The sequence below is a fragment of the Adiantum capillus-veneris genome, chromosome 17, assembly GCF_014529385.1.
Source record: "Adiantum capillus-veneris isolate H3 chromosome 17, ASM1452938v2, whole genome shotgun sequence".
Taxonomy (NCBI): Eukaryota; Viridiplantae; Streptophyta; class Polypodiopsida; order Polypodiales; family Pteridaceae; genus Adiantum; species Adiantum capillus-veneris.
The window spans coordinates 52,158,978-52,303,156 of record NC_140947.1 but is presented as its reverse complement, the minus strand read 5'-3'; the positions used below and the strand labels follow the sequence as shown (position 1 = coordinate 52,303,156).

Here is a 144,179-nt window from a genome sequence, read left to right as displayed (position 1 = left end):
GTGCGGTGCTCGTACGGAAGCACATAGGGTTACGAGGAGTATCATGTCCGGAATGACGTCTTTTGGAATGCAATAATTGCAGGGAATGCTAACATGATTGCGACAAGGAAGCTCTAGGGAAGTTAACTATATGTGAAGGGAACGCTTTCCGTTAAATGCAATCACCTATACCTACATCTTGAGGGCATGTGGCACTATTCAAGACCTTCTTACAGGCAATAGAATTCACGATGATACTATCTGTCATTGGTTGCTTTGGTCGGTATGTATGCGAAATGTGAAGTCCCTTGAGGGGAACCGCCTGCCCAGTGAGGCACTAAGGGCGCCCAAAAGCCGGTGTCCGCCCATCAGCTAAAGAGAATGGCCGCCTGATGTTATTAAAAATATATCTATTTAGTGTGAAGGGGTGAAAATAAAGGCAAGGCCATAGCGTGGCAGCGCGCAGAGGGCGCAGGGAAGGTGAACGGGGCTCGCGCAGGCCGCTGGGATGCTCAGACAGCTTGGGCCATGAAGGGCAAGTTTCAGAGCAGGCCAAGGCGGTGACTTTCGGCGCTAATCGTAGAGCATTCCGCACTAGTCGGGATCCGGCCCTGCCACGTCATAGGGGTCAATTTCATGCTCCCTAGCAACGACGACGCCGTCGTTGCTAAGGGAGATAGGAGCTATTAATAGCGAGGTTATTTTTGGCATGAAGGGGGAATTCCAATGCATACGAAGGATTTTTGTGTGAACTAAGGAGGGTAACGAGGTGAAGCAGAAGGAGCTTGCACAAGGGTGCTCTCTCTCTTTCTCTCGGCTCGCCCTCAGCAGCAAGCAAGGGAGAGACTCTCTCTCTCTCTCGGCTCGTCCTCAGCAAGCAAGCAAGGGAGAGACTCTCGGCTCGTTCTCGGCTTAGCAAAACAAAGGGTTTGCGGGAAGAAGAGAGAACAAGCTCTCGTGCATAAGCAAAGGGAGTTCTCTCTCTTTCTCTCTCTCTCTCTCTCTCTCTCTCTCTGATAAGCAAAAGAACTTGTTCTCATGCACAAGCAAGAAGACTCTTTCTCTCTTGCTCTCGACATTCAACTAAGAAGAGAAAATCTAACGAGTGAAAGGTTTCGAGCAGAAGAAGGTAATCAAGAAAGGAAGATTGAAGGGGCATGGAAAGGGAGTCGGAGCTTGAAGGCAATAAAAAAATCAAGTTGATTAAAGGAGAAGTTGAGGTCGTGAACGAGAGATAAGGCAGTGCAAAGCGCACAAAGCAGGAAGCTGCAGGATAATTGATAATAATTGAGGCTTGATGATTGAGGCAGTGAACTGACTTGAAGCTTGCAAAATCTAATGGAACTTGAAGCAAATAAAGCGACAAGAGATAATTACCATCACCGTCATCAACTAGAGATTGATTAAACATTTTGTTAAGTCCGGTGTCGTTAACGGCCAGGTTAATCCTGTAAATGGGAGCTTAAACTCCTAGGTAGCAGATGATCCAAGTGACGATGCTGTGAACAGCCCGTCTTGGCTAAGGATTAAGTTGTACTCAAGCGTTAATCAATTAATTGATGATTACGGTGATTTCCAGATTCAGTTACATCTGTTGTTCTTGTTCTCCCTCTTTCACACCTCCCACAGCCAGAGGCCTGGCGCCTGCTCGACTCACGTAGCGAGCACATATCCCCCGACACCAGGAGTTGTTAGGATGGTTGCAGAGGCCAGGCATATGCGACCATCTCAGGTGGAAAAATTCTTACCCAAAAAGCATAATGGATCTGGAGATCCATATGCCCATGTTTCAATCTTCAAACAAGTATTGAGAGCAGAATAGGTAACTGATTTCCACACTCAATATGAAGGATTTGGGTTGACATTGGAAGGTATTGTCCTGACTTGGTTCCAACCATTAAACAGCTTGGAATTCCCAAGTATTGAGCAACTTCTCCGAGAATTCACCGAGGAATTCTCAAAAAGAGGGATCAAGCATAACGTTGTCTCCCAGATCTATGCATTTAGGCAAAAGGAAGAAGAGAAAGTGAAAGAAGCATCGCTTCATTTCAAGCAGTACATAGAAAGATGCCCTGCTCAAGAACTACCTCAGGATGAAAGACTATCAATCCTTTTCATAGAAGGATTGTGAAATGGCACGCTCAAAAAGGACTTGCACTTGAAGGCATGTGTAACCTTTGAGCAAGTCACGAAAGAGGCGTTGTATCTTGTAGATAACTGTAAAGCATATGGGGAGGTGACTGAAGACACAGATCATGGGACTAGTAGCACCTCTTCAACCATGAGTGAGTCCACGACAACATAGGGAGGGCAAAACCCAACTGTGCCGGACGTTGATCGAATGATCGAAGAAGTGATCAGGAGGATAAACCAAGGAAACAGGACGAACCCAAACACACGACAACCGCTCCATCGAAAAATGCGATACTTCTGGAGGAGATCATCCAACCTAGTGGTTCAACCTTCAACAAAGGCCAGGAGTAAATGCGCAGCGAATATTGAAATGGTGTGCTACAGAAAAAAAATGGACAAACCATGAAACTCACGAATGTTTCTATAATCGGAACTATGTTAGAGAGAGACAATATAGACCACATGGGGGGAAACAACTTTTGTCCCCTCCAAGGTACCAAGTGGGGCCAAATAATGCAATCTTGGGTCAGGAAAAATCTCAACCTATGTTGGGACATCAACCTCCCTTACCTTAGGAAAATAGGGCTATGGTAAGGATTTCTCAACCCATAGAACCACCTTCTGATCAGAGTGTGATCCAAGTAGTCTCATACCAAGAAGATTCAGACAATACTTATAAAAGGGAAATTGATAGGAATGCATATGCTCTAGAGGGACATAATCCATGGATAATTCCGAAAGAAATTCCCGAGCCTTCATACATAGCACAACCAACTAAAAATCATTACTTGGTCGATGAGAATATGCTCATGTTTATGGAAAATCAGGGCTACAAACCTAGGGGCTACCCTCCTAGAACAGTACAACCAATGGGAGCTCCACAAGCTTCTCCACCACCTGTAGGATCATGCTATGAATGTGGTGGTGATCACTGGGCTAGAGTTTGTCCAAACAAAGGAGAACAGGTGAATTTTTTTGGATTCTATGACGGATGCACGACCGACCATCTTATTCCACACTGCCCAAATCCCCCAAAAACAAAGGAAAAGCAACCATGAACAAAATAGGGATTGTTCCAAGCTCAAGTGGATCAGAAACAAAACCGAACATTTCCATAAACACGGTCACTAGAGCTCAAGCACATGAGGTAGTAAGGAACGTCCCAGCCAGCCAAACAAAGATAGACAACTTGTCTGTCCGAACCCCTAGAAAATTCTGGAAGGCAAAACGAAACAAGATGAAAGCCAAAAGAGAAAAGGAAAAAACGGAATTGGAAAACAAATTGCTAAAAACAGAGGAAAAACTTCAAAGGGAAAGAGACCTTAAGGGCAACAACAAGATAAAGAAACCATCGGATCTGTGTTCAGGAGGGTTAGTCTTAGTATACAAGGTGTTCAAACCTTTGGGCACAATTTTGAAAGCTTACGAGGCACGGATAAAGCCTAACCAAACCCAAGAGGATAGGTGGTTAGCGTACCCTCATCCAAGCTATGAGAAAGAGAGGCTAAAGATGTGCAAGGACCTCATTCAAGCCGCTCAAGCGCTTATGGAACCATCAGTTCCTATGACTCCAAAAATTGAGGTACTCATACGAGAAAAGATTCAGGAGTTAGAGGGGCGGGAAATTGAAGAGAATAACCTACCCAATCCGGTAGACGAAACACCTTTGGATACGAGGGTGGTAGCCAATACAATAGATGGAATGCATTCTCAAGTACCAGTGCCAATTCCAAAGGTAGAAGAACAATGGCCTCAAGAGCTATGGGAATAGATCAGAAATAGAAAAGATGGAAGTGCCACACTTGTGTCAGCTCCTATCCCAAAAATCCACCTGGAGCATGAGCTATACCCAAATGACATCCGATCATTTTATGGGGATGCAGGCACATCAATATAGGAAGACAGTAAACCGCAGTCGTTGAAGACTTTACCTTCATTTATTGGTAACCCTGAAACTCGATCGGAGGTAAGGAAAGTCCCACCTCAATGGAAATCCAATCTTAAGATGATGGATACTAAAACTCTTCACGAGCGAATGTCATCCCCTATCCATTGTACACTGACTCTGTCAGAGTTACTGCATATCAGACCACATCTTTGGGACGAGGTCGGGAAAAATTTGGACAAAATAGGGCTGGTAATTCCTTCACCTGAGGCTTCTCGAAACACACTAAAGACACAAGCCTCGAAACAAACTAAACATGAGCCAGTACCAGTAAACAAGGTAGGGGATTTTTGTGAAGGTGAAGAAGGAAATACTACCCTACCGGTAGAGTACAAGGACATAAAATCTGTAGCGATATTGGATAGTGGAGCCGGAATTTCCATAGCCACCAAAGCAATGTGAAAAAAATGGAGAAAACCTGCTCTAAGGAAAACTAGAATGAAACTTCAACTAGAGGATGGGTACCTGGAGAGACCTATTGGCATCTTGGAGCAGATTGTAGTAACTTCTTGTGGAATTGCATATGAACACAGATTTGCTATTATGAATTTTGATGAGAGTAGCAATTTTGACATCATACTGGGCAGACCATTCATGTGTCAGCTCAAAATGGTGCAAGATTGGGGCTACGACTATATCTATCTCAGGAACAAGGATGTCACTACAAAAATTAGTGTCACAGATCATAGCTATAGAGATGTAGAAAGAACCCCAGGAGAAGACTTGCATTCCACAACTGACCAGGAAGGAGGCATACCGGCTTGGCTCCAGAACAAAGCTCACCAATGGACAGGAGAAGCTTCGGATTGTGGAAGTCTAAAAAAGGAAAATTGCATTCTCGATAGGACTGCACAAGATGAAGCATACATACCAGAGCCTTTTCCAAAAGAGATGTTCGAACCTTTTGGATGACAACAAATACTAGCTACTCTTGATGTTTGTGTAAATGAGGTGACCCTCACCAAATTTTGTGATGAGGAAGGGTATGATATCATTCCATTCCAGATGATGAATGTCCGCCTAACTCCGAAAACAGAGGAAGACGTACCTAACAAGAAAAGGGTGGTTGAGTGCCGACGCATAGTGGACGAAATCTCTGTAAGAGACCTTGTCCAAACGGATGAATAATATTTTCAAGACTCGACTGATAAGACACTAGAGGATAACACGGACGATGAGTTGTCTAGTAGCTCGAGTCAGAGCATCAAATGAAAGGATCAACGAGTGATCTACTATGATTTCCCAAACCAAAACCCTCGAAGACAATGCAGGTATCGAGATAAACGCAGAAACAACCACAATAAGCACAACGAGGACTCGGTACCTTTATTAACTGACAAAACGCAGTACTTGAGGTTAGTCAAAGTGACTGACTGCCTCAAGGACAGGATATCAAAGCAATATATGAAACCTGACTCAACCAAAACAAAATCAAAACAAAAACCAAAAAAAGAGAAAAATACCAAAAAATCAATTAAGTTGTCCAAAATGGAGCACAAAGTCAAATACAATGAATTAAAATGAGCTTTGAAGGAAGTTTGGATAACAGAAATGGAAACTGATGAGAATCAAATGATGATAAATTCGATGTACCTTCCCACTATAAGAAGTATACCATTCAGGATAGGAAGATAGTGGTGCAAAAACCCAAACAAGATCCCAAAGAACCAGGAATTTCATATGATGGGCCTGAAAACACCAAAAGCATCAACTTAGCAGAACCAGGTGAGGAGCTTAAACTGGCATATATTGCCACGGACCTTACTGAAGAGGAAGAGCAACTTCTAGTCGATACGCTCAGGCGATATAAAGATGTCTTTGCATGGTCATACAAAGATGTAAAGGGGATAGATCCTGACATATGTCAGCACACGATTCCCCTTAAGAGTGATGCTAGACTACACAGACAATGTCCACGTACAATGAAACTTTTTCCAAGAAGATTAAGGAGGAAATAGACAAACTTAAGGACGCTGAGTTTATCTACGAGATTGAGCACACCGAGTGGGTGTCCCCGATTGTGGTGGTACCCAAAAAGAATGGCAAACTGTGTGTCTGTGTAAACCTCAAACAAGTAAATGCAACCACCATCGGGGATAACTACCCACTTCCAATAACCGATCATGTTATTGAGAGGGTAGCAGGGAAAGAGGACTATAGTTTCTTGGATGGGTTCTCAGGCTACAACCAGGACGACTAAAGCGGAAGATCAGCATAAGACAACTTTTGCGACAGAGTGGGGTATATTTACATACAGGGTAATGCCTTTCGGCTTGACCAATGCCCCGGACACATTTCAAAGACTAATGACCAATGCATTCAAAGAATATCGCAGATAATTTTTGGAGATCTACATGGATGATCTTTGTGTTCATTCCCATCGATGAAGTGACCACATCACTCATCTGGTAAAGTTTTTGAAAAATGCAGAACATATCGTATTTTCTTAAACCCAGAAAAATGCGTCTTCATGGTAAGACAGGGTAGAATTTTGGGCCACATTGTGTCCAAAAACGGAATTTCAATTGATCAAGAAAAGGTACAAATAATTGTTGCACTACCGAGACCAACTAAGATAAAAGAAGTGCAAGCATTTATGGGGCATTGCGGATACTACAGGCGTTTCATATATATGTATGTTGTAATAGCTAAGCCATTGTACGTCCTTATAACTAAGTTCAAATGGACGGAGAAATGTGAGCAGGCTTTCCAAAAATTGAAGCAACATTTAATTTCGGGTCCAATTTTGCAAGCCCGTGACTGGAGCAAAATCTTTCATGTCCATGTGGATGCATCAGCCTATGCCATTGAGTGCATATTAGCCCAGCAAGGAGAGAAGAAAATGGAATTTCCCATTTGCTACTCTAGTCGGCAACTAAACAATGCAGAGAGAAATTATACCACTACGGAATGATCTATGCTGTCAAGAAATTTAGACACTACCTTCTAGAAAACAAGTTTGTCTTCTTCGTGGATCATCAAGCACTACTATATCTAGTAAACAAACCTTGCAACACTGGAATATTTGTTTGCTGGTTTATATTGGTGCTTGAGTTTGACTTCATGGTGGTCGTAAAAAAGGGGACCACACACCAAAGAGCAGATCATCTTTCATGACTATTTCATGGGGAAGCACCTGAGGGTGTTGATGATGACCTTCCTGATTCATATCTGTTTAACATAGAAATGGTGCCAAGATGGAGCGAATAGGTCATTCCTCTACTCACAATCGGCTCATTGTAGATAGAAAGACAACCATCAATTATCCATCAAACACAAAATCTCCAACTTTTAGCAGGACGGCTGTACAAACACGATAAGGATGGGATACTGAGACTATGTGTACATCCCGAAAATACCACCTACTACCTCAAACAAGCTCATATACAAAATACGGGATTTCACACTGGTGAAACACAGACAGGCCAACGGTTACAAAGACTGGGCATCTACTGGCCAAACATGGAACACAATGTCCATAAATATGTAAAATTATGTGATAGTTGTATAATACAGCCCCCAGTGGAACATGCCACCATGTTTTGTGTAGTACAAGCACCTAAATGGAGTGATCACATAGTTGAGTACTTAAAAAACCAAACCTTTCCAGCGGAATGGGGCAAAGCAAGAATGAAAATTGTCAAAGAAGAGGCCAAACACTATTTGCTCATTTCCCACCAACTATATAGGCGGGGAAAGGACAAGCAATTACGGTTGTGTGCTACAGAAAGCAAATATTACGTCATCCTAGATCAAGCACACTCAAGACAACCAGGGGGACACTTCTCTGCTGATAAAATGGCAAGGCTCGTGCTACACTCAGGCATATGGTGGCCAACCCTGTTCATGGATGCAGTGACATATGTCAAACGATGTGATGAATGTCAATGCACAAAACCACCCCAAAGGAGAGGTGAAATGCCACTGAGGCCAATGGGTGTACGTGCTTTTTCCCAATGGGGCATTGACTTCATTGGTCCCATCATACCTCCAGGATATGATTAGGAAAAGTTTGGACTCAAAAATGGGCCTTGTAAGAATTGTTGATGTGGCATAGCTTTCAAAAAGTGGGGATCGGTAAATTTGTTGCAAATAAGATCCAAACTTGTCGGAGTTTGGATATTTAGAATCTCCTCTTCAAATGCTATCTATTGATATATAGCATGCATGTATCGGACATTGCCTTCATGTAGATCTAGAAAAAGGTGATTTTAGATTACCATAACGGTAACAAAACATGGCTGATTGAAAAAAAATGGCATAACTTTCATAGAAGTCATCCAAACTTTTCAGACCTTGGCTCTTTAGAAACCATTTTTCAAGAACTTTCCAATGATAGGTCATATCATGGGGTTCTAAGCAATATTTAGAGGGGTCTACTGGGTTGCTTTCTTTTGTACAACTTTGATGATGTGGCACTCTTAAAAGGCTCAAAAATGAGTTCAAAATTTTCCTAATGAGGACTCACGCACAATACATCATCGTAGCAACAGACTACATGACGAAATGGGGGAAGCAAAAGCAACCCAAAAAAATGTTGCAAGGACTACAACTCAGTTCCTTTTCAAAAACGTCTTTACACGATATGGACTACCAATCAAAATAGTGAGTGATAGGGGAACACACTTTGTGAATGACGTCATTGAAAGCCTCCTTGACGGATTCATGGTGGTCCATCACAAGTCAGCACCCTATCATCCGCAAGCCAATGGACAGGCAGAGAGTACCAACAAAACCCTATGCACCATGCTCACCAAGATAGTCAATGTCTCAAGAAATGGTTGGGATCAAAAGCTACACACAGCCTTATGGGCTTACTGTGTAGATTTTAAAACTTCCATTGGAACAACTCTCTTTAACCTGGTATTCGGGATTAATGCGATCCTACCATTGGAATTCCTAATCAAATCCCTCAGAGTGGCAACATAATTAGGATGGAAAGGAGAGACTAGACACCCTAGAACATTTAGATGAAACCAGACTTAAAGCGATAGCTGGGATATATGCTCAAAAAAAACAAATGAAAGCTTTCCATGATCAGCACGTGATTGGAAAGGAGTTCCAAAAATGGGATTACGTTCTCATGTATACCCTCAAACAACACTCCAAAAAACTCAAAAAGCGAGGAATGGGGCCTTTTGTAATCCATGATATATCGTAAAGTGGTGTCATCAAACTTGCAACATTGGCAGGAGAGGAGATGCCTAATTGGACGAGTGGTTGCAGGTTAAAGAAATATCTTCTTCCGCTGACACCAGAAGAACTCGCAATACTCCATGCAAAAACTCAACGTAGACGTCAAGCACAGGACATTTGGGAACAAGCACAGCAGGAAGCCAAACTCAGAATATTAAAACGCAGGAAACAAGCAAACTTCCAGAGGAAAGCACAACAAGACTTGGCTATTAATAATTCTCCGATAGCATCCATACAAACGGCATCTACATGGTTAGGAGGAATGGATCTACACATTCAGTTACAACTTGCCACAGATGGCACCACCGAAAGAGCGTTAGTGGACACAGGGGCCAAAGATAATGTGGTTAACTACTCCACTTTCAGAAAAATCACACAGGAACATGTAATGCCCAACACTATGGGGTTCAAAGTAGCAAACAAAGGTACTATGGGCAGTCTAGGCCACATAAATTTACCAATCACCATTAATGGGATAGTTTATCCACATCAATTTCATGTGGTCAAAGATCAACATCTTAACGAAGCAGTTATTCTGGGAGTGGAGTGGATATGCACTTATCAAGACACACCAAACTGGCAGGACAACACTTTACTCATCGAACACTAGGGCCAATTTTTAGCCACACCATTCGTACAAACAGACCATATATGGGAACCTCTACCATCGCCACATGCAGCAGCTCAGTGATCATCCACCACCATGGTCACAAAAATATGGGTTAAGAAATCAATCATGGAAACCAAACCTAGGCAATTGTGGATATCTAAACAACAAACCAATACACGTAAACCTACATTGCCTACACAGAAATTAAACCACCACAAATTGACCACCGCTGTTGTCACACGGCCTAACCCAATGGACCACTATCTTCGACATCCAAACACACTCAAATGGGTATGGAAACCAAAACAACCTCGCCTTCACGATGCCTCTTCTAGCGGATCCATACCTAAGCAATTTTGATGGCAACCTAAACAATACCAAAAAGCAACCCCACCGGCAACATCAAAACTTTTGCAGGTGACAATCAAACACAGAAGCGTCTTCTCCAATTACTATTGTTCAAACCACGTAGCTTCCAAGGAACCTTGCCACCAATAGCCACTGAACATATTGTTCAGCACCTATCTCTTGCAGAACATTTTGTTCTCCCATGCATATCCTCCATCAGCATCATAGAGCCACACTATACGGCTATTCATAGACATGCGCTTTAGTCCCAAGCACTCTGACACATGTTCATCGGGGATGACTCACTCTATGAAGGGGGGATGCGGCTAGATTATCGTTTGTATATACTATTATTATCATCTTACTTATTTTCTTTTCGTTTCCTTTCCTTTCCTTTTCTTTAAAAAACACATAACAAGTTTTTCACAGCCTGACAGACTCTTGGTTGGCATAATCATGAGCCATACCATCACCATCTAATACCAAAATATGAGTATGTATATAAGGGAGGCGACACTAATTTTGGCTAATTTTTGGCCGACTAATAATCATTGTAAATAATTTTCTTTTACAAAAAAGTAAAAAACGACAGGTTATGAACAAAAAAATGATAAGTCGAGCCAGGAAATTCAGAATCGACTTTTGAAAGCAAATGTCGAAACTTCAAAGCAAGGACTTCGAACATGGAAAATATGGAAAGATTCAACACAAGATGAATTTTGAGCCAACCTCTGAAGGATCAAAACTGCAGATCGAACGCCATTTGTAAACCAAGTATCAGAATGACGAACGATCGAACCAAAGGTGACATGAACAACAAGATATGATCAATGAAGGTAAGTATAACTGGGGCATTCCGGGTAGACTGGGAACATATAGTCAAAAGAGGCAACATAAGCTCATTTGCATGCACAGAGAGAGAGAGAGAGAGAGAGAGAGAGAGAGAGAGAGAGAGAGAGAGAGAGAGATCCACATGAGCATAGAGTTTTCGGAGTTGCTTCTACCCACTGCGACCACCTCGGTGGATCTTACTACACCAGATTTGACAGGTATGATCATTAACGTTGCAAGAGCATATGTGTGTGGCCCATACTGCATCAACAGTACCAAAACCACAAATCGAAGCAGTACAAGGTCACAAAATTGGCAAACTTAGAAGGCCAATGAGGAAGTCCAAAACCCATCAAAAACCAGAAATAGTTCATCAGTAGACCCCAACTAACTAACAAAATCAGCCAAGCTAAAAACAACAGAAAAAAGTGCTAGAACATGGATCGCGATCCATGTTTCCCAAACCCTAAAATCATGGAAATATCTACAGGAGCAACAATAGAGGGTCAGGAAAAAACTCCTATGACTGGTTTTTCAAAATGCATCCCAACATGGATCGCGATCCATGTTCCTTTTTGCCAAAATCAGGATAAAAGTGGCTCACTAGCTGGACAATGTACAAACAATACGGGTGTTGCAAAATGATCACAAAAAGTGCTCTAAAGATCATCAAACCCACCTGGATTGCTACTTTCAGTTTGTAAATGGTCCTTTGGTCAAATTACTGCTAAAGTTATTTGGGAGACTTCACACTCTCCTCCAAGCCTATCAACAAGCAAATGTAACCTAAGAATGGTGGTAGGATCAAAACTAAGCAAAAGTTTACTTGCAAAATGGTGAAACTTGCAGGATTTAGTTTGTCTTCTCAAAAGAATTCAATGTCGGGGGAAATTTGCCAAGGAACCAAGCAAAGCTATGAACTATAGACCTAAATCATCAGAAATCAAAGCAAGGAGAGATTTCAGGCAAAACATGACTCCAAAAATGGTTGCCAGAAACAAACTTGGTCAAAACAGAAAAGCATGGCCATAAACTAAAAAATGGGGCAAATTATGGAAAAATATGTCCAAAGTTGTAAAAAATATTCACCAGTGTACTAGAAAAACCTATAGGAACAAATGTGCACAAGAACTGTATCAAAATTCTGTCCAACATGGATCGTGATCCATGTACCTTTTTGCCCAACATAAGTAAAAACCACGCCATCTGATTGAGTATGATCAAGAAAGCCAGACATGGAGTTTCAAGCCATTTGAATTCCAAAATCCACTTCAAAAAGCCAAAATCTCTAAATCGTAAATGGTTTCCAAAATTCAGCCCAAGTGTCAAACCATTGATCCAAATCCCAAAAGTTTTGGACCAAGTCATAATCTAAATGAATCCTACCAGATGGTATCATCAGATTTCCAAAATGTTGCCCAACATAGATCGCGATCCATGTACCTTCAGCCCTAAATCCAAAGAAAATTGCTCAGTAGCATCTCCTTATGCCCAGGAACAACTTCCCAAAGTTAGAATTTTCAAATGCATCCCTACATGGATCGCGATCCATGTTCCTTTTTGCCAAAATTCATATGTTACATTACAGTCTTGTGCCTATAGTAATCCTAGGTGCGTTGGTGAAATTTGGTCAAATTTGGAGTAGTTTTGACAAAGTTATGCTCACTTTTTCATTTTATGGTCAAGTTTACACTTTCCGAAAATTTCGATCAATGGGGCTAAAACCTATTTTCACTTGCTAAAATTGGCAACAAGATGCCTCGAAGGAAAGCACAAAGGGAGTGGAATGCGGCACCCTATAAGATAACCAATATTTCATCAAATGAGAAAGCTCACCTCACCGAACAGGTACTTGAAGCAATTCCAACGAACATTTTCATCGGAGGTTTCAAGCGGCAGACAGAGAAATTGTAAAGACCACCATCTTTCCACAGGAAATGTGGACTTTGCACCAGAAACCAAAAGTGCAAGCAGGGGTCAGGTGCCTACAGCTCGACAATTTCTTACAACTACCTCCTTGGGGAACAGAGACTTCAGACAAGCTTATGAGCTCATAAGTTCAATTCAATACACTGGGAAGCAACTCTAACAGACAAGGATGGGGCAGTCGTCAAGGTAAAAATTACAACAGAAATTATCAATGAAGCCCTCCACTTGCCGCAAGGGACGCACAATCCATTGCAAAAAACAAAGGAAATAGACAATGATAAAGCCTTTTTGAAGAAATGAGGCCACAAGATGACGTATCAAGACCTGATCTACTAAAAAACTGGACTGCCATTGCACCTTATATCACAACATTTCAAGGTGCAGAAGCCACCTAGATATATCAAACCTTTGTTGCATATGGAAGTGGTAACGGCGATGGGATTGACTGAAGGCAGGGTGGTCAGTTGGTGAATTTGGAAACTATCCTCTTGACGCTATTATGGAAGCAAACCTAAAGGGGAGTCAAAGAAGTAAAGCTTACATGAACGGGGGACCAATGCTCACACGTATAGCCTATCAAGCACTGGGAATGATCGACGATCTACCACCTGCCGAAGCGTAGATAGATCTGATCCACGGATCGAAAAGAGCTGTAAGACCAGTGGCAAGACCTTCTACAAGGCCGAAACCGGTAGTCAAACAGACAAGGCAAAGTGCACCGCTAAGGGATTCTGACAGCGAGAAGACCGAGTCAGATGCTCGGAGTAGCCAGAAAGCGGGGTCCCACCCAAGAGACACTCCTTCGGAGTACCAGTCTTCAGAGGAGGAGCAGGACAGCCCATACACACTAGGATATCCCCGGTTGAAGAAAAAGGCTACACACTTGGCAGAGGCTATCCCCATTACTCATGCCAGGAGGACAATGGAAGAGGCTCAGACATTGAGGGAAAAGCTCCGCCAACAGAAGCAAGATCAGCATCAAACCCAAGAAACAGAAGTGGATGATGAGATTGAAGACGATGAAGCCGAGAATACTCCACTGCTATGCAGGCAAACAGAGGCTTTGGAAAGGATCAAGCAGCATAAGAGGCAAGAAGCTGAAGAAAAACGAGAAATTGCCAGCGCCATGCGGCAACGCATTCACAATGAGCTCAAGTGAAAGATGGAATAGAGGCAAAAAGAAGAATCAAAGAAGCCACGTGTCGATGATCTCAAATCATCTGACGAATCTAGTAAAAGTAAAAAAGAGGAATGTCACTCGCAAGGAGAGGAACAACACGACACACAGGACCAACAAGGTCAAGACCTTGGTTCTCCCAAGGATGCTGAGACACTTTTAGAGACTTTGAAAAAAGAGAAAGGAGAAAGTGCAGGACTGTCGGAGCAAGGGGCGGAAGAAAAGCAAACAGAACAAAAAACGGATAAAAAAACAGAGTCACAAACAAAGCCAGCCACAACCTCTGATGCTTTAGAAGATTCGAAACAAAAAGAAAAGCAAGCTGAGGTGGCTGAGCAATTGGATCAGGTCCGAAAAGACTAGCATAGGCCAAGATCGCCACGCACACAAGAAGCCATGGAAGAAGGAGCGAAGATAGTTAAGTCATTTGACATTGACACTCACCTAGAGCAGATCAAACTGCAGTTTCAATGTCAAAGGGCTCTTTACAACCTAAGAGAGCTGGAGTTAGAAGACAACAAAAAAGAAGCATCTAGAGTAGCAGAGCAGAATCCTTGCAGTTAGAGCAACAAATCGAAGTAATAAAGAACGCACAACTCCAGGCACAATTAGAGTTGCAGAGAGAACAAGAGAATGCAGCATACTATTACAAGGAAGTGCAACAATTCAACAAGGCGAACTCCGCATTGCAGATCGAACAGCAACGCCTCGAGGAGGAGCTAACCAGAGAAAGGGAACAAAATGAGAAGCTACAAGGCTTGTATGCGGTGGTTAGCAGATCTCTAACTCAGCTCCTGGCCATATAGGAGACACCCTCCTCCTCAACAACGATTGCAAGATCTACTTCCTTGAGCCAGGAAATCAAAGAGTTGAAAGAGGTCCTGAAACAAGAGAAATATGACAAACAGATCATGACAGCACGTCATAGGGCCCTACAACAGGCCAAGGATGAGGAAATTGACAAATTAAAGAGGCAACTGGCTAAGGCAAGAGGGGAATTAGCAAATCTGAAAGCCAATCAAACAAAGTATCAGCAAGCCCTAGGGGAATTTGAGCAGGGAGAAGGATTCGAACAATTAGCGTTTGAAACTCATCAAACAGAGGTGCCCACTACCAGCATTGGAAAAGGCACGTAGGAATCTGCAGATCCAGCCACGACATCCACCTCAAAGTCGGCAAAGGATGAAATTCAGTGCTTGATCTCAGAAGTAAAGGACCCTTCACACAAGGCGTATATGCAATATGAACTGAAGGTGCTGGAATCGGCTGCCCTCCTCGTGAGTAAAAAATCATGGGCACGAGATGATCGCACTGCCATTGATGCGGCAAGAAGTTTGATCATGGCAGCAAAAGATGCTCCCCAAACTTGAACCAAATAGCAGAGGGGACTACAGAGAGGTTCCAATTACGGCCCTTTAGATTCAGGCCATCCTAGACAATCAACCCCTTTGGCGGAAAAAATGATTTGATCAGCGACCAAGTGATGAAACATATTACAGGAACGTCCCCCAGCATCTGAGTATCGACCCCACTTATTGTCCCCATCAACAGACGGTGATCTTGGGACAGTTTTTATAGTTGGCAAAGAAAAAGACCGGCAGTGTTGAACTAATCGGTAATCACAAAACCGCTTTATAACAACCCCCCATCCGAGCAATACATGGTGCAAACTCTGACAGGGGTAATCAACATGATGAAAGAGATCCCAGATCTCGCTTGTCAGATGCTTGTAAAGATTGCCAAAATGCTCATCACATGCATTACAGCTTTTAGCAACATTGAAGCAGCAAAGCATCCCTGGCAAGTTTTTGTCGAAGGTACGCAGGGCATTTGCTGGAATATGGAGACAGAAATCCCAAGCAGAAATGTTATCATGGGATTATATGCAAGAGTCATGTTTCTGCCCTCTCATTACATGCAGACCTTCTTCAAAGAAGCTTTCATGACAGGCTTCTTCGAAGTGGACTCTTCCATATTCAATCCCATGACAAAAGATCTACTAGCCCGCCACATCGCCTACCAAAGTACCATCAGTAATAATCCCTTCAGAGAGCTGGCAACCAAAGTCGAGATTGAAACAAGAGCTCAAAAATTCAAAAATCTCACTGCAACGCTCAAAAGAAGACAGTAAAGTAAACTCACTCAGAGACAGCTTGCACGAGGATGTGCAATGATTAGGAAGGGGGGAATGTTTGGTGGATACAGGCGCATACAAGCGTATGCACACCAAACCCTATGTACACTCTATTGTTTTTGAAGAAAGCCATGTAATTCAGCCTAAGATGAGTTGTAATCATGATGTGATTAGACAATACCCTCTTTGTTTCTCTGAGTCTACACCCTTGTAAGAGGCCGGATGGCCATGGGAAAGCCCCCTAACTTTTAAGGTCAAAACCCTTAGTTTTGAGGGAATAAGGATCATTAGCTGAAAGAAGGAAAAAACGTGCACTGTGGAGGCTTCTTGTGACTACAACTTGTAATCTTCTTTTCTCCTGAGCTGGTTATCAGAATTCGATTTCGAATAGCACATTGCGTTCCTTGTCTCTTACTCTACAATCTAAGTGTAATCATTTCCAATTCTGTTGTGGTTTGCGACGTATTCTTTGTGAGATAAATGCATTGATTTGGAGGTTAAAATGGTTGTTTTTTGATGTTTTGACCATGGATAAGTGTTTCTATGCTTGAAGAAGACCTTTCCAAGTACTTCTGTTTCAGTTTTCTGCACATTTTTTGTGATGGATCGTGATTTATGTACCTTCCGAGATGGTGGCAACACTTGGTAGGATTGATCCAATAAGTGTTGTGATACCTCTCCTTAAGTTTTGTGGCATTCCGGATTCGTTTGGATACCGAAAAGACCTGATGACGTAAAGTGGTGAGATTGGATGCATACTGATTGTCTGACTAGGAAGTGGTTGATTTTCTTTTGTTGTAGAACGAGTAGCCCCTAAGTTCACTTTGGTGAGATTGACACTCTCATTAAGTCTCCATGTCCCATCCCGAGTCGCTTCCTTGCATATTGACATTATGTAATTACAAAACAGCTATGTTGCAGACGTCCGTCGGGGCGACCCGCTAACACCATGTGAGAGCCAGTCACTTAGGCATTTTTTGGCTTGGTTCAAGCACTTGTCAATATCTTTTTCTAAGTTTTGTGGAGTCTGCAAGGTCCATAGAAACACCTTTGCTACCTTACTCAATGGAAGTAAGAATACCATTTCATCATTGTGGAGGTAATAGATGATGTTATAATCTTCATTTATTTTGATAAAGTGTAGCATTGACACAACCGGGGGCAGACTAGTTTCACACTTATCGAGCCACGTACACAAGCACATTATTGAAGTCAACAATGATTGGTAACTCCCGGCTGCCAATGAAGCGTCCGAAGAGAGTAAACACTTCGCACTCAATTTGATCTATCTCGTTTGTGGATGGTTGGGGTTTTGAGCCAACCACATGAATTTTAACTACAGAACACATGAAATGGTCAAAACAACTAAAATTAAGACACTGCATAAAAACTGAGGACTAAGGATCATCACCCTTGTGAGTACTCTGACCTTAGATTCTTTTTGGAGGACAAGAGCTGCATTCTCTATTGGGGCTGCATTCAGCGCCCACAAATTTGCTCTCAGCTGCTCCATCTCCACAGTAATTGGACCACAAGCATTGTGGATGCCTTTGTTACGCAACCATAAACCATGCTTCTCAGCCAAGACGGCCTTAACGGAGGCAACCTTGTCTTCAACTTTATTGGCTTGGCGATCAAGTTCATTTGCAATTCTCTCAACCCCCTCTTTGTACATGGGCTAGGATTGGACCTCAAAATTTTTCAACGGGAGGTTGCACACAGTAGCTTTGTAGGAGTCTACACCAAAATCCCTTTGTCATGGTAATATAGACACACCGTAATCACTCTTGAACTTCATCACCTTTCTATTCAGGCCCCTTTTTTGCGACTTCGCATTCCAATACCATTCCGCCAACAATTGTTCATGCAATCTTGTGGCCTTTAGGAGCTGCTTTGGCAGCATCATAGTTTTCATAGGCAAATCCCCTAGAAAACTTTGTCGTGTGTTCACCATTGGAGGGGGCAGCTTGGCACACTTTCTGGTAGAGGAGGCCACAGTCGTTGTAGAGATGGTCATGAACCATGTTGAGGAAGACCTTTGTCTTCTTCCTCTTAGGGATCTTGAACACACTCAGCCACTAGTCAGGTGGCAAGTCCACTTCAGTGAGATCCTTCGGTAGATTTCCCTCAAGGCTCAAGCCATCCTCGTGTAGCTCCGATGTTGAGAAGCAAAAACGTAACAATGTTGGGTATATGAAGATGCTGCCAATAAGAGCCAGAGAAAGTTAGTTTTTTTGCACCAAAATTGACCAACATGTGCATAGACATGACTCTAGCATGCATGCAATACATGCATTGTATATAGATAAGGTGAGTGTGGGCTATAATCATCCAAATATACTAGCTAGATATGCATGTACAGCTTGCATGCTTTTATAATAACTTAATACCCTTAAAAACATATTTTCCCTCTCTCTCCATTTTTAAATTTGAAAAAAAATCAAGTTTCCCGTTCCTATGGGCTATTAGGGGGCTATGGGTGGTACCCCTAAAAGGTACCAAAAGTGATACCACCTATACATGCCATCACCCATCTACCTCCCTCACTCTCTCCACCCTCTCTCTCTCTCTTGTAATATCTTACCATAGCTCTTTCTCTAGCTATTATGCATTGTTGTAGACCTGCACACATCCTTGCAAGCTCCATCTCCATCTCCATTGGCATCTCCACCTCCACCTCCATCTTCAGCTCCACCTCTACCTCCATCTCCATCTCCAGCTGCACCTACACCTCATCTCCATCCCCATTCCCATCTTTATCTCCATCTCCATCTCTAGCTACAATGGCTATGCAAGACATCACCAACAAGCCTTCAAAGTTCAGGTTACGTGTCATATTTGGAGTAGGAGTATTCAACTTTGCAAAGCAATCAAGACAGTGGGTCTATTCCGATGGACATGCTACAATTGCAAGGGACTAAATCCATTCACCTTTGGGTGGATGGAGAAATATACCCTCTTGATCCTGAGACAGGTGCATCTCCACCATTTTGCAACATCACTCAGCTCTTACGCTTTATGGGTGATGACTACCACAGATTGTTAGGCTATTACTAAAGGCTTTACACTTTGTACTTGCATGAGCTCTTACACGTAATCAAATTCAAACAAAACAAGACATGCTGCGAGTTGCAAGCTTGGCTAAAAAGGAACAACTTTGAGCATCAGCCTTGACTGCAAAGGAGCAATGCATGGTGCAAATAGCAAAGTTAAGGAAGAAACTTGTAGAGTTGAAGGTGAATCTTGACAACGATAAAGAAAGCATCAATCAGGTTGAAGAAAATTACATGCATCTTTGAATTCCACTCAAAATCTTAGAGGGCATGTCGACCACTTTACTCACCTTCCTATGGGATTCAAAAAGAGACAATGAAAGTGCAGGGCTATGGGGCTCCTTGCTAATCTTGGAGGTGCTCATAAGATACATGTGCACCAAACAAGCTAGTTGGATCCTATAAGAGTGTAATCTATTAGTAGAATTTAGTAATTGACTCCTATACTATTTTCTTTTTGCATAGAATATGTGGAAGCAATTCTAGGTTGAGACAATAGCGAGGAGTTGGTCAAGGTGTCCATACTTTGGCACGTGGTTGATGAGAAAGACATTCTGAATATGATCTCTGATCCTGCACATGCTACATTGCAACAATCCCTTCAAAAATTGTTGTTGAAGGAGTTTCATAATATTATTCCCCCTTGCGACATGCTTATAGTGTGCGACTCATCCAGGATCATTGATAAGGGGTACGAAGCATTGTATGCATGCATAATGGGTCGATCAATGTTACCAACCCCATACAATATGGCTATGGCAAGAAAAACTGCAAACAATGATGTTTCAACCCTGCTAGGTGGGTACAAGTGGGTTGATGGCAACATGCCAATTTCCTCAAAGAGTTTTGTTTACAACAGGCTCAACAATGTTTATGTTGAAGTAGAAGCCTTGCAATGAGCTATGATTCGATATTACAATATCACAATAGAGGAGACAAGTAGAAAAGTTATATTTGTGTTAAAATTAGGTGAATGTCAGGTTGTCAAAGGCCAGAGGGTGGAGCACACAAGACTCACACTCATGAGTAGGGCACTGGTGGAAAAGAGGTTAGAAAGTGAAGAGGGGGCGGAGTCTCTTGGGAGGAGGCATCAAAGGCAAGATTTTTATGGGGTGCAATCAAAGAAGAACATATGGTGGCAAGCAGCATGGGCATTCCCACACAAGGACCATGACCATTTATGGTGTTATTTCAACCATTCAATTATTCAAGAGGCAATAGATCGACAATGCAACGAGGAACTCCTCAATGTCCATGGCATTGGTGACTTTGAAATACAGTGGCGACTTGAAGACCCTAAAATCATGATGGGCACAAAGGGCAATGCAAATACTTTATTTCCATGCATTTTTTGTTGCCATGCAAAGATGCCTAAGGATGCATTGGGGAAGGGCACAGGGGTCACAAGATCAAAAGTCCACAAGCAAGCAGGGGCTAAGAGCCCGAATGATAATCAAAAGGCAAGTGGGGGTCACGTGTGGTTCAACGGCATCATGAATTGTGACCAAAAAAATCCACCATCTCGTGCAGAGGAGGATCCATATTGGCATCCCATTTTTTCAATTCCCCTTAATTGAGTGCATGTGTGTTCCTTGCATTTGAGACTTAGAATTTTGGACAAGTTTCTAATGCTCCACATAAATTATGCATGGAACATGGAGCCAAAGTCGCGGCGAGAGGAGTGCATTCACACGCTTGAAATGACTTTGTCATCAGTGGGGCTTCACTCCAATGTAATAACCCTCTCAAAGGACAACCAAAACCTAGAAACCACATAGGATAACCCTAATTAGATATGTGTGGGTGGGGCAAAGGCAAGACCCTTTCTTTCAAACTATGGAGAGGCTTAAATACATACTCCTTTTTAGATATGGAAGCAGGTGTGTGACATAACAACCTACCTTGGCAATGAGGTACCACTAGGGCTCAAGAGAGTGTGTGTGTGTGGGAAGCATGCGATGAGATGATTATGCTTCTTCAGTGGCCGCACGTTAGTGAAGATTAGATACAATCATTCAAGGTTTCTAATAATAAATTCTAGAGCTAATGGTCAATTCATGGGGCAAAACCCATATCACACTTTGCATGCATATCTTGTTCACCCACGGTTCACACTTTCTTGACGAGTATGGATCCCTTGCACTCTAGAGATATCAAGGTATGGAAAGGTTACACTATTAGGCAAAGGCTACCTATTTTAAGAGCACTCAGCATGGTGGTGGCAAGATTCAGAAAACACATTTCACAAGATGTTCAATTGGTTCTACCCTGCAATAACACCGGTAGGAAGAAGCAAAGGGCATGGGGCAACTTGTCTCTTATGCACCATATTGTGAAAGTGGTGAGTGTCTTAAAAACACAAGGATAAGAGCATAGACATGGAGGAAAAATCGACAAAGAGTAGGGCGTGTGTGGCTTCTCACACAGTAACTATTGTAATTTCCACTTTTTGGAGCACATTTAAATTGTAATCTTTCAAAAAGTTGGGCCCTATAAATACAAAGTGAGTTTTTAAAGTCTTTTATAAGCTTGTGAGTTCTCTCTCTCTCTCTCTCTCTCTCTCTCTCTCTCTCTCTCTCTCTCTCTCTCTCTCTCTCTCTCTCTCTCTCTCTCTCTCTCTCTCTCTCTCTCTCTCTCTCTTTCACGTCTCCTCCTCCCTACTCTCACCTCCTGCCGATGGAAACCAACAAAAAGGAAACCAAAAATCAAGAAACCAACATTTAGGAAACCAACAACATCCCAGAGAACTTGGACAACATCAAACTTCAACAGTTCTTTGATAGTCTTGGTCAACTCCCACATGCGCATAGGTCAATGATACCAAACATTGGGAAGATATAGCATCTGAACAAAGAGGCAGGGCACTTGCAAGTTGAGAGCAAGCAAACTTTGATTGGTCTCAATAAGATATGCAGAGGGCAAGAATGCCTGAGTTTTACGAAGAGGAAGAGAAGTATTTGAGTGTAGAAGTAAAGAGGACTTACAAGATGCTCCAAGAGCGACAATACCCAGATGGCCAGATTGTTGAGGTCTTGAGCACAGATATCAGTACAAAGTATAAAAGACATCAGGACTAGAGGCCTAACACAAATTCGCAACTACTCACGGATGAGTAGGTGGTCCATCTCATAGAGAAGGTTTGCAATAACATGATTCAAGAAATCTATGAGAAGTCCTTGAGCAATGTGAGGAGGATGGAAGAAGAACAATGAAGGGAAAGTATGGAAGAGGCAAGCCACCTTGCAAGGGAGATAGAAGAAGCAGAGGAGGAAAGGGCCAAGAAGTCCACGCAAAAGAGCCCCAAGAAGCCACCCTAGAAGAGTCCAAAGAAGGCCAGACAAGCCCCAGCTAAATCAGTGGTGGGTGAACCTAATCATGCACCAAGAGGGAAGACGGTGAAGAACAGAAAGAATCCTCTGCAAACTTTAGTGGATGCCAACTAGTGTGATGAGAGCCGCGAGAAGTACCACAATGATAATACCCCCTGGGCTCGCACTACCCATCCTCCACCACCACCACCACCTCTCAAGAAGAAGTGTCAGTGGAGACCTAGCACATGTGCATTGCATGAAATCCACAAGTACCAGACGAGTTCATAGTTTATCATCCTAAGGCCCCATTTTCTCGACTAGTAAAAGAGATTATGAATAAGTACTGAAACAGTGTAACAAGGGTGGAAGCAGCAACACTAAGTGCATTGCAGCAAGCTGTGGAGGATATCATTGTATCCCTCTTTCAAGACACCGTTTTGGCAATGGACCATGCTAAGCGTGTACATTAGGAGAAATATGAACCTTGCATGGGCCTTGTAAGGAATCCTAATTTTTAGGGATTAAGGTTAATGTTGTGTGGGCTTTAGGGGGGGGCAAAGGCATTGAAGAAGGTAGTTTTGAGTAGGCTTTTCTAGCCTTTTTTTTAGACAAATGTAGGATGTGGACCTAAGGGGTTACTTTCTCTCTCTAGCTTTTTTTAAAGTGAAGGAAGCATAGGGGTGAGTCCACATCAGCAAAAACGTGGGTCACTAAGAGTGAAAATTTGACTTTTTTTTCAAAAAAAAAACATTTACTTGTTTTTTACTTAAAACTCCCTCCCAACATATATACATATCCAAAAATCATTTTTTGACCCATTTTTTAATCCACAAGCTTAGAAAGTCCATTTTTTCAAAATCTTTTCCCCCAAAATGTAAAAAACATTTTGTTCTCTCCTCCTCCTCCCTCCTCCCTCCTCCCTCCTCTCTCCCTGTCCTCTCCCTCCCTGCCCCTACCTTCCTCCTCCTTCCCCATCTCTCCCTCCCCCCCCCCTCCCTCCTTCTCTCCTCCCATCTTCCTCAACCTCCCTACCCTTCCCCCTCTATCTTTTCATCATTTGCTTCCTCACGCAACAGCTTCCATGGTGCTCACGGACATCACAAATGGTTTGCTTCCACCACCACATACTCCGCACAACAAAAGCATACATATTCGCTTACCCACGGCATTTGCACCGAAGACCGCTAGTGAGGGTGATCAAAGGTCATCACAGGAACGTCGCACCGCTTGTGAGACCAATGTTGACATTTGGGTGGATGGCCATTTGTACCCTTACAATCCTATAAGCCACTTCCATCCACCGTTTAATAGCCTTTCCACATTTCTTCAATTTCTTGGGAGGGGAGAAGCAGGCTTGTTAGGCTATTGCAAGCGGTTGTGTATGGGTACAGGTGCTTCTATGCATATGTGGATGCACAAATGTCAAGCTCTTCACCTCAAGACGATGGCATTACAAGAGAGTGTTTCCTCTTCAGAGAGGGTGATTAAAACTCTTGAACAACAAATGCAAGAAAAGGAGTCCCACATCCAAAAGCTTACCAACACCATCACACACTTGAAAGAAACACCCCTTGGTGCAAGGGAACGCAAACGAACATATTCATCCATTGAAACTCTTGCACATTAGGGAGGAGCACGCAAACGACAAGTTACAGCCACAAGGTGATTTGGTCTTTACTTGCATGATGCATTCTTACTTCACACTATTTTCTAACATTTATGTTTATTTGTTCCTAGAAACTTCATCCAGGAGGCATGCGGTGGAACAAGCCAAGATAATCGAGTCAACCTTCTCACTAGTTGTCTCAATACCCAGGATGTGATTTCTATCTTATAATCACCTGGAGGTAAGCACATAAGGATGCAGTCACCAAGGACCTTATGCGTAAATTAAGAAATGTGGTTAGTGATGATGACATGCAACAAGCTTGTGATGAGGTTGGAATCAGCACCAAAGCCTATCAGGCTATTTTCCAACTCCTAAAGGATGCCCTCAAAGAACATGGCATTGTGGAAAACCTACTTCCCGTTCCTCACAAGGTCAAGCTCGCAAAGAAGGCCACAAACGAAGATGTGTTCTCCCGCATTGGGACATACCTACACATTAAGGACACAATGCCAACTTCCCTTTATGCTTCGTGTGCAACAAAGACAAGGGGAAAAGATAAGAAACAATCCATAAGACCTTCGGAGAAGGGCTTTCCTTACACAATGTGGAACAATATTTGAGTGGATCTTAGAAGGCTTCAAGAAGCCATGCTTAGATTTTACGAGTTACCTGAAGAAGGTGACACACTTTACTTTTTTCTTTGGTATTGTTCTTATCATAGACTCTAAAGTTTAAGGTCTTGGCACTATTTATTTTCTAGTGCTTGGCACAAAAGTCGCTTTTGTGCTGAAACTTGATGAGTGTCAAATAGTGAAAGGCCGAAGGTTAGAGAGGTTTAGTGTCACTCTAATGAACAAGGCCTTCTGCAAACCAAGCGAAGGGATTCAGTCGATCCATCTCCCACCCCATCTTTTAGCGTGCAATCAGAGAAAGACATTTGGTGGTTGGGTGCTATTGAGGTGCCCAAAGAGACCAATGGAGTACTTTCATGAATTTTTGAGAGAACTCCATGGATCACAGAAGTAATACACTCCCAAATTGCAAGTTAGAAGTTGGAGATTGAGGGTTTTGGTAGTTATGATGTGGAGTGGCACTTAGGTGGGGATTTGAAGGCCATAAAGTATTTGCTTGGCTACAAACAAGGGGCTTCTTCTCTCATGCCTTGTCCATTTTGCACTTGAGGGTACAAACCTAATGGACAAAAATCACATAAAAGCACTGAAAAGGTCGGTTCCATGCTTCCATGGCAAGGGCATGGAGAACAAGGGTTAGATTTTCGTGATTTCGGAGATGAAGGTAGAGAATGGGAAGCGTCTATTCTGAGATGTCCCATGCTCAATGCCCCAGACCATGATCAAAAGGACCACGCTTTGAATCCAATCTTTCCATTTTCTCTATCGAATGTACATTTTTTTACATTACACGCATTCATGCGTATTTTTGATAGGCTATTGAAGCTCCACATTGATTATGCTTTCACAATGAAACCGTTGGAAAAATCTTAGGAAGCAATCGAAAGAGTGGAGGTACTCTTGAATTCCATTGGCTGTCACGATGGAAATGTGTATATCGTTGCTGCAAAGAACGCAGGGGAGGTTCATGAAATTGCTCAACAAGTGTCAATGAGTGGACGAAAAGCTAGACACTTTTTGAAGAAAGTTTCCCAAGGAAATCCAAGTCAATATGATGCTCAAAACAGCTCCAACTAGCAGGTAGGTAACCTTTGGCATCTTTGGAAAGAGTTATGCAAAGCTACTACTGACAATGATTCAAATGGCGAGCTTGCAAACAAGCGCAAGCAAGTTTGGGCACATTTTGATAAAATGGTCAAGTTTATGGGCCTTAACATCACAACAGAAGAACAATGCCAATCATTTCAAGAAGCCTTGGCGGATTTTACCAAGGTCTTCACCCTTTCTTGGGGTGAAAATAACATCACACATTACATGGTAAGTCATTTTACGTGGTGTATTTATTACAAGGGATTGTTTTTATTAAATAATGTGGATCATTTACTCATGTGAACAGCATATCTTGTTTGCGCATGGTGCATTTTTTATGCACAATATGGATCACTTGAAATTTTTAGCACTCAAGGCATGGAGAAGTCCCATTATCGAGCAAGGGGAGTGTACTTCAAAATACTCGACATGGTGGTGGAGTGGTGCAATCCAATTATTTGGAGGATATGTTCAACTTGTTTTTTTGCACAACATTTGCTCGTAAGCTCACAATGGAGCGTGCGCGACAATCCAAGATTGCTATTGAAGTGCGGAAATGGAGTCATCAAGAGCATAGCAACAAGTGGCAAATGTCGCAAGGTCCCACCAAGCATGCTGCATGGTGGCGATGCAGAGTGTGACAAGGATCAAAGTGGATACTGCGCGAGCCACTAAACGTGAACGCAGGGTCCAACTCTTAGTGACATGTTTATTTAAAAAATAATAGGTTTTTTTCAAAATTAGTGTGAATAGGGTCCTTTTTAAATGGGTCCTTATAAATATTGCATGCTCTCATAAATCACTCATTTCTTAAGAACAGGTGAGCTCTTACCAACGAAATGGCATGCACCAAACAAACCGCGAAAGAGCATCCGCCTGCCAACAAAAACACTCTCCAAGGATGTGAGAAGCCGGCATGACTTAAAGGCACAAGAAAACGGCCACAAACACCTGGCCGTTCCAGGAACTCTTCTGGCAGTGGGCATGGTGGTAGGGCACGAGAGTCATCGAGGACTGTTGAATCTCCACCTCCTCAAGATATAACACCTAGAAAAAGAAAGAAGCAATGTGCCCAGCATTGGAGAGAAGAACAAGGCCAGCAAACAACAAAGTCCGATAGGGAGTAGCCATCGCGCCACCAATCACAAGCAGGACCATCCAGGACTCGGGTGGTCCATATAGACACTGAATCAGAGAGTGAGCCACCATGGCTGCGAGATAAAATACCGCGCACACACCGGGTGGCCGTTGGGGGGAAGACACTGCCTCGAGGCCAGGGAGCTCTCCCCACACAACAAGATCGGTAGCCAAGGGAAGAGGATGAATCAGAAGAGGCTGCAGAACCAGCCCCTAAGCATGTAAACAGGCACAAGTCTAAGTTTTTCAAGAAGCCTAAACGCCGCCCGCTAGCAAATGTGCAAGTGCCCCCAAGACAACCGCAGCGGCGCCGAAAAATAGCAAGGGCATTTGCAGAAATCCGCCACTACCAGAAGACTATGGAGCTTTTGATTCGACGTGCCCCCTTTGCTCGCACAATGAAGGAGGTACTTCAAAGCTATGGAAATCAGTATAGAATGCAAGCAATAGCAGTAGAGGCTATTCAAGAAGCTGCAGAGGCCCACATCATTTCAGTGTTGGAAGATACCAACTTATGCGCCATTCATGCAAATCGAGTGAAAATACAGTCAAAAGATATGCAGCTTGTACGTCGATTGTGACGAGACTTCGAGCATTAGCCGAAGTTACCTCTCTTTTTGTATTGCACACCCTTATCTTTGTAATGTTTTGACTTTCCAATGACAATATGACCAACAGTTGTGTCTACTGTGTCTATTATCTTTGTAATGAGATGACTTTGTATTTTGAAGTTCTGTATGTAATTTCAGTTAATTTCAGTAAATTTGTGGTTTTTAAGTACCCTGGGGGGTAGATAAGCCTACCAGGGGCAAAAAAAAGCGTGGCCACAAGGGCGCGCAAATGGCCCATCCAAAACTGATGGATGGGCCATTTGCGCGCCCTTGTGGCCAGGATTTTTTTTGCCCCTGGTACGCTTATCTACCCCCCAAGGTACTTAAAAAGCACAAATTTACTAAAAGCAATTGGTTTTGCAACATTATTTTAGATGGAGCCTTGTGGCCACCCTTTTTTGGCCATTTCAAGCTTTGAATTCCCCATAGGATATCAAAAAAGTTAACATATTGTGAAACCAAGTGTCTATGCAACATTAATTTGGATTTTTCAAATGTCCAATGTAATTGGGCTTTTTGGTGCAGGGGTGTACTAGGTAGAGCTAAAGCAGGTGATAGTGTGCTGGAAACTTAAATTCAGAATTGATTTCACCTTTTCTAGTGTCCTTGAGTGTGAACATATACTGAAATTGCCATAAAAAGGGTGCATCTAAATTAATGATGCAAACCAATTGATTTCAATAAATTTGTGCTTTGTAAGTATCCTAGGGGGTAGATAAGCCTACCAGGGGCAAAAAAAAATCCTGGCCACAAGGGCGCGCAAATGGCCCATCCAAAACTGATGGATGGGCCATTTGCGCGCCCTTGTGGCTAGGATTTGTTTTGCTGCAGGTAAGCTTATCTACCCCCCAGGGTACTTAAAATACCCAAATTTACTGAAATAACATACAGAACTTGAAATTACAAAGTCACCAATTAAAACAATTTTCATATCACCAATTGAAACAATTTTCAAGATTGACAAATCACATTCAAAAGAATTTTCAAGATAGAGAGACAATTCCAAATATTTTTCATTACTTCCAAAACGGTGATTTTACATCATGTATCTTAGGAGTTCATAATTTTCTTGACCATTTTCTGGCGCCTATTTTGCGCATAAGGCAACTCCCCAGTCAAGAGGGATTGCACTATGGCCTTTGGGTCAGTTGAGCCAATGGAAGCATGTATCCCTATCTGGGCAAGCACTTTACACGAAAGCCAGTGCCAAACGCTGTGCATACAAGGTATCTACACACTAGGAACACTTGATGCGCAGTTTGAGCAATGGTGCTCAAACACAAAAACTTGCTCAAAGCTTTCAACGACCAAGTCATAAAATGGGCTTGGGGAGTAAATTCATTATGGATAATGGCCACATCACTAGGGGGGAGTTGTCCTAGGTAATGCGCAAGGGAAGATTGAGGTCCAAAGCCCGTCCCCTTGCCACCCGTCCTTGCAGCAAAATCATCAAGCTCCACGACATCTTGTCATAAGCCGATGAAGGTTGAGAAAAAAGACAATGAAGGATAAAATAGTAACATGAAAATTAGGATACATTTTACCTCTGCTCCTTGTCGTCCTCCTCCCTGTTGCACTTTGCATCCAAGTCAATGCTCCCATGCACCACAGATATGAGCTTTGGATCATCAGATGGGAGGTTGCATAATGGCATAGGCATCCTAGCAGCCTCAACCTTGGCTTGCGTGGCTTGGAATTCTTCCTCAGCCACGTGCAACTGCTCTGCTTCCAGGACCTCCGCACATACAACTGCAATAGTGTCAACAACAAAGTCCCCAAATGGCAAGAGCTTGCTTTCTAGGGCATCTGGTGTATTGTCTAAGGGACATTTGGTGTTGTTGCATAGCACGCTCAAGCATTCATCCGTGCACAAGCCAAATGCTTTCTCCAAATCATGCAGAAACACATACTCCTCCCCATCCACTACCACTAAGGAGAAGCGGTTGATTTCTACCTCTCGGATAGCCACATCTGTCAGTGGTAGTGGCACTGGAGTGTCACTAGGGCCAGCCACAACTATGGATTTCTCAACCACTTCCTCGAGACCGCTGGGGTACTCAAGCCGGAGTGTCTTTCCTTCCGCTGCAAGGTTCATGGGGATAACCTGTTGCTCCTTGGTGTCCTTGATAAAGGACCCAACCTGAAGGTGTGGTAAGCAGAGCTCCTCCAAATCAGGTTCCTCGCTCACCAAGAAGATAAATGTTGCGAGCCGAGAAAGGTACTCCACCCCCAACTTGCGCTTCTTGAGCGCTGACACCCCTAGGGCTTGCTCGTCCAAGTAATGGCCTGCATCGGTTGCAATTTCTTGGAATCGTTGCAACCGCTTGGAGAATGGGCGATCACCTTTGTGTATATAGCACAAAAGATCTCAAGGTACCCAGATCCCTGCATGTGGGGGGATAGATACAGAATATTTTATGATGTGCTCCTCCATGAACGCAAAAATCTCGGCAAATGCATCCATGTGAAGGGCAATTGTGGCATCAAGGTCAGGGAGACGAGTAAAAAAGGTGTGGAGGTCCAACTTCCCTTTGTATTTGGTGTCCTCGAGGAAGAGGATGAAGCGTGACAAGGGGGTGGATGTGGCTGCAGATGCAGAGGCTGTGGAAGCATCCATGTCTAGCTTGGGGTGTAGATAGAGAGTGGAGGAGCTCAAGAGTTGCAAAAGTGAAAATAGTGAATGAGTTAAGTGGCCCCCCTTTTATAATGGACCCTTTTTTAAAGACATTAAAAAAAAAGCAGTTTCACCAAAAAATGATTTCTCATCTCAATGCAAAAAATTATATTCAAAGGCATGATTTGCCAAAGCAAATCACGTTGATTACATCGGGAATCGTTTTGAAAATTAGAAGAGTTACAAAGTTATAAGATCGATAGCGTAGTTCCATCCATCCCCTAGTCCTCCTCGACCTTCAATTTTTCTTCCATTCTCTTCCCAATCTGCGGACATTCATTACAATAAGCATCCAATGATCAACAAACCATGATGTATTGAAAATGTGGTGGAAGGATTCTCACCTTGTGACCTTGTAAACAAAATTGTGCTTGTTGAAGGGCCTCAAAACTTATAATAACCAAATGTTCTCGCACATTACTGAGAGTCCAATGCTTGTTCACTTGGACTGCCTCCAAAGTATCGCTGGGCATCTTCACTGCAATGTCAAAGCTTGCAATAGCGCCGTCTACACTCTGTAAGGGAGTCCACACTCCAAGCTTGCACACCCAACGATTATAGTGAAATCGTATGTACAAGGAGGTGCGGGATTTCAAATAGCGCATTCCAATACCTGAAGCTCCAACCTTCCAACAATACCGGTCCCCGTTGTGCATGCCCTCCACAAAACCCCAGTCCTCTTCTAAAAGCCCTCCTAATTCCTCGTAGTGCACATCTTTACATACAAACATTGTGGTAGTCTCCACAAATCCAAACTCTTTAAAAATGTGCACAAAACAATCAATAGGCAAACACCAACTCAAGCCCACAGACCTAGAAGCTTTAGAGTATTTCAAAGAGTTTTGGACATCTATTATCATCTTTTGCTTGAAAGATGCTACCAACCACAAATCTGGCACCGGCCACTCCATACTTAATAAGGAAGTTACTTTGATGGTTTCAAGCGTTCTAAACGCTTGTGTAGAAGTAGAGACAATATAGGAGTGAGAATAGAAGAAAATCCTTCTTTGAACCAGTTTCGTTGGGCAAAGATGTGGGAACATTGTTGCTCCAATATCCGCATGTATAGCATTGAATGTGCCGGAGAGACTATGTAGTGGATTCTCCTCCACCAACGTGGATGGAAATATGACTATAAATGCATGACAAATCTTAAGTATGAATCCATAATAACATTACACTGTGATTTCACACCTAGCTTTGTATTCTCAAAACATGTACTTACAATGTGTTGGAAATCGAGGTGGTTGTTGCAAATGCATGGTTGACATTGAGAAAACATGTTGCACAATGGCTACGGTCCCCTTGTCTTTGCGGTTCTTGAAACCAAGGAGCTTTCCTTTCCAATAAAGATCCAAGTTTACACGATTCCACACACGATGAGGGCCAATAGCAGATGGTTGCATGTATACCCAAGCACCTTTGGTGAACTCTTGTGGCACCCACTCATCATCTACACCTCTAGTGTTGTGGCATGCAAGTGATGTGACCTCATCCTTTGGCCGCCTTTGCGAAGTAGAGTTGACCATGGTTGAGCAAAGAAAATTAGGAGGAGGAGCAAGACCTTGCTTGTTGCTACAATGTAGGTGGGATAACGTGATATGAGAAGGTGGTTAACCCTTGTGGCAATGGGAGGAGAAGGTGGATAACCCTTGCTTGGTGTGGCAATGGAAGGTGGTAGGGGAGGAGAGAGGAGCTTCCTTGTTGCAGCAATGGAGATGGTGTAGAGAGAGAGAGTGTTGGAGTAGAGGATGAGTGTGATGGTTGCAACCAAGGAGGGGTTGGAAAAGGAGTTCTACAGAGAGAAAATAACTTTTTGCCTAAGGACTACTTTTGGGGGAGCTTTGGATAGTAAAAAAATATTTTTCAAAAGTTTTTTAAAAATTTTGAATTTTAGGGTTTTTGGGTGCACGTTTTGACTTTTTGAAGTCAAAAAATGTTTTTTTGACCATAGAATAGATTTAGGGGGGGTTTAAGAAGATAAAATTTGAGTTTTAAAAATTTTGAAAATTTTTAAATTTTTGGGATTTTTTCATAACCGGATCAAAAAGGAGGGAAGTTGGAGGTTCCATATGGCCCACCCCTACCCCCCCCCCCCTCCCCAACCCCACCTTCTCACTAGGTAAGAGCCCATTTAAGAAGTATAAGACTACTTTGTCCCCCTACATTTTTGAGGGCATAGAGTGTGTCCACCACCCTCTTCTCATTGGGGCTGGCCTTTAATTAACCTTAATCCCAAAGAGCCCCTAGAGGGTTCGTATTTTTCCTAATGGACTATTAATTCCTTAAATATGAGCTTAGCACTTTTCCTACATGGTGATGATTGCTTTCATAGAACCTAAATATGAAAGCCATTGTAACTTCTCAAGCGGCATCTTGCCAGCTTTATCATATATCTATTTTGAAAATGAAATTATCATATCTATGTTTGTCAATTGCAATGCCGAGTCAAACTGCCAAAAGTCGCTTTGTGGCACACGGAGCCATGGAACGGCTTGATATTCTACCATGTGCATGAGGATGGGGTTCATATGGCCCATGGGCTCGAGATGGGTAAGAAAACATCATGTTAGTATGCAAATTGCTCGTGATGCACATGGATCAAGACAAAACTTCACTCAAGCTTATAATTTTATTAATTTCAAAGATACATCGAGACATGCAATGTACGTGGCTAAGATAGCCTTTTTAAAAGCTCATTGAAAGCATCTTGACGTAGGCTCCTTAAAGGTGGTTTCTCACCAATGCGTGATACAATATCTTCCTTGACCAAGGCAAAGGCCGCAATATCCTAAAAGGCCCCCATATAGATTGTTGCCTCTATGTTTACAAGAATACATTTGTCGGCATTTAGGGCTATAGGAAACTTGGCCAAAATAGAGCTAAGTGCTCTACACTTGTACATCTCAGTTGATGCATAGTCCGTATATTTGTTGTGGATGAACCGGATCATGTCTTCATTGAATCTTGGGAGATAATGCCATAGGGCAGCGTCCTTTGAGTCACCCTCCACACAAGATCCACCTCTCCATTGCGAAAACCAATCCATCTCCAAAGCAGACTACAAGGAAACAATGTCGGATTATGGTTCTAAGAAACAACAATGAGAATTAAGAAGAATGCAGTACTTACTAATGTTGCATCATCTTCCTCGCAAAGGTTCTGGTTGGTTATGTCAATTGTGCCAAGATCAGTGCACTCCGAGCACATGAGACGTTTGTGGGGAGAGAAGCTACTCTTGGGAACACTCTTGTAGAAATATTTCTCTTCATCAATGGTTTCTACAGCTACTGCCACAAGGGAATCCATGGAATTATGTCCATCTAGCAAGGCTAGCGTGTTGATGGGGGGAGCAAAGGAGTAGTCCACTTAGTACTCGGTCTTCTGACTTGGATTCTCTGTATCATGAACCCCAACATATATTGCAAGAATAGAGAGGGCTTCATCCTGATGCATTTCAAGGGACTGGGTAATGTCATCAATGAAAAGAAATTATTGACCGTCCACTATAATTGGATGCAAGGTGCCCAAGACCAACTCTGGATCTCATCTTGACATCCTCCCCTTTTAGGTCTTGGTCAACTTCTTCCAAAGGAGGATCTCCTTGAAGACATAGGAGGGCCAGCAAAGCCTCTTCTTGGCTAGACATCCTCTCCTCTTTGGGATCCACCTCCTTTACAAGTAGCCTCAAAGACGTCTTGTTATGGTCACTTGCTTTACCTTTTCCCTTGCTGTTTTCAATTTCCTCCATCACCATCATAACGACCGCCATGTCCCACCTCATAAATCCCATGCCGATGTTCCCCATGCCCAGGTCTATGAGGTTGTCCTCCTCTTCCTCTCGGTAGTGATCCTTGGTAAGCCCTTTGATCACCCTACCCAATCTAAAACGGAAACTACTATCTTCTTCGAAGGTGTGCTTGACGAGATCAACTAGCACCCACAAAACTTCTTCATCTTCAAAATTGATGGAGCACTTTGCTATATGTGTCTCCATGTAGGATGTAAGCACTTCAAATGCATTAGCATGCACTTTGATGGTAGCCTCCATGTCGGTGGATACCTGGAACATGGTGCTAAGCTTCTCCATCGTGTGTCCTAGGTCATGCGCAAGGAGTTGGGCAACGAGGGCTTGATTAGCAATAGCCATTCTTAGAAGTGGAGTGCAAGGGACAATGGCACGTGCTTGGGGATGGATAGAGCAAGGAAGCAGTGGAGAAGGTGAGAGAAGCTCAAAAACAAGAAAGTGACTTTAAAATGGGCCTTGCAAGTCACTTATAAAGGAGACAATTAAAAATAGGACTCTTTTATAAAAATTAAAAATTTAGCCAGTGATTAAAATTTAAACGTTCTTTTCCGTAGAAATCCCGAGTTATAATGCATAGTATTGCCATCCAAACACCACAATTTGAAACACCGTAACTTCACCACCCACCACGACTCTAAAGTCACTTAACGCTTCTAAAATTGAAAAGTAGACATTCTTGGATCACAAAATTAAACAAAAATGTATCGTGTTAATATGAGAGTATTACATTGCAACAGTAGTTGCTTGCTTGATATGGATACATCTAGGGAAGGGGATGCTCTTACAAAGAAAGACCCTCTCCTTTCTCTTATGCAGAGGGTTGCCACCAATTACAAACGTGTAGTCCATCTTGAACTCACACCTAAGCGCCACGTAAGCTTTATGGTTAGAGAGCTTTAGCTTAAAAGGCTTTAGGCTTTAGGAAACTTCAACTTGCAAAGATTTATGGGTAAGGGAGCTTCAGCTTGCACAGTGCAAGAAGCTTTGTTGTCGGGCAGATTCGCTGCTCGCAGTTGCTAGCAAAGTGAGAACTAGGCCAACAAACAAGATGTCAACCAAGGACGAAGCTTGACCCGTAGGCGCATGGAAACAAATGGATGGGTGTCAATCATCTACTTGACCTTCTATGTACAATCACTAACAAGAAAAACCAACTTAAAGCACACTATGTATGCACAAAGCTATCTTACCTACGATGGCTACATTCTCCAAAACAAGACCTAAAGTTGTCAGACTGTCACAAAATTCAAAGGATGGCCTCTACACACCTAAAGGACACTACCCTAAAGTCTCTAACCCAACTCACTACCTGTAAACACTTGGTGCAAAAAAAGTATAGTAGACAGGCCAAAAATTACAAGTCACCAATTCTCGACGTGTTTAAGCCTAATGTGTAGTTCTACTCACCGTGAATGCAATGACATATAGAAATCTCTAATTGTATTCATGGTTAGAGAGAAAACTCACCTTGAATCTTGTGGGAGAGCTCTTTGCAAAGTGATCGAATCCGTGCAAGCTTGGTATCAGATCGTAGCTCTCGTTGTCACTAACACAAGTGTGAAGATGCCTTTGCAGTGTAGCATTTGTAGCATGCATAGAGAGTAGAAGAACATCACTCACTCTCTCACACAAAACACATCACATACTTAGTTGAGCTCAAAAGTTGATTAATTCAAAATTTGCCTTTAGGGTTACAAAAATTGGCTTCTATACCTCAGCCTTGGAGGTTTTAAATTATCAAAATCATCTTCTACTTTCTACCATGGATTTGGTTAATCCTCTTATTTAGTATATTACAATTTGGAAACTCAATTGAGTCTCAAAAAACAATTACATTGAGTTTGATGGAATAAATAATACAAAATTGGGCTTTTCTCATGTTCATTGGTTAACACTCGCCCCCTCCGCATCCATGTCGTCCCTTGACATGACAGGTTTTTGTCTTTTGAATCTTCTGGTCCATGTGTCCTGATGTAGTGGTCTTCAATTGTTTGCATCAATGGAAACCTTGTGGCTTTAGTAGATTTAAGTATGATTTGTCTCTATTGTTGCCCAAGATGACTGTAGGACCGAAAATCTTGTTGTTGTAAGTGAAAAATCCGGTGTGGAAGGCTTCCTCAAAGTCTTGCATGTGATAGCTTGGCAAGAACATCACCCTTTGATAAACCAGATGTAACACCTCCGGGGATGGCTATTTTGACAAATCATACGTCATTTTGGTGACAGTGTCGTTGGTTGATAGTATGTGGAGACCGTTGCTTTAGACGGCGCAAACACTTTGAGGCAAGCCAGGAGGGTTTTGCATATTTTCTTGATCATTACACACGTCAAGTCAGGAGATCCAATGAACATCTTAATGGTGCCCTTTAGGGTTTTCACCATATAAGATACACGTATTCTCTCTCATTCCCTGGGTGGTAGCATTGAAGAAGAGTCTGGAGTGGTTTGTGATTGAGCGTATGTGAGGTACTTGACAAAATAGGGTGTCATCCCTTATGATTTTTGGGGCTTCTGCCAAGTACTTCAAAAATACGGGGTACTTGAGGAGACACCCTTTTCTCCACTTTGGCTAAGAGTCCACAATCCTCTTTGTAATTTCTGGGTCCTTGACATCCCCTTCATATACTGGCTCTATTCCTTTTGCCTTCAACTCTCTTATTTATGGTAAGAATTTCATACTTCAAGAAAGGGTAGCGGAGTGATGGTTGCATCCACTCTTTCCTAAGCACATTTGTGGCCAGCCCTTGGACTCCAACTCAGTGGATCATCCTCTTTTCCCATTCCAAGGCTACCTTATGATCTTCTGTTGTGGCTTGTTCAATCAAAGTTTGGAGGCATGCCTCCTCCTCTGCCGTCAGTGGTTGTTCTTCTTCTCCTTGTGTATGTAAGTGTTTCTCTAGGTGATATAGAGCTTCTGCACCTTCAAGGAACTCCATGAGCTCATGTTGTGCATTGATGCCGAGGACACTAGGCCCTGGCTCCATCTGTTATGATCTTGCTTCTTCTACTTCTTGTTGGAGCCTTAATAATTGTTGTTGTGCCAAGATGTCCTTCTTTGTGGACTCTTTTGCTTGATCTACTAACAGCTCTTGTAGATTTTCTAGCTGGAGTTTTAGTTGTTCATTCTCTCTTTGTAGTTCTTGTTGTGGCTGGCTAACAATCTCTCTTTTGTGGATAGGGAACCGTCTGCCATATGCATTCTTTGTCTTTGTTCTAGCTGTAATTCCTTATGTAGTGCAACGACTTGAGCCTCTAAGGCTTGTATAGCCTGGCTATGTGCTCCTGTACTTGCTCTTCCACCCCTTGGGGTTTCTCTGAGCCTCTTTATCATCAAATCTTGGAGCTCTAACTTGGATTTTAGCTCCATTACCTTGTGTTTAGCTGCCTCCATCTCATCCTCCATCTTTACCTTCTCTTCATATTGAGGGACGTTTTCTTCAAATTTTGCTCCACCTCTCTCTTGGTATGCACTTGATGCATGAAAATCACAAAAAAAGCTATGTATTTATTTTTCACATAGCTATGGTTTTGACACATTTGGATCTCAAAATAAGGAGAGGTCAGAACAAACCCTATGAAAAGAAAAAAAATCATTGGATGCTAATTCTAGTGTGACGGTCACTACAGGTAAAGAGTAAAAGTCAAAAGTGAAAGGGAGGAGGATCTTATGCATTATTGAGTTGGAGTCAACAAAATATTATCAAATTCAAGCATACTTCACTTGTGGACACAAGGCTTGCACATGAAGTCAAGAAAGGACCACTTGGAAGACTTTTGGAAGGAAAAGACGGACAAATATTTTTGTGGGATTTTTCTCTACTTTTTTCATTCTATATTGAAAAAAGTTTTCAACAGCAAAGTTGTAGGCGTTGAGCTGATCTTTTGGTTGCTATTTTTTTTATAATTTTTGGAGCTACGGATTGGGAGTATAGCCAAAATGGTGGAGCCTATCTGTCCACTTGGGAAGAAGTCATGGTTATCCAACTACACACACCAATTTCTTATAGGTTTCTCTCCATTATTGTTGTATTTTCTCTTATTTTATCAAGATTCTCTTGGAATTAAGCTATAGAAGGTGGCATGGAAACAAAGCTCGCGATGATGAAGGAAATTAGAAGGAAATTGGTCAATAAGCAGGGCACACGAAGCTCTCTCATTGGGGGAATGCCTCTAACTAAGGTTACTCCTCTATAATAACTCCTCTTGCTCATAATCTCTTCCCTAAAAACTCTCTTGGCCTATAGAATGAGGCCTTCTCTTTTGTAAAATGAGACTACACGACACTAGACACACATAAACACATACTCACACACCTACACATACACACACTTGTGCTACATGCTAGTAGCATGAACCCTAATCACATAATCACAATACCATCACCATGCACAAAATGAGAACCATATCTCCACACACTTGTAATGAAGGATTGAAGGCATGATTTCAAGAAGAAGAATGAAGGCTACACTCATGATATTCCTCGCCATCAACTCCCATCCTTCCATTGTGCTTCATACGGTCTTGTCCCCTTCTCATCTTCTCTCCCTATGCTACCTATTGTATTCATCTTTTGCAAGCAGTCAACACACTCCATCTTGGTGCCATTCCTTTTTGTCTTTTGGGATATACTTCATTGTGAGTATGTTTTATTCTTGTTTCTTTCCATTTTTCTTATGTTGAGGTGTGCGGATTTGCCACCATACACACACTCTCTCTCTCTCTCTCTTCCTCTCATATTCCTATCATCTTTCTACTTGCACCTTAAGGTGTGCGGATTTGCCACCTATGGTATGAGAAATGAGCATATTATCTTCCTTACTACATGTACGAGTAGCAAGCCCATTCTCATTCACTCACCATTCCTCTCATCTTGTTTTTTGACCACCCCATCCCACACTTCGGTGTGGATCTTGAAATTGTTTTCCATGGCTTGTTTGATTGTGTATATGTATGCGTCCTAGCCGCATATCTTGCTAGGTGGTGCCCCTATTGTGTACCTTCCATGATGAGGCCATTGTGCATAGTCTTGGTGTAGAGGTCACTGGGTTTGTTTTGCACTTTTGCCTCTCATTTGGTGCCCCCACTGAGGAGGGATTTACAAAGGCCTTCAGTTTACAAAGAGTCACCATGCATGTCCTCAATCATGGACGAGTGGCTACAAAATTTTTCAAATAGGGAGACTAAAGAAGAGGAGACTGTAGAAGCACTCAAGGCCTTCATCAAAGTGCTACTGCCAAGTTGTAGCGTCGTCGATATCCAAGAGGTAAGCTCCTCATCTTGCATTGCTCGTGCTAATCATAAATCAAGAGCCTCAATTGGGAGGGCTACGAATTTTCATCACAATTGTCAACCAAAGCATTCTATCAATGAGTTCTGATAGAGGAGGTGAAGAAAGAACGGTGAGTTTCGCTTTTAAGAACCACATCAATACTCTCACATCAGTTAGATTTTGTGTAGCACCAAGTGTGTTCTCTCCAACAGTCAAAAAATATTCCTCAACTACATCAACCACAAAGTCCATGACACAAAGCCTAAAGCATTTAGTGGAAGCAAGTGGGCTATGCTCTCTCTAGGCCTAGAGAGTTCAAGTCAAGTACGACCATTGAAGCATCACCGCCGCATGCAAAATGGAAAGCCAATTGAGATAGACTCTTCTCACCCAGTCTGTTTTGAGCCCAATATGGAGGATAATGTGTACTTCAACAAGAGGTAGAGTCCTATGGTGAAGGTGTCACCTTGTCAACAATTAAGGTATGCAACTCTAGTGGTCAAAGCCTTTCCCTACATCCAACATGGATAACACCAATAGGCCAAAAATCTTTCCTTTTCGTTTCTTTCAAGACATGCATGTAAACGTGTACATTGATAAGAAGCTATTCTACCAACAAAAGATTGTTTTGTATTTGGATCAGAGATGCTTGATGAAATCCTTAGATCCACACGTCCCATCATCTTGCCCATTCCTTATTACTACCACTCTTTTGATGTAAGCATCTGTATTCTATTCTAGCCTTGCGCTCTTCTTAGCTCTTGCTCAAGTTTTCCACCCATGTATAAACCACATTCAGTGGGCAAGCAGGGAGAAGACATCACCACTGATTTTTTGGATAACATTGACATCTCTTGTGTGGTTTCCAAAAAGGATGACGATGCCTCACGGCTAGGAATATTTTCTCTACTAATGAAAGTAGAGGCCAAGTCTTGGTACAATGCTTTGCCCCAAGCTACCAAGGATGCATGGGACTTACTGCATGATGCCTTTGTGAAGAGGTTTGGTGGAGACACAACCTCAGAAAAGTTATGGCAGCTACTGATAGAGTTAAAGTACGGAGATCTACTAGAGTATGCCACTTACAAATCCAAGTTTGTGGATTTGTGGGAGCAATGGGTTGCCTCACTGGAGGAAGGTGAAGGAGCGCCTAATTTCTTGAAGACCGTTTCATTGCTGGCCTAGGGTCACTGCTTAAGGAGAAGGTGAAGGGGAGATTCCCTGCAACGTATGAGTTGACAGTGAAAGTAGCCCACCTTAAAGACAAGAAGTTGCACATGCAAGAAAGAGTCAATGAGTCAGAGGAATCAAGCTTAGTCCAACTAACCCTAGTGATTGCAACAGCTGCTCAGAGAACCCAACCACAAGAGGCATCAGAAGAGCAGCAAGACCTGTTGAGTCGCATCACTACTCAGCTTGAGAATCTATCTGTGTGTTTGGTGCAACAAGGGCATGCACATAACTACAAACAAGAGCAAGGGAGAGTACAACGAAGGCAAAACCAAGAATACCACTGCTACAATTGTGGGGAGGATGGCCATGGCATGTATTACTGCCCACACCCAAGGAATTTCAACAGAGGATCCAGACAAAACCAGGTTTCACCACTGAGGGCACCACAACAACCACCACCCGTGCAAATCCTACAACCACCCATTCAACCACATTCACCACCACAACCTCTTATTCCACCCCCATCACCAGTTGGCAATAAGACAGTAAGTGTCATCAGTCTTGAAGGTAATGAAAAGGAGAAAGTGGAGGAGGATATCAAGGGAGTGGCAAAAGGTAAGACCAAGTTTAAAGGAGTAGATTCCATGGAGGTAAAGCGCACTAGGCATGATGAATCTTCCCAAAAGGAAAAAAAATGAAAACTCAAGGGGAATCTAGCAAAAATCCATCCAAGTCACGATGTAGAATTGACATTGTAGATTTCTCTTTGGGTGAATGTTCTAAACCATATGATTTGGTTCAAGATGTTTATGTGCAGTGCCCAAAAATTACATGGCCTTAGTTACTCCACCTAGCACCTAGGGTGAGAAGACAATGAACAAAGATGGTTAGCACGAGATGAACAAAGCCAAAGATAGTTGGGGCTATCTCTAGGAGGAATCTAGATGACATACTACCAGTGATGGATGCTCACATCAAAGCGTAACACATCTCCAATATCTACATCAATGGTGGTGCACAAATATGCATCATGAGTGAAAAAATGATGCACTGTTTGGGTTAAGAGGTGAGTAGGCAGGCACCATGCCGAGCCAAAATGGAAAATAATGTAAAAGTGTAATGTGTTGGTGTTATAAATGCAGTTAGGATAAAGGCATTCAACACCGAGGTAGATGTGGACATATTTGTCATGCCACACAAAGGGGAGGGCTATCCTATCATTCTAGGGAGGCCTTGGCTTATGGCTATGAGAGCTAATTAGGAATGGGACACTGGCATAATCTAGATGAAGGATGCCAAAGGGAAGCCAATACTTTATGACATGAAGATAGGTTGGCAAGGTGACATGGATCTAGAAACCTCTGGGGATGAGTTTTCTAGTAGTGGCTCTTTAACCACTTCAGAGGAGGAGTCAACAATGACTGAAGAAAGTGACAGTAGCATTGAGGTGATGGGGGTCATTCTCAAGGACCCTAAGAAGATGGAGCAACCTGAAGCCTCAACACCAAACCAAGGGGAGACACCAGGTATACAACCTCTGGTAGAAGCAAGTAAGCTACATCAAATGCACTCTAGTGAGTTGTGTGGGAAGGAGCATGAAGATTATATTTTGATGCTAAGTAGTTTTACCACATTGTTCATTGATGATTATGATAAATCACTGGCATCACAATAGTTCAGCATCACATTAAGCTCAAGGAGGGAAGTAAACATGTAGTGCAGAAGCTCAGGCGGCTAAGAGTAATTCAACAAGATGCCTTGCTCAAAGAGGTAAGGAAACTCCTAGAAGCAGGTTTCATCTATCGTGTTGAAGACTCAAAGTGGGTTTCTCAAGTGGTAGTCACACCAAAAAATAATGGTAAGTGGAGGGTTTGTGTTGATTACAAGCCCCTTAATGCAGCCACAAAGAGGGACCATTTTCCTCTTCCTTTTCAAGATGAAATTCTCAATGAGGTAGCAGGACATGAGAGCTACATGATATGTGATGGCTACTCAGGCTACTTCCAAATTAGCATCATTTAAGAAGATCAAAAGAAGACAAACTTCATCACATCATGGGGATGTTTTGCTTACAGAGTTATGCCTTTTGGTCTCACTAATGCTCCAGCTACTTTTCAGCGATATGTGACATTTGTTTTTCAGCCATTCTTTGGAAAATCGATCCGCGTTTTTATTGATGACTTTTGTATCTATAGCTCCCACTCTCTTCATTTGGAGAAAGTTGATGAAGGTCTAGCTAGGCTGCAAGCTTTGGGTTGGCCAACTCAACGTGGATAAATGCCACATTGGTGAAAGCAAGGTTACTCTTCTTGGCCATGTGATCTTTGCCAAGGGCATTGAAGCTGACCCAAGCAAGGTTCAAGCCTTGGTGGCTTTGACCTCTCCCACCACAACAAAGCAATTGGTCTCTTTTCTTCAAAAGGTGAGGTATTTGAGTAGGTTCATGTCAGGCCAAGGGCAGGGCCAAGGGCCAGGACGGACATGCGGTCAAGGGGCGCTATATTTAGGGGCTAGGAGTCTATATATGGCACGGTTGGGTGGAGAGTTTCATGGTCCAATCCCCCGCAATCTTACACTGGTATCAGAGCAGGAGGCCATGGATCTTCGTTCTCTCTCTCTCTCTCTCTCTCTCTCTCTCTCTCTCTCTCTCTCTCTCTCTCTCTCTCTCTCTCTCTCTCTCTCTCTCTCTCTCTTTAAGGGAATAATGAAAATCTTCTAAGAAGCTTTTGATACGTGTTTTGCTAGAGAGTCAGTCTGAGTCAAGGTGCTCTAACTCTCAGCTAGCACATGGATAAGCTGCTACTCAAATTAGTCTTCATCGGTTTGTCCATTGAACACTAATTTGCATAAGGGTTGTGAGCCACGCAGGCTAAGAGCCAACTTCAAGCCAAGGGTAAGACCCAACTATTGGCATTCTTTGGGTGACTGTTTTCAAGAGTGAATAGATCCACCCAGGGAAGTATACATCAACGTTCATGGACAAGCAAGGGTCTTGTCATTCAGGATGTTTATAGTGTCATTTTTGCACTACCTGTTCTCAGTGCGACACTCAAGTTGAGTTTTTGAAAATCTTCAATAGGTGATCTCTACAAGGAAGTATAGATGCAGTAATCAATTGAGACAGTATGGTTGTCCATAGAAGCTAGGCAGTTCACTTGTGTGGATTTCCTGCTCTCTCTATAGCACTACGGAGTGTCTATGGACATAGTGTTTTGGGGTACGACCCGGCGGGTGACTGCTACATCATCCCATAGGCATTGAGGATCACAGTTGATCTGCCTTGAGGATCACAGTTTGATCTCTCCCAGTTAGACTTTCAAGGAAAGAATTCCGCAATCTACCACGCGGTAGCAGACAAACTCAACTTTTTAAGTTGATTCCAATCAGTATGTACACGGTTAACTATGTTGGTTACCGTTAACTACTACTTGAGCAGTTTCTACAAAGGGTCTTACCAAGGGGTTTGACTACGTAGATTTTAACCAAAGGGGTTGGATTGCAAAGGCAACACCCACGGTTCCCAGTGCAATACTGTTTGTTTGTTCAGGTAGGAGATGTGCTCCTCTCCGTTTGCGTACGAGTAAGTGAACATTACGTTCAAATCTCTAGGTACGCATCTATTGATTTGGTGTTATTCCATTTTTTGTATGCTTTGCTTGTTTTTTTTCAAGACGTATAAGTACGCTTGAATGTTGCAGAGCCATGCAAAGGGCATGTCGGCACAAAGTATTTTGGGCCAAGTGTCCAATCTACCTTTCTGCCTTATGATGTAACGAACCTACTTGTAGGGTTCGATTTGGCACATGTTGTCACATGGGATACAACATGGTCTAGGAACTCAAGGAGTTTGGTTTAGCCACTGTGGAGCATGATAATGAGGGTCCCTCTCACTTGCGTCGCAGAGTGTTCATAGTTACCTCCACACACAAGTACAGCTCGTACTTGATGGATGTCACTTTTCCTGGCATCCTTACTTGAGACATATTCCACATGTGGAGAATATGAGTCTCTGGGACTAACACTGGCGCCCAATTCGAAATGATGTGTCGCGATGAAGTCCCTAGGTGCTGGTCGCATCCGTTCATTAGACCAATTGACGCACACAGTATCAGGAACAATTTCAGTGGCCAAAAATTATCGGGTACTAAGTACAGACCTGTTGTGATTACAAGTGCTGTGAAACCACCTTAACGGAGGGTCGTTTCTACATATAGAAAAGTATGCTACGTTCATGAGAATGTCTCATGATTGGTTCCTAGGTGTGACCGGGTTGTCACATTCTATTATGGTCCAACTTTTGCTGCAAAGTATGCTACGTTCATGAGAAGGTCTCATGGTTGGTTCCTAGGTGTGACCGGGTTGTCACATTCTATTATGGTCCAACTTTGTTGCAAATTTTCACGTAAGTATCGTGGAAAGTCTCGTCATGGAATTGCTGTTTGGATATGTTTGTGTTAAATGCATGCACACTAGGTGTTATGGGCCCTAGTGTTTAACACAAATTTATTTGGAGCGGCATGCAAATCCATGGACTTTATTCTTTCTGCGCCCTTTTGCATTGCTAGTGCAATCTCTCTTGCAGATTTCGTATGAGTTTACACCCTGCCATACAAGGTGATGGCTGAGTATGGATGTTAGTGATTGGTTGCTGGAACCTCCAATCTACCTTCAACCTAGTTGGTTGTCTCCATTCCATATCGAGTATATGGTTGTATACTCAATGGTTGAGTCATAGTTTGTCGTCGGTCGTGGAAGTAGTTGGGGAAAGTACCTCACTCCTACTGCTGTTAATCATCCCACGTTGGATGGGCAGATTACAAGTATTCTATTTAGTACTAAAGGATATGCTAAGCGCATACGTTAGTAAATCGTGCTAAAGGATCTGCTAAGAGCATACGTTAGCACAATGCATTCTGAATAGGTGATTCTCTCCTTATTCTAGAATTTTCTTAGGTTAGGTTTTCAACTTTGAACACCTGTTGTGGTGGGGTTGGATACCGATAGTTTCATAAGTCAAGGACTTAGTAGGTGTGCTGACAGAGTATGTTGGCATGTAACCTTTGTTAGGGGTGAACATGTGGTTCTGTGTGTTCCAAAATGTTCAGAAGTCTGACATGAGGACACTCCCTATTCTATCTTTCAGTAGCTATGAGCTTTTCAAGATACTCACATGAGTTATCATGAGTTACCATTTAGATACGGGTGGTTGCAAAAGGACAACAATATTGAAAATCAAGATGTTGCTCTTGGTTTCATTGAACCTCCTCACTGCACCAGGTATCGGTCATATGGACAATTGGCCCGTGTAGAGGATGCCAATAAGGAAAACATCAGTGTTCTTACGAAGATACTACCACTTGTGTTTTCGAGGACGAAAACGCTTCTCCAAGGGGGGAGTAATGTCAGGCCAAGGGCAGGGCCAAGGGCCACGACGGACATGCGGTCAAGGGGCGCTATATTTAGGGGCTAGGAGTCTATATACAAGTAAATCAATTTGAATCAAAGTCTGAAGCTTTATGCTCTATGTATAGTGCCAGCTGCACCCTAGCACAAGGGGCCTCCACTATCTCTGTGATATGGTGCATTGACTACCAAGTGTTGCAATTCTGCTCAGTGTGGGCCTCAACTACTCCATTTGAAGACTCTCTAGACTCTGCTTGAGCTCTGTCACATTGGAGCTAAATCCTAGCAACATGAGCTCTTGGTCGGCTAGCGTGCAACGGGATTGTTGTCCCATCTCCCAAACCTATAAATTTGCATATACTTGTGAGGTAAACGATGAGCGAGTACCCTCCTCCATTGCATAGAGCTCCACAAAAAGTGATGGGTCTACAAAGTCTTTCTCTAGGGGAAAAGAAGAGTCATCGAGTGGCCTCCTCAGTGCTCTCTCTCTAGACTGCTCTATGAGGATGTCCCACTATCAAAAGCACTCTTGCTTCACCTCCTCTGCCTTTGTAACCCCTGGCCCCATTTCACCCATTGACTATGTGATCTGTAGTGTCTCCTTCTCTGGTACCCCATCCTCTAGCAGCACTACAATGATTGCCTATTTGTCTCTTCATCACTTTCCTGGCAAGTGAAGACGTCTATTATCTAGCCTCATGGTGGAAAAAGCTTGACAATGCCCTAGTGGTGGAAAAGGGCAATCGAGATCTATCGATGGTACATCAGACAATGTAAATGCACACACATGATGTGGACAAGGCAGTAGAGGTGGAAGCGGTGGCCACAACCCACAGTGTAGAAGCCTCCATCATCAAACAAGTCAAGAAAATTGTAGCACTCTTTGTGGTGTCCTAGTGTGGCCTCTATGCCCAACAAAATCTCTTGCCTACCCAAACCACGTCAGGCATGTAAGGGTAGAGTGATATCTAGAGCTAAACACTATGTGTGCCACTAGGGGAGTAGCTAAGATAAGCATGTTGATATGTGAAGTGATTTTCTAAAAAATAAGCAATGTGCCACTCTATGGTGCAGTTCCCCAAGGCTGCTCAAGTGTCTCTAAGTGCTTTCTCTAGCTCTTCAACCCTCTATTGAATTGTGGTCACCTCTTGTGTGAGCTCCTCTATATGACTGCGGAGCTCCACAGAGGGATCAGCCTACATCAAACACAATGACACACACTTAGAGAATTAACTTTATAAAAGATAGTTTGAAATTATTAAAACCATAGGTAAGTGAATGTACTTGTGAAGTTGTGCTAGCAATAGTGGGCATTAAAGGCATCAAAGACTTGGTTGATGGAGGTGGCTCCATTAGTGGTGTAGAGAAAGTGGCCTGATTGCGGAAACCAAAAAGTCAACAGCAGTAATCATAATGAATGGCATTTATAAATAAAGCAAAGCAAAATATGGAAAGGTTATGTATATTGTGGCAAAAGGAGCAGTTGTAGTACGGTCCTATCCATGTGGGCTAGCAAGCAGTGTAGTATCTAACGGCACCTAGAAAAGTAAATCATAAAACAAAAGCATTACCTACCACTCTACCAACTAAATATTCATATTTAAAGATTCTTGAATGTACCTTAGAAGGGTCTCCCAGCTATGCAAACCACTTGACGAAGTTGCTAATGTGTCGCCCATGAAACTGACCTCCTGTCCAATTTGTGTGACGATCCCCTAGACTAAGCTCCAAGGAATTATTGGCTCTAGCCGACGCCAGTGAGTTGGATGGCCTATGACCTTGGTCATCCCTGGGAGCCTCTACTGATGGCCTAGCCTCCAAAAACCATGACCCCCTCCTAAAAATCTATTGAATTAGTCCATGTTGAGCTCGAGGACAAACTTTGTGCAAATTTTGAAGGCAAATTATGTAGGTAGGCACTTCCAGGTGGTGAGGCAAGGCATTCTACTATGTCACATAACTTAAAAGATCTTTCTCTCTCATGCCAAGGGGTAGAGATTCCTCTATGCAAAAGGTCGCTCATGCCAATAGGTATCCTAGATGGGGACAAGACTGTTGCAAAGTGAGTGAGTGTATCAAAGGAAAAGCCTCCACTTGATGCCATGACAAGACTGCATGCCCAATGTGATGCATGACTGCCCACTCCTAGAAGGCATTGTGAGATCCCCAACCCCACCGACACCCAAGTGGGATGGGATCCTTGATAGGTCTCTAGGTCTAATAGAACTCAGAGTCTTCAAACAAGAAAAACCCAGGGAATATACCTTTACCATTGACAATGGCTTGGGTCTATAGCCCTAGACGAAGACCTAGTCTTGTCTCACAGTGGAAATGGGAAAACTTTTTTGGAATTTCTAGAAACTATTTTGGCCCTATAACTTCCACACTTTGGGCTAAGGTTTCCTTAACCAATGCTTTTTTCCCCCTAACATATGTGAGGGCACAGCTGCTGGTGGACTCCTCTTCCAAGTGGAGAAGTCTTTCTAGACATTTTTAGTGCACGAGAATAGATAGTTACCTGACTAATCAGGTCCACCCGCCCATGATTGACAATCTTAGTCAATCCCCACTTACCACCCCGCACTCAACATGATTCTTTTGTTATTTAATTCCTAACATGTTCTTATCACAATTAAAATAATGATTCCTTTCATCTTTCATAACAGTAATTCATTAAAACAACCCTTGAAAGCAGTATTGAAAACATTCTTTTACAAACAAGCATCTTTAGACTTAAGACAAGGTACTGTCAATCTAAAGTATCTCTGACCAGTACTGGCTTGTCTCAAGAACACCTATAAAGGGGTGAAAAATGGCACCCATTCCTTTTATATAAAAATCGGGGTGGAAAAGACATCACCCAAAGTCCAGGCGCCCATACGTATACGCCAACCAGTTGCCCATACAATCGGGCGGTTCCTCTAGGATAAAAACGATATGGTAAGTAGTATCCACAAACGCAGACATGCATGGGGTAAAGACTCCACGTACACGGAGGTAACCAATTCATCCATGGCGCACTCGCCATCATTACTCATCACCTAGAGTGAAATATTCCAAGGAATCAGAGGTGTCTTGAGACAAGTTGTCTTAAGGATGATCAAACATTCCTTCCTAGGTCAACCAGTTTTAGCTCAAACAATTCTTTCCTAATTACAAATAGTGCTCGTTGGTTTCTTGGAAGTTACCTTCCGTTTTCGGCCAGTTATTCATTTTCTAATTCTTACTTACTCCTTACGTATGCAATGTTAAGAACTTAAACTATTTAAAGACTTAATTGAATAAATGGAAACCCACCTAGATTGATGGACCATCTACTACTGCGTTGGCGCGTGAAGACTCTCCTCCGTAGGCCTACTAATAGGCCCAGGCTCATGGTCATGGGATGCCCTAGTCCTTTTATGCATTGTATCTTCCTCATCCGACTGAGGATTTCCTCAAGTCCTCTTTGGAGCCATAGTGGTAGCCTTATAAAAGGATACTTAGTCAAATAGAGAATTAATTGAATAATCTCTCTTATTTCTTTTACCCAAAAATAGGGATTTTTGAACTAAGTAAATATCTTCGATAAATATCTAGGTGAGATATTTTTTCCTCAACTTCCTAGTAGTATTATTGTGCTCTTGTGATTATCCCATAATTATCGAAGCTATTTTACTAATTTCCCTATTTAAACTCTCTTCAAAAATACACTAATTTGGCTTTAGTAATTTATGAATTATGTATCTGCTCATGAGACAGTTATCCTAGGTGGATTTTGATGTATTAAAACCCTGGTAATTATCTTGCTAGCTTATAAATTGATTTACTAATTTCCCTTCTCAATTTGTAATCAAGATCAGACAATTAGCTAAATTGATTATTTGTGCTTTAAGTAATTATCTTGGATTCCTAATATCGTTTCCCATCTTTGGTAATTACCATGTAACTACATAAATTATATTGCTAGTTTCCCTTCTCAATTTATGCTAAAAAATAAACAATTTTAGCTAAAGTAATTAGCTAAGTTAGTTATTTACGCTTAAGATAATTATCCCAACTTTCTAATAATTTTTTCATCTTCAGTAATTATTATGCAATTATGTAAATTAGTTTACTAATTTTCCTTTCCAATTATAGTCAAAATTCAATTAGCCTTGGATGTGTATTACAGGTATCAATGGACCATACCAGTTGTTATCCATGTCCATCTCACAATATTTTTTTAGAAAACCTTACCAAGCATAAGTCCATAGAAAAAGATGTTAATGATTATCCCCCATTTTTTAACCATAAAACTAGAGTTTCTAAAGAATATCATTTTGATTAGAAGGCAATCCCGGCTTTAATCCAAGTGTCTGAATCCACCATCATTTTTGAAGTCATTTAGTTTCTAAAAACCCAATCAAGTGTAAAAAATTCCAAGTTCTCAAACTTTAGTAAAAAAACCCATCAGAAGTCCATTACGGTAGAATGATCTTAGAAAAAACCATTACCACTTAACCATCTTTTCTCTTTTAAAAATATACCCCATTTGTCCTGTTATTTACCATGTCTATACTTACCTTAGTACTCAAAGTTTATGAGAGGAGCACCATTAGCCCAAGAAAATATATCCAAACTGAATACAGTATAGTCCTTAGTGCTACCATGGTAAAAACGGCCCAACATTTTTTTCAAAAAACAAACTACAGTGCAGCTGGTTAGAGAAAAACACGGCTAGCCAACAGTTCTATATAGGCAAAGCAGTGTATAGCTTAACCTAGTCCATTAGGTAGTAAGAATAACAAAATGTAGAAGCATCAAACCACATGCTAACCAATCAATCGATAATACAAGTAATAGGAATAGCTACTCATCCAAGGTGTATCCCCTTTCCAAGCCTAAATCGGGTACTTACAATACAAACGTCAAACCAAGTGTCCTTATACTTACCTTTCAACTCAGTGCACAAACCCCCCCCCCCCCCCCCCTTTTTTTTTTTTAACCATCAGTAACCCAAAATGGTGGGTTTCTCCAAGTAAACAGCTACAGTAACCTTGATGCCAACTAAAACAGATAGCTCCCATACAGATGCCCAGTATCACATTGTTCCTAGTGCTTCCAGTATTAAAAAGGCCAAGAGCAACCCCCAAAAGAAACAGCATAGTCTGACGGGATGCACAACCATTTGTTTTTAAAAGCAGTCAGCTGGGATGTGTCAACGTGGCCTGTAAACCGTAACAGCCTACAGAGGCTAAGAAAATTCCAAAGTACCTTGGTATTCTCAGGACCACATACTATTTATAGGAGTAACTTTGAATAATGCTATGCAGCGCTAAAAAATGTGACAGTAGAAAAAAACCAGTTAATGACAGCCCCCTTTTTTCCAGAGGTCGAAAGGCCAGACCTCTATACCCAATACGATTGCAAGCAGTTTGATGTCGGCGGCAAAATAATGTGATCCAAGTATACACAGCTACCATGCCACTGTCTGTCATCCAATTTATACTTACCTTATTGTGCCAACACATAACAGAAATATGCTCTATGTACAACAATAGCAAAATACAAACAGAACGAGTAGAGATGTAAGCAAGGGTAGAGAAAAACCTGAGAAACCTAAGTGGTGAGATCCATATCTCCTTATTTGAAGCAAGCAGTAGATTTTCCAGGGAAAAAAAAAACTGACTAACCCTGGCTAAGTTAGGGGCAGAGATGCACCCACACCTGTATATATAGTGGAAGGAGGAGAGACTGACAGTCCTATGAGCGGGAGCCATAAGTGAGCTGGGTCGCCGTCCTGGAGACTTCGTGTGTGTGTGTGTGTGTGTGTGTGTGTGTGTGTGTGTGTGTGTGTGTGTGTGTGTGTGTGTGTGTGTGTGTGTGTGTGTGTGTGTGTGTGTGTGTGTGTGTGTGTGTGTGTGTGTGTGTGTGTGTGTGTGTGTGTGTGTGTTTTCTCTGTTTGGCATGCAGATATCCAAGAGTGGGGAGATCCACTGGAGGGGCCGCCTTCGTGGTGTGATGAAGAGCGACTCCCGAGATGTAGTCACGCTCAGCTACTCCAGAGCTAGTGATATTCAATTAGAACCTAGGTTAATTATAAGAGCAAGGCCCTATGGTGTAAAGTAGCAATGGCATTTAAGTAGCATCCCGAGTGATTTTATGCTATCCAACTGGTCCTTGGTTAGATCAGTCGGGGGGGGGGGGGGGGATGGGGGGTGTGTGTTAGTTTTTAGAATTTTGAAAAAATCAAGACTAATTCAGTATCACTGTGTGTGTGTGTGTGTGTGTGTGTGTGTGTGTGTGTGTGTGTGTGTGTGTGTGTGTGTGTGTGTGTGTGTGTGTGTGTGTGTGTGTGTGTGTGTGTGTGTGTGTGTGTGTGTGTGTGTGTGTGTACCCGCCCTAACCCAAGCACCATACACAATGGGTAGGTAGCAGGCCCATTGTGCATGGGCCTACTACCTAGTTAGAGAAATGAGATTCTCTTGATTAAAGTGTAACCCATGCCAATTATGTTGGGTGAGAGCCGTATAATAGTGTTGCAGATCTGGTTTCTATAAAACCCGTTAAGGCAATATTTCTTGATTAGTATATTAACCTCCTCCCATGCAAGAAAAGAAGTAGAGGAAGAATAGCAAATCAGATGTAGCAGACTAATGAAAGAGCCAATAGCATCCTTGTGAGGCCTATTGCTATTCTTCTTTAAGAACTCCACAAGTGGTAGTTTCAGGAGATCCCTTTTCCAAACAAACCTTGGTCAAACACACCGACTAATGGGATATGAAGGGAGATAGAAAGGTTAAGGAATTGGACTGATGTGCAACAGGCCCCATTGGGTGAGATGATCTCATGGAGAGATGTGGGTTCAATTTTAAGGCAGTGAGGATAAATTAGACAAATCTCTTTGAGGAAGTCTCTATTGTTGATACTAAGTAAGTCATCCATATATCTATAGGTATGTCTGAACTATGAAAGCTTATTTTTGTACGATTCCATGGTCTTGATACATCACTTATACTCAAAGAAAGCAAGGTAAATATTACACATAAGTGCAGAGCATGAGAATCCCATGGGGATGCTTAGGCATTGGTTAAAGCAAAGACCGCCCAAAACAATAGTGCAGTTAAAAAGCAGCCAGGAGATGTAACCGTAAAGCTTAGCTTCATTAAAGTGTAAGGATTGTAAGGAGTGAGTTACTTTTATCCACCTGGGTTTTTGGAGAGAGGGATGTAAAAGAGTTTCTTCTTTCTAGCATTAGAGAAGGCCATTTTAATCACCTTGGCAAGAATAGTCTTAAGGCCAAGATCCCCTTCAAGGGGAATGTTTTTGTAACATTGGGTAATGTCTGCAATAAAAATGTGGAAGATTTGTTGAGGAAGATTAAGCGAGACTTCTGTAGAGTTTTTTGCAAGCCAAAAGGAATTGTACTGAATATGTAAGAAATCTTGGCAGATTTTCTGTTTAGTGTCACAAATAAGCTCAAATTCGGTTAGTATAAGGTCGAGGCACTAGTATTTTCAATAATGCTAAGATCCAGGTACAAACATGGTTACCATAGGCCTCAAAATTCCTGCAAAAGGTGGTAAACTGAAAGCATGTACAAAGTGGAACAGAATCCTGCCGAAGAAAGTCATTGCTGTAAATTAACTTCTTTATGGGATGTTGATACTTCCATCCTATGCATATATTGTCGAGTAATTTGTGATTGCCAAAAAACAGATCAAAGCACTCAAAAAAAAGATTTTTTGGTTGAATCCAATCGAGGAGTACATTGTGAAAGAGACAGTGTATGTAGATGAAACCATTGTCTGGAACAGCTTTGTCAAGAGTTCTTCATCTGCAAGGGCTTGTAGTAACATGCAATATCACCAAGGTTTAAATATCAGGGAAGTTCCTGATGGGGGGAAACCTACCTCTTCCCCTTGTGTAGCTACGAACTTTTCCCCGGTTAGAGGATGAGCTACGTGTTAGGAAGGAAGTAAAGGAGTTGGGGGTAATCAAAGAGTTGGATCATTTGAGATAGGGGAGTCATCCTCATCAATACAAGGTTTAAGTAAACTAGTGATGATCTTAACACCTATAAAGTTAGCATACGTAGTTAAGTAAATTCAAGGTTCATCAGATTTCAACTCTTTCAGGATATCCAGCATTGGTCCACGAAAGATGTTGAAGGCAATCTGCGCAATTACAATCTTCTTAGCTTGGCCACCTAATCAAGAGCAAATGAGGGAGAGGTGAAAATCCACAGGTTCTTCTAGGAAGAGTAAGTCCAGATGGTTGAGAATAAACCAAACGGTATGATCGAACCACATGATGCTGGATTCACAAGAGGCTTTAGGGTCAAGAAATCTACAACCAAATTTTACATACGGTCGAAAGTCATTCCAGATGGATTCAGTGTAAAAATCTGGATTACTCTTTGCAAATTCCATATTTCCTTTGGTACGGATGTAGAGGCCCGAATTAGAGGGGCATTTGGAGTGGTCGATGAGATTGAGATTGAAGGGTGCTTTGATCAGCTCCCCTTTGTCCAGAAATTGCCTCCTTTTAGAATCTTGAGTCTACAATCTTCCACAGTAGAGGCAAGGAGGTTGGCAAGGTAAACCCATGTTTCACACAAAATGGGTGCCAGAAAAGCTTTATTGGGCAGGACCCAAAGCTGATGGTCGATCCCAAGGGATTCAATTTCAATTTGTTTAACAGGTAAGACAGGAAAAACTTTGGATATTCTAGGCACCATCTCCAGGAGGTTAGAGTCATTGAGGGAGCAGAGATTACTTTGAAATTCCTTAACTGCTTCAAGGGTTGCACTATCCCGACAAAAGATTCCACCAGTTTGTGGAATAATTGGAGTGGCTGGTGTACAGACAAAAGAGGGATTGAGACCACATAACTTCCTAAGAAAGTTAGATAGCTCAGCACCAGAGGAGGAAGCTCTTGCTGGTATTGTGAGGAGAGTAGGGGAAGATGGGCTATGTATTGGGTGATTAAATTAACCCCTTCCATGGAGTCTTTATCCAGAGTAGCCAAAATCTTGACCCAATCATTAAATGATAACATATGTAAGACAGATAATTTTTTGTCAGAGGTAAGAGCCAAATCATATATTAGTTGAGAAGCATCCAAGATGCTAATACATCTAAGTACAAGAGATGTGGCCACTGAGAGGGGCTCCCAGGACAATTCCAATCCTTGTGAGAGAGCAAGAGTGTGCAATTTTTCAAAAAAGTGTGGTGAGGTTCACTTATTCTTACCATAGTAAGTAATACAATCTTTGGCCTTCCTAGAGAGGAAGGGTCTAGTTCTAACTGCCAAAGCATTCTGATTTACGGTCCTTAAGGTATAGCTTAATCTGTTCAAGAATCTTTGCATGATTCTCAAGGTTGTGATTAGTGCTCATGCGGGCTGTCTTTCTATAAGGTATGCAGTCCTGAAAAAGGAACAGTATAAACATAAACAAAAGTAGAAACAGTAACTATAGCTTTTGGGTCTGCAAACCTTAAACCGGCAAAGTCAAAGACTATAGTAGCCGTGAGCAGGGGACCAGAAATAGAGTCTACGAAGGACCACCTAACACTAGTCAACCGGTCAGGGGATTACAGACTATGGGTCCAACTTAGAACTCAATTTCGAAGAAAAATTCCAAAGCCAGTATCCCGGTTTATCTAGAAAGAAAAACCTTATGTATAGGATGTGTGTGTAGCTGTTTTAATCTAAGATAATAAGACATAATTGAACTTTCACATTCAAAGGACAACTGGCAATGGAACAAAGAACAGATAAGTACAAAAACAATTCAGTATTAGAATCATTTAAGTACAATGTTTGTGGAAAGAGATCCCCTTTCAGTACATAGATAGTTAAATAACTTCCCAAATCATAAGTGAGTGTTCCATCCAGTGTAGGACTGCTTGCCAAATTAAAAAAAAAACCCTCCAAGATAAGATAGAGTCCTTACCTGCATCCATCCAAACAAGACAACAATTCGGTTAGCCTTGGATGTGTATTACAGGTATCAATGGACCATACCAGTTGTTATCCATGTCCATCCCACAAGATTTTAAAAAAAAAACCTTACCATGCATAAGTCCATAGAAAAAGATGTTAATTATTATCCCCCATTTTTTAACCATAAAACTAGAGTTTCTAAAGAATATCATTTTGATTAGAAGGCAATCCCCGCTTTTAATTCAAGTGTCTGAATCCACCATCATTTTTGAAGTCATTTAGTTTCTAAAAACCCAATCAAGTGTAAAAAATTCCAAGTTCTCAAACTTTAGTAAAAAAACCCGTCAGAAGTCCATTACGGTAGAATGATCTTAGAAAACACCATTACCACTTAACCATCTTTTCTCTTTTAAAAATATACCCCATTTGTCGTGTTATTTACCATGTCTATACTTACCTTAGTACTCAAAGTTTATGAGAGGAGCACCATTAGCCCAAGAAAATATATCCAAACTGAATACAGTATAGTCCTTAGTGCTGCCATGGTAAAAATGGCCCAACATTTCTTTCAAAAAACAAACTACTACGCTACTGGTCAGAGAACAACACAGCTAGCCAACAGTTCTATATAGGCAAAGCAGTGTATAGCTTAACCTAGTCCATTAGGTAGTAGAATAACAAAATCTAGAAGCATCAAACCGCATGATACCCAATCAATCGATAATACCAGTAATAGGAATAACTACTCATCCGAGGTGTATCCCCTTTCCAAGCCTAAATCGAGTACTTACCATACAAATGTCAAGCCAAGTGGCCTTATATTTACCTTTCAATTCAGTGCACAACCCCCCCCCCCCCCCCCCCCCCCCCCCCCCCCCCCCCCCCCCGTTTTTAACCATAAGTAACCCAAAATGGTGGGTTTTTCCAAGTAAACGGCTACAGTAACCTCGATGCCAAGTAAAACAGATAGCTCCCATACAGATGCCCTGTATCACATTGTTCCTAGTGCTTCCGGTATTTAAAAAGTCCGAGAGCAACCCCAAAAGAAACAGCACAGTCTGACGGGATGCATCACCATTTTTTTTTTAAAGCAAGTCAGCTGGGATGTGTCAACACAGCCTGTAAACGGTAACAGCATGCAGAGGCTAAGAAAATCCCAAAGTACCTTGGTATTCTTAGGACCACATACTATTTATAGGAGTAACTTTGAATAATGTTGCGCAGCGCTAAAAAAATGTGACAGTAGAAAAAAACCAGTTAACGACAGCCCCCTTTTTTTCCAGAGGTCAAAAGAACAGACCTTTATACCCCCCCCCCCCCCCCCCCCCCCCCCTTTTTTAACCATTAGTAACCCAAAATGGTGGGTTTTTCCAAGTAAATGGCTACAGTAACCTCGATGCCAAATAAAATAGATAGCTCCCATACACATGCCCAGTATCACATTGTTCTTAGTGCTTCCGATATTTAAAAAGGCCAAGAGCAACCCCAAAAGAAACAGCACACTCTGACGAGATGCATCACCATTTTATTTTTAAAAGCAGTCAGCTGGGATGTGTCAACGCGGCCTGTAAATGGTAACAGCGTGTAGAGGCTAAGAAAATCCCAAAGTACCTTGGTATTCTCAGGACAACATACTATTAGTAGGAGTAACTTTGAATAATGTTGCGCAGCGCTAAAAAAATGTGACAGTAGAAAAAAACCAGTTAACGATAGCCCCCTTTTTTTCCAGAGGTCAAAAGGCCAGACCTTTATACCCAATACGATTGCAAGCAGTTTGATGTCTGTGGCAACGTAATTTGAGCCAAATATACACAGCTACCATGCCATTGTCTGTCATCCGATTTATACTTACCTTATTGTGCCAACACATAACAGAAGTATGCTCTATGTACACCAATAGAAAAATACAAACAGAACCAGTAGAGATGTAAGCAAGGGTAGAGAAAAACCTGAGAAACCTGAGTGGTGATCTCCATAGCTCCTTATTTGAAGCAAGCAGTAGCTTTTTCAGAAAAAAATAAAACAGACCAACCCTGGCTAAGTGAGGGGCAGAGATGCGCCCTCACCTGTATATAGAGTGGAAGGAGGAGGGACTGTCAGTCCTATGAGCGGGAGCCATAAGTGATCCGGGCTACCTTCCTGGAGACTGTGTGTGTGTGTGTTTGCTCTATTCGGCGTGCATATATCCAAGAGTGGGGAGATCCACTGGAGAGGCCGCCTTCGTGGTGTGATGAAGAGCGACTGTCGAGATGCAGTCACGCTCGGCTACGCCATAGCTAGTCATAATCAATTAGAACCTAGGTTAATCATAAGAGCAAGGCTCTATGGTGTGAAGTAGCAGTGGCATTTAAGTAGCATCCCTAGTGATTCTATGCTATCCAAATGGTCCTAGGTTAGATCAGTGAATTGTGGGGGGCGGGGGGGGGGGGGGGGGGGGGGGGGTGGGGGGGGGGGGGGGGGGGGGGGTGGGGTGGGGTTAGTTTTTAGAATTTTGAAAAAATCAAGACTAATACAGTATCAGTGTGTGTGTGTGTGTGTGTGTGTGTGTGTGTGTGTGTGTGTGTGTGTGTGTGTGTGTGTGTGTGTGTGTGTGTGTGTGTGTGTGTGTGTGTGTGTGTGTGTGTGTGTGTGTGTGTGTGTGTGTGTGTGTGTGTGTGTGTGTGTGTGTGTGTGTGTGTGTGTGTGTGTGTGTGTGTGTGTGTGTGTGTGTGTGTGTGTGTTGGTTGGGGGGGGGAGGGGGGCGGGGGGTGCGCATTCAACACCCACTTTTTGTTTTGAGCTCCAACTAAGTCCAAGGACGGCCCCACTTTGGTGGGAACCCATGTGAAGTTAAGCAAAGGCCACCAAAATGGGCGCTCACACATGAGCAGCCACCCATGGGCTAGATTTGAAGGAAGCGGTAAATGCCATTGCATTCAAATTTCGGGTCCGACTGGACCGGGACCAATCGATGATTACCCCCACCCCCGCACGTCTGGTAGTTACTGCCATGATGGCTTAAAGCCTCACACCGATGAGCCGTAGACCACCTCTCACTGTTCTCAGCCGACCGATGGGCTCCATAAGTGGTGAACCACTTTGACTTCTCTTTTTGGGTCCCCCGCCCCTACGGGCCTCCCCTGCCCACGCCCTGCTGCTACCCACCAAATCACCTAAGGCCTTGTTCCCAACAATCTAAGCAGTAAAGGGGCATTCCTGCTCTCAGTAAGGTGTATCAAACCTTACCTAGGGCTACATAGGATTTTTCCAATACCCTCCAAAGCCTTCAAGCACAATCAAAACTTCAAGGGCTTCAACAAGAATTCAAATAAAACTTTCAATTCAAGCATCTAAAACAGAGGACTCTTTGTGCAGAGGAGCTTCACAAAAATTATAGGAATTCCCCTCTCCCTCTCTCTCCCTCTCTCTCTCTCTCTCTCGCAATAAAGCCTAAAATTTTGCAACCAAGCACAATTGCCTTTGCAAATAAATATCATTTTTCTTACTTGTGCACTTGTAAAGAGGTTGACACTGGCTAGGAGAGTCTCATAAGCTAAGACCCCTCTCTATTAGCGCAATGGAAGAGAAGGGGCTTGGGAAATTTAACGGGGAGGGCTTTCATACTTGGTAAACCAAATTGAAAGGCTACATAATGAAAAAGAAATTCTAGGGAATAGTCAAGCCAACACTAATTGATCCGACATCCACTACTGGTGCACAAGTACTACTGACATGAGCTATGAGTGCCCAAAATCAAGCCAAGGACGAGAAAGCATTAGGAATCATAATCGCACATTACATGACAATTATGTACACTTTATTGATGATTGTGATACCTCGTTAGCTGCATGGGAAGCACTAGAAAAAAACTTTGAAGCTAGGAAAAAGAAGATCAACGTAAGATTAAAGAAATATATATACAAATTGCAAATGGAACATAACAAAGATATTGCAAGCTTAGTCAATCGACTCAAGAATATGACCGTGCAACTAGCTTATGTAAACAGTGCAGTACCAGAGGAGAACAAAATCGCAATTCTTTTAGCAACAATTCTTTTAGCAGCATTACCACCTAGATTTGACCAAATCATGACCATGACTGAGGAGAAGGATCCAACACCAGATTTGCAAGACGTCATCAACTCTTTGATGTCTGAGGAGAAGAAGCAAGGGAGGAACGCTTCTTCAGGGGGAGGAGCTTTTGCAATTAGCTCTAGCAACAAAACTTGTTTCAAGTGTGGCAAACAAGGGCACATAGCAAAGGACTGTCTAGCATTGAAGACTTGCAGCATTTGCGGGAGGAAGAGTCACCTTCCTTCCAAGTGTTTCAAAAGGGACAAAGGCAGCGCCAACAGAAATCCAAGGCCCAAAGTGTATTGGCAGAAGAATACAAAGACGAAGATGAAGAAGAAGGTGGCAATAGCCTTCTAGTCTACGACGACATTCTCTAGACCTTTCTTGTTTTGCCTTTCCCTTTCAGTTGTATTTGTTTGGATATAGCTTGGACTAGCTTGGTCTCAGTTTTATACATCTGTTTGAGGGGATTTGTTTGAGTATCTCTTGGATTAAAGATAGTTTGTCTCCTGTATTGGGGATGGTCTCCTAGATTGGAGATTTTCTTTTGTTACTGGATTGGAGTGTGCCAGAGATGCCAGTTTTCTTCAGTGTCTTCCTAGCCCAAACCTCAAGGGGAGGATTGTCGAGTGTGAGCTTTGTCCTAAAGTGTGAGCCAAGAAGAGGAGTGGATTTATCCCACATGTAGTGGTGCAAGGATGTAGAGCTACTTAAAGCTCATTTCATGAATGAATAAACACAAGTCTATTTTGCATTACATCTTCCTTGTTTATGGTGAGCTTGTGATGGCTTAGCTAATACTCAAGGTCGTGTTTATGAGTCCAAGTTAATTGATCTTGGAGCCTAATTTGCTTGAGTGATAATCTTGCCAACACACACTCACTTGTGTGCACAATGTTTCTCTTTCATCCACCCTAGCTAGCACGATCGCATTCCCCTCAATGGGTTGAAATCCTTCCATCTTGGGAGTTGTTGAGAAGTTTTGGGTAGCTGAGATGCCATGCTCCCCATCATTTGAGCTATCTGAATCTGAACAATGAGGATATACCTCTATCCTTGTCGATAGGGATTTTAGGAGGGATTGGGGTTTTAGTCCGAGGAGGGGGTTTCACTATGTCAGATTGAGATGTAGGACCATTTTTTAAAGCTTCACTAGGTGTTTGAGAAGAAGAGGCATTGTTCTTTACCTCCTCATCAGGAGGGGGTTTTAGTCCGAGGAGGGGGTTTCACTATGTCAAATTGAGATGTAGGACCATTTTTTAAAGCTTCGCTAGGTGTTTGAGAAGAAGAGGCATTGTTCTTTATCTCCTCATCAGCAAATGAAGGATCAAACACATCATCCAAAAGTGCCCCAAACTTATTAACATATTTATTGGCATTACTTCTTGGTGGTTCTCTATCAATTAGCTACTCCTCCTATTTACTTGTTGAAAGCCTTGGTTACTTTCTTTAGCCTCTTTGCCCTTCTCTGCATCCTTCTGAATTTTGATGGCTAGTTCAAGGCAGTCCTTAATCAAGTGACCCTGCTTGAGACAGTGAAAACATGCATTATGAAGGTTTCTATAGATAACCTTTTGAACATACAACACTTGCCCCAATTGATCTTTGATCTGGACGGCCTCATTGAGAGGAGAATCAGTATCCATCTCTATAAGCAACTAGGCATCCCACTTAGGGTTAATACTATTAAAGGGTTTTGTCCCAAAACTTACCCTATCTGAGCAACAATCTATTTAAGCCGCTATGGAAAAAAACTCGATTGGATAACCTCAAAAGTCTACCCAAGCAGGAACCTTGGAAGGTTTTTTTCCCTTTGAATCAGAGCCCTTATGCCATTTAAAAATAGGCATAGGAGTTTTCCTAATAATCCATTGCCCTCTGCTTATCACTTGTAGGGCACTAGACTCATTAAAAAAACACAGGTAGTAATTATTTGGCAAATATTGTACCTGATCTAGGAATAGATTTCTAGACTTCCACTCTTGAGATATCCATTGCTTTAAGATTTCAACATGAGGCCTAATTCCATGACACATCCCAATCACAGCTCTTTCCTGCAAGTGCTTGAACGAGTTGTTCAGTTCAACAGTTCCAACAATGACTTCTCCTTCAATAAGTCCCTGATTTTGAGGACCTTCATTTTTATCTTCATAATGACTATCATCAGAGTTATCACCACTAACAGCTTTATTCTGAGCTTCAATAGATGAAGGTTTGAGATTAACTTGGACATTGTCACTACCATTCTACGCTTGGGAATTACCTTGAGGAGGGTAAATCAAACTTGTGCCAAACATTTGAAATCAAAAAAAATTGGCCATTAAGCAGAGGGGGATTAGGATTTACCCGGTTAGGTCTATTCAAGGAGAATGGGTGAAATGTAGCATTGAATCCCTAACCAGTTGAGCAGGGCGAGAGAGAATTAAACAAGTCATATTGCATGTACTTCTATGGAAAAAAAAGGGGGATTTTAAGTAGGTTTAGCTTGTACTACATGTGCGTATGACAAAGGACCTTGAGCTCCAGGCCTGCTAGAGAGGATAGAGACTCCTAGTCCTAGGTTGCACGCCACGCATGAGGTTCAGGCTCCGTTTTTGAAGGTGTAGTTGAAGAGAAAAGCGAGTTGTGGAGATAGGTTGTTTCTCGAGCCCATTTACCGACGCATCCTGTAAGGCCATGCTCCTCCCGCACTCGGGCGGTGCACTATGTAATGATGTTAATGTTTAACGTGAGTTCGATAGGAGGGGTTTTAAAATGCAAAAAGTTTAGGCAATTTAACCGAAATACACTAAAATAAGGAGGTTTTATATTCAATTTTGAAAAAAAAAACTTACAATAAGGGGTTATTTTATTCATTCAGACATGTTAAAAGAGGGGGTTTTTAATACATTGCGAACACACATTATATAGGGGGGTACTGAATGGTGAACCGCCCGAGCCAGCAGCCCCCCTCCCCCCCCAAGGGGGAAGGGTGCAGGTGGCACTCAGTACCAACCAGAGAGGAAGATATTTAGAGTCATAAAATGGAAAAGGGGCGAGAGACTTCGCATGTCTCAATAGTAGAGCTCAACTCACCTCGCCTCTATCCCAATATTGAGCCAAGACAAGTTTGAAATGAATAAATTCCTTGAAATTTGAAATTTTGATGAGTAGATGGCAAGTAGATGGCCTTACTATGGTTTAGCGCTGAAAAGAAAATTTGATTACAAGCAACCACGGAGGTGATGAAAACAAGGATGGAAATGACTTTCGCTTGCTGCTTAATTGTTGAGATGATTAATTATAAAGCTAATCATAAATCATAAGCATTTCCTAATGGCTCCAAAGCAAATAAATTCACTCCCGGATTGTGCAAGTAAACTCTAAATAGAAGAAAAACGCTAAAAGAAAGTCGGAAGAAGGGTGATGAATACAACTGTGTCCATGCACGCTTGCCCACTTCTTTATACACGTGTTGATGCACGCTTGCCCACTTCTTTATATATGGACAAAAAAAAAAATCTTTTGACTTTCCATTTCAATTGGGCTTTCCATTTCTTGAACCCACCCTTTAATTATGCATTTGAAATGTTCCGAAGGGATAGACTTTTTCGAGATTGGGGAGGCCTACTCATTGCTTAAGCACTAAATTAGGATAATATATAGAAAAAATCATCATTATGCTAATATGGTTTAAGAGCTTTAAGCAAGGGTTAACTAATTAAGCATAAAGTGAATCAAAGGAGATAATTAAGGCAGGTTTATCTCTTTAGCCACCTAGATCTTTGATACCATGTTAAGCCTTTAGAATCGATTGGGGAGAGATTAGATTCAAGGCAATGAACACACACTACACAAAACTCCAATTTTTAATTATGAGAGAAAAGCTTATATAATCATATACAAGAGCCTACATCATAAGCAGTAACATGTTACGATTTTAGAATTAATTACAAAGAGACTAGATTCAAGGCAATGAACACACAACTCTAGTTTTTTATTATGAGAGAAGAAAAGTTTATATAACCATGTACATGAGTCAACAGCATCATAAGCGGTCATGATAGGGAATGATGACTTAATCAATGATATCTTAGGATAAGCCATGCTTGGATTTGTCTCCCATATATTAGAGCTAGAGCTAGGTACAATGGCTCTAATGTTGAGGTTGATAGTTGAACAAAATCTAGCAAACTTTGGTGTAAAAACCTTGAAATATAGTCAATTTCTATCTAGATTTTCCATGTGTAGTTTTGTCAAGGTTTTAGAAAGAAGTTTGTTTCAAACAGTGATACTAAACGAAAAATGGAACAATGATTGTGAACCATAACCAAGCTATCACCCACATGAAAGACTTGGTCTCTAATAAGGAAGGTAGAGAAAAGTCAAGCAGCAAAGTATCCAAGTCTCATGAGCCTCAATCTCATAACCATTGGTCAATACTCAAACCTGGCTTCTAGCCATACTCAAACACAAGTCCATGTTTGTAGAGCCAAACCGAGGAACTACATGAGATAAAGCATGGTACAAATATTGCTTCCAAGGCTCTACCCTAAGAAACAAACCTCAAACTATGAGCTTGGAAAGCAATGCACTTATCCACACATCCAAGTCACTAAGAGAGGTAGATTTGATTATCCCAATTCCCTTCTGAAGCATAATTCTTGAGTTCAACGCAAATTTGATTATCCGACTTCCTTCATGAATCGTAAGAGTTGAAGACTCAATGGGTAGATCTTTAAGTCTCTTTTAAAACATCTCTTCGCTTCACCTCTCTCTCTCTCTCTCTCTCTCTCTCTCACACACACACACACACACACACACACACACACACACACACACACACACACACCAATGCATGCATGACCTCTCCCTCTTGCAATATCAATGTGGAGACTAGCTATGAAAGGTGAGAGGGGGGGAGAGCCATTCATGACTAAAACATGAAAGATAGCTGAAGGGACACAAAGATAATACAACAAAAAATGTTTCAGATACCCGCACACTCAAAAGTTAGAAGCTGATTGATCCTCTTAATCTCACTTAAATTCATACCCCTCAGGTTTTTCCTCTTGCCTCCCAGCACAAAGCACACGTGTTGAACATGATTAACTTCAAGTGACCAAACTTACTAATTGACACAGTGTGTTTAATAATATCAATCTCCTCTTTTAGTGTACATGGAATCATCAATGAAGACATTACAATCATGCAATGGTGCTTGTAAGCAAGTAATTACTAATTGCCATCAGGACTAAAGACCAGAGTATTTGAATAATATTGATACCGAAAAGAAACGTACATTGTCAAAGGACCAATCAAACAGCTGTGTAAAAAGAGTAATAGTCCAATGTTGGACATGAATAGGAAAAGCCCAGAGGCAAGATGGCAAAGCAATCATGCTAGAGAATCAAGCAATCTCTCTCTCTCTCTCTCTCTCTCTCTCTCTCTCTCTCTCTCTCTCTCTGTGTGTGTGTGTGTGTGTGTGTGTGTGTGTGTGTGTGTGTGTCAGAAAAAGTGGCTGTATTGAGTGTACAAAGAGACCTCTGGGGATGCTCAAAGGCCTATCTCCCAAGGAAGGTAAAAGATGGGGAGAACCATGCGACTGCCATGTATACATCAAGGTGGCAGAGTGCAGAGTGCAAAATGGGGAGGTGCATATACGCTCTCTCAGATGCATTCTCTCTCTCTCTCTCTCTCTCTCTCTCTCTCTCTCTCTCTCTCTCTCTCTCTCTCTCTCTCTCTCGTCGCCTGTGTGTGTGTGTATGTGTGTGTGTGCACGCTTGCACAAGAAGCTGAATTGGACACGAGCACGTGCACACTACGTGTTCATGCTTGCCCAAGAAGCTGAACTGGGCACACGCACGCACGCACACTCTCCTACCTACCTACTTATCTTTGGGGTGCGACAATATCACACAACATGCCACCTCTAAGTATACTGATCCTTAATCTGTTAGTGTTTGCATAAATATTATCCCCCAAATCCAAAAAAAATCAATGTTACACCAATCAGGTAATATACTAAGTAGTAAAAGGTTTCTCTCATACTTTGGTTAGGATCCTTAGCATAAAAACTGTGTCCTCCAAATGTTCTGTCTCACATACTCTACATTCTTACAAACGCAAAGCCCATTTTCAGGAACAATCTTGTGATTGAACACTGTTTCCAGCTTGAAGGGAAAGGCAAGAGCAAATAAGCATCACACACCTGCATGAGGGCGACTTACATGGAGAGCACCAGCACGCATGTGCACGCGCACACACACACACAAACACACACACACATTGTCAAGCTTTCTGTTCAAGTGAAGTGGCATTATTTCTAATGGCATAAGATTTCACGATCACACTTGATACGACACCATGATAGAGTCTATCAACTCCTGTAGTGGTGCGAGCTCTTTCTTGTCAATCAACCCAAACTCCTGCAAAAGCAAATGATGCCATCAGACAAATACACTTCATGCTCTTCTTAAAGACACGACTTCAGAGAGGAAAAAAACTTACATAGGTAAAAAGTATGAAGTGTTTGAAACATGTATTGAGGTGTGCCTCCTCTTTCAAACTCACAATCTTCTGAAAATGAGAATGGTAAATGTGCGCATATACACGAAATAACCGTTTAAAAATAGTTTTTACAACGTCTTTGAAATTTGAAGGAAATGGGGCACCTGCAAAAGAGAGCACACAGGGTGGTTAAGTCATAAAGAGGAGACGATCATACTCAAATCGTTACTTCCTACTGACTCTACTCTTCAAATCATTAATAAGCTAGATCCCTAGAGACTAAGGTCTCGTTTCCCATTCCAGTTTCCATTCCATGTGACTCAATAATTACAGGGAATGGCACTTTATGCGGTTTCCCGTTCCCCGTCCGTGTTCCCATTTTCCGTTCCATGTGTATAATTAAAGTTAGACCTTCCAATTCTCTCTCTTTCATCTTTCATCTTCCAAAGTTCTATCACCCTTCAATTCAGACTTTAGAAGAATTGGGTGGCCCTACTCAATCACAAAGACAGGCAGAAATATAATAAATACCAAGCCGTTGTGGGAAAATGGACTCATCATCAAGTTGGGCTTCTATCCATCCCATTAGGTATTCCACATACTTTGGAGCAGAAACCTCTATGGGCTTTTTGATCTGTACACCATCAGCCCATCGATATTCATATCTAAACACAGGCAGCAATTAGAAACCTGAGGTTAGTTTGCTGTTTTGTTTAATAAAAATAAGAAAAAAGGAATTCAGAAAAACAAAAACTTCCGCACTTTGGGCCCGCAGACATCGTGGGGCAGTTCTCTGCAGTGCAGAACTCTGAAAGTGTCCCATAAAGTAGATTGACCTGATTGAAGAAATCAACAGCTGCAGACAGAGATGAAGCAAGCACAAGTTAGTCAAATTGCTACTGAATTTATTCTCATTGGCAATGAACTTAGTTATGACATGAACAACCTCGAATAGCATTATAGCAGGTAATCAGACAGCAATATTAGTTAGCAAAAACTCTGAATCGTTTCAATCCAATGTGAGCACAATGAAATGAGGGACCGAAAAGTGCACAAATCGCTTTTGAAAGGCCCTAAAACCCAAAACGGTCTTGTTAGTGAAACAGCCTCGCATAATTTCTTGGTAGTGAAATGGCATGTGTTTTCCCTTGATCAACAAAACGTTTGAAGGCTCTTTATGACTACTTTGCATAAAACATTTCATCTGTCCGGACCTGCCTAAACCCGTTTCATTGCAGGCCCTAATTTGGTACATGAGTAATATATAAACGGAGTAAACAAGATAACTCCTTAATGAGCAGAAAAAATTGCACAGGAGACTCACTGTTTACAGCCAGCCATTCGTATAAGTCTTCACCAGGAGGAAGACGTACAGCCTCCCGTAAGTTTCCACTTCCTAAAGTTGCATCGATGTGCTTGCGGAGTTGTGCACCCTATTTGCAAAATTTTCCATCATTAAAAAATCCTGGTAGATAAAGGATAAACAATTATATGGCTCTTAGTATGAACATGAAACACTACATCTTTTGTAGTCCATATACTCATTAAACCTCATTTTAATCTAGATACTCATATTTTCCAAAATTCAGACACTGTTCCTCAACCAAAGCAAACCCATGAACGAGTTTACTTCTTACGTTACCCCCCTAAGCTGTCCTCGCTAATCGAACAGCTTTTTTAGTTCTCAACTGGGAAAAAAGGTGAAGTGCAACCCACTTCACACCTCCAAGAAACCTTACAGAGGCCATTGAAAAGTACTAGAGAAAGAATCATTGCATCTAATCTAGGACAATAAAAGGCTATGCTCAGGAATTATTTTTAGAAATTGATTAAAGCATACCTTACTCCCCGATGGTGTGCTCTTTTTAGGACGGAATGTTCTTTGATTCCTGTTCCAGACATAAGAAGTTTAAACAGCATGTTCTGGTGATTCCTACGCAAGTAAAAAACAATTGGTGGACTGGAAATAAAATCATTGGAATCTCTAATCAATGTGAAATATAGAAAAGAGAGAACGGGAAAACCATTAGTAACTCAAGAAGCCAAGTGTCACATTGGAGTAGTTGCAAACAGGTCAACTCTGTCGGAGTGGGAAGCATAAAAGAGAAAGAGACAAAGGTATGCGAGAGAACACAAGAGAGACAGATGGTGAAGCTAACAACTCAATAAATCCATAAGGCGATACAACATGATGAATGCCCAGTGGATGGACCTGGCCACTCATATACATGCACGAGTGATAGGTCAGGAAAAACATCAAAAAATACCCAACATAATAAATTCATTAAGGCAGGGGAGAAAACGAGCAAAGTGCTCCAAAGCCCATATGTGCCAAAATCCCTGCCAGGAAGGTGAAAGGGTGACCAACCCACAACTTGGGGCTATGTGCACGAGTGTGTGCATGTAAGCAGGAGCAAAAGCATCTAAAAGGTGAACATGAAGCTCAACACCCCTCCTCAACAACAAACGCTGAGGAGCTGCCGAGGAAAATATCCAAGTCCTGGAGAACCAAAATCAGCGCCAAGCCAAAAAACGGCGAACAGTTTAGCACCAAGTAAAGATGACAATAGTGGAGGTTGCACTGATCCAATCAAACATGGAAGCTGTAGAAATAACCAAGAAATAACCAAGAAACGGAACAAGTCACTGAAGAGGATGAAATGGAAGAGCCACAAATGAGCATCTCATAGCCCAACGGCTAAGGTGAAGCAAGTGGGAGAGGTGGAGAAGAGGTACCCCCCTGAAGTAGAGCAGTCTAACCAAAAGAGGCAACACTCCAATTCCAACAGAGCTGACATAGGAGGATGGTAAAGGCAAATGAAGAGGCTAAAGGGGAATCCCCGCAAACGATCTATCGATCGAGGCATTGGGAGCAGGCTGCAGCAGAGGAAGAAGCTGTCTCGGTCCTAGGTGAACCATCTGCATGTGCATCTTTGCGACGATCACGTCGTCTCCGATAACATCTAGCTGCTTCCGCGCTAGTGTCAGAGGTATCTCTATCCTGAATATGCTGAGAAATCTGCTGCAAAGCAAGTAGAAGATCCTCACAAGTGATAGGACAAGTAAAGGCAACAATTGAATAATAGAGAGAATCATAGTGAGAGGGAAGCTAGGCCAACAACCTAGTAGCCACATAGGTATCACCTTACAACACATCGCAAGCTCATCTTGAAGTTGTTGCATGCGAGCAATCAAGGCATGGAGGGAAAAGAACTTCGAGAACAGAAAGTTCAATAGAGTCCCAAGGCATGGTCGTGAAGTGTCATCAATTACCATGTGTCACGTACACCTGGCTCTATGTGCCACGTGGACATGCTACCTGAACTTCCAGAGCCAATCATGTAATACCAATGTCTTAGAACACTGGAATTCATACAGAGTAATTTTGTGAGCCTGTTTGCGAGCCTCTATGCCCGGACGAGTCCATTAGATTAGAATTTTCGATTTTGGAACTCTGTTGCATAAATGATTTGTACACATGTTTTGACATATATTATTACGCTTCAGTGTGCATCTTGTGCCCATCTGTTGTCCATCAAGCGCTGCACTATTTGTATCATTTTCAGCGTTGCTCTTACAATAGAATTGATGCATTTTCAGTGTTGCAATTACAAGGCCAATGCCCAAGCTGTAAATACAGGAAAGAACTAAAATATGCTAGGGTAAAAATCCCTCCTTAAGAGAAAAAAAAAGTGCCCTCTCTCTATCTCTCTGACTCTCTCTCTCAAGCAACTAAAAGGAACCATCAATAGCGTGGATCGCGGTCGCTGCTACTGCTCGCCCGCCATCGCCAGCACCCCCTTCCCACCCCGTGCGCGCTGCCCCCTCTCTCGCGACCAGCCCGCTCGCACCCTGCTCTCCCGCCCCAGCCCGCTCCTCCTCACATCGCGCCCTGCTGTCCCACCCCCGTCTGCTCCTCCCCCCTTCGTAACCAGCTCGCTATCTCCCCCTCTTGCATTTGCTGCCCTGCTCTCCCGCCCCGGCCCTGCTCTCCATCGCCAGCACCCCCTTCCCACCCCGTGCGCGCTGCCCCCTCTCTCGCGACCAGCCCGCTCGCGCCCTGCTCTCCTGCCCCAGCCCGTTCCTCCTCACATCGCGCCCTGCTGTCCCGCCCCAGTCCGCTCCTCCCCCCCTTCGTAACCAGCCCGCTATCTCCCCCTCTTGCATTCGCTGCCCCCTCCCATCCCACAGCCCCCCCCCCCATTTCGCGCCATCCTTTCCCGCATCCTCTTCGCCGATTGACGTCCTGCTTTGCTGTCTTGGAGGCCTTCCACGCCAGTAGGAGTACGCCTATCCCCGACTTCTTCGCAGTAGTAGACACAGATGGAGGCTCATGCTCCACCCCAGAGGGACTCTCAAGAAGCCCCCTTGCCCGACCTTGCAGAGCCTACCATCTGACTTGCTCTCTCGCCAACAGAGCAAGCGAGCCTCGCAGCAAAGGTAGAGCACCTCCACGCGACCTCCGTCATCTGCAAGATCATCGGCACCCGACCCGACCTAGCAAAGAGAAGGTGCATGATCTCCTCCAGGCCCACCTTCTTTCAGAGGTGGGCAAGATCCTCGATGGTCACCTCCTCAGACGTGGCTACTATCAGATAGAGTTTGAGACCTCCGAGATGGCGTTCAAGTTCATTGCGATGAGCGCCCTGGCCATCCGTGCAGTATATGCTCACTTTCGGCAGTGACGCCATGGTTTTGACCTAGCTACCGACGTTCTTGTCGAGGAGGCAGACCTTCCCATCTCAGTCTGCTTCCCCGGCCTAAGGAGGGAGTACCTTCCGCTCCTATCCAAGATAGGCTCAGAGATTGGGACCGTCCTGGAGACACCTCGAATGGCAGCCTCTGTAGCTGCCAAGGCAGCTAGCATTCCCACAGTACATGTTCTCGTTCGGGACGCCCACACCCTGCCAAAGGTGATTCTACTACCTCAGGTGAGTGGTGGTTGGCTCCGCCAAAGCGTGGAGTATTCGGGCCTCCCAAATCAGTGTTTCATTTGTCGTCAGATGGGCCATCTTGCGAAAAACTGTCTACAAAGGAGGCTCCGACCTTAGGAGGCTCAGCCCCAGCCTCCTAGGGCTAGCCAGTAGCAACAGACAAAGTCACAAGGTACTCACGCACACTCACCCTCCGAGCCTAGGCTCAGGCAGAGGAGTGTTGGTAGCAAATTCGTGGTCGGCGTCGACAGGGGCCACCACGTCAGCCTGGCCCTCCGGGTGGTCGCCTGCTCCAGGCCAGCAGCAACAATGGGTTCCCACAGGAAACCATTTCGACCCTCTTCAGCAAGACAAGGTCCCAGCTCCACCCTCCACCTCAGCCTCACCTTCAACAACCCCTCCTCCCCCCGAGTTCCCCCCCCCTCCCCCCAACCTCCTTCCTCCTCCCCGCCTCGTCCCTCTCCTTCTGCCGCTCTCCCTCTCCCTCCCCCCCCCCCCCCCCCCTCCTCCTCCTCCCACTACCCCCCTTGCTCCTACATCTCCTCCCGCTCCTACTCCGCAACCGACCCATGGGGTAGCATCTTCCTCGGCTGCTAGGAGATCTCTTGGCAGCGCTTTTTCCACGAGTCGCTTGGCAAGACAGGGACAGCCTTTCTTGTGAACCCCCCTTCTGGTGCAAACGTCTCCCTTTGCAACAGTTCCTCGTGGACTGACGAGCTTCAACATTCGGCGTAGGTGGGACTTCTTCGCCTATGACTTCACACGCTTTCTCGGCGACCCTCCACCAGATTTTGAGGCAGCTTGTTTCAAAGTTCATGTACTATTCCTTGCAGCTAGAGGGATCAGCGGTTGGCTTCTCTTTTCCCTTATGTGGCAGGGACAAGTCTGAGTGGACTATGGACTCAATGATGGAGTGGTTGCAAGCACAGGCCCTCGAGTTCTCTCACCACATGGGAGACCTGGGGGTTACAGACCTGGTACAGACTTCGTGGTCGTTGGCCAAGTTCTCAGTGACACCTCCAAACTCGGCAGGATATACAATTGTGGTACACTTCTTTGTTGACACGCAGAGCCCACCATGCTATGTATACATACATGAGGACTCCTAGACAGAGGAGGTTGCCCTACGCACGGCACGCTCTTCTTAGGCCTGGGCTAGACATTCTTTGCAGTCACGCCTATCTCGGGGACGCTCAAATGCGGATTATTCCCCATCCAAGCCAGCCTCGAAGATACCGCGGTTAGATGTTGCTACAGCATCAGTTCTTTCTCATTCTCCATGAGGATTGTCTCATGGAACATGCAAGGATTAGGTGGGCCCCAGTTTCAGCTCCAACGGGGTAGATTGCGTCAGGAGCTTCAGCGATGCCTTGTGGGCGGAGAGATTAATCTTCTTATGCTGCGAGAGCATCATCTTTGTGAGAGCCACATTAGACGATGTGGTCAGTTTTTGCGTGGGCGATATGAGACATTTTGGTCAGCTACATTTGGACCTGATGGTATCCAGGGAGGGATATGTATGACTATTGCGGACTCTTGGCAGCAGTCCATTGTGGACAGAGGTATTATTGTGCCTCGTAGGGCTCAGTGGATTACTATGCAGATTCAAGGCTGCATATTGGGCTTCTTGAACATCTATGCACCCAATGTGGCAAGTGCACTGCAGAGTTTCGGTCTCACATTGTAGAGTCTCTGCCACATGCAGAGCAATGGTGCATTGGGGGTGACTTTAGCATGCTGGAGGGCCCCTCTGACAGGATTGGAGGTAGCCATGCTATTGTGCACGAGCTAAGTTGGCAGCTTGGGAGAGGCTATGTATGACTTTGAGGGTTTCACATGTTTGGCAACACTCTAGCTTTATGAGGCCCCCAGACAACTTGGCCTTCTCTCGCTCGGACCGCAGAGTGGGAGGAGTGAATCTATCTCGGATAGATCGCTTCTATGCCAGTGACCACATCTGTGACTTGGGTGGGTCAGTTTGCATTTTGGCTGGGACATCTTTTTCGGACCGTGCACCAATGATTCTCACTGTGACAGATAGACATAGGAGAGGGAGCACGATGCTATGCATCCTTGAGAGGATCTTGTTGGGCTTAGAGCTCAGAGAGCGTGGTGGCTCTTTGGACAGAGGACTTGGACCAGGACCCCCTACTGCAGAGTGGCCTCTGGACTTGCTCAACTTAGTCGTTTCTTTCTCCAAGAGTCTACCGCCCGCCTGGCTGCAGCAAGGGAAGAAGAGCAACGTCTCCGGCGGGGCGTTGCTTCCTTGCAGAGGATGGAGGAGCATCATCCAGACAGTCCTTGGTTGGAGGAGCTGTTGTGCAGCAGGCTCGCCAGGAGCTTGCCAACATAGAGGAGAGGCGTCATGAGTTTGCTTTCCATCAACAGGCATCTCAGTGGACCCAAGTGAGTGACAGAGTGACTGGGGCGTTCTTTGAGGCAGTGGGACCCCGTCATGCGCACACCAATGTCAACCAGTTGAGGAGACCTGATGGGTCAATTGCTTCAGAGCCAGAGGATATGCATGCAGTTGCTATTGACTTTTATTGTGACCTAATGTCACTAGAGCCTCAGTCAAAGCGTCACGATGCATGCAGAGAGCAGGTTTGGGCACAGATGCCTTGTCTTGTGACTGAGGAGATACGCCAGAGGCTTGAGCTGCCTCTTCAGCTAGAGGAGCTCCATGTGGCCCTCAGAGCACTTCCCCGAGGTAGTTGTCCCAGTGAGGATGGTTTGACTCCCAGTTCTAAGACTTGCTTGGCTCAGACCTTTGCAGTGCTTTTCAGTACATCTAGCACACACTCGCGCCCCTTCGGTATTTCTTTATGTATTAAAATCAATGTCAGAGATCAAAGAGCGGTTAGGGATCTCAGTACCAGCTGAGTGGCTCACACCTCTAGAGACAACAGCTCCCAAATGGATGGGAGCCTTCACGTAACTGGAGGTCCTCATCGCAGTTCGAGCTTGCTCAAAGACTATACCCTCCATGTTCTTCGAGATACAGGGCGATTGTCGACTACACAGAGTCTCAGTAGAGGCTCCACAGGTTACAGAGTGTTCTTTTCAGAGGATCCGAGTAGCGCGCATCTGCGAGAGGACTTGTGTCATCGATCCTGACCCTGTAGCTCTTGAGACAAGCCATTGGAGTCTTTGGGCTTGGGAGAGCTATCCACTTGGCACGAGTGCAGTGGGATCCTGGAGAGTAGTTTTGGAGGGACCCTTTCTCCTCAGCCGACCATCCAAGGGTCCCTTTCTTTCAGTACATTGTTTGACTAGGACGTCACATACTGACAACACGGAGAGAGGCTCTACCTACTGCAGCACCTGGAGGGTCTCACAATTGAGTTCTTGTCAGCCTTTTGGGCGAGGTTGTGGGACGCCAGACAGCCACGGCGAGTCACTTTGTTCCAGTGGCTAGTTGCACATAGAGCTACAGCACTGGGGAGCTGGCTAGTACATAGTGGCCTTTCGACAGCATATGCAGCTTGTGACCATCCTTTGAAGAGTCAGCGTCACTGTCTGTGGGACTGTCGTATGGCACAGTAGGTACGGCTTCAAGTCCTTCGGCTGATGCCAACTCTTTCCACAACACGACAGTACACTTGGGAGGCAGCTGCTTGGTCCACTCTCAAGGGCCCTGCACTACAGTTTGAGCTATCCTCCACCAGCAAGATGATAGTGATACAGGGGGATCGACCTACACTCCAGCTTGCTACAGACCTTAGCCCACCGGAGTGGTGCAGTGAGAGATGTGTTGGGAGCTCGTCTGTGGCCTGACACTCTAGTTCATTTGGTGGGCCGCTGCTTCCGCATGATCGAGGCTCGCCTTGTGCCACCAACGGAGACTGTTCGATTTTTTGGCTCGAGCCGATCCATACTCTCATGGGACAGTTCGAGAGACTTCATGGCAACTCCGACCGCATGCGGGAGCGCAGAGAGGAGTTCCTTCTACTCTCGCGCTCTGGCCTTTCTTCACCATGGCCCGGGGTGAGCTCAGATGGCACTACCGTCCACCTGTGTGGCTTTTCCCACCTCCCATCTCTTGATTTAGCCCTCATTGTACTGTGTACATATGCTTTTTTTTCATTGGGAGAGTTTCCCCTTATGGTTGATGTAATCCTCTCTAGTAGAGGTGGTTGTAGCCCTATGGGCGGTTTTATTAACTAATAGAAGGATATTTTTCTCGGGAAAAAAAAAGGGAACCATCAATAACCCTCTCCCTCTACACATCTCTATTGCATTCTCTCAGCCCCCCTCTTAAGGGGAAAGTAAAAGGAACATTCATTGAAGCACAAAGCATTCACTAACGCAAGGAAAGAAGTTGAAGGATTTGTGGAAGTGTAAATCTAGATCTTCACCATTTCAATTCCACTGCACCTGACGGTCACCCTCCTGCAACTACTTGGCATCCAAAGCTGGATGAAACTTGGTTTCTCCTAGTATCTTCAGATTATCTTGCCTTTCACCTTTGTTTGGTTAAGTGCCAATACTTATTCTGGTCGCAAAATTTCCTTATGTTTTTCAACTTGTAGTTCCTCATTTGCAATCTACTCTTTCGAATTTGCGAATGAAAAGGTCGCAAAAGACTCACTTGAACGCACTGTGAATCCTGTAATGATCTAGCAGCTCTAATTCGAGAAATATAGCCATTGATCCTTTCTTTGATCTAGGAAAGGTTTGTAATACTGCATACGAAGCTTTCAATAAAGCTACTTCTTTCCTCGTGTCTTTTTGAATGTGGCCTTTCAAACTTAAGAAGAGCCCAATAACCTTCCTTCAGCTTCAAAACTTGTTGATGTTATCTATTGCCTTCCTATTATTTTCTGTAGACTTCCTAAGAGCTTCTTCATTGGCAAAGACTTTAGGTGGCAAATCCTATGCCAAATGGTTTTCCTCAAAATTCAAATATTTTGTCTATGGCACACAAAATGGGAGGAACCGTCTTGGCAACCTTGGCAATCTCTAAAGGAGCCATTCTTGTGGATGTATGTCTCACTTTCACTTGTAGTTTGATGCTTAATACATCCAAAACCATTGAATTTGCAATATTTGATTGACCATGTGGCTATGGGTGAAATGATGAAGACATCTTGAGAGTTGCTTCCAGATTCTCAAAACAGTGCTTGCCAGAACAAATTGGTTATCTAAGGATTTCTACTTGGAACAATTGATGTAGGCATATCATGTGCTATAAACAACTTTGCTCTATGATCTGCCTTACTGGTCTTCTTGATTGATACACAAGGAGCGTGCTTATCGAACCCATGCACAATGGTCGAACTATCATCTTGCCTATCCTTTCTGTCACGATTGTGACTTGTTACACTCTTCTTGATTCATTACAAATGCAGATGCGAAGTGTGACTAACCCAGGAGGACTCCTGTTCTCAAATGGTCACAACCCTTCGCTCAAAAGTTATACCTCTTCACCAATAACCACACTCCGTCGACGACTAGTCATGTCCCTTCGACCAATAGGCGCGGCTCTTCATCGAATGGATGTGTCCATTCGCCTAAAGACATGTCTATTCTCCTAAAGGATGTGTCTCTTCATGAAGAGTCTGTCATAAAAATTAATATCTATCCAACCCAAATGATTTTCTCATATTAAACTGATCACTTAATGTGGGAGAATACACGGGAACAAGGGTTAAGATATAGACATGTGCTTATAGATCTATCTCAACACGGGGCCAATGGTTAAGGGGCCCAAATGAGAGATGGTCTATCAAAGAGCAAGGCTAACCAATGGAGCATAAGACCTTAGGGTTAGCTTCATTGAAGACCTCCAATAATGTGTGTAAAAGTCCTTTGACCTTAGGTAAGCTAGGGCTGAGCTTGAGGTGGGAACCCGGCCTAAGCTCGAGGTGCTTGTCCTGCTTAAGGTGCTTGTCGTGCTTGAGGTGCTTGACATGCTTGAGGTGCTTGATTAAGATGCTTGAGGTGCTTGACTGGCTCCATGCTTGAGGTGCTTGACTTGCTACATGATTAAGGTGCTTGAGGTGCCTTGAGATGCTTGCCTGAGATGCTTGTGGGAACACCCCCTAGTTCAAGTGCTTTGTCATGCTTGATGACTAAGGGGCTTGCTCATCCTAAAGTCAAAAGCATCCCTACAAGAGGAGGGGCGAGCCCTTTTCCTAGGGATTAGAGAGAGAACACACACTCACACTCACAAGGGAAGCCCCAGCTTGAAGAGGCAGCAAGGTCACATGTCAGGTCCCTACCCATGTTACCTTCATGTGTTGCTTGAAGCCTATTGGCTAGGCTTCAAAGAGGTCCAATGATAAATTACTTGAATTATCTAATTGTTTTTGCATTTATCAAGTCCTCTCTCTCAAAGGGGAAAGGGGGACACTTGTCCCAAGGCTACCCATGTTGCTTGTAATGGCTCCTGCTTGTGATTGGCTAGGCCTGGAGGGGTCCAATGAGCTTCAAGCATGAGCTACAAGGGGGGGTCGACCCAAGCAAGCTAGGGGGGTGCTTAGGGGGTATACTCACCCACACACACTCACAAACACTCTCATTGTGTACTATGCAAAGTGCAAGAGCTCCCTCTCCTTCTCCAAGCAAGTAGAGGTTCAGAGCCTACACCAACACTCTTGGCTATGGAGTGCAAATCCAACCAAGAGCCATGCTTCAATGCTTAAGCTTGCCATCTCCTTCTTCTTCATTACTATGCTATTATGTATGCTAGCAACAAGAGTATGATAAGTGAGGAACCAATTCTTTCTCCTACGAAATGTTTCTTCTTCCTCTTCCCTACCCTCATTCCCTGCTAGCTCTCTCCACCTTCGAAGGTGTTTGAGGTCTTGGGACTGAGGCTTGGGATAGTTAAAGCTTTCTTCAAGTTTATGTTATGTTTGTGATGCATGAAGCCTTCCATCTTCATGGCATCACCTAGGCCACAAGGAACACAAAGACTGTATTGTAACAAGTCTCTCTTTATGGGAGAAATCATAATACAAATGCCTATTGAAGGGGGGACCGGCTCCACATAAATCCGGTCCTCAACTGTTGTCATGTTCTCTAAACTCTCTCTCTTGCAAAAGTATTGTCTATGCCAAGTTAACTAGTTGCTATGATTATGTTGCTATCTTCAATTATGTCAACCCTCAATTATGTCAACCCGCTATGCTCACAAAATCATTTCTTGAAAGTACTCTCATTAAATTCCGCTACTCTCACATATTAAGGCAAATTCCATTACAGAGTCTTACCATACACCGAGCAAACTTTATCGAGCGAATGGTAAAACCGAGCGAGACCCACCACAAAGATTGAACACCCCAAGTGCAATTCGTTTTGGTCTAATGAATAAAATGATTGGCTTGTATAATTGAGTTGTACTGATGTTGCTATGTCGAGAAAGCGATTCATGATCGAGGGGGAAGGGGCCGATCATCCGAGTAATTACTCTCTCAAAAAGTTGAAGTAAACCCTTAGTATACCTTAAAACATGGTGTGAAGTCATGAGATGTCCTTATGCACATGATATATTTTTTGTGGGCCAAAATGTAAGGATTTGGTGTAATATACACCCTCATCCATGAATAGCCTTTGTCTATAAAACATCAATTACAATAGTACATAAGACGTGTGTTGATTTTTAAAAATTGGATAAATATGTAGAGCATAATCAATCATGTTGATCTCTATTATAAGTATGGCTCCCTATTGTTAAATTGAGCTCTCTTCCTTGTGAATGAAAGTGTGCAATTAGAGAAGTTGCGCCTAGAGGTAGTGGAGAGAGTAGAGGGAGGAAGGTACCCAGATTTAGAATATTTGACTTTCATTACAAGATTGTAGAAGTCATGTTAGCACAAAGATAACCCCTTCATTTTTGAAAGGATTAGGCTATAATTTTGCAAGCAATCGTATGACCGTAATCCTCTCCAACTCTACCCAATAAGCGTGCTCTCTTTTTGCCAAAAGGTCTTCATGCTTTCTATCTCCTTTGCGGGTGTGACCAGAGGATGAACTTTCTTCCATTATCCGTGCTTACATCGGGTGCAACTCGACCCCTAATAACATTCACCCCATGAAAAAGAAGAAGCTATTTATAGTACAATGGTTATTTTTAAAGGATTTTTAGTATCATGTGACTATCTCACAAAAGTCTTTCCCCCCCTCTCTCTCTCTCTCTCTCTCTCTCTCTCTCTCTCTCTCTCTCTCTCTCTCTCACACACACACACACACACACACACACACACACAGCTCCAACCATCACTACGTAGGTTGATAGGTACCCACAACAGTGTTCAAGAAAAACCATTTTCCCAAACATATAAAATTCCTTTTCTTAAATTTGCCAAGAGGAAATTTTAAAAAATAAGGTTATTTTTTAATATTTTACACTATCTTTCTCTATTTTATGGCGGAAAGTCTCCTTTTGCGCTTGCCCTCAACTGGCATTTTTAAAATCCAAAAGCGGCAAGATATTAAGCTGAGACACATTTTTCCCGATCATTGACCCACAAAGGAGGGAGGATAGCCTGGAGAGGGGATACGGATCTCATAAGGTTTGCAATTATTTAAGCACTTCAAAACTCTAGCCAGTGAGCTGAGTGGCTTTTCTGATGGCGCCTCTGGCCCTTGTTCGAGGGCTCCTGCACTTTCTCTATTTTTCCAGGTTTGAACTGTGTGTGGATGTGCAGCCAAGTTTCTATACAACTACCCTCTGTTGTTGGGCCATACACACATGATCCCCGTGAGATTGATGGCCCTCTTCATGGCATTAATCCTTATGTGCCCGGCCCGCAACTCATTCCCCATTTGATACCTGCGTGGATATCTGAAGAAGAAGCTACTACTGCAACATACATTAACTCCACATCATCATCACCACATTCTCATGTATACATACATGCTTCTCATTTCCAATCATCAACTTCCGACTACGACTTCGAGTTCACACTTAACATCATTACACTAACATACACATATGCACTTAAAGCATCATGTATAACCGCTTTCACTGCACACTCACTATCATATAGTCTTAGTACACAAACTTTACCAACGTCATCTACATTATCCAATAATTTTCTAATTGCCACTAGTATCCCCTTGAGGGGGAATAGTGGATTACAAGGGCACACTAGTGTCAATAACAAGTCTAAATTATTGAAATATCAGAACTTCATGATAATCATTAAATTAGTTAAATCTAGCAAACCTAAAGTAAAAATGAAAACTGCAGATGTTGTAGCACATCTTCTACAAATATCCTATGATCCAGGATAGATATTACACAAAGAACTTTTTCTAGATATAATTTAGTTTCTACATATTTCTCCTAAGACCTTACTTGTCTTAAGGGGGAATGTAGGAATCTAGTAATAAGACCAACTAAGGTCTTAGACTAAGGTTAGCTAATAGTGAAGATTTGTGACTCATCCCATGAGGCATAACCTATCACGAAGAGGCACACCTCTTCATCATCTATAAAAGAACAGGCCTAGTGTCTCATTGTAACACTTGATACAAGATCAATCAAGTGATGAAGTAAGACACCTGCGTGAATTGGTAACTGTGTCTATGAGCAATGTGTATATGATCTTAAACATGTTCTAATTGAAACACTAATCGTGATTAATTATAAGTGTGAGCAACTTTGACTTTTTTCACGCTCTCTTGCTGATTTGCTCTCTTGGCTGCAGTCACTCACTCTCCATCCCTAGCTACTCTAACCGGCCAGCAGCAACAATGTTCCTTCTTGACTTTTTCCATTAGCATTGTCATTCACTCATTTAATTTAGCAACAAACAAATCTTTAGTGGAGTAGAGGACGTTCAAAGTCTCTAGAGTCCTTTAAGACGTTTTCTCAAGTAGCTATTCTTTCTCATGCTGCTCCTCAAGATCATGAGGGGAAAGGGAGAACGCTCTAGAATTTGGACGCATTCAATTAGAGTCTAGGTAAGAACATAGCAGAGAGCCAGATTGGATGCCAGGAGAGGGTGGCTCGGATGCCACGAGAGGGTTTCAGGAGGATTCCCCCAGGGACTGCAGTTCTATACTTGGGTTGTCAGGTTGGTTTGGACTTGTCCCCCGAGCAACAGATTGCTCCTCTTCTCCTGTCCATCAGGAGAAAGCTGTTACATTGGAGCTCAGCACGACTTTTGCTGGCTGGTAGAGTAGTAGTTGCCAACCAGGTGTTGTTGGCGACTATGTGGTACATCACTTCTTGCTGGATCTTCTCGAGTTCTTGTATCAGCCAGGTAGAGAGGCTGATCAGGAACTTCCTTTGGTCAGGTTGTGACACTCAGATTGCCCGAGCCAAGGTGGCTTGGTCGGTCATCACACTTCCTTGTTCTCAGGGAGGGCTTGGGATCATTGATCCAGCACAGCAGAGCAGAGCCCTTCTTGGGAAGTTTGTAGTCAGAGGACTTCTTCCAGGAGAGGAGCCCTGGAAGGAGTTCTTGCTGCAGAGGCTTCGTGCCAGGGTGCCTCAATCAAGAGGCCCTTGGCAACCTTCGACCAGATGGATCTTTGCAGAGTTGCGCCAAGCTGGTTTGAGCAGGAAACTGGAGGACCGCTTCGCTGTGAGTTTGCTTCGATCTTGGGAGCTCTTACGGCTTGGCCTAGAGCAGAGCAGAGACAGCCGACGTGCACGGAGGAGCGCCTACGGCAGCCCCTCATCTGGAACCCCATGGTTAGCACTCAGAGAGGCCACTTGGTTGGTAGTCGGCCTCATGTTTCTTGGGGTCCCATGGCAGCACGTCCAGCGCGCTCTCTAGGTGACTGGCTAGAGTTCACAGGTTTGTCAGAGGAGGTGCAGGGTTTCCAGCTACAGGGCATGAGAGGGGTGCAGAGCATGTGTCAGGACATCTCAAAGTCAGTTCCAGCTGAGTGGCTCACGCCTCTCGAGCCAATAGCACCCCGGTGGATGGGAGCCTTCACACGACTGGAGGTTCTCATTTCAATCAGGGCCTGCTCAGAGTCTGTCTCAACCTTGTTCTTCGAGCTTCTGGGTGGGAGACGACTACAGCGAGTTGCAGTAGAGGCCCCACAGGTAGCAGAGTGCTGTTTTCAGAGGATCCGAGTAGTGGGCATCTGTGGGCGGACCTGCGTCATAGACCCTGACCCAGCAGTTCTTGAGACTGGACACTGGAGGCTATGGGCTTGGGAGTGTTGTCCGTTGGCACGAGTACAGTGGGATCCTGGTGAGTGGCTATGGAGGGACCCCTTCTCTTCTGCAAACCACCCAGGAGTCCCGTTCTTTCAGTACATTGTTCGACTGGGACGTCATATACTAGCAGCACAAAGAGAGGCCCTCCCCGCTGCAGCACGTCATTGGCAGGAGGAGGTCTCACAGTCGAGTTCTTGGCAGACTTTTGGGAGAGGTTGTGGGACTCCAGACAGCCGAGGCGAGTCACCTTGTTTCAATGGCTGGTCGCACATAGAGCCACAGTAGTAGGGAGCTGGCTAGTGCATAGTGGTCTCTCGGCCACATGTGCAGCTTGTGACCATTTGGTGGAGAGTCAACGTCACTGTCTTTGGGAATGTCCCTCGGCCTAGCAGGTATGGCTATGAGTTTTTCGGCTGATGCCTGCTCTCTCCACGGCTCGACAGTACACTTGGGGGGCAGCGGCTTGGTCCACCCTCACGGGCCCGGCACTTCAATTTGAGCTATCTTCCACCAGCAGGATGATAGTGATGCAAGGGGGGCGACCTACACTCCAGCCTGCTATACAGAGCTTACTCCGCAGGAGTGGTGCAGTGAGAGAGAGGAGTGTTGGGAGCTCATCAGTGGCCTAACACTTTGGTTCATCTGGCGGGCCCGCTGTTTCCGCATCTTTGAGGCTCGCCCTGTGCCACCAGCAGAGACTGTTCGTGACTTTTGGCTAGAGCTGATCCATACTCTCAGAGGACAGCTTGAGGGACTACAGGGCAGCTCCAACCACATGCGGGAGCGCCGCGAGGCTTTCCTTCGACTCTGGCGCCCTGGGCCTTTTTACACCACTGTCCAGGGGGTGCTCAGATGGCACTACTGCCCACCTGTGTGGCTCTTCCCTCCTCCCATCTCTTGATTTAGCCTCATTGTATATATGCTGTTTTTTCATTGGGAGAGTCTCCCCATCATGCTTGTTGTAGCCCTCTCTTGCAGAGGTGGTTGTGGCCCTATGGGCAATTTTCATTAACTAATAAAGGATCTTTTTCTCGGAAAAAAAAAGAACATAGCAGAGAAGAGAGAGAGAGAGAGAGAGAGAGAGAGAGAGAGAGAGAGAGACTACCCTTGGCCACCATCTGTCCAAGCCACCATTGGTCCCACTTGGAAATCTTAAGCCTTCAGCTTGAGCCTTTCAATTTGCCTCCAACTGCTTCAAAGCTCCAAAGCTAGGTTGCCTCTCTCTCTCTCTCTCTCTCTCTCTCTCTCTCTCTCTCTCTCTCTCTCTCTCCCCCTCCGCCCCAAGCTCTTCTCAAAATCTTGCTAAACTATGGAAAATATAGACAGAGGCAAAGCAGACAATCGGGGGGAGGGGCCAAGATTTGCAGTGAGGACAAGTTGGTGTACTGCAGCCGGTGCAAACCAAAGAGACCCACGGAGACAAAGGCTAAGTGGTATGGGAAACCACTAGTGCGCAAAGAGGTGGAGACAATGTGTGCATCGAATATAGAACGAAGAAGAATAAGCCCTAGCATCTCTCTCTCTCTCTCTCTCTCTCTCTCTCTCTCTCTCTCTCTCTCTCTCTCTCTCTCTCTCAATCTCTCTTTGCCCCAAGTTTTTCTCAAAATCTTGCTAAACCTGCTCGTCCTTAGCTATCAACATTTATCCAAGTCATCACTCAGTGGCTTGATGTGCAACCAGGCATGTTACATATGGGTGTGCTTAGGATGAGTTCTCTAAGAGACTCTGATTTTTAATAAAGTCCAAAATGCTATTAGAGGTGGCAAGGTTACATAAACTCCTTGAGCTTTTATTGGATTAGTTTGCTTGATTTTTTATTTGCTCGGAAAATTTTGCTCGCTATCTAGAATTTCTCTTCGTGAAGGGCCATACCTTTTCATATATACTGTCACAAAGTGATGACGTGGCGGACAGCAGAAACCCTAATTTCTGCCAAAAACCCTAAAACTCCTACAAACCCTAATTTCTGCCGAAAACCCTAATTACCAAAAATCGTGCAGGCTGAAAAAAAAAATGATGAGCGACGCGAATTTTGCTTGAGAAAAGACTCTCTAAGAGAGAGAGAGAACTGATGCTTTTTATTTTAAAAGCTTTTGGGGCTCTGCTTTTGGGCATCCCTTGTATCTTTAAATAAGTGGTGAGGGCTTCACTTCTCAGACCATCTGGACGCAGAGTCTGAGAGTGAAACCCTAGCCACTCTCTTGTACTTTGATCTGATTAATATAAAAAGAAATACCGAAAGGGAGGCCAGTCTTTGGGGCCAATATCTCTAGGCACGGAACTCCGCCGGGCCAGTGCAAATCTATTGTGATCTGTGAATTGTTTTGAAGTGGTTATTTGGTGCTGTCACGACTGATTCTTGACTTGGAGTGTCCAAGTCTGTTACAGTGGTATCAGAGCACGGCCGATTTCTCTTCTACGGGAAATCCGATCCCCGAAATTTTTTTCCGCGGCACCTATGGCTTCAGGCAATGATCAGTCGACTCCCTCTGCATCTGGAGATGCGGGAAGGGATCGCAACGAAGATTCCGATAGAGAGTACGGCCCGCCTTGGCCTACTTAGGCGGAGCAGCAAGAGATGGAGCGTCGAATATTGATTGATGATGCAACAAAGATGATGCTCAATTTTGCCAAGGACCCGAAGATGGCAAAATATATGAACCATACCTCTTTGGAAGAGGTACAGATGGAGTGGCAAAGAACCACAACACCACTCCCGAAACCCGCTCTCAAGAAACCTTCTGCCTCCAAGAAATATACGGAGAAGGAACTGGAGAACGTGGTTGATGCACGAATTGCTCAGCTTTTCGACGTGCAAAAGAAAGGCAAAAAGCACGGCAAAAAGCAGAAGAAAGGCACTGACTTCCCGGGATATTTGGGTCGTCGGTCAACATTTGACAAAGCAAAGAAATTGAAGAAGCACGTCAAGTTTGAAGACCTACCCAGTTCTTCTTCTTCTTCTTCTCACAGTTCTTCTAGCTCTTCACACTCGAGCGAAGAAGACAGGAAAAGCAAAAAGCGAAGCAAGAAACAATGCTTCGGAAAGGGCAAGAAAAAGGCAAGGAAGTCTAAGTCTCGCCCAATGAGTGACACTTCTACAGAGGACTCGTCTACGGACAGTTCAGACTCTGACAACCGAAACTTTTATGCGAACAAGAAGAATTTTTACAAAGCCAACCAGTATGACTTTCTCGAAGATAAAAGCAAGAAAGTCCGAGAGTTTAAGGAAGGTGACCACTCGATAAGGTTTGATACTTTTTCAAGATACTCAGATGCTTCGAAGGCTTTGTCTTTTATACAACAGTTTGACATCGCTTTCACGGAAGGACACTATTCAGAGCACTCCAAGATTCGAAGAGCTGCCTCTTATTTTAAGGGGAATGCTCGCACTTGGTGGTCCACGCTTCTATTAAGCAAGACTGTGCCAGTTACATGGCTGAAATTCAAGAGGCTTTTTATTTCTTCTTGGTTGACGCAAGAATATGAATGAGATATACGAGCTGCTTGGAACCATCTTCGGATGACCAAGAAAGATACAATCAATGCTTACTGTGAAAGATTCTGGAGCTCTTTTCTACCCGACTCTTCATTCAAGAAGATCTTGTTCAGAGAACAGATTGAGCGGTTTACCTTGGGTCTACCTACAGAGATCCGAGATCACTGCTTGGAATAGAAGTCAGCTTCTATTTAGGAGTTGATGAGTCATGCATTCACTCTAGCAGTTTGACCTACCCCACAGATAAGGCTATCACACAACGAGCCGAACAGACTTCTGGGAATGAAAGTAGAAAGAAAAAGAGCAACCCAGAGAAAAAGGATGCACGACCCAAGCTTACTCCTAAGGAGAGAGCTCGCTTCATCAGAGAGAGGAAGTGCTTTGGATGCGGGGAACATGGACATATCTCCGCGAAGTGCCCTAAAAATGCACAAAAAGAACAGAATGATACAGACGACGACAGGCCTGAGAGTTTGAGAGCAGTTGAGGAATGTGGCAAAAAAGGCAGATAAAAAAGCAGAACTGGTACCACATGGAGTGGGACCTGCACTGAATCTAATGAATGAAAGTACAAACTTTGTCGCTTTTGGGGTAAAGTGAAGGGTGAGGAGGCTCTTTTGAAGGAGCCAAGGCCAACTTCTTTTCACTTGGAATTGGCGGCTCAATTTGGAATTACACCCGACAGACTGACGCCACAGGCGGAGGTAGTTCGATGGGCACCCGGATGGGATATTGCCATTACACCGAGCATTGGCAAACTTCGTTTGCAATGACAGGGGAGTTCAGGGCACGCGAGTGACATTCTACTCAGGATCCCTTGGTACCACAAGAACTACACCGTGGTTGACTACCGGGCCGAGAAAGCGACTTTGATAAATGAAGGGCTTAGAGACTGTACTTGATGAACTTCAATTTCTTACTCATTCTTTTGGGAGAGAACTGAACGATGGATAAAGGTTGAATATGTTTTGACCTGATCAAAAGAACGCCAAGATTTTTCTCCACACTCATGCCGATTGCTTTTCAAAGGGCTTGAAGATCAAACCATTGATCTGATACCTGGAAGCACGCCACCGAATCGGCCACCTTAGCGTGTGAGCCGAGTACAGAATGAAAAGATTATGAACCCAGTGAAAGACCTCTTGGAAAAGGGTCTTGTCCAGCCTAGTACTTCACCGTATTGCTCTCCACTGTTGTTGGTTTTGAAGAAAGACGGATCTTGGAGAATGTGCATCGATTATAGAGCTTTCAACAAAATCACCATCAAGAACAGATTTCCGATTCCTAGGATCGATGATATACTCGACAGGTTACAGGGATCCTCGTGCTTTAGCAGGATTGACTTGAAGAGTGGATATCATCAGATAAGGATAGCGCCGCGAGACGTCTACAAGACAGCTTTTCGGACGACTTTTGGGTTATTTGAGTTTTTGGTGATGCCTTTTGGTTTAACCAATGCTCCTGCGACATTTAACCGGATGATTGACAGGATTTTTCGAGAGTACAGGCTATTTGTTGGCACTTTCTTTAACGACATCATTGTTTTCTCCAAGAATGAGGCAGAACACGGAGATGATCTGCTTCAAGTCTTTCAGGCATTACGAGTTCAGACGTTAGTGATTAATGCAAAGAAAAGTGAATTTTTCCTACCAGAGATACACTTTTTGGGACACATTGTGTCAGCAGCAGGAGTGCAAATGGACCCGGCCAAGATAGAGACTATCCGTGATTGGCCCGATTTGAGGAATGTCCATGAAGTTAGAAGCTTCTTGGGACTGTGTTCGTACTACAGGCGGTTCATACGAAAGTTTGCAGAGGTTGCTTCCCCTTTGCATACCTTGACACAGAAAGGAGTACCTTTTTCGTGGGGACCCACAGACGTGACTGCCTTTCGAACATTGAAAGAGAAATTGACTACGGGACCTATTTTGACTTTGTCGGACTTGCAGAAGTCATTTAAGGTATATTGTGATGCTTGTGGTCGTAGTCTGGGTACTGTCTTGATGCAAGAAGGCCATGTCATAGCTTGCGAGAGCCGTTTGTTCTCTAGGCTGGAGATGATAGCACAGATTTATGAGAAAGAGCTTTTGGCGGTTATCCATGCTCTTACTCAGTGGTGGAATTACCTACTCTCGAGCGGAATTTACTGTCTTTACAGACCATCAGAGTTTGCGCTACTTCTTGTCACAGAAGCAGCTTTCGGAAAAGGAGATGCGGTGGGCGAACATCTTGTCACGTTTCAATTCCAGATTGTCCATGTGCACGGACAGAAGAATGTGGTGGCAGATGCTTTGTCTCGGAAACCGTTGGTTCTGGCTATTTCCGCGATACATCATAGGAGCTTCGAGGATATGATCGATCAGTATGCCACAGATACAGATTTTGCAGATATTTTCACACGGATACGGGATGGAGAGACAGTAGCTGGATACTCCCTTCGGGAAGGCTACATGATAAAAAAGACTACGTTGTGCGTTACACAGCCGTTGAGGGAAAAGGTTATCACTGAATGCCACTGTCTACGTTTTACGGGTCACCGCGGCATTGCTACCACCATGAAAGGGGTAGAGAGATACTTCTTTTGGCCGTGACTCAAAAAGGACGTGGAAGAGTTGTGCGCAGTATGCCACAAGGTCAAGTTTGACAGGCATAAGGCACAGGGATTGTTAGACCCTTTACCCATACCCACCCGCCCCTGGGAAAGTATTGAAATGGATTTCATTTTTGGTCTCCCGATTACACAGAATGATCACGATAATTTTCCAATTACATGGCACGTCTGAGACGATTGTCTCCGACAGAGACCCCAGATTTATGAGTTTATTTTGGAAGGCAATTTGGAAAAACATTGGCACGCGGTTGCAGTTCTCGTCATCGTTCCACTTGCAGACTGACGGGCAATCTGAGATTGCCAATTCAGTGGTTTTAGATTTATTGAAGTCTTGTATCTCGAATCAAAAGACTCAATGGGAAAAGAACTTACCTTTGGTGGAATTTGCCTACAATAACACGATACACTCTTCGACGGGGAAGACACCATGTGAGATTGTTGAAAGTGCTGCGAAGGTTCCATCCTTCCTGAGCACGAAAGATTAGATATTGGAAGCGGATGAATATTCGCGAGATTTGGATACGGCTTTTGCCAAGGTTCGCGAGACTTTGCAGGAGTCTCAAGAACGACAAAAAAAGGCAACGGATCGCCATCGTCGCGACTTGAAATTGAAGGAGGATGATTGGGTGCTCTTACTTTTGAGAAGGCACGCCTACGAAAGAAAAAGGGAAAGGAGAGGCTTTTTCCAAAGCTTAGTATGCGATACTACGGACCTTTCCAGATCACTGACAAGATAAATGATGTCTCCTTCCGATTGAAACTGCCAGATACTTGGAGGATTCACAATGCATTGCATGTGAATCTCTTGAAACCTGTTAAGGTTTATATGCTTGATGATGGGGACCCTGATGAGCAACCCGAAGTGGAAGAAAACGAGGAGATCCTTGTTCTTGAACAGATTTTTGCACATAACGATACGAAGAAAGGTAAAGTCCGAAGGCGGTTCTTGGTTAAGTTCAAGAATTATCCTGCACTTGATGCGAAGTGGATGGAGCAGGAGGAGCTAACAGTATTCTGCTGTATGACTTTATGAAATGGAATTCCTGATAATGATACTGATTTGTTCTTGACTTCTTGTGAGTGCAGAAATTGATAGACGAAATGACTGCAGCATTTTGGTCTGATTGATCTCGAATAGACATGGTTGCAATAGGGGTTAGTCAATCGGACATCGATGAGGTCCCGATTGGACCTAGATGTGATTGCTAGCTACAATGCCGATAAATCATGGTCTAAGATCCGAATGAATGTTGAATGTCATGTGATGTCTGGTGATGTCCTGTGATGTCGTGTGATGTGACTGTCGATTTTGTACATGTGCTAGATGTGTGTTCCTAGTACGTAGGTACTAACAGTCAGTGTCTGCTAAGACGGTTTATGGCTTTTGTCAGTTTTACTGGCGTAATCGCGGTTGATTACAATGCTTTCAAGAGGGGGGTATGTCACAAAGTGATGACGTGGCGGACAGCAGAAACCCTAAAATTCTTGCAAACCCTAATTTCTGCCACAAACCCTAATTTCTGGAAATCGCGTAGGCTGGAAAAAAAAAATTAAATGATGAGCGACGCAAATTTTGCTTATTTATAAAAAAAGAGAAAAGACTCTCTAAGAGAGAGAGAGAACTGATGCTTTTTATTTTAAAAGCTTTTGGGGCTTTGCTTTTGGGCATCCCTTATATCTTTAAATAAGTGATGAGGGCTTCACTTCTTAGAGCATCTGGACGCAAAGTCTAAGAGTGAAACCCTAGCCACTCTCTTGTACTTTGATCTGATTAATATAAAAAGAAATACCGAAAGGGGCGCCAGTCTTTGGGGCCAATATCTCTAGGCACGGAACTCAGCCGGGCCAGTGCAAATCTATTGTGATCTGTGAATTGTTTTGAAGTGGTTATTTGGTGCTGTCGCGATTGATTCTTGACTTGGAGTGTCCAAGTCTGTTACATGTACATGTTCGTCTCCTATATAAGGAGCCCTTGTATCACAGTTTCGATCAATCAAACAGAGTCTTCTGAGTCTTGTTTCTAAGTTCAGTTCAAGTTTCGTAAGTCTTAATCGTGAGTTTAAGTACTTAATTAAGGATTAGTACCTAGAATCCTTACACTTTCTTCTAGGAAGATCACAAATGGGAGTGGCCACCCTCACTTGGCCTATTCTCTGACGGAGTGCCGAGTCGATACAGTGAATGGTATCATCTCACAGCAGCCTCTAGTTCGGGTTCACAGCGAGTTTCAACTTTCGGATTATACACCTTTGACCCCAGACGACACACCTCCTATCAACGAGGTGGAAGATGTAACAAACTTGGACACTTCAAGTCAAGATTCTACCGTGACACGACAAGAATTCACTTCAAAACAGTTCACAGTTCACAATTGATTCGACACGGCCCGGCGGAGTTCCATGCCTAGAGATATTGGCCCCAAAGACTGGCGCCCCTTTCGGTATTTCTTTTTGTATTAATTTGTTGCACAAAGTACACAGGAGTGGTTGGGTCTCACTCTCAGACTCTGCGTCCAGATGCTCTGAGAAGTGGGAGCCCAAACCACACTTAAAAAGAGTTACAAGGGATGCCAAAAGCAGAGCCCCAAAAAGCTGTAAATCAAAAGCCTTGTCATAAAATAAAGAAAAAGCTCTCTCTCTTTCTAATGCGTTGCGTAGAATGAAAGCTGGCAGCTTTTTTTCACGTAAAAACTGTCGTACAGCTGCCATACGAAAATCTGCCACGTCACCTCTGCAGCGCATTTTCCGCATGATTTACGGGACTGCCGTACGAGCCTGCCACCTTAGCGAGACAGTAAAAAATCCGGGAGCTTCTATCCCTGCAAGAGAGTGTGTGTGTGTCCGGTCTGCGACCCTAGGGTTATGCCACGTCATTGGGTTGTGACATACCCCCGTCTTGAAAGTCTCGTAATCGCCCTCGATTACGTCTACAAAACAGACAGAAGCCATGAACTATCTTAGCAGACACTGACTGTTAGTACCGACGCACTAGGAATACACATCTAGCACATGTACCGATCGACGGTCACTGCACACGACATCACAAGACATCACTTGACATCACAGGACATCACATGACAAATCACATTCAACATTCATTCGGATCTCTGACCATGATTTATCGGCAACGTATTTGGCAATCGCATCTAGATCCACTCAGGACCTCACAGATGCCCGATTGACTAATCCTTATTGCAACCATGTCTATCGAGATTGTCACAAGACGAGCACCACGTGCCAATAGAAAAGAACAGACTGAATAGACTTTTAGCACTTCAATAACAACTGAACTGAGAGAGAGAGAGAGAGAGAGAGAGAGACGACACGCGACACAGAGTGGCGGAATTCCATCTTAGAGAGTATTGGCCCCAAACCTTGGCGCCCCTCTCGGTATTTCTTTATATTGCATCAACACAGTACAAGCCGGAACTCCAGACTCTGCACCTTCTCCAGGAAGCATGCCCGAGAATGAGCCCTAACCTATATTTAAAGGCCCTCGGCCCCAAAAGCAGTTTACAGTGAAAAGGCTTCAAACTCAAAATCATCTGGTCCAAAAGCAATGCTCAAAAGCTGCCAGCGGAAAGTCCGGAATTCCGTCCAGGTGCCACATCACCAATCAGTGCAAAACGGGAAAATCCATTCAGCATGCCACGTCATCAACCAACGTGATTTTCGGAAACCTTCCACGTCATCAGCCAGCTTCGCAATTTCTTGTGTGTGTGTGTAAGTCCTGCTTTATTTTAATTCTTTATGTCACTCAGGGCCCCATCGGACGGGGTCCCCATAAGTTGGTAGGACTTCTTCTTCTGTTACTTGTTCTTCTTAGGGTTTAGGCCCCTCGGCCGGCATCTGCAAATCGGCTCCCTTCTTCAAGGCTTTGACACGTCAGCAATTTGTGACAGAGATCATTCAAACCAAAATGTTGCAGTCATTTCGTCTATCAGTTCCTACACTTAAACAAGTCAAGAAGAACTCAGTATCATATTATCGGGAATTCCAGTTCATAAAGTCATACAGCAAAATACTGTCAGCTCACAGTATCCCTGAAACTCAAAGAGACATCAGTGACTTTAGTATCAAAATCGAGGCAATCTATTGACAAATGAGCGGAGCAACTCCCCTCTTGTGCATACCCACTGCACCATATTCCGCCCAAGCTGAGTTCGGGGTTCCATTTAGAATAGACTGTGCTAATCCAAATACTTCAAGGTAAAGATTCACGATCTGAGGAGTATCTGCTAGGTCCTCCTCCTCCATCCACTTTGCATCCAATGCAGAAAACCGCCTTATCACTTTACCCTTACTCTTTTTATCTTTATGTGTCAATATCTGTTCGGGAACAAGGATCTCCTCGTTTTCTTCCACTTCGGGTTTCTCATCAGGCTCCCCATCTTCGAGCACATCGCCTTTAAAAGGCTTCAAGAGACACATGAAAAGCATTGTGAATTCTCCAAGTATCATGCAGCTTTAGTCTAAAGGAGACATCATTTATCTTTTCTGAAATCTGGAAAGGTCCGTAGTATCGCATACTAAGCTTTGGAAAAAGTCTCTCCTTTCCCTTTTTCTTTCTCAGGCGTACCTTCTCAAAGCGTAAGAGCACCCAATCGTTCTCCTTCAATTTCAAATCGCGGCGCTGGCGATCTGCTGCCTTTTTCTCTCTTTCTTGAGATTTCTACAAAGTCTCACGGACCTTGGCAAAAGCCGTGTCCAAGTCACGTGTGTACTCATCCGCTTCAAAAATCTTATCTTTCGTGCTTAGGAATGGTGGAACCTTCGTAGCACCTTCAATAATCTCAAATGGCGCCTTCCCCGTCGAAGAGTGTATCCTGTTATTGTAGGCAAATTCCACCAAAGGTAAATACTTTTCCCATTGAGTCTTCTGATCCGCGATGTAAGACTTCAATAAATATAGTACCACTGAATTAGCAATCTCTGATTGCCCGACAATCTGTGGGTGGAACGATAACGAGAACTACAACCGCGTGCCAATGTTCTCCCAAATAGCCTTTCCAAAACAAACTCGTGAATCTAGGGTCACTGTCGGAGACAATCGTCTCAGGCATGCCATGCAATCTGAAGATCTCGGCCACAAACAGTCTCGCTAAGTTATCCGGCTTGACTATCTTCTTCACTGGAATGAAATGAGCTTGCTTGCTAAATCTGTCAATAACAGTCCAGATACCATCGTGACCACTCTGTGTTCTCCGGAGATCAAAAATGAAATCCATTGCAATACTTTCCCAGGGGCGGGTGGGTATGGGTAAAGGCTATAACAATCCCTGTGCTTTATGCCTGTCAAACTTGACCTTCTGGCATACCAAGCAGCTGCGTACAAAATTGTCCACATCCTTCTTAAAGTCCCGGCCAAAAGAAGTATCTCTCCACACCTTTCAAGGTGGTAGCTATGCCACGGTGACCCGTAAAAAGGTGGACAGTGGCATTCGGTTAAAATCTTTTCCCTCAACGGCTGTGTAATGCATAACATGGTTTTCCTCATCAAGTAGCCATCTCGAATGGAATATCCCGCTACTATCTCCCCATTCCATATTCAAGTGAAAATATCTGCAAAATCTGTATCTGTGGCATACTAATCGACCATATCCTCGAAGCTCCTATGATGAATTGTGGAAATAGCCATAACCAACGGCTTCCGGGACAAAGCGTCAGCCACCAAATTCTTCTGCCCCTGCACATGGACAATCTAGAAGTGAAACTATGACAAGATGTTCGCCCATCATATCTGCTTTTCCGATAGCTGCTTCTGTGACAAGAAGTAGCGTAAACTCTGATGGTCTGTGAAGATAGTAAAATCCGCTCCGAGTAGGTAATGTCGCCACTGGGTAAGAGCATGGATAACCGCCAAAAGCTCTTTCTCATAAATCTGTGTTGTCAATTCGGGCCTTGAAAACAATCGGCTTTTGTAGGCAATGAGACCGCATCCAAACTACGACCACAAGCATCACAAAATACTTCAAATGACTTCTACAAGTACGGCAGAGTCAAAACGGGTCCTGTAGTCGATTTCTCTTTCAATGTCTGAAAGGCAGTCACCTTTGTGTGTCCCTGCGAGAAAGGGACTCCTTTCTGCGTCAACAAATGCAAAGGGGAAGCAACCTCTGCAAACTTTCTAATGAACCGCCTGTAGTGCGAACACAAGCCCAAGAAGCTTCTAACTTCATGGAAATTCTTCAAATCGGGCCAATCACGGATAGTCTCTATCTTGGCCAGGTCCATTTGCACTCCTGCTGTGCTGAGACAATGTGTCCCAAAAAGTGTATCTCGGGTAGGAAAAATTCACTTTTCTTCGCATTAATCACCAACTTGAGATCTCGTAATGCCTAAAAGACCTGTAGTAGATGTTCTCTATGTTCTGTCTCATCCTTGGAGAAAACAATGATGTCGTCAAAGAAAGTGCCAACAAATAGTCTATACTCTCGAAAAATCATGTCCATCATCCGGTTAAATGTCGCATGAGCATTGGTTAGGCCACAAGGCATCACCAAAAACTCAAATAACCCAAAAATCGTCCGAAAAGCTGTCTTGTAGACATCTCCCGGCCCGATTCAGATCTGATGATATCCGCTCTTCAAATCGATCCTGCTAAAACACGAGGATCCCTGTAGTCGGTCAAGAATATCATCGATTCTAGAAATCGGAAATCTATTCTTGATGGTGATTTTGTTGAGAGCTCTATAATCGATGCACATTCTCCAAGATCCGTCTTTCTTCAAAACCAACAACACTGGAGAGTAGTACAATGAAATAGGCTAGACAAGACCCTTTTCCAAGAGGTCTTTCACTTGGTTCATAATTTCTTCATTCTGCGCTCGACTCACACAGTAAGGTGGCCGGTTTGGTGGTGTGCTTCCAGGTATCAGATCAATGGGTATGATCCTCAGGACGAGCGGGTGGTAACTCGCCTGGCAAGCCCTTTGAAAAGCAATCGCCATGTGTAGAGAAAATCTTGGCGTTCTTTATCAAGTTCAGACATTTGTCCTATTCTCATCATTCAAATCTCTCAAAAAGATCGAGTAAACAAACAGACTAGATTTCATTAATTTTGAAACGGCCGAAGCGGATACAATAGGGACAAACTCGCCCTTAAGTTTTACATTAAGTACAATAGTTCGGCCCTTCTCTGTAGTCAAAGTCGCTATTCTCGCCCGATAGTCGACCACGGCGTTGTTCTTATGGTACGAGGGAATTCCCAAGAGGGCATCACAACCTTCCAAGGGCATTATGTAGAAGTCCTCATGCCCCAAATACCCCTGACAATGCAACCGAAGTTTGCCAATGACAGGTGTAATGGCTACGTCCATGCCCGGTGCCGCTAGAACTCCCTCTACTATAGGTCCCATCCGATCGGGTGTGATCTCGAGCCGCGCCGCCAATTCAAGTGAAAATGAAGTTGGCCTTGGCTCCTCCACCAAAGAAAATCAGGGCTTCTACTTTGCCCCAAGCTCGGCAAAGTTCTACACTCTCGTCAATCGTGCTTTGGTCAGTACCCATGCCATGTGAAACCAATCCTGCCTTCATCTTGCCTTTTCGTCCACGTTTGCTTTTGAACTCTCATGTCTATCTTCATCTTTGTCGTTCTGTTCTTTCGGTGCTTTTTTAGGGCACTTCGCGGAGATATGCCCAGTTTCCCCGCATCCAAAGCACTTTCCCTCTTTCATGTAAAGAGCTCTCTCTCGAAGAGTAAGCTTGGGTCGTGCATCCTTTTCTTTCTTTTCTGAGTTGCTCTTCCTCTTTCTACTTTCATTGTTTGAAGTCTGTTCGTTTTTTTTTGCGTCATGATTTCATCTGTGGGATAGGTCAAACTACATGAATGAATGGCAAAACCCCGTTTCGTATGACTCATCAGTTCCTGAATGGAATCTGACTTTTGCTCTAAGCAGTGATCTCGGATCTCTGTAGGAAGTCCTAAGGTAAACCGCTAAATCTGTTCTTTGAACGAGATCTTCTTAAATGAAGAGGCTGGTAGAAAAGAGCTCCAGACTCTCTTGCAATATGCGTCCAATGTATCTTTCTTGGTCATCCGAAGATGGTTCCATGCAATTCCTATGTCAGGTTCGTACTCTCGAGTCAACCAAGAAGAAATAAAAAGCCTTTTACATTTCAGCTATTTAACTTGCGCTGTCTTGTTCGATAGAAGTGTGGACCACCAAGTTTGAGCATTTCCCTTGAAGTAAGAGGTAACCCTCTGAATCTTGGAGTGCTCTGAGTAACGCCCTCTAGAGAAAGCTATGTCAAACTGCTGTATGAAGGCCAAAGCCTTCGAAGCATCTCGATATCCAGAAAACGTGTCAAATTTAATTGATTGTCCACCTTCTTTAAACTCTCGGACTTTCTTGCTTTTATCTTCCAGAAAGTCATACTGGTTGGCTTTATAAAAATTCTTCTTCTTTGCATAAAAGCTGCTGTCGTCAGAGTCCGAACTATCCAAAGACTAGTCCTCTGTAGAACTGTCAACAATTGGGCGAGATTTAGACTTCTTTGCCTTTTTCTTGCCCTTTCCGAAGCTTTGCTTTTTGCTTTGCTTTTCCTCTTTTCTGTCTTCTTCGCTCGAGTTAGAGGAGCTAGAAGAACTGTCAGAAGAAGAAGAAGAAGAAGAAGAAAAAGAATGGGGGTACTCCTTCAAATCGCACATGCTTCTTCTGCTTTCTTGCCGAGGCAAATGTAGCATAGTAACACGGAACGGATGGAGCGGGGGTAATCGTACCGAAAAGGCATTCCAGCCGGCTCTGTGCACCGAAACGATGTCGGGAACGAAAGCGTTCCGGATCCGAAACGTAACAAGGGAACGGGCAAAACGGGCATCCGGAACAGCCTGGTAGAACGGTTGAAAAAAAAGACAGAGAGACAGAGAGAGAGTGAGAGAGGTGGCATGGGGGGATTTCAAACCTCTCAAGACTAACACAAGGGAGGGACGGGGGGTCCTTTTTTCTTTAAAAGCTATCAATATGGCTCAAGCGGAACGGGCAACCATCAATATGGCTCAAGCCTCAAGGCTCAAGCACCATCAATATGGCACAACTTACAAGCTTCATTGGGGGGGAAGGTGGGTATCCTTCCCATCCTCTCCTAGATAATCCAAACCCTCAAGCTCTCAAGAGTCAAAAACAAGCCCCCCATATGGCATATTTTAGGTTCACCGTTCCGGCCCCCGTTCCCGTTCCACTGTCCCCCCCCCCCCCCCGGTTTCAGGAACGTTCCGGAGGCCCCCGTTCTCGTTCCGTGTAACTATGAAATGTAGACTGACGACCCAAATAACCCAGGAAGTCAGTGCCTTTCTTCTGCTTCTTGTTGTGCATTTCGGCTTTGTTCTGCACGTCAAAAAGCTGAGAAATCCGTGTATCAACCACCTCTTCTAATTCTTGCTCCGTAAACATCCTTGGAGTAGGAGGTTTCTTAAGTGTCGGTTTGAGGGGTGGTTCTGTGGTTTGCTACCACTGTGAGTGCACCTCGTCGAAGGAGGTCTGGGTCATAAATTTTGCAAATTTCGGGTTCTTCGCAAAATTTAGCATCATCTTTGTTGCATCGTCAATCAATCGTCAACGCTCCATCTCTTCAAGCTCCGCCTGAGTAGGCCGAGGCGGGCCGTACTCCTCGCGTGAATCTTCTTCGTGATCTCTTCCCGCATCTCCGGATGCAGAGGAAGTCGACTGATCTCTGTCTGAATCCATAAGTGCCGCGTAAAAGAATCGGATTTCCCGTTAGAAGAGAAATCAGCCGTCCTCTGATACCACTGTAACAAACTTGGACACTCCAAGTCAAGACTCTACCACGACACGACAGTAATTCACTTCAAAACAGTTCATAGTTCACAATTGATTCGACACGGCCCAGCGGAGTTCCGTGCCTAGAGATATTGGCCCCAAAGACTGGCGCCCCTTTCGGTATTTCTTCTTGTATTAATCTATTGCACAAAGTACACAGGAGTGGTTGGGTCTCACTCTCAGACTCTGCATCTCCACATGCTCTGAGAAGTGGGAGCCCAAACCACACTTATAAAGAGTTACAAGGGATGCCAAAAGCAGAGCCCCAAAAAGCTGTAAATCAAAAGCCTTGTCATAAAATAAAGTAAAAGCTCTCTCTCTCTTTCTAATGCCTTGCGTAGAATAAAAGCTGGCAGCTCTTTTTAACGTAAAAACTGCCGTACGAAAATCTGCCACGTCAGCTCTGCAATGCATTTTCCACGTGATTTGCGGGACTGCCGTACGAGCCGACCATGTCAGCAAGACATCGTAAAATCCGGGAGCTTCTGCCCCTGCAAGAGTGTATATGTGTGTCCGGTCTGCGACCCTAGGGTTATGCCACGTCACTGGGTTGTGACAGAAGATATAGAGCATTCCGACCTTGGAGCAGATTTCTTGGAGGAGTTCGACGCAGCATCAACAGCAGATTTGCTTTTTTACGGCCACCACTTTTCTCCAACCTCTCCAAGATATTCTCTTTGAGTTGTCAGAATGTTAGAGGCAGACAGTGCTCCTGTTCCACTCGACGATCAGGTAGCCATCCTCAGAGAGCAGATGTCCGTCCTCCAGGAGGCCCTTTCCATCGGTCTTGCATCGATGACATCCTGTTTGGACGTCTTACAGGCTTTTTCTTCTACGAGGACCCAACCAGCTACACATTCGGTTTCCTCCGCGGAAGAGTCGGTTCCTGAGCAAGCGGAGCCTCCGGAACCAGAGGTAGACAATCCAAAATTGATGCAAAGTTGCCCGAGCCATACAACGGTCGCCGCAATAAGCGCGTGCTTGATCATTGGCTTTTCAAAATGAATGTTTATTTCGCAAACACAGATCTCATTGAAAGTAAAAAGGTTGCTTTGGCGAGTTTCCTGCTAAAGGATACTGCATTCCTTTGGTGGCATCGACGAGTTAAAGATGGAAAGATCACCGTTACATGGGAAAAATTCCGGCACGTCCTTTGCAAGGCTTTTGAGCCTGCAAGCGTAGATTTTCACGCCCAATCTTCTTTTTTTTTTCTTTTTTTTCGAAAAAAGTCAGGGCTGTATATTACTGAGTACAATATAATCCCCAGCGGCTGCCAAAATAGCCTATCACGTGGGGTGTACAAGCTGAATGTAAGGAGGAGAGCCACTATAGTGACAACTCGACTAGAACAATCTCATGGTGGTCGGTGTGACGAGTGGAGGAGACACCATCGAGGAGGGGCATAATGCCACGTAATCTGGCCACCTGTAAGTGTGAAGAAGAGTGGGGATCGTGCCCAACGCCGAAGGAAGGCAAATCGGCGAGCCTCGGCTGCTCGAGATGTACCTGAGGAAGATTTTCACGCCCAATCTTCTCTCCGCTACCTGAGCCAAACTGGTTCCTTTGCCGCGTATATCTCGGAGTTTCAGAAACTAACTCTTGAGATAGAGATCCTCAGCCCCTCCACAAACTACATAGTTTTGTTGATGGACTTGAGCCTTCCCTGTGAGATGATGTCCACAAATTTAACCCTGTCACAATGGATGTTGCAATCACTATGTCGAGCGTCTTGGCGATAATCGGCACCCATACAGAAGTTTCCTTTCTGGTGACCGATCTTCCAATTATACCTGCTCTTCACAGGGTAATCGTCCAAGACAAGGTGGCCAAAACCAGCGTTCTTTCTCAGGATCTCAATCTTCGAGACAATACTCTGCAGGACAAAACTCCTTCCAACCACAGTCTTCTGGACAAGCAGTCACTTCCTGAGCCTCATCTTCTGCAAATACTCAGAATAGACGACACAATCGTCCGAATCATATAAGGAATGTCCGCCGTGACTTTCGGCAAGATACTTCTTCTGGGCAGCAAGCCTCTTCATTGGCTCCTTCAACCTCCCACTTCAACCGTCCTGGATTATGCACAATTTGCAAAGGACAAAACCCTTCAAATCCTCCAGAATTCTCATATGGAGACCACAATTTCAGAACCTGCCCACAACCAACCTCCTATCCCAGACAAAGGCAAGCAAGCAGCACGTTGTGTTCGAGTTTCTAAGGTGGTGAGTGCCTTAATGCTAAATGCTCGAAATCATGTCGCTGTCCCAGTGGACCTTTCGAATCAGGTCCTTAGCCTCCTTGGTTTTGTTGGCAAGCATCCAATCAATGTTCTTGTGAAAAGTGGATGTTCTACTAATTTCGTCAGCACATCCTTGGTTACTAAACTTCGCCTTCAAACACAACCTAGTGAGGCGGCGTATCAAGTAGAACTTGTTGATGGTTCCTTTCTCGAGTGCAACAAAAGGATTGAAAAGCTGGATTTTCAGATTCAGGATTACCAGGATCAACTTGGTTTTTCAGTTATGCCCTTGTCACATTACGACTTGATCCTTGGCCAATCTTGGTTATTTCAATATGATCCAATAATCAGTTTCAAAGATCACTCTATTCGGCTCTTTCACAAGCAACATGAGGTAGAGCTTCGTGGTCTCTGCTTTACAAGTCAAACGCCTAGTTCGAAAACGTGATTGTGCTACTGCCTTAATCATGTTGCGAGATGACAAACCCAGTGCAGAAGAGTCATGTAAAGAAAAATCTAAATCCTCGTCAAAACTTGCTTATTTGCAACAACCCTTCTTTCAACCCCATCTAGACTTATTTCCCGACAAGCTACCAACAACTTTGCCTCCTCGACGTCCTGTGGATCATCCTATAGACTTGATCCCCGGCCAACCTCCACCAATTCGAGCCCCTTATTGGGTTTCCTACTCAGAATCTCAAGAGATACAGTGGCAGCTACAAGATTTGCTAAATAAAGGTCATATTCGCCCAAGCAAAAGTCCCTTTGGAGCTCCTGTCTTATTAGTCAAGAAAAAAGATGGGTCTATGCGTCTTTCCATCGACTATCGTGCTTTGAATAAGTTGACAATCAAAAACAAGTTTCCCTTGCCTCGCATCGACGAGTTATTTGCATAGTTATCCAGAACGAGAACGGGAGGGTCCGGAACGGGACGGGAACGGGGAGGAGGAGGGGGGGCCGGAACGGGAACGGGGCCGGAACGGTCCACTAAAGTAAGGCTTGAATTACCTCCATTCAGCTTAGTCCCAAATAAACTCCTAAACAATCCCAAAACTGCCCCCTAACCTGCTCTCAAACTGCACCAAATATGTTCCCCAAAGAGCCCCAAATCTACCCCCAAAAGCCCACCTTTTTGCCCCCAAATGCCTACTTTTGTCCGTTCCGCCCCGCGTTTCGCCGTTCCGCCTCGTTTCCCCCATTCCGAAACACCGTTCCGGTTACACCCCGTTCCGGAACGGTGTTCCCTTTCCATCTCCGTTTCCGGAATGGGACTCGTGCAAAACGCCGTTTCCGAACGTTTGGGCTGTGTTCCTTCCGTCCCTGTTACACTGGTTATTTGATCAGTTATTGGGTGCAAAGATCTAGTCCAAAATTGATCTAAAGTCAGGGTATCACCAAATTCGCATTCGCATTGGTGATGAGTACAAGACAGTTTTCGCACAAAGTATGGTAACTATGAATTTTTAGTCTTACCATTCGGGTTAACCAATGCCCCAGCCTCTTTCATGACGTTGATGAACGAAATCTTCGGTTCTTACTTGGATAAGTTTGTGATCGTATATTTGGATGATATTCTAGTTTTCAGTCAAACGATGGTTGATCACAAAGAACATTTGCAGCTTGTCTTCCAAATTCTGCGGACCAATGTGCTATACATCAACAAAAAGAAAAGTGATTTTTCAAGAATCGGGTGGAATACCTTGGTCACATTATTTCTGCTAATGGCATTGCAGTAGATCCCAAGAAGATACAGGTCATTGTGGATTGGCCTTTACCGCTCACTATCTCAGATGTGCGTTCTATTTTGGGACTTGCCAATTTCTATCATACCAAGGTGCACAAGTTCTTGGATATTGCAACTCCTTTGACTGAGCTTACCAAGCAAGATAAACTTCAATGGTCTGAAGAAGCAGAACAATCGTTCAAAGCTCTTAAATATGCCTTGACGATAACTCCAGTCTTGGCTATTGCAGATCCCGCTCAACCTTTTTAGGTAATGACAGATGCGTCAGATCGTGCTTCTGGAGGTGTTCTTATGCAGAATGAGCGTGGCATTGCTTTTGACAGCAGCAAATTTTCTACCATTCAAATGAGATACCCAGTTTATGACAAGGAATTATTGATCATTGTTCATGCTTACCGCACTTGGAAACACTATCTTCTTGGCGCAGATTCATTTGTTCAGACAGATCATCAGTCATTAACATACATTTTTACTCAACCAGTGATGAATCCTTGTCAACGACATTGGGTTGAGTTCTTGGCAAATTTTCATATGATTATTCAATACGTGCCAGGCCTTGCAAATGCCTTAAGCTGCATGCCTCGCGCTACCAACTTTGCCATTTCTGGTGTGCAGATGGAAATACCTGCTTGTTTCAAGCATGAGTATTTGACAGATAAAGATTTTGGAGACGCTTTTCAAGCTCTTAAATCGTCTACTCCTACTCCTGCAGAGATGAATATGTTTGCAGCTTACACCATTGTTGATGACTTACTCTATTACATTGATCGCATTTGTGTTCCTCACAATGCGCAATTGAGGAAGATCTTGATCCAAGAGCATCATGAAGTCCCTTTTGCTGCTCACCCAGGTATCAACAAGATAGACAGATTATTGTTCGCAACATATTTTTGGCCATAGATGCAGCAAGATGTCATCAAGTTTGTCAAAGCTTGTCATTCCTGTCAAACAAAGAAGGCTTCTCGATAGCTTCCTCAAAAAAGGCAATGCACAGATTTTCGTAGTGGTTGATCGGTTTTCAAAGATGGCACATTTTATGCCTTGCAAAAAGACTGCTTCGGCTCCAAATGTTGCACAATTATTTGTGCAACACATTTCAGATTACATGGGTTGCCAAAGTCTATTGTTTCATATAGAGATCCAAAATTCACAGGACATTTTTGGACATCTCTCTTCAAATCCCTTGGAGCAAATTTGCTATTCAGCTCAGCATACCATCCTCAAACTGATGGTCAAACAGAAAGAGTGAATCAAATTTTGGAAGAAATGCTTCGACATTACTTATAAATTCGATTGGGGTCTTGGGAAGAATATTTACCACTTGTAGAGTTCGCATACAATAACTCTATCCATACAATAACTCTATCCATTCAATAACTTGCATGACTCCATTCCAAGCAGCATATGGACATACTCCTCTTGTACCGACAAACTTTGTTCTTCAACACAAAGTAGCTCTAGCAGATCAGTTGGTTCAAGAAATGCAAGATGTACTTATTCAAGTACGTGACAAGTTGGTTCATGTCCAACAAAAGTATCAAAAACAAGCCAATAAGCATCGACGACATGCAGATTTCCAAGAAGGAGATTTGGTCCTGCTATATGTAGCACCTCATCGCTACAAAACTGTGAAATCAGTCTTTCCAAAGTTGCGTCCTCGTTTCTATGGACCTTTCAAAATAATCAAGAAGTATTCAATTGTCAGTTACAAGTTTAAGCTTCCACTCTCATGGAAAAAACTTCATCCAACATTCCACGATTCTTGGCTTAAACAGTACATACAAGGAGATACGCCATTTCCAGACTTATCTTCTTCTGTGCCAAAAATTGAAGATGAACATGTTATTCTTGTTCCAGAAAAGATTCTTGATGTTTGTCAAAAAGAGACAAGACGAAGGATCACAACAGAACTTCTTGTTAAGTGGATGGATCTTGATGAGTCAAATTCCACTTGTGACAGACGAATGAAGACATGCAGCAGTACCCAAACCTTCTTCAAGAGTTCTTTGACAAGTGGAAGACTTTCATTTGAAAACGGGATTTTAATTTAAATGGGAGGGAATGTGTAACATACTTGGACACTCCAAGTCAAAAATCAATCGCGACAGCACCAAATAACCACTTCAAAACAATTCAAAGATCACAATAGATTTGCGCTGGCCCGGCAGAGTTCCGTGCCTAGAGATATTGGCCCCAAAGACTGGCGCCCCTTTCTGTATTTCCTTTTATATTAATCAGTTCAAAGTACAAAAGAGTGGCTAGGGTTTCACTCTCAGACTCTGCGTCCAGATGCTCTGAGAAGTGAGGCCCTCACCACTAATTTAAAGGTTACAAGGGATGCCCAAAAGCAGAGCCCCAATAGCAGCATCAGTTCTCTCTCTCTCTCTCTCTCTCTCTCTCTCTCTCTCTCTCTCTCTCTCAGAGAGTCTTTTTTTTTTTTTTTGTTAAAGCAAGTTCTCTCTCTTTCTCATGACGTAGAGAAAAAGCAAGATTCGCGTCGCTCATCATTTATTATTATTATTATAAAAAATAAAAATAAATAAAAAATCAATCTCCGCGATTTCCAAAAATTAGGGTTTTTGGCAAAAATTAGGATTTCTGTTGTCTGCCACGTCATCACTTTGTGACATACCCCCCTCTTGAAAGCATTGTAATCGACCGCGATTACACCTGCAAAACCGACAAAAGCCATAAACCGTCTTAGCAGACACTGACTGTTAGTTCCTACGTACTAGGAACACACATCTAGCACATGTACAAAATCGACAATCACATCACACGACATCACATGACATTCAACATTCATTCGGATCTTAGACCATGATTTATCGGCAATGTAGCTAGCAATCACATCTAGGTCCAATCGAGACCTCATCGATGTCCGATTGACTAACCCCTATTGCAACCATGTCTATTCGAGATCAATCAGACCAAAATGCTGCAGTCATTTCGGCTATCAGTTCCTGCACTCAAAAGAAGTCAAGAACAAAGTATCATTATCAGGAATACCATTTCATAAAGTCATCCACCAGAATACTGTCAGCTCTCAGTATCCCTGAAGCTCAAAGAGACATCAGTGACTTTAGTATCAAAATCAAGGCATCTGTTGACAAAGGAGCGGAGTAACTCCCCTCTTGTGCATCCCACTGCACCAGATCTTCGGCCAAGCTGAGTTTCTGGGTTCCGATTGGAGTAGACTATGCTAAACTAAAACATAGAGGTAAAGTTTCACAATCCGAGGAGTATCTACTAGGTCCTCCTCCTCCATCCACTTCGCATCAAATGCAGGAAAGTTCTTGAACTAAACCAAGAACCGCCTTCGGACTTTACCTTTCTTCGTATCGTTATGTGCCAAAATCTGTTCAGGAACAAGGATCTCCTCCTTTTCTTCCACTTCCGGTTGCTCATCAAGCTCCCCATCATCAGGCACATCACCCTTAACAGGGTTCAAGAAACTCACATGCAATGCATTATGAATCCTCCAAGTATCTGGCAGTTTCAATGGGAAGGAGACATCATTTATCTTGTCAGTGATCTGGAAAGATCCGTAGTATCGCATACTAAGCTTTGGAAAAAGCCTCTCCTTTCCCTTTTTCTTTCGTAGGCGTGCCTTCCCAAAAGTAAGAGCACCCAATCATCCTCCTTCAATTTCAAGTCGCGACGATGGCGATCCGCTGCCTTTTTCTGTCGTTCTTGAGACTCCTGCAAAGTCTCGCGAACCTTGGCAAAAGCCGTATCCAAATCTCGCGAATATTCATTCGCTTCAAATATCTAATCTTTCGTGCTCAGGAAGGATGGAACCTTCGCAACACTTTCAACAATCTCACATGGCGTCTTCCCCGTCGAAGAGTGTATCGTGTTATTGTAGGCAAATTCCACCAAAGGTAAGTTCTTTTCCCATTGAGTCTTCTGATCCGAGATACAAGACTTCAATAAATCTAAAATCACTGAATTGGCAATCTCAGATTGCCCGTCAGTCTGCAAGTGGAACGATCACGAGCGAAAGCGATGTCAAACTGCTGTATAAAAGACAAAGGCTTCGAAGCATCTGAGTATCCTGAAAAAGTATCAAACTTGATCGAGTGGCCACCTTCCTTAAACTCTCGGACTTTCTTGCTTTTATCTTCGAGAAAGTCATATTGGTTGGCTTTGTAAAAATTCTTCTTGTTCGCATAAAAGTTTCCGTCATCGGAATCTAAGCTGTCTGTAGACGAGTCCTCAGTAGAACTGTCAGTCTCTGAGCGAGATGTAGCCTTCTTTGCCTTTTTCTTGCCCTTTCCGAAGCTTTGTTTCTTGCTTCGCTTTTTACCTTTTCTGTCTTCTTCGCTTGAATCCGAGGAGCTAGAAGAACTATCAGAAGAAGAAGAAGAAGAAGAACTGGGTACTCCTTCAAATCGAACACGCTTCTTCTGTTTCTTTGCCTTGTCAAAAGTCGACTGACGACCCAAATAACCTGGAAAGTCAGTGCTTTTCTTCTACTTTTTGCCGTGCTTTTTGGCTTTCTTTTGCGCGTCAAAAAACTGAGCAATCCGTGCATCAACCACGTTCTCCAATTCCTTCCCCCTATATTTTCTTGGAGGCAGAAGGTTTCTTGAGAGCGGGTTTCGGGAGTGGTGTTGTGGTTCTCTGCCATTCCATCTGTACCTCTTCCAAAGAGGTCTCGTTCATATATTTTGCCATCTTCGGGTCCTTGGCAAAATTGAGCATCATCTTTGTTGCATCGCCGATCAACTGGCGACGCTCCATCTCTCGCCGCTCCGCCTAAGTAGGCCAAGGCGGGCCATACTCTCTATCGGAATCTTCGTTGCGATCCCTGCCCGCATCTCCAGATGCAAAGGGAGTCGACAGATCATTGCCTGAAGCCATAGGTGCCGCGGAAAAAAAAAATCAAGGATCGGATTTCCCGTAGAAGAGAATCGGCCGTGCTCTGATACCACTGTAACAGACTTGGACACTCCAAGTCAAAAATCAATCACGACAGCACCAAATAACCACTTCAAAACAACTCACAGATCACAAAGATTTGCGTTGGCCCGGCAGAGTTCCGTGGCTAGAGATATTGGCCCCAAAGACTAGCGCCCCTTACGGTATTTCTTTTTATATTAATCAGTTCAAAGTACAAAAGAGTGGCTAGGGTTTCACTCTCAGACTCTACGTCCAGATGCTCTGAGAAGTGAGGCCCTCACCACTAATTTAAAGGTTACAAGGGATGCCCAAAAGCAGAGCCCCAAAAGCAGCATCAGTTCTCTCTCTCTCTCTCTCTCTCTCTCTCTCTCTCTCTCTCTCTCTCTCTTAGAGAGTCTTTTTTTTTTTTTTTAAAGCAAGTTCTCTCTCTTTCTCATGACGTAGAGAAAAAGCAAGATTCGTGTCGCTCGTCTTTTTTTTTTTTTTTTTTAAATCAACATCCGCGATTTCTGGAAATTAGGGTTTTTGGCAAAAATTAGGGTTTCTGTTGTCCGCCACGTCATCACTTTGTGACAGAATGTCACGATTGTGACTTGTTAGACTCTTCTTGATTCATTACAGATACAGATGCGAAGTGTGACTAACCCGGGAGGACTCCTGTTCTCGAATGGTCACAACCCTTCGCTCAAAAGTTATACCTCTTCACCAACAGCCACACTCCTTCGACGATTAGTCATGTCCCTTCAATCAATGGTTGCAACTCTTCATCGAATGGATGTGTTCATTCGCCTAAAGACATGTCTATTCGCCTAAATGATGTGTCTCTTTGTGAAGGGTCATACCTTTTCATATGTACCACTTCGTCTCCTATATACGGAGCCCTTGTATCACACTTTCGATCAATCAAACACAGAGTCTTCTGAGTCTTGTTTCTGAGTTCAATTCAAGTTTCTTAAGTCTTAATCATGAGTTTAAGTACTTAATTAAGGATTAGTACCTACAATCCTTACACAAATGAAATTTATAGAAACACTGGCTCATGGTCTATCTGGAATAGGCAACAATTGCAACAATCCTCGTGTTTTATGTCGAATATACTTGGCAAGTTGACAAATCCTATACAAGTTGGAATAAAAGACTCCACAACCGACTTTAGCTAGTAATACTCCATTGCCTCAAAAGTCGGTGCGATGTCTTTGAGTCCTACATGTTTTGTTTTTCCTCCGACGCACCAGAGGCCCACAAGGGGAGGTGCTTATCCCTTCCAAATATTATCCAAACATGGTAAGGCAAGGGCCACGTACCATCGGGCAAGAGCCATGAATATGCATCATTTCGGCCACCTAATTGATACACCAGCTAGGTTCTAGGAACCTCCTCCTAGGGTGACTCACCCCAAGAGGAGGATGCGTGTCACAAAGTGATGACGTGGCGGACAACAAAAACCCTAATTTCTGCCAAAAACCCTAAAATTCTTGCAAACCCTAATTTTTGCCAGAAAACCCTAATTTCCGAAAATCGCGGAGGCTTAGGAAAAAAAAAAAATTAAATGACGAGCGACGCAAATTTTGCTTTTTCTCTACGCAATGAGAAAGAGAGAGAGAATGCTTTTGCTTTCAAGTTTTGACTCTGTGTGTGAGAGAGAGAGAGAGAGAGAGAGAGAGAGAGAGAGAGAGAGCAATTGCTTTTGATTTGAAGCTTTTGGGGCTCTGCTTTTGGGCATCCCTTGTAACCTTTAAATTAGTGGTGAGGGCCTCACTTCTCAGAGCATTTGGACGCAGAGTCTGAGAGTGAAACCCGAGCCACTCTCTTGTACTTTGAACTGATTAATACAAAAAGAAATACGAAAGGGGTGCCAATCTTTGGGGCCAATATCTCTAGGCACGGAACTCCGCCGGGCCAATGCAAATCTATTGTGATCTGTGAATTGTTTTGAAGTGGTTATTTGGTGCTGTCGCGATTGATTCTTGACTTGGAGTGTCCAAGTCTGTTACAGTGGTATCAGAGCACGGCCGATTTCTTTTCTACGCGAAATCCGATCCCCAATTTTTTTTCCGCGGCACCTATCGCTTCATGCAAGGATCAGTCGACTCCCTTTGCATCTGGAGATGCGGGCAGGGATCACAATGAAGATTCCGGCAAAGAGTATGGCCTGCCTCGGCCTACTCAGGCGGAGCGGCGAGAGGTGGAGCGTGGCCAGTTGATCGGCAATGCAACGATCAATTTTGTGAAGGACCCAAAGTTTGCAAAATATATAAGCGAGACTTCTTTTCAAGAAGTGCATGAGCAGTGGCAGAAAACCACTACACCCACTCTCAAGAAACCTTCTGCTCACAAGAAATATTCAGAGAAGGAATTAGAAGAGGTGGTTGATGCACGGATTGCTCAGCTTTTTGACGCGCAAAAGAAAGCCAAAAAGCACGACAAAAAGCAGAAGAAAAGCACTGACTTCCCGGGATATTTGGGTCATCAGTCGACTTTTGACAAGGCAAAGAAACGGAAGAAGCGTGTTCGATTTGAAGGAGTACCCAGTTCTTCTTCTTCTTCTTCTTCTTCTTCTTACATTTCTTCTAGCTCTTCAAATTCAAGCGAAGAAGACAGAAAAAGTAAAAAGCGAAGCAAGAAACAAAGCTTCGGAAAGGGCAAGAAAAAGGCAAAGAAGACTAAATCTCGCCCAGAAACTGACAATCCTACTGAGGACTCGTCTACAGACAGCTCAGATTCTGATGATGGAAACTTCTATGCGAACAAGAAGAATTTTCACAAAGCCAACCAATATGACTTTCTCGAAGATAAAAGCAAGAAAGTCCGAGAGTTTAAGGAAGGTGGCCACTCGATCAAGTTTGATACTTTTTCAGGATACTCAGATGCTTCGAAGGCTTTGTTTTTTATACAGCAGTTTGACATCGCTTTCGCGGGAGGATGCTATTCAGAGCACTCCAAGATTTGGAGAGCTGCCTCTTACTTTAAGGGGAGTGCTCGTACTTGGTGGTCCATGCTTCTTTTAAACAAGACTGCGCCAGTTAAATGGCTGAAATTTAAGAAGCTTTTTATTTCTTCTTGGTTGACGCAAGAATATGAACGAGATATACGAGCTGCTTGGAACCATCTTCGGATGACCAAGGAAGACACAATCAATGCTTATTGTGAAAGATTCTGGAGCTCTTTTCTACCCGCCTCTTCATTCAAGAAGATCTCGCTCAGAGAACAGATTGAGCGGTTTACCTTGGGTCTACCTACAGAGATCCGAGATCACTGCTCGGAACAGAAGTCAGCTTCTATTCAGGAGTTGATGAGTCATGCGAAGCGGGGCTTTGCCATTCACTCTGGCAGTCTGACCTACCCCACAGATGAGGCCATGACACAACGAGCTGAACAGACTTCTGGGAATGAAAGTAGAAAGAAAAAGAGCAACCCAGGGAAAAAGGATACACGACCCAAGCTTACTCCTGAGGAGAGAGCTCGCTTCATCAGAGAGGGGAAGTACTTTGGATGCGGGGAACATGGACATATCTCCACGAAGTGCCCTAAAAAGACACTGAAAGAATAGAATGATAAAGACGACAACGGGCCTAAGAGTTTGAGAGCAGCTGAGGAACGTGGCAGAAAAGGCAAATACAAAAACAGAACTGGTACTGTGAGGATTCTAGGTGCTAATCCTTAATTAAGTACTTAAACTCATGATTAAGACTTAAGAAACTGAAACTGAACTTAGAACAAGACTTAGAAGACTCTGTGTTTGATTGATTGAATGTGTGATACAAGGGCTCCTTCTATAGGAGACAAAGAGACATAAATGAAAAGACACGTCTCTTGGTGAAAAGACACGACTTTAGACATAAAGACACATCCTTTCGGCGAAGAGTTGCAACCATTGGGCGAAGAGTCGCACCCGTAGAGCCAAGGGGTGTGACCAGTCGTTGAAGGAGTGTGGCTTTTGGCGAAGAGACACGTCCTTTGGGTGAAGGGGTGTGATCATCCAAGCGTAGGGGTCCTCCTTGGCATGGCACTTCGCGTATCTGCAACTAGGAGTAGACGTATTGCTGTTAACATAGTCACAATCGTGACATTCCCTCCCATTTAAAATGAGAGCCCGTGTCAAAGAAATGACTTCTGATGTTGATAAAACTCTGTAAAAGCATTGAATCTTCGAAAATCTTCAATCTTTGAGTTATCAGAAACCTTTGTCTTGAACCTTTGCTTCTTGCGAAACCTTTTTGCTTTGACTGCTAAATCCCATGTCATTGCATTGTTCAAAGACTTTTTAGAGGAATCTGGCATAATCAGGTTGACTGCAACAAGAGGTTGATCTTCAAAATTCTTCATGCGATGTAAGATTTCTGGTTCAAAATCTTCGAGAAACTGCGAAATATTTGGGGAAGAGGAAATCTTCTCAAGGTACTCTTCAGATGGGATGACTTCAACTTTAGTAATCTTTGGAGAGGATTTTGGTTTGAGACTGTAATCATCTTCCAATAATGAATCCCAAAATTCTTCAGAATCATCTTCTAGAACTATAACTTCATGACTTGTAATTGGCATATCATCATCCAATAAAGAATCAAAGAAAGCATAGTCGTCTTCAGACTCGGAATCTGCAACTATATCTTTATCTTTGTCTTCATCAATTGATTCATGAAAAGTTAATGAATTCAAAAATTCATCAATAATAATATATGCATTTGTATCAAAAATCATATTCTCTTCATAATGCACTCTATCATGCTGTTTGCAATTGACTAGTACACGTGAGGCTTGAATCACTCTTTCCACATGAGAAAGCCAGTGTAAAGTCAATTCACGTCCATCTTTGAACAAATTGATAGTATGTCCTCCAAAGCTAATTGCTGGATCATATTGGAATAACCAATGCTGACTAAGAATCATGTCGTAATAAAATAAAGGCATGACTTCAAAATCCAGTTGATCTGCATAAGTTTGAATCTCGAACTGCAACTGTCGAACTGTCTCATCACAAGTCAAAATTGATCCATCTGGTAATTCCACATCATATAAGTGAGATGTCTTTTGAGTTGGTAAGCCAAGATATTGAACTATCTGAGTGCTGACGAAATTATTCGAGCATCCGCTGTCCTCTAAAATATTAATGGAGCGACCATTGAGTAGTCCAAGAAGGCTCAAAACTTTCTTTGAGAGAGGCTCCAAAACTGAAGAATTACACTGAGCATGCTTCATAAGAATACTCGTATCCTCTGAGACACGAATCGTATTGACCACAGATTTTCCTTTATCCTTAGCAGAATCTCGTTGTTCAGAATTCGATGATGTTTCCGCGTTGGAATTTCTTTTCGAATTAGACGGATTTGGTCTCTTTGGACATTGATACCATCTATGGTCACCACTGCAAATTGTACATAATCCTTCCTTCTTTGAAGTTGAAGATGCATTTGACGAAGAGCCTTGCTGAGTATTGGAATGCCCATCTTAAGAAAAATCACGTCCTTTACCACGATCAAGTGGAGGAACATGTGAAGAAGATCTGCTTTCAGATTGTCGATCTTGAGAATAAAACCTTGAAGTTGAATAAGGTTGTGTTGCTTGTTGTTTGAACTGAGACTGATGTTGTTGACTTTGGCTATAGCTGTCTCTGCGATCGCGCTGTGAAAAGCGAGCGCTGTTTGAAGATCTGTTACCAGGGAGAAAATTCCGTGTAGGGCGCCGATTATCGCCAAGACGCTCCACATAGGCAATTGCAGCATCCAAAGTGGTAGGGTTGTATTTGTGCACATCATCCTTTAGGTTGGGTTCGAGTCCGTCGATAAAGCTGTGAAGTTTATCAAAGGGACTAAGGGTCTCTATCTCCAGAGTTAGTCTTTGGAACTCTGTGATGTACGCGGCCAAGGAACCTGTCTGGCTCAGGCGGCGAAGAGAGGACCGGGTATGAAAATCCGCATTGGCAGGTTCGAACGCCTTGCGAAAAGCACGCCGGAATTTATCCCAAGAAGGTGTGTTTACCATCAGCAACCCGTCGTTGCCACCAAAGAAATGCTGTGTCTTTGAGCAGAGAACTAGCAAGTGCAACTTTTTTACTCTCGACCAAGTCTGTGTTCGATAAGTAAATCTCCATTTTGAACAGCCATTGGTCCAGCACGCGCTTGTCGCGGCAACCAGTGTATGGTTCCGGCAATTTAACATCAAGCTTCTTCTTCTGTGCAGCATTAAAAATTTTATAAAGTAATTGAAGTTCGCGATTGTCTACCTCTTCAATTGGATCTGGTTCGTTTGGTTCGTCCACTGAAGTTTCAGATGAAGGTGTTGAAGATGTTGCATTAGTAGTTCGAGAAACAACAAGTCGACTTCGAGAAGTGTTTTCCGTGTGCATCTCATCCAAGCGAGTGTGAAGTGATGCGAGGCTTATGGAAAGTGTGGCCATCTGCTCCTTGATAAGAGTAAGGGCATCGTCAGATTGACCACCTCCATCCTGAGAATTTGGCATGGTTACGCCTCAAAAGGAACTCGAACACGTGCAAGTTATGTGAACAGGTTCTAGGACGGGTGCTCCGAGCGAAAACTCTGTTCCAAATGGGTTCCAGCTCTGGCGAATCTGGAATTATGATGACTTCGGAGCTCGAGTATTCGATATAATGAGCACTTTGCGTGCAAGAGGGTTTGCTGGTAGCGGGCAAAATCTCTGTCGGAACTCTATCTAAATACAGAAAAGGTATTTAACTGTGATCAACCGCCATGGGGGTGGTTCCGACGGCACATAGAGGAGCAGCAAAGAACAATCGCTAGAGGAGAGAGGGGGCAGCGTGGAAATCTGTGGCTGGCTATCATCTTCCAAAGTTATGTATGTTGACTTGGCAAATTTAATATATAAAGTGCTTTCACATGGAGGTGATAATTTAGGACTGGCTGGCCACTTAAAATTGAAGGTAAGTGATGGCCTTAAAACATGTACGCTGGCTGGCTGAAATAAAAAAATCACCAGCGAAGAGTTTTAACGAAGAGTCAGTCATGCGATTTCAGCCCAGCGTTGCATCAAATCAGCCCAGCATTGCATCGTTGTGTGAAAGGATGCGCAAAGGGTCATATCGCTTGGGGAAAAAGAGGTGCGATACTGAAGGAAGTGGCTGCCTGAAGGGGTGCGAGCAAGAGAAGAGGTGGCAGCCTGGAGGGGTAGTACCCTTTCGCATCAAGGGGTGCGACCATGGGTTTGAAGGGGTACTACCCGAGGAAAGGGCGCTCGAAGAGGCTCCAGTAGAAGTTGTTTCGAAAGTCACCGGGTACACCACACACATACTTTGGGTATGCCACACACTCGCACACACTGCTGTCCCGTTCTATTTATGTTGCTTTTATATGTGTAGAATTAAATCAGTTACCTCAGACCATCGGCAAAGAAGTCGAATTCCATCTTTCTTCTGCTTCCATGCAACTCCGGGAAAAGGGGTAGAGTGTAGCGTAAGGGTGAGAGGCTCACAACCGTAAGGTCTCGGGAAAAATTTTTCTTTGATACCAAAGTGAGGATTCTAGGTGCTAATCCTTAATTAAGTACTTAAACTCATGATTAAGACTTAAGAAACTGAAACTGAACTTAGAACAAGACTTAGAAGACTCTGTGTTTGATTGATTGAATGTGTGATACAAGGGCTCCTTATATAGGAGACAAAGAGACATAAATGAAAAGACACGTCTCTTGGTGAAGAGACACGACTTTAGACGTAAAGACACATCCTTTCGGCGAAGAGCTGCAACCATTGGGCGAAGAGTCGCACCCGTAGAGAGAAGGGGTGTGACCAGTCGTCGAAGGAGTGTGGCTTTTGGCGAAGAGACACGTCCTTTGGGTGAAGGGGTGTGACCATCCAAGCGCAAGGGTCCTCCTTGGCATGGCACTTCGCGTATCTGCAACTAGGAGTAGACGTATTGCTGTTAACATAGTCACAATCGTGACAGGTACCACATGGCGTGGAACCTGCACCGAATCTAATGAATGAAAGTACAAACTTTGCCGCTTTTGTGGCAAAGTGAAGGATCAGGAAGCTCTTTTGAAGGAGCCAAGGCCAACTTCTTTTCACTTGGAATTGGCGGCTCGATTTGGTTCGATTTGGAATTACGCCCAAGAGACTGACGCCATAGGCAGAGGTAGTTCGACTGGCACCCGGATGGATGTTGCCATTACACCGAGCATTGGCAAACTTTGTTTGCAATGACAGGGGTGTTCAGGGCACGCGAGTGACGTTCTACTCAAGATCCCTTGGTACCACAACGTGGTTGACTATCGGGCCGAGAAAGCGACTTTGATAAATGAAGGGCTTAGAGATTGTACTTGATGTACTTCAGTTTCTTACTCATTCTTTTGGGAGAGAACTGAACCATGGATAAAGGTTGAATATGTTTTGACCTGATCAAAAGAACGCCAAGATTTTTCTCCACACTCATGTCGATTGCTTTTCAGAGGGCCTGAAGATCAAACCATTGATTTGATACCTGGTAGTACACCACCGAACCAGCCACCCTACCGTGTGAGCCGAGCACAGAATGAAAAGATTATGAACCAAGTGAAAGACCTCTTGGAAAAGGGTCTTTTCCAGCCTAGTACTTCACCGTACTGCTCTCCAGTGTTGGTTTTGAAGAAAGACGGATCTTGGAGAATGTGCATCGATTATAGCACTCTCAACGAAATCACCATCAAGAACAGATTTCCGATTCCTAGGATCGATGATATACTCGACAAGTTGCAGGGATCCTCGTGCTTTAACAGGATTGACTTGAAGAGTGGATATCATCAGATCAGGATAGCGCCGCGAGACGTCTACAAGACAGTTTTTCGGACGACTTTTGGGTTATTTGAGTTTTTGGTGATGCCTTTTGGCTTAACCGATGCTCCTGTGACATTTAACCGGATGATGGACAGGATTTTTCGAGGGTACAGGCTATTTGTTGGCATTTTTTTTTACGACATCATTGTTTTCTCCAAGAATGAGGCAGAACACAGAGATCATCCGCTTCAGGTCTTTCAGGCATTACGAGATCACAAGTTAGTGATTAATGCAAAGAAAAGTAAATTTTTCCTACCAGAGATACACTTTTTGGGACACATTGTGTCAGCATCCGGCCAAGATAGAGACTATTCGTGATTGGCCCGACTTGAGGAATGTCCATGAAGTTAGAAGCTTCTTGGAACTGTGTTCGTACTACAGGCGGTTCATACGAAAGTTTGCAGAGGTTGCTTCCCCTTTGCATACCTTGACACAGAAAGGAGTACCTTTTTCGTGGGGACCCACAGAGGTGACTGCCTTTCGGACATTGAAAGAGAAATTGACTACGGGACCTATTTTGACTTTGCCGGACTTGCAGAAGTCATTTGAAGTATATTGTGATACTTGTGGTCGTAGTCTGGGTACTGTCTTGATGCAAGAAGGCCATGTCATAGCTTACGAGAGCCGTTTGTTCTCTAGGCCGGAGATGACAACACAGATCTATGAGAAAGAGCTTTTGGCAGTTATCCATGCTCTTACTCAGTGGCGGCATTACCTACTCGGAGCGGATTTTACTGTCTTTACAGACCATTAGAGTTTGTGCTACTTCTTGTCACAGAAGCAGCTTTCGGAAAAGCAGATGCGGTGGGCGAACATCTTGTCACAGTTCCACTTCCAGATTGTCCATGTGCAGGGACAGAAGAATGTGGTGGCAGATGCTTTGTCTCGGAAACCGTTGGTTTCTGGCTATTTCCGCGATACATCATAGGAGCTTCAAGGATATGGTCGATCAGTATGCCACAGATACAGATTTTGCAGATATTTTCACACAGATACGGGATAGGGAGACAGTAGCTGGATACTCCCTTCGGGAAGGCTACTTGATAAAAAAGACTATGTTGTGCGTTCCACAGCCGTTGAGGGATAAGGTTATGACTGAATGCCACTGTCCACCTTTTGCGGGTCACCGCGGCATTGCTACCACCATGAAGGGGGTAGAGAGATACTTCTTTGGGCTGAGACTCAAAAAGGATGTGGAAGAGTTTGTGCGTAGTTGCTTGGTATGCCAGAAGGTCAAGTTTTACAGGCATAAGGCACAGGGATTGTTACAACCTTTACCCATACCCACCCACCCCTGGGAAAGTATTGCAATGGATTTCATTTTTGATCTCCCAAGAAAACAGAATGATCACGATGATTTTCCGATTACATGGCACGTCTGAGATGATTGTCTCCGACAGAGACCCCAGATTTATGAGTTTGTTTTGGAAGGCAATTTGGGAGAACATTGGCACGCGGTTGCAGTTCTCGTCATCGTTCCACTTGCAGACTAACGAGCAATTTGAGATTGCCAATTCAGTGATTTTAGATTTATTGAAGTCTTGTATCTCGGATCAGAAGACTCAATGGGAAAAGAACTTACCTTTGGTAGAATTTGCCTATAATAACACGATACACTCTTCGACGGGGAAGACGCCATGTGAGATTGTTGAAAGTACTGCGAAGGTTCCATCCTTCCTGAGCACGAAAGATTAGATTTTTGAAGCGAATGAATATTCGCAAGATTTGGATACGGCTTTTGCCAAGGTTCGCGAGACTTTGCAGGAGCCTCAAGAACGACAGAAAAAGGCAGCGGATCGCCATCGTCGCAACTTGAAATTGAAGGAGGATGATTGGGTGCTTTTACTTTTGAGAAGGCACGCCTACGAAAGAAAAAGGGAAAGGAGAGGCTTTTTCCAAAGCTTAGTATGCGATACTACGGACCTTTCCAGATTACTGACAAGATAAATGATGTCTCCTTCCCATTGAAACTGCCAGATACTTGGAGGATTCATAATGCATTGCATGTTAGTCTCTTGAACCCTGTTAAGGGTGATGTGCCTGATGATAGGGAGCTTGATGAGCAACCCGAAGTGGAAGAAAACGAGGAGATCCTTGTTCCTGAACAGATTTTGGCACATAACGATACGAAGAAAGGTAAAGTCCGAAGGCGGTTCTTGGTTTAGTTCAAGAACTTTCCTGCATTTGATGCGAAGTGGATGGAGGAGGAGGACCTAGCAGATACTCCTCGGATTGTGAAACTTTACCTTGATGTTTTGGTTTAGCATAGTCTACTCCAATCGGAACCCAGAAACTCAGCTTGGCCGAAGATCTGGTGCAGTGGGATGCACAAGAGGGGAGTTACTCCGCTTCTTTGTCAACAGATGCCTCGATTTTGATACTAAAGTCACTGATGTCTCTTTGAGCTTCAGGGATACTGAGAGCTGACAGTATTCTACTGGATGACTTTATGAAATGGAAATCCTGATAATGATATTGATTTGTTCTTGACTTCTTTTGAGTGCAGGAACTGATAGCCGAAATGACTCCAGCATTTTGGTCTGATTGACCTCGAATAGACATGGTTGCAATAGGTGTTAGTCAATCGGACATCGTTGAGGTCCCGATTGGACCTAGATGTGATTGCTAGCTACATTGCCGATAAATCATGGTCTAAGATCCGAATGAATGTTGAATGTCATGTGATGTCCTATGATGTCTGGTGATGTCCTGTGATGTCGTGTGATGTGACTTTCGATTTTGTACATGTGCTAGATGTTTGTTTCTAGTACGTAGGTACTAACAGTCAGTGTATGCTAAGACGGTTTATGGCTTTTGTCGGTTTTGAAGGCGTAATCGCGGTCGATTACAATGCTTTCAAGAGGGGGGTATGTCACAAAGTGATGACGTGGCGGATAGCAGAAAACCCTAATTTCTGCCAGAAACCCTAAAATTCCTGCAAACCCTAATTTCTGCCAAAAACGCTAATTTTCGGAAATTGCGGAGGCTCTAAAATAAAATAAGATAAAATGATGAGCAACGCGAATTTCGCTTTTGAAGAGAATGCTTTTTTTTAACAAAAAAAAGGAGAACTTGAGAGAGAAGAGCTTTTGAGCTCTTATGTTTTTTATTTTAAAAGCTTTTGGGGCTCTGCTTTTGGGCATCCCTTGTACCTTTAAATATGTGGAGAGGGCTTCACTTCTCAGAGCATCTGGACGCAAAGTCTGAGAGTGAAACCCTACCCACTCTCTTGTACTTTGAACTGATTAATATAAAAAGAAATACCGAAAGGGGCGCCAGTCTTTGGGGCCAATATCTCTAGGCACGGAACTCCGCCGGGCCAATGCAAATCTATTGTGATCTGTGAATTGTTTTGAAGTGGTTATTTGGTGCTGTCGCGATTGATTTTTGACTTGGAGTGTCCAAGTCTGTTACAACAGACGGTTCATTCGAAAGTTTGCAGAGGTTGCTTCCCCTTTGCATATTCTTGATACAGAAATGAGTCCCTTTCTCGTGGGGATCCACAGAGGTGACTGCCTTTCAGACATTGAAAGAGAAATTGACTACAGGACCAGATTTGACTTTGCCAGACTTGCAGAAGTCATTTGAAGTATTTTGTGATGCTTATGGTTGTAGTCTGGGTGCGGTCTTGATGCAAGAAGGCCATGTCATTGCTTACGAGAGCCGATTGTTCTCTAGGCCAGAGATGACAGCACAGATTTATGAGAAAGAGCTTTTGGTGGTTATCCATGCTCTTACTCAGTGGCGGCATTACCTACTCGGAGCGGATTTTATTGTCTTTACAGACCATCAGAGTTTGCGCTACTTCTTGTCACAGAAGCAGCTTTCGGAAAAGCAGATGCGGTGGGCGAACTTCTTGCCACAGTTTCACTTCCAGATTGTCCATGTGCAGGGACAGAAGAATGTGGTGGCAGATGCTTTGTCTCGGAAGCCGTTGGTTCTGGCTATTTCCGCGATACATCATAGGAACTTCGAGGATATGGTCGATCAGTATGCCACAGATACAGATTTTGCAGATATTTTCACACGAATACGAGATGGGGAGACAGTAGCCGGATACTCCCTTCGAGAAGGCTACTTGATGAGAAAGACTATGTTGTGCGTTACACAGCCGTTGCGGGAAAAGGTTATAACTGAATGCCACTGTCCACCTTTTGCGGTCACCGCGGCATTGCTACCACCATGAAGGGGTAGAGAGATACTTCTTTTGGCCGAGACTCAAAAAGGATGTGGAAGAGTTTGTGCGCAGTATGCCAGAAGGTCAAGTTTGACAGGCATAAGGCACAAGAATTGTTACAACCTTTACCCATACCCACCCGCCCCTCGGAAAATATTGAAATGGATTTCATTTTTTGATCTCCCGAGAACACAGAATGATCACGATGATTTTCCGATTACATGGCACGTTTGAGACGATTGCCTCCGACAGAGACCCCAGTTTATGAGTTTGTTTTGGAAGGCAATTTGGGAGAACATTGGCACGCAGTTGCAGTTCTCGTCATCGTTCCACTTGCAGACTGACGGGCAATCTGAGATTGCCAATTCAGTGGTTTTAGATTTATTGAAGTCTTGTATCTCATATCAGAAGACTCAATGGGAAAAGAACTTACCTTTGGTGGAATTTGCCTACAATAACACGATACGCTCTTCGACGGGGAAGACGCCATTTGAAATTGTTGAAAGTGCTGCGAAGGTTCCATCCTTCCTGAGCACGAAAGATTAGATATTTGAAGCGGATGAATATTCACGAGATTTGGATACGGCTTTTGCCAAGGTTCGCGAGACTGTGCAGAAGTCTCAAGAACGACAGAAAAAGGCCGCGGATCACCATCGTCGCGACTTGAAACTGAAGGAGGATGATTGCGTGCTCTTACGTTTTGAGAAGGCACGCCTAAGAAAGAAAAAGGGAAAGGAGAGGCTTTTTCCAAAGCTTAGTATGCGATACTACGGACCTTTCCAAATTACTAAAAAGATAGATGATGTCTCCTTCCGATTGAAGCTGCCAGATACTTGGACGATTCACAATGCTTGGACGATTCACAATGCATTGCAGGTGAGTCTCTTGAACCCTGTTAAGGGTGATGTGCCTGATGATGGGGAGCTTGATGAGCAACCCGCAGTGGAAGAAAACGAGGAGACCCTTGTTCCTGAACAGATTTCGGCACATACGGATACGAAGAAAGGTAAAGTCCGAAGGTGGTTCTTGGTTAAAGTCAAGAACTTTCCTGCATTTAATGCGAAGTGGATGGAGGAGGAGGACCTAGCAGATACTCCTCGGATTGTGAAACTTTACCTCGATGTTTTGGTTTAGCATAGTCTACTCCAAACGGAACCCAGAAATTCAGCTTGGCCGAAGATCTGGTGCAATGGGATGCACAAGAGGGGAGTTACTCCGCTCCTTTGTCAACAGATGCCTTGATTTTGATACTAAAGTCACTGATGTCTCTTTGAGCTTCAGGGATACTGAGAGCTGACAGTATTCTGTTGGATGACTTTATAAAATGGAATTCTCGATAATGATATTGATTTGTTCTTAACTTCTTTTGAGTGCAGGTACTGATAGCCGAAATGACTGCAGCATTTTGGTCTGATTGATCTCGAATAGATATGGTTGCAATAGGGGTTAGTCAATCGGACATCGATGAGGTCCGGATTGGACCTAGATATGATTGCTAGCTACATTGCCGATAAATCATGCTCTTAAGATCCGAATGAATGTTGAATGTCACGTAATGTCCTGTGATGTCGTGTGATGTGACTCGATTTGGTACATGTGCTAGATGTGTGTTCCTAGTACGTAGGTACTAACAATCAATGTCTGCTAAGACGGTTTATGACCTTTGTCAGTTTTGCTGGCGTAATCGCGGTCGATTACAATGCTTTCAAGAGGGGGGTATGTCGCCAAGTGATGACGTGGTGGACAGCAAAAACCCTAATTTCCTGCAAAGCCTAATTTCTGCCAGAAACCCTAATTTTCGAAAATCGTGGAGGCTGGAAAAAAAAAAAGAAAAAATAAATGACGAGCGACGCAAATTTTGCTTTTTCTCTACGCAATGAGAAAGAGAGAATGCTTTTGATTTCAAGTTTTGACTCTCTGTGTGAGAGAGAGCAATTGCTTTTGATTTGAAGCTCTGCTTTGGGCATCCCTTGTAACCTTTAAATTAGTGGTGAGGGCCTCACTTCTCAGAGCATCTGGACGCAGAGTCTGAGAGTGAAACCCGAGCCACTCTCTTGTACTTTGAACTGATTAATACAAAAAGAAATACCGAAAGGGGCGCCAATCTTTGGGGCCAATATCTCTAGGCACGAAACTCCGCCGGGCCAGTGCAAATCTATTGTGATCTGTGCATTGTTTTGAAGTGGTTATTTGGTGCTGTCGCGATTGATTCTTGACTTGGAGTGTCCAAGTCTGTTACGATGATAGTATCCAAGGGCAAGAGCCCTAGCAACGTGAACACCAGGTGAGCACAAGGTGTCCCTCTATTGGTGACCAAACAGGGGGATTTGAACCCACAACCCATAGGTTGAGAGGCCAAAGCCTTACCGTTAGACCAACTCTTTGGGGACAGAGTCCTACATGTTCTTGCATATTGTCAGATCGAGTGGAATTGAGAGATCAGGTGGAAGTGAGCAATCACACTTTCAGAATCCTTTGTTCTTAAAGAGAGAGGAGAAGAGCGACACCCGATGGGGTCCCAACCAACCCTCTCAAGGGCCCCCCACACTGTTACCGATGTGGTATTTGCTTTAGATTGCGTAAATGGAATGTATACACAATGCAATACCTCAATGCAGACTCTACTAACTCGATGACGACAAATCACCGCGGTAACTCCTCAGAAAGAGGCACCTCCGGGGCTAATTTGATGCACCTTGGATCCTTCTGGATGTGGGATTGCGGATGGCCACCAAGGGGCGGATTTGCACTCCCGATGTGAGAGGAATGAGGGGCTGAAAACGCAGATCTCGACGATGCCAATGATGGACAGCAATGGAGCACTCGATGCCGGGGAGGGAATGGCCGAGGTCAGGGCTCAATGGGTTGTCAAAGTACCGGACCGCAACAGGGACATGTGTGAGCAGCTTTCTGAGAAATTCCATCGCGAAGGATGGGCTGGCCTGATTTGCTGGCTTCTCCTGGAGCAAGGGCTGAAAGCAGAGAACATTGGCTGTTCTGCTGCTTTCCAAAAACGCCAAGGGGCTGAAAACTTAAAACGCTAGGGCTGAGGGCTGATGGTAGAAAACGTTGGCTGTCCATGAGCAAAAACGCTAGTTGATCCTGCTCCTTGATGCTAGCGCTAGGGCATCTACCTCCTTCTGCACCTTGTCTCAAGTGAGAGCTCACTTGCCCCCTTTATAGGTGAGGGATGGGCCTTTAGTAATTATTAAGACTTGGGTAGGGCAATTGTCCGATAACACTTTCCAACAAATAAATCAATAAATTGATTTATTTAAAATTGAGAAGGGGTATCCGAACCTGGTGAAACTGTCACACGTCTAACTATCCAGGAATCCAATCGACACGGGGAATGGCTGGTCGGATTCCTCTAACCTGGAGCTACATGCTCGTCATGCCAGATGCCCACCATAGTGTAATAACATCTGTCAAAACGCATATACACACCATTTATGCAAGCGGGTTCCAAAACTGGAAAACCTAATCTAATGGACTTGTTGAGACATGCACTTCCTACAGACAGGCTCACAAAATTTCCGATACTAATCATCCTAAGATTCTAGACATCCCTATCTAGGAAGAAGGGGAAAACTGGCTCTAGAAGTCAATGAAGCATGTCCATGTGGCACACAGAGCCATGTACACGTGACAGTGACCTTGTGGATTACCCTCAAGTGCTGGACCTTGTACCTTTACGCATTTGGTTTGGAGCCTACCATTCTCAACGTTGAGCTAGTTTCAGTCATTGAGTCTGATGCAAATTGCAATGACTCGTGCATAAAGAAGATTACTCCACTCCTTTGTCTACAAAACAACAAGATCAACTTCATAGTAGTCATATGGTTGTGTTCTCCATGTATTGATGTGACAATACTCCGCTTAAGGAACTCCTACGTACATACGTGTGTGAATGGTTGCAACGATATAAACCTTCAATTTTTTGGTCACAAAGCCATTTTTAATTTGATTGAGTTTATGGGATAAATGTAGCGACGTTGTGTCCCTCACTAACTATGTGTTTCACCATTTGGATGAGTCCAATGTGAAAGTTGGATCATGATGTGTTTTTATGCGTACTCTATGTTGTGTATACCAATTGTGTACCATCTGAAATAGACAATTGTGAGCATGGCTGCATGATGTCAGTGTGTGAAGGAAGTGTATACCAATTGTGTACCATCTGAAATAGACGATTGTGAGCATGGCTGCATGATGTCAGTGTGTGAAGGAAGTAACCAAGGTAACCTTGAGAGAGTGTGTGTACCCTGGTTCCAAGAATCCAACACTTCTGACCCCTTAGATCTGGCATGAGCTTCTTCGTTTCACACACTCTTTGCCTAAATATATGTGCAAAGGAAGTGACCAAGATAAACCTTGAGAGAGAGAGTGTGTATCCACAACCCTGGTTCCAACAATCCAACACTTCAGCCCCTTAGATCTGGCATGTTTCAGCCATAGATCCCATGAAAGGAGCCACTTAGCATAGCCATTGCAACCCGATAATCGATCAGCCATCACAACCACCATAAGAATAGTGAAGAAAGGGTTAGCCTAGACGTAACCCTAGAATTCCTCTACATTCGGCCCGAAATTACAGTAGTTAAGACAGAGGGACAGATACAAGAAAGCTGAAACATAAGCACATCATCATAATTGTAAACACGAAAAATTGTTGTGGATGCCTATGAGTTCACAAGTAAATAGTCATTATCATGTATTGATGGAAACCATGGCAATTTTGGTGAGCAGATTCTGGAATACAATTCAACCAGTTCGAGCATAAATAATTCAATGAAAGAGAGCATGTGCTAGTTCACCGAAGCTTGAGAATTCTCACTGAATGCAGAAAACTAGTGAAATAAACTAACGTTTTGATCGTCTATGATGAGCTGCTCTGATAAGGAGTCTAACTTTGTATATTTGAGGGTTGACAATCAAAAAACACTCCAAATCAAAAAAACTGTGCTACTAGAGTTTGAATTGTAGGGCGCAATCTACTAAGCTGATCAAAATAGACTTGTTCCATGTGAAGCGAAGGGAGTATGACATGATACCAAAAAAAGATTCTTTCAAGAAACTCTCTCTCTCTCTCTCTCTCTCTCTCTCTCTCTCTCTCTCTCTCTCTCTCTCTCAAACACACACACACAGATCCTGGACTATGAGCCTCACACATACACGCACACGAGAATGCCCTGAGTTAGGACGAAAGTACCTGCCGAGCCCAAAGAAGCTCATGGCGCGTAAGGCAGCCGTGACAGACGATGAGCCCGTCCACGAATCAAGCTGTAAGCGCTGCAGTAGCTATGGAAAGTGGAGGAGGGAGAGAGCTTCCTTCGCGTCGACAAAACGCCAGGAAGAGGAGGTGGATGCACAAAATTCAACCCAGAAAGTGGTGTTCCTGTACACATGGTTTTCAACCGTAAAGTTTAAATGGTAGGTATTTTACATATGTACTACATGGATTGTGACAAACCTTTTTTCGTGGGGATGCTCAGTTTTTGGGGTTTTCGCATTTCAATAATTAAAGCTTGAAGCTTTATGTATGTCCTACAAGGATCCTCTTTTGGGTGGCTCTATCTATATTCCATTGTGGCATCAAACGAGGTATTATGCAAAACACTCCCTAGAGGAAAAGGGAGATAGCCCGTCTAATATTTGATCGATCATGTGATGTTTTAGAATGGACACTGGTTGGACTCAAACTCAAGCTTGTATAACCAAGAAGCCAAATCCACCTTGTCAAAAATTAAATCCAATCATAGAACTATAACTTTCACCCACACTTGGTCCTTAGAGGATTGGCTTCCCCTTTGATGGTTGGGATGGCTTGTCTTATAGTTGAATGGCTTAATGTATTTTTGGAGAGGCATTGATGTGCAAAGTTGCAAAATGTCATAACTTGGTTGGTAAACAAGGTGAAGGTTCGCATTGGCATTCTAAAGCATTCAAAATAAAAGGAAAATCAACTCATGTACCTATGTAACAAGGTGCAAAATCACAATGGCCTGTTGAGTAAGGGATGGGAGTACATAAACAAGTGAAAGGGTCACGGTGGCTTTCTAAAATAACAAAAAATTGATAAAATCATTAGGTTGAGTTTAACTAGAATTATATAAGGTAAAGCATTGTTCAGGAATATCTCTTTTATTAAGGGACTAACTTTCCTCCTTGCAAAGAAGCAAACCAGAAATAATAGTCGAATTTTTGAATTTGCAAGATTTTTGAACTAAGTTCTCACATATTTCACCATTTTTTCTTCCCTTTACCATGGTTTGCTCATTTAGTATATATGTGCGTGCGTGTGTGTGTGTGTGTATGTGTGTGTGTAAACAAATAAATATATGTATGTGTGTATGTATGTATATGTATAGAATCTACTAGAATTATGCAAGGTGAAGCTTCACTTTAGCATTCTAAAAGAATAGAATGCAAGTGAAGTCAAGCCGTGTAAGGATGTGAAATGAAAGCTCAAATAGAAAGATTCATTTAATATTTTAATATGGAAATAACATTTAAGGTAAGTCTCCATCATGGCACTGAAAACAATGAAAGTATGCTTAACCCAACTCAACACCAAGGCTTCTTTTAGAAAGCCAAAAAGGGAATAACGTAAGTACACTATCCCAATAAGGACTGCTTTGGAATAATAGAAACAAAAATTGATTGAAGTTTTGAGAACTTTTGCATTGTCAATACATATTTCAAGGTTCAAATCTAGGAGATTCATCTAAAAGAAATTGTAAGTTTACAACATTCTTCAAAGCTTCATAACACACCAATATCAGTTTTCATAGATAGGATTTAAAGCAATCACTTGGCCTACAATAAATGATGATGCTTAAGCTTCCAAAGAATGTTGTTCATAACAAATGATGCATGTAGATAACCAAGTATGCCAATTATAAGGCTGCGTACAAATGATGTAGGCACTCAAACCATTCTACCAAGGAAACGTTGAGGTGGTAGCAGCTCATCCACATGTCCTAAACTTTTCATGGCATGCAAAGAGATAATCAAGGCTACTCTTGGTTGTTACCAAATACATGTGGTAGTCATGTGTGTGAACACACTCAGGACCGTCGGGGCATTTTTCCCTCACTAGGAGGTTTTTTTCTCCGTGCATTGTATATACGCCCATCACTCTAGGGCTATCTTATCTTTCCATAACACGCTAAGTAATACACTTTCAGTTGCGTGCCTTCAGCTTCCTTCCTCTTCTCCAAGCTATGTGTGTTTTCCTGCAACCCAATTCCAAACAATTGGTATCAGAGCAGGTTGCATCCTCCAGGGCTTAACCGCAAGTAGCTCCAGCACACGCATGCTCACTTTCTCCAATTTCTGTGAGCTTTGGCGAGCCTCAGGAAAAGGGGTAAGGGTCAAACCGGATTTGGGCTGAAATGAGCCCAAATGGGCCTAGTCGCCAGTAGCTCCAGCACACGTCTGCTCATATTTTTTATTTGGGCTCATTTCGACCTTTGTTTCCATGATAGACACAGTGCTGTGTAGGCTATTTCGTCATTTTGTGCAAAAATTTTGTCAGTGCCATTTTCTGCATAACAAGTCACTTACAGTCTTCTACGTTTTGTGTTGTATAGCACATGTTGTTCTCCCTTCGTTTCTCCTCTTTTCGAGCAGTTTTCACATAAGGTGCAGCATTTGCCATGGCTGACAACAACATAGATGTGTTCAAGATGTTTGTTGTTGAGGATAGATTCGATGGGGACAATTACCCTATGTGGGCTTATATGATACAACATGTCCTCGTGTCAAAGGGTGTCTGGAATAGATGGCGCACTTGCCTCATGCAACTGACGGTTTTTTCCCTCACCCATGAAGGTAACCTTGGAGTCGACTTGCAGTAGCACTACCATCTCCTTACAATACCATTTTTTTTTCTTGTGTATTCCTCAGCTTGGCACTGTTTCCCACACCACTAACTGTCGACTTTCATTTGCCTTAAAAAACGCCTTCGTCCCGAGTCACACCTTGACATGACAATCATAGCTTCCTCTAAAAGTACCATCAATTGCAGAAGACAAACTCCTATGTCCTATCCTTGGTAAAGCACAAATTGGCTACACAATCCTTGTGACCTTCAAACATGTCCACCAATGTACTTTGTAATCTCGTCATCTTACACATGACAGGTCTTGGTTGTGAGGATGCAGGCGATGTTGAGGATGTTGCAGGTTTTGGTGGCAGGATTGCTGCTACCAAAGCTATTTTGCCTACGGTTGAGCAAGCTCGTTGGGATGTAAAAGATGCGCAAGCTCATGTATTGATTGTGTTGTCTGCGAAGCGCACTATTACTCCTCACATTCATTCAGCGAAATCTGTAAAACAGTCTTGGGATATTCTGGCTGGTCTTTTATGCAAGTCGCAATGAGGCAAAAATTGCATTGCTACCTAAAGAGCTGAAGTCGAAGATTATGCATGAGGAAGATGAAATGGACACTTTCCTTGGTGGTGCCAAGGGTATAAATGAGCAACCTTTTTATGCAAGTGAAGTCATTTCTGACAGTTCCCTTGTGCAGACTATTCTTGATGCTTTGCCAGATTCTTACCAAACTTTTGCTAGTACTTGGAGACTTATGACCCAAGGAAATCCATAAGTTGTCAAGTTTGATGCATTATGCACATTGTTGTTGCAGAGTCAATTTCTAGAAAAAAGAAGACTAGACAATGTGCAATTAAACATGCCTTTATTGTTGCTAAAAGAAAAGGTGGTAAAGCTTTGTAACCACTTCTCATGGTTCTTGATGATTTGCTAGATTCTTACTAGACTTTTTCTAGTACTTGGAGACTTATGACCCAAGGAAATCCAAAAGTTGTCAAGTTTGATGCATTATGCATGTTGTTGTTGCAAGAGTCACTTTCTAGAAAAAACAGGACTAGACCGTGTGCAATTGAAAATGCCTTTATTGTTGCTCAAAGAAAAGGTGGTAATAGCAATGTAACCACTTCTCATGGTTCTTATACGAGTGGACAATCTTATGTTCCTAATGCTTCTGCTGGCAGCACTTCGTTTGGAAATTATAGTGATAAGGGCAAAAAGAAGATGCGTTGCCATTATTGTAAAGCTAATGATCACTTGATCAAGCAGTGTCTGAAATTGAAGGCAAAAGAGGCTAAGAAGAAAGAGGTTGGATCAACTATAGGGTCCAATAGAAGTGCAGCTATTGTAGAGTCTTCTGTGAAAGGAGATTGTGATGTTGATGTAGATGCAGAGTGGGCTTTTAGTGCAGAGTGTACTTATGATCCTGTTGTCCATGATGCATGCATGTCAGTTGCTGCAGATTCACATGTGGTATTTTGACAGTGGTGCTACAAAGCACATCACCTCACATCATGATTTGTTTACCTCTCTCGAGGATGTCCCTCGAGAATTCATCCACTTGTGCTAACAATGCCTCTTATACAATTAAGGGAGTTGGAAAGATTGTGCTAACTGTTGCGAATGGCAATTCTTTCACACTTCTTGATGTAGTGTATGTACCTGGGATCAAGAAGAATCTTTTGTATGTATCTGCACTTGCTAGACTTGGACTTGTAGTCAAATTTGTGGATGACAGATGTACAGTACATTATCTCCATTTCGATGATGAAATTGTTGCATCTGGCATTTTATGCCATGGGTTGTATAAGCTCACTTTGTATGAGAAGTGTCCGCACAATTTTACAAATGCAGTTGTGGATTCTAAGGCTATTTCAGATGTAAAACTATGGCATGCACATTTTGGGAATCTGAATTTTTCCTGTTTGTTGCGTTTGCAAAAATCTGATATGGTTGCTTCTTTGCTGCCTCTTGAAGCACCTGTCAAACATGTTTGTGAAGGCTGTATTTTGGGTAAGATGCAGGGTTTGAAGTTTCCAAAGGATGGTTCAGTTAGGGCCACATGCAGGTTGCAGCTTGTTCATAGTGATGTTTGTGGGTCCATGCAAACTCCATCCTTGGGCAATTACCTTTACTTCATGACCTTCATTGATGATTACTCCAGGCATGCATTGGTGTATCTGCTTAAAGCGAAGTCTGAAGTGTTTATGTGCTTCAATTTTTTTTGGGACATGGTTGAAAATGTCTCAAAATGTATTATGGGCACCCTCCGTCCGATCGAGGGGGTAAGTATATGTCTCATGAATTTAATGCATTTCTGGCTAGTCGTGGGATAAAACACCAATGTATAGTGTGGTATACGCCTCAGCAAAATGGTGTTGCTGAGAGGAAGATTAGGTCTCTCACGAAAATGGCACAATGTATGGTCAAAAGTCAAGCTTTTCCGCATTCGTTTTGGCTTGAGAGGCTATCATGTGTGCCACTTATGTACTAAACAGGTGTCCTACAAAGGCTTTGTAGTCTATAACTCCATATGAAGCATAGCATGATAGGAAGCCTTTGATTGAGCACATGCCTGTTTTTGGCTATTTGGCATATTCGTTGGTGCCACAAATGCAGCGCAGAAAAGGCTGTCAAATGTATTTGTGTTGGTTATAGTGTTGACAGCAAAGGTTACAGGTTGTGCCATCCGCAAACAAAGCGTATCTTGGTTTCACGAGATGTTGTGTTTGTGGAAGATTTTGTTCAGCCCTTGATGTCATGTATTAGAGATAGTAATGTAAGCTCACCATTAGGAATTGAATGGGATATAGAAGGGCCTCTTTATTTGGCAGTTTAACGAAATGCTTAAAGCTTAAGCCAAGTTTGACCAAGCCTAAAAGAGAGGGCAAAAGGGCCTACACTCATATTTTTTGAAAATGCCATTTGTATATGTTGTATTTGAAAATAAGCTATTTTAACCCAAAAGAGAGGTGGGTAATTGAATATTAAAATGTCTTTTTCCCATCTCTCTCCTCTCTCTCTCTAACATATAAAACACTCTCTCTCACTTAGTTCTCATTAAAAGAAGCACTTTTCAGCTCCCCCTGCCAAAAAAGCAGATTTTGCATATTCTCTCACTGCATTCTCTCTCTAAAACGTGAGCCAATTCTTTCTCTCCCCCCCTTTCTCTCTTGTCACTTCCACCTCTCAATCATTAAGAGGACATTCTATGCTGCCTACATCTGACAAAAAGTGCAGATCCTCCAAGGTTGCAGATCTACCCTCTCTCCCACTCTCTTCCTTTAATCTCTCTCTCTCTCTCTCTCTCTCTCTCTCTCTCTCATGCTTCTCCCACTCCAACTCTAGGTGAGAGCAATGGAAAACTCCATTACCTCTGTGTGCAACATCATTTCTCTCTCTAAAGCTCTCATGATCAACATTTTGAATTCAAAGGAGATTGAGCTGCACTTTCTCTCTTTCTTCCCTCTACAACATCATCCTTTTCTACTATCTCTGAGTACTCTCCACTTTTTTCCTCCATAGCCAGCTTTCCCTACTTGCAACAATCTCCATTACAAATTCTCTCTCTAATTTGCCTGATTAGCTAACAAACATGTCATTCAATCCCCCTCCCTTACAAGACATTACTATTACTAATAGTCCAAAATGATATCGATTAAACGCTAATTTGGAGCAGGGGTATGCTACTGTGCGACTTGGCACATTGAATCCCAATGGAGCAGAGCTACGGAGCATTGGGTGCAAGGCAACCAACTTATGGGTTGATGGCCACATTTACCCTAGTGATCCAACGACCAATGCACCACTACCCTTTTGCAATGTCATTGAGCTTCTGCGTTTTATTGGAGATGGAAGAGACAGACTGTTTGGCTACTGCTGGAGATTGTATTCAGCTTTTGTCAATGAAAGGGGAAGCAAGTAATAATCTCTTTTCTGTCTATTCATCATTGCAAGAGAATTCCGCGAAAGATCTACAGCAAGTCAGAGAGGAAGCCAACAAGAAGACGAAGCAACTAAACAATGAGATGGTGAATCTTAATGAAAAAGTACAGCAACAAAAAGAAGAGCAGGAGTGTTGTCTAGACAATTATGTTCAACTAAAGCACACTTCACACAATATGCATCGGCAAATCGATCATCTCACACATGTTCCCCTGGGCTACCACATTTGTAAGCGCAAGAGACAAGCGATGTCCTTGCTATCCTCAAGTGGTGGAGCTCAACAGGAACGTGTTCGTCAAACTCGGTAAGAATACGGATGCAAGCTTTTGATATCCTACATTTTCTGGTAGTTGGTGTAACGTTAATTCAATATGTAGGAACTTGACTCGAATGATGATGGGAACCAATTCCGATCCTCAAATGACAGGACGTGCACTGCTGCAACATATCATCAAGCCAAAGGAGTTGGTTGAGCTACTGGATGATCCATCCAATGCTAGCATTGCTAATGTTTTGCGGCAGAAGTATTATAGTGAGCTAAAGAGCATTGCGTCGCCTCAAGAGATGACGGAGGTGTGTGACAATGCAGGAATAAGTTTCAAGGCCTATGCAGCTTTGTATATAAGTGTCACACTCGGTCAATGGACAAAAGGTTTGTTTAGGTTTCTGCCAACACCTTACAGTGTAAGTGCTGCAAAAAAGTGTGCCAATAATGATTTGTTGGGTGGATTTCAGTATGTGGAGGATGACATGCCATTAGAAGACAACAAATACTTCCGCTAGAATGAGTTCAACAATGTGTATGTTGACTTGTTGAAGGTCCAAGAGTCAATGATGAGATTTTATGGGTTGACACAGGAAGAGTGTGACGGAAAAGTGATATTTGTTATAAAGCTTGATGAGTTCCAGGTTGTTAAAGGTCAATGGCTTGAGAGGGTAAGCGTTACGTTGATGAGCAAGGCCTTGGCGGGGGTCAATGTCGAGCTAAATGCCAATGAGAAGGGAAACATGTGTTTAGGTGTTCAATCGAGAAGAATATTTGGTGGTTGGCAGCTTTTCATCTCCCACATGAGACACATGAGGTCCTGAAATGGTATTTCAATCACACCGAAATCATTGAAGTCATTTGGCAACAACAAGAAGGACAGAGATTCCATGTTTTAGGTCTTGGAACGTTCCAAGTTGAGTGGCATTGGCAGGAGACTTGAAAACACTCAAGTGTATGTTAGGGTGCAAGCAAGGTGCAATGACCCTCTTTCCATGCATTTATTATTGCCATGGTAAAGTCTCAAAGGGAACTAAGGGCAAGGGTCCAAAGGATAGCAAGTCGAAAGGTGATAATGGTAAGGGTGGAAAAGTTACAGTCAACTCCGTGAAAGGTGTACCCACTATACAAATGGTGGGTAAAGCACTACAACAATGGTTTCAAGGTATCCTCAATTGTGACCAACAAGTCCCCCCTAATTGAAACATGGGCGATCCAAATTGGGATCCTATTCTTCCAATGCCATTGATAAATGTGCATGTGTGGACCCTTCATGCCCGTCTACAATTCTTAACAAGTTTCTTATGCTCCATATTAATTACGCTTGGAAAATGGAGCCTGTAGAAAGAAGAGAAGAGTGTATACGAGAACTCGAATCTATTCAATCAAGTGTAGGTCTACACGGGGGTGTATTTGAGCTGTCAAAGGACAAGAAGGCGTCTGGAAGTACATAGGATTGCCTTAATAAAGTATGTATGGGTGGTAGTAAAGCTAGGCATTTGCTTTCAAACTATTCTAACTCCCAGAGTCCCAATGAGTTTCAGTTGTGGAAAAAGGTGTATGACGTTACCACCTACAAAGGTAACGAAGAAACCCTAGGAATTAAGCGTGCTCGTTTATGGTAGTCTATTGATGATATTTTTTGTCTTCTCAAAAAGGCAACGCTAACCGATGATGAGATATTCACCTTAAAGTTTGTAATCAATAGTTTCACATCACAAATGGTGGATGCTTGGGGGGAGACACACATAACACATTATGTGTTGTGTTGAACATTTGATTTTTGCAGTCAAAATGCATCTGTGTGCAAAACTAAAGTTTGTTTTTTTTTCAGCACATTCTTTTTGCACATAGTGCATTTTTTCTCGATAATTACGGTTCATTAGGCATCTGGAGCAGCCAAGGAATGGAGCGTTCACACTATCGAGCAAAAGCAACGTATTTAAAAAAAACACGACATGGAGGTGGCAGGAAAAAGAGCAATGCCCTTCACGAGATGTTCAATTGGTTCTACAGAGTTTTAGCAGGGAGAGAGAGAGAAAGAAAGAAGACTAGAGAACAAAGAAGTTTGAAATGTATAACAGGGAAAGTGGTTTAAAACTTGAGGCTATCACAATCATATCATGCTTCGAGTCCAAAAGATTGATTCTGGCACTGGTTGGAGACAAAGCAACGTGATGGCAGGCGTTGGATGGAAATCTAATTTTTTTTTGACACTAACCATTTCTATTGTAAACATGCATTGTCATGCAAAGTGATTTGTTAACGCCACAATCAATAGTCCCATGGGTCAAGTTGGTCTACTTTGGAGTTTTTTTAAATTTTGAGTGATTTATTGAGTTTTTAATTTTTCAAAAGAACTTTAAGTACTATGTAAGTCAAAACTCACAACTTAAAGTTCATTTCTTGTTTGCACATTTTAGAGGATCCTCTCGAGCCCAAACGTACACGCACTCATATCTTGCACAACATGGACGATACACAAGAGCACACCACTACGCACAACAATGACACCACCACCAATGACACCACTAAAAATCCGCAGCCAGCACCTCATACAGAATCCACCGCTTCAAATCCACACCCTCAACCACAAGTGGATAACCCAACACAGCAACCCGCTCCAAACACGCAATCACTCCCCCAACCTTCAAATCAAGAGGATCAGAACACCATGCGGCATATTTTTGGTGATCTCCAATCACTACATCATGCAAATTACACACCTTTGCCGGATCTTCCACCAATTGTATCTTTAAACAGACCCACACAAGAAATAAGAGTAAGTGAAGAGGAAATATTGGGGTCCGTTGCTTAATGAGGAGTCCTTACCTATTGTCACAGGACCTAGAGCTCAAGCAACGGCAACACATGGAGCTCAAGCAATGACTAGACCTAAAGCTCAAGCAACCATGACTACGCCGCAAAAATTCCCCTCGTGGGTCAAACAAAGGGTGATCAAAGTAATACCATGTGATACAGGAGGAAGAGAATGAGAGAGATGGAAAAGAAACAGGCAGCTGATAGAGAAGCACAAAGATTGCAAGAAGAACAAAGAAGACAGAGAGAGCAAGAAGAATGACAAAGAGCCGAAGCTGAGAGAGCTCACTGGGCCAACTTACAAGCATGAGCAGAGGCAGAGAGGAAAGCGGAAGAGGATAGAGCTCAGGCCGCCCAGCAAGAAAAGGCTGGGAGCTCCAGACCTTCAAAGATTCCTCAGAGAGCAAAACAATGTGCTAAAAAGAAAAAGGACAAGCTCACACTCGAAGAGCAACAGACCCAAGAGGAGAGGAGGAAAAAGTACAAAAATGACCCTCCTCAATGGGCCAGACAAGCGGCTCCTCCACCACCGCCAATAGTGTAGAAGAAACGGTGATGGAAGCCAGGCATGGTTGCTTTACGTGAGATCCAAAAATATCAAAAGAGCACCGAACCAATAATACCAAAAGCAGCCTTCTCTCGGGTGGTGAGAGAAATAATGGATGAATATTTAGATTCGATTACACGTATACAACGTGTAGCTCTATTGGCCTTACAGGATGCCACCGCAGACATTTTAGTGTAGTTGTTTCAAGATGGAATTTCATGTTTGGTGCATGCTAAGTGAGTTACACTAAAAAATACAGATCTAGCTCTAGCGATCAATCTAAGAAATGAAGGGTGCTTCCCTAGGAATTAGTTTATCCCATGTAACCTCTGTTTATGAGATTTGTAATCTTTCCATATGCTATGAATGAGTCGAATTTCTACCATTTGGTGCAACTGTACGCATGAATTGTGTGCTTTTTGTTCTTGAAGTATTTGAATTAACCAAGTTGTTAGATTTCACACCACCTCGACCATCCAAGCACCCAACGGGCGTGAGGCCTCTCGGTGAATTTTTTGCGAAATGGGGCCATTTCGAGTGTGCGCACGGAGGCGGCAAGACTACCACGTTGCATGACGACGCCCGACGGCGCTGCACGGGCCAAAAAAAAGCCCTATGCACCACAGTGCGTAGGGACCAGTTTTGATCTAGTCAAAATTGGTCCCTGTGCGCCGTGGCGGTCCTACGGTCCTTGTGCGCACCCGAAATGCTCTAATTTTGCAAAATATTCACCAGGAGGTGCTCCACGTCCGTTGGGTGCTTGGATGGTTGAGGAGGTGTGAATACGTTGCAAAAATAGAAATTTATTGGCCAATATGAGCAATAGAAACAAGAAAGTACAGAAAGTGATAAATTTTTTAAAAAAAAGACAAAATTATTGTATATTGCTTTGGATATTATAGCATGGCTGGTTGGTTTTCTTGTAAATTACATCTGTGGGTATAGGGCAAATGGCAGACTTGACACCAAGGGTTTTACAAATATCCTCTGGGTTTGTCACCCCTCAACCTAGGCTTAAGGCATAATGGGAGAGGACTGACCTAGGGTTTCCTGTAAAGGTATACAATGCCACCTCCCGATCCACCAAGATACCCTTGTGAGTATTAAGCGTAAGGGAATCTTCAACAAGGATGGCACTCAATACTTTGCACTTGAATAGCTCTGCAGAACCATGCTTGGAGAACTCTGTGTGAGCAACCCAAAGAATGGATGGCCCAAGGTGGCTAAAGTAGTGCCACGGGGATCTATCCCTACCCATAAGAACATTGCGCGAACCTCCAGTACGCATTGTGAACTTATCAACATGGTATGCGACCTGCAAAACATTTTAAACGACTTCAACACTTGTTGTAAGGAACAATAGACTATTGACTAGGTTAAAAAATGCTTACCTTAGTTTCTTCATCCATCTCTTTAAGAGTTTTCCTTATAAGGTTGATGCTAGAGCGATCTTCTCCACCCATAGTGATTAGCGATTTGTGTGGATGGAAAGCGCTTTTCGGGATGCTTTCATAAAATGAAGCACATGATTTGATTTCTTAAGTGTATTTGCCACGATTTGTACCAACTTCTGTTCGTTTTCACTAGGGAGAAAAGAGAGGCTTGTTGGGAGACCTTGGTCCTCAAAGTCAATTTGAAAGTTGACCTTCTCTTCCTTTCCACTGGGATCCTTCATGCCCACATAAATAGCAAGCACTAAGAGCAACTCATCTTCTCTGAGTCCTAGTGTCTTTGCAATGTCATCAAGGAACAAAAAGTGACGACCATTTACCACCATTGCATGCAAAGTGAGAATTTGGAGGTCAGGAACTTCCTCCAACACCTCGTCTCCCTCTATCATCCGATCTTCCTCCATAGTGGAGTTGGGATCTTGCAGGAGGATGAGTGCCATAGATGCTTCAGCCTACTCATCAACCTCTTCGATAGCTTCATTTGATTCCTCCACAATGGTCACATGCAATTTCTAGTTGGCCTTTTCCTTTAATTTTCCCTTCTCCATGCCCTCAAGCACAAGCAAGACTAGAACCATGTCCCAAGAGATGAATTGGATGCCTATGCACCTCATGCCCAAGTCTATAAGGTCATCTTGATCCTCTGTCTTGCAGTCCCACTCAATAAGCCCTTTAATAAACCTCAACAAGCGATAGCGAAATTTTTTATCGGCGGCATAGAGGTGTTTGAGAAAATCCAATGGCAACCACGCCATGTCGGATCCCTCAAAGACTATTGCATATTCTTCCATGTGCTTCGTCATGTAGTCAAGAAAGCTTTGGAATCCCTTTACATGTGGCATTGGCATGCATGTCGATCGTCCCCTCAAACACACTGACTAGTTCATATGCATGATCTGCAAGTCCTATCTTTTCAGGTTGTGTGAGAAGTGCATCAGAAGATGTTGCCATGGGTTTGTTTGCAAAGAAGATGGGAAGAGAGGCGAAAGCTAGAGTTTTGTGAATGTGAGAAATGAAGTTTAAAACTTAGAAAGTCACTTTTATAATCATTGTCACTTTTTAAAAGCACTTAAAATTAACGTCAAATTAACTTAAAACTATAATTATAAACAAAATCATGCGACAAGACATTGGAAGACACCAACATTGTATTCACGCTCCAAATTAAAAAACTTGCACATTTCAATCAAAATCTTGAACAAATTAAGCATGAAAAAGAGATTCAAAACACCATATGTATTAATAGGAGCGAAATCGCTTCGGTTACAAGCTTTTACATTAATACATCGCGAAAAACCAATGTTTGCATACAGAAAGTTCTTCACTTTTCTAAACCGAACAACCTTTTTGTTGATTACAAATACATATTGATTGGGAAAGTTATATCTAAAATTAAGATACTCGCGAAGGTGACAGGGATTCCAGTCGTTATTCACCGAGATATCGTGCACTGCATTCGTGGAGGCATATTTGTAGATCAATTGATTCTGTAACATCAAAGTCTAGTGCTTCCCATTCCTTACATCGTCAGCTTCCATCTTCTGTAGGGAAAGAAAATTGACAAGCTTTGCTTCGCAATATGGTATCTGCACACCACATTCTTAACAACTACAGAGCACTTGATTGTATCTCCCTGGTGGTTGACCACCTTATTCTCCCATCCAACTGCAAGGAAGCCATTGATCGCACTTCCCCCTTTGCAAGTCCACATTGTTGGTGTCCTGTGAACACTCTACAGTTGAAAGATAAACACAAACACATGAAGTGACATAAACCAAGTTAGGGAGGCTTTGTGGGAACCATAGGTGCACTTTATTACTGAATGCACATCTGCTTTGATTCTCCTTTTGGTTGTTGTGGTCAAGGCATTATCTGGCTTAGGCCATTCCAGACTCTACCATTAGGGAAAATTTGGACTCTCAAAGGGGCCCTATAAGGAGGGTTGACTTTGCCTCTCTTGTCAAAAGTGGACAACCCGAAGAAGTACATAAACGCTTTGTCAAAACTCTATCACAACCAACATATCATTGGAAAGATCTTAGAAAGTAGGTTCTAAATCCCCAAACTTCGACAAATTTGGAGTAGAATTGTAGAAGTTATGGCCTCCCCATTAAAGTTGAAATGTGGGGAGAGATTCCATTTATAAGACGGAGTTATCACATCAAAAAATTGAATCTTCTAAAATATAAGAAAATCTGATGGCATGCTATATATCAATGGATAGATATCGATGAGTACATTATAATTCCAAAAGGTTCAACAAGTTTTGATTTCATTTGTAAAAATTTTATTGTGCACCCGTTTTGGACAAGAGGAAGAAAGTCAAAGTCCTTATAAGGACCATTTGAGAGTCCAAAATTTCCCTAATGAAGGTTGGTGGGTGAACCGGAGAAGATCACCATACCCACTTTGCCTAGGTGTTACATAAGGATGGTTATAAAAAAAAATGTCCCATGAGACAAGCTCCGCGGATGGACAACCAGCATAGAGCAGCTTGCCAAGGTCAACGTGGATGGCCTCAAAACTTCCTGTGAAGGACTCTATTAGCTCCCACTCTACAAAATCGGATGGGAAAACATCTACAAACATGAACAAGCAATGAAAACCTTATAAACATCAAAGCAACATATATGGAAAAAATACAAAATAAACAATCTAAAAACTTGACAGAGGAGTGAAAATATAGTTTGCAGGAAACCTTAATGGAGCCACTGCTGTCTCTAGCTTCAGTTGTGAAGCAACATACACATGCTGCATCTTTGCAAGCCGCTTGCCATTATGGGTTTGCTTGAACTCCATGATCCTTCCCTTACAATGTTCTCGAGAAGCCATGTGTTTCCTTGAGACCTTGTGTGCACCTCTTAAGCTGAGCTGCATTGTCACCTACATCAATCGTTTGAACTCCATCGTCATCCAACATCTATTGTCGTCTTGTATATTGCTACATGAAATGGATTCAATGACACTCCTAGGTCATTGAGCACTTGATGATGCCATGGAAAATAGTGGCACAACCTGGAGACAAACACTTATGATTGACCTATGTACATCCATGTTCTCTGCTGCACAAAGAGCAAGATTCTTGGTGGTGCACAAAGACGAATCATGTCACTTATTGTTGTAATGCTCCACTTGCAAGTTGGCTCAATGGGAAAGATAATGTTGCAAAGCTTGAGAGGGAAGTAGATCCTCCCTAGAGAGGTTAATGGAGAAGGAGCAGGAACCCAATTGAGGAAAGATCTAGCAGAAGGATATGCTGCAGATCTTCAGTTTTAGGTAGAGGTGTTTCGTGAGGGTCATGGAGTAATGGAGAACTTTAGCTTGAGTAGAATGCAATGAGCTTCACGAGGGAAAGGAGGTTCAAACTTCTGCTACAGAGCTTTTGGGAGGGAAAAGTGAAAGGAAGGAAAGAGAAGCAACTTGCAAGGTGGAGTGAAGAGAAGAGAGAGATGGTACAATAGAGAGAGAGGGAGGGAATGATCAGCACGTTTTTGGGGGGATCCCCTTTTAGGAGAGAGGGGAGGAGAAACTAGCAGCCACTAGAGAAAAGTTCAATTTTTTGAATTTATAAGAGATTTTCTCTTTATATTTATAAACGAGCACAAGTTTGACTGCTTACTTTTAGGCCCTGCCATACCCACCATTTTAGCCCACATGGCATCCACCCATTTGTCCCTACCATAATCTCCCTTTTAATTCCATGGCAAATAAAGAGGCCCCCTTAGATCCCATTCCCTTCCTAATGAGGACATTTATGACACTTTGTTGCCTCTTTTCAATGATGGAAGTACGAATGTAAATTCCAAGAGGCAAATGTATAATCTATGGAGGTTTTTAAAAATGTTATAGATCAGCCTATTACTGATGCAAATGTACATGATGTACTTGATGAGGAAAGGGCTGAGAATGAGCAGGCTAGAGGTATGCCAAAATGGCTGGTGCAGACTTTTGTGTGACAGTAAATTGGATGCACCTTTGTCTAGACGTACTCGTTTAGGTTCTTGCTATCGTAAAAATCTAATATCTAACCAACCCAAATGATTTTCTCATATTACTCTGATCATTTAATGTGGAAGAATAAATGGGAACAAGGGTTAGAATATAGACATGTGCGTATGGATCTATCTCAACACGGGGCCAAGGTTAAAGGGTCTAAATGAGAGATGGTTTGTCAAAGATCAAGGCTAGATAATGGAGCTTAAAGACCTTAGGGTTAGCTTCATTAAAGACCTCCAAAGGTTAGTATTAAAATTCCTTTAGCCTTAGGCAAGCTAGGTCTGTGCTTGATGTGGGAACCCGGCCCAATCTTGAGATGCTTGTAGTGCTTGCTCACTAAGGTGCTTGAGGTGCTTCTCGTGCTTGCTGACTAAGGCGCTTGAGGTGCTTGATGTGGTTAATGACTAAGGTGCTAAGGTGCTCCATGACTAAGGTGCTTGAGGGGTTAAGGTGTTTCAAAAAGTCAAAGTACATCCCTACACAAGGGGGAGCGAGCCCTCATTGTAGGAGCTAGAGAGAGAACACACACACCCTCACACAAGTCAAGCCTTGTCTAATGAAGCAAAAGGGACACATGTCAAGTTCCTCTCCATGTTGCCCTCATAAGGTGCCTAAAGTCTATTGGTTGTCCTCTCAAGGAATCCAATGATAATTTAGCTAATTTAATTCATTGTGAATGCTCTTATCAAGTCCTCTCTCTCAAAGGGAAAAGGGGGACACTTGTTCCAAGGCTATCATGGTTGATTGATATGCCCCCTGCATGTGATTGGCTAGGCTTGTAGGGGTCCAATCATCTTCTAGAATGAGCTACAAGGGGGGGTCAACCAAGAAATCTAGTAGCTAGCTTGGGGTGTATAATCTCCCCCCCACACTCTCTCTCTCTCTCTCTCTCTCTCTCTCTCTCTCATTGTGTGAAGTGCAAAGTGCAAGAGCTCCATCTCCTTCTTCAAGCTTGTTAAGAAGTTGAGAGCCTACACCAACACTCTTGGCTATGGAATGCAAATCCAACCAAGAGCCATGCTTCAATGCTTAAGCTTGCTATCTTCCTCATCTTCATTACTATGTTATTTGCTATGCTAAGCAAGAAGAGTGGTGACAAGTGAGGACCTGTTTCTTTCTCCTATGAATGTTTCTTCTTCCTCTTCCCTATGCTCATTCCCCGCTAGCTCTCTCCACCTTTGAAGGTGTTTGAGGCCTTGGGATTGAGGTCGGGGATGGTTAATGCTTTTATGAAGATTATGTTATGCTCATGATGCATGAAGGTTTCCATCTTCATTGCATCACCTAGGTCACAAGGAACACAAAGATTGTATTGTAACCAAGTCTCTCTTGATGGGAGAATCTATAATACAAAATCCTATTGGAGGGGGGACCGGCTCCACATAAATCCGGTCCTCAACTGATGTCAAGTTCTCTAACTCTATCTCTCTTGCAAAAGTATTGTTCATACCAAGTTAAGTAAGTATTATGGTTATGTTGCTACCCTAATTAAATTCACCCTCTATGTTCTCAAAGTAGTCTCATTAAAATGCTCACTCTAATTCTCTTAATTCCGCTATTCTCAAAGTTCATACGCCATTTCCACTACATTGGTATCAGAGCTATTGGTTTCTCTTTTCTTGCTTTAGAAGAGAGGTCCTTAAGTGTCCATAAAAGGTTGGACTTGCTCATTGCAATAGGGTAAGTGGGACAAGGATCTATTATCTTGGCTGAGAAGGACTTAGTTCGAGGTACACCATTGGGAACTATAGTCTTAATAATGGAGCCTCACGGGCCTTGCCTTTGGCTTAACCATTATTGAGCTACGAGCAAGCTCAACAGAAACCATAATCAACCAAGCAATGTTAGACCCTCTCCACTAGTCTTTGCAATCAACAGTGTCTAAACCAACGGGTGTGGCTGCTCGAGAACTAATTTTCAAAGGTAAAGAAGAGTAGCAACTAAGGTTTTTGAGGGTACCAAAGCACAAAGTAATTCTATACATAAGTTTAATTAGAATGGTTGACAATTACCAAGAGAGTAGAATGAACATTGATAACTTTGATTTTGCACATGAAGTGCTAATGATGATGCCCCCATGTTTGTTAATTATTTTGTTACTAGGTTGCATCAAGCTATGGGCAACCCTGCTTTGCAAGCTGAAGTTACCCAACAACTTCGTGCTTATGGGATTTTGCTTTCTCTCCAAGAGGAGAGAGAGAGCTTAGGAGGCCTCTTGATGAGACTCCCAAAAGAAGACTCTCTCCCATAAGAGAGGAGGAATCCAAAGAACGAGAAAGAAGCGAATCCCTAAGTTCCTGTGAAGATGTGGCTCCACGAAGGCGACGGTCTGGACAGTCGCAAAATCCTCCCAAGTGGAAATGGTCAACCCATAGTCCTTCTCGTCGTCACTCCAAAGAGAAGAGAGGAAACAAAGGAAGAAAAAGGCAAGAAAGAGGTCACCCTCCTCTCCTACTTCTTCACCTTCCTCTTGTTTTGACGAAAGCAACATCTATTCTCCTAGAGAATACAAGAGGAGAGGACATCACATATCTTACCCTACATGGCGAAGGTCCCAAAAGCTCAAGAAGTTCAAAGAGGGAGGAAAGACTATCTCTTTTCTCACCTATGATGGCACCTTTGGTGCTACCGACAAAGTATTGGCCTTCATCCAGCAATTTGATGCGGCCTTTAGAGATGAGGGCTTCACGGAGTCCTCCAAGCTATGCAATTCCAAAACTCTGCTCGTAAATGGTGGGCTAGCCTTCGTGGCAACGGCAAAGCCCCAAAGGCATGGAAAACTCTACGAGTTTCCAAGTAATTCCTTGCAAGCGATGCAAAGGACAAAGTGCTTACCGAATGGCAAAGTTTGAAGCTGCTCTCCAACGAGTCTATCCACAAATACATGGACAAGTTTTGGGATTTACATCTCAAGGATACTGTCTTTCAAAAGATAGACTTCACCAAGAAAAAGCAATAATTCCGTGTGGAATTACCTGAAGAGATGGCTGACTACGTCAACTCCCAACAGCCTGGTTCTATCACT

General features: G+C 43.3%; 1 protein-coding gene and 1 pseudogene across 2 annotated transcripts; both read right to left on the bottom strand.

Annotated features, from left to right (window-relative positions):
• Positions 1-33,254: 33,254 nt before the first annotated feature.
• On the bottom strand, positions 33,255-33,854 carry LOC147437249 (uncharacterized; annotated as a pseudogene).
• A 32,141-nt stretch (positions 33,855-65,995) lies between these two features.
• On the bottom strand, positions 65,996-125,690 carry LOC147437248 (MOB kinase activator-like 1A). 2 transcript variants are annotated; one of them, XM_086486832.1, is made up of 8 exons: positions 125,509-125,687; positions 83,670-83,753; positions 68,343-68,391; positions 67,827-67,935; positions 67,265-67,358; positions 67,034-67,167; positions 66,503-66,666; positions 65,996-66,420 (listed from the first exon to the last, which is right to left on the bottom strand). In XM_086486832.1, exons 2-8 carry the CDS (start codon positions 83,696-83,698, stop codon positions 66,340-66,342), a joined length of 660 nt encoding a protein of 219 aa, XP_086342958.1. In that variant the 5' UTR covers positions 83,699-83,753; positions 125,509-125,687; the 3' UTR covers positions 65,996-66,339. The 2 variants fall into 2 exon arrangements, with proteins under 2 accessions (XP_086342958.1, XP_086342959.1); XM_086486833.1 differs by lacking the exon at positions 83,670-83,753 and having other exon boundaries at positions 125,509-125,690.
• Between the last annotated feature and the right edge of the window lie 18,489 nt (positions 125,691-144,179).

What these genes read in the sequence shown, in the direction of transcription:
- LOC147437248 (XM_086486832.1), bottom strand. Translation starts at nt 83,698, where the DNA reads ATGGTGGCTTGGACAGATGGTGGCCAAGG. An exon ending in GCACACCATCGGGGAGTAAG is followed by an intron (nt 67,936 to 68,342) that starts GTATGCTTTAAT and finishes TTTTGCAAATAG; the next exon opens with GGTGCACAACTCCGCAAGCA. An exon ending in CATTTTCCCACAACGGCTTG is followed by an intron (nt 66,667 to 67,033) that starts GTATTTATTATA and finishes TCTCTTTTGCAG; the next exon opens with GTGCCCCATTTCCTTCAAAT.